At 47.7% G+C, this 144,179-nt stretch overlaps 1 protein-coding gene across 5 annotated transcripts; it reads right to left on the minus strand.

Annotated features, from left to right (window-relative positions):
* Positions 1–16,427: 16,427 nt before the first annotated feature.
* On the minus strand, positions 16,428–99,933 carry LOC135905157 (heat shock protein beta-6). Of its 5 annotated transcripts, none has more exons than XM_065436170.2 (6): positions 99,701–99,933; positions 71,904–71,951; positions 57,154–57,516; positions 50,231–50,407; positions 46,225–46,421; positions 16,428–16,606 (listed from the first exon to the last, which is right to left on the minus strand). In XM_065436170.2, exons 3-6 carry the CDS (start codon positions 57,403–57,405, stop codon positions 16,564–16,566), a joined length of 669 nt encoding a protein of 222 aa, XP_065292242.1. In that variant the 5' UTR covers positions 57,406–57,516; positions 71,904–71,951; positions 99,701–99,933; the 3' UTR covers positions 16,428–16,563. The 5 variants fall into 5 exon arrangements, with proteins under 5 accessions (XP_065292242.1, XP_065292245.1, XP_065292241.1 ...); XM_065436173.2 differs by lacking the exon at positions 99,701–99,933 and adding an exon at positions 72,630–72,645; XM_065436169.2 differs by lacking the exon at positions 71,904–71,951 and having other exon boundaries at positions 99,701–99,932.
* Between the last annotated feature and the right edge of the window lie 44,246 nt (positions 99,934–144,179).

Below are 144,179 nucleotides of genomic sequence, written 5' to 3' on the forward strand. Positions count from 1 at the left end.
ACACGGGAATAAAGAAGGGGTCCTGAGTGAAGTGTTTCGATCAAACCACCATAGTGTCGGTCATATTTTTCCCTATGCGCACGTTTCTTATCCATGTCGCTCTTTGCGCGTCGTCTGCTGTTTTATGGAAACGATGAAATAATTAATTGCTATCTTTCCAGCGCGATGACACGCATAATGGTACACAGCGAAATTCTTTCGACATCCTTTCTTTATTCTTTTTCGTGCTTGTGCGTGGCGACATCACTACGACTTTAGAACTACGAGACAACGTTGCAGTGCACGCTGTAATGAGAAAACGTGCGACTAAACCTAGACCGACTGGTTCTTGGCGCGGTCACTAGGGGGCGAGTATTTAGTTGGAGTCGCGAATTGACAGCTCTGAACACGGAAAGAAAGCGAATTCAAAAGGGAAACGCTTGATATTCCTTGTCACGTGACGACGCATAGAACGTCACTAGAAACTCTTCTGTATATAGATGGCGCTGTGATTTGTGCTCGCGCTGAACAGTGACAGAAGATCGTGCACTGCCTTAAGCTGAAATGCTGTTCAAAGCTCGCGCATCAGCAGTCCGAAATTGCGGCTCACAATCTACACAGAAACATTGCCTATCTGGCCGGTGCAGATAACAGAGAACTCGAAGATCGAGAATGCTCATACTATACTCGGAGACATCCCAATAATTCAGCACACGCACCAATAAAAATACCGTGCCGCATTTAACCTCTGTGCCTTCGGGTTCCAAATCAGCTTGCAAGAGACGCTTACACTGAAAGCCCGTTTCCGCCATGACGTCATGAAAATGAAACAAGGTTCGCATATACAAATTCTATTTGCGCTGGACAGCGGCGCATTTCCCACCGAATTCATCGTTCTCAACATCTACAGACGAGAACAGGGAAGAGTATTCAGTTTGGCACCAAAGCTGCGACAAAGAACTCGCCTGTGTCTTGCCTTCACCTGACGATACCAACTCCCCTAGTCGAAACGTCGACGACATACCGAGGCCCTTATATTTTTCTCCCCTATCTGTAAGCATCAGCTGGTGCGTAATGAACTGAACCCTGTGCCATGAAAACGGTAATTTGACACTTTGCCAGCAGTCCCTTCTGTGGATTTGATGGGAGGTAAGCTGAACTGAATATTTCTCCACCTGACTGCGGCGTTCCACAGCGGTTTCTGCTTGCGAAGACGCCGCCAATGGGGCGACTCGATCGCTGTCGACGCTATTCGCCGCTCGCAGCAAGCAGCGTAAAGGCTCAGCGCGCAAGTCCAAAGCTTCCGGCGAGGGCCACACGGCAAACCTCGAACCGCACGACAGTCGAGGAAAGTCCTCCGCCCAAGTTTATGATTGCCGCGCGCCCGGCCGACGCCGTCATGCATCATGCCCGCAACACGTCGGGTAAATGTTCAGGTTGGCGAACAATCGGGCAAACGCCGCGAACACGCAGTTCCGCATAAATATTACTATAAGTGGCACTGCACCCGTTACACTAAACTACGAGCAAGAAACAAGTCGGTAAAAACGCAGTAACTGCTTCTTTCGATCCATCCTTAGCTCACTTCATGCCGTCCTCTCAGTGCCGTGAGAAACCCATAGCCGATGTGAATGCTTAGTTGGTAAGCGATGCTAACCGGTCCAATATGTGCTCCGTTATTGCGTAGTATGGCAGCCTTGATGTTGTAGTGTTATGCCGCATAATTTATTTGTCAATTATTCATCAGCAGTTCTGTGCCACTTTTTGAAAATAAATTAGAGCAGAATTCGTTTGGCAAATCCTTTAACCAAAATTGTGTATGTGAGCAAACGCTTCAGCACTTGTCAGACAAAGGGTTCGGGGAAAGGTTGGGGCCGAGCGTTGGCAAGCAAGGGAACCCTTAGCCTAGAGCCGACCATTTAGTTAGGACAAAGAGAAGCGCCTAGTCGGCACGTTGGCTCCAACATGAGGCTTTACTTGTTCAGCCACTCTTGATCAAGCTTTACCACCACTCATACGGAGTGCGCTGACTGCTGTTTGGTAAGGCTGAGATTCGCGCGAGTTTGTATGAAAGCCCTAAGTGAGGTGACATGGCAAAACGAAGACGAAGGAAGGAAAGTGTGTCTCAAGCGCCTACCTAACCATAACTCAAAAGAGCACTCTTTGCCGGCACGTACGCAGCATATTTTTTTCGGGGGAGGGCCCCAAGCCAAGGTAACTTTTCTATGAAAATGAGGGAGGGGAGGTACTTCTACTAGTACAAATGTGAATAATGCCTACTATTCGCTTTGAAGACGCGTAAACCCGCAAAAGAGAATTGAAATAACCTGTAGCTCACAGGTACGACTGAGATGCACCTTTCCTTTACTTGGCAGACAAAGAACCACATCAAATGGACTCGCGCATGAAAGATGCGCAAGAACAACCTCGCCAAGAACAAGTTAAGAAGCGAAAGTGCAAAATAAAGATTTCTAGTAGCGTTTTTTTTAAATTAGCTCTGGAAGGATTATAGAGAAATATATATTTGCGGAACAATCACAATTCTTTTAGATCCCTCGTTTACTCTCTTCTTCTTGTTTTGGTTTCAGCGCCATCTGCTGCGCTGGTTCACGTGTGGTTCAGTAAGAAAGACGGTGGAGCTGACAGCTCTAGAGTACGTGTGCCGTGCCGGCTGCCATATAGCAAACTATTGTGGACTTAACACAACAGCTTAAGTATTCGCACGCATGCCGTGGCGCGTCATTTTCGCCAGTGGTCGATCATTCAATGTTTATCAAGGGTCCCTCGAAGCCTGTTGCTTGGTTTTCCCACAAATCACCGCGTTATTTATTTACCCAGTAACTTCACAAAACAAAAATACGCCATTCGCCTTAAACGAGAAATGTTCCCCCTGATGTCTGAGCTCGCTTTGTTGCGCATTCGAACGCAGCCGTCGAACGCGTGTTCAGCCAGGTTTCCTTGACAAGGAATGATTTCGGAAACAGCATGTCGAATGAAATACTGCAAGCACTGCTTCACGCTTAATTTGGTCTGGCAGAGCGTGGGGACTGCTGCAAAGATTTTCAGCCAGATGAACAGATTCTGCCACGTTTCAACTCTGCAGTTCTATCTAGTCCAAGTGGTAGTGGAAGTGAATTCAAATGGAGCTAGATTGTGTATTCAGTCCATTTGCGCTAATCCCCAGTGTGAGAAGTATCAACTGGGACTCTACAAAATGTCTTTTTTTTCCGATTTTTGTTTTCATCAAGCAGTTTTGTATTACGTAAAGGTTGCGATTGTTAAGCTCTATACATATATGAAAAGCGATGTTCGTCTGCAGTGAATATGGCAAGGCAATTGCTCACCAAAGGTCGGTAAGTGCACGATTGCCTTGCCAAAGTAAGGATGATAACTCGTCAGTATTCATACCGTACTCCTGCGACAATTTTTCCCTTTAAACTATGTGCGTATGAGTAAATGCGATTATGGCTTAGTTTTTATTGCACGTACGTTATGATCATTGTAATTTCTTTGTTCGTCTTACTACTCATGGCATGGTATTTGCTCACGCGTATTTTCCAGCTTTGATGAGAAAAAAACTACTTTGGGTAGACACAATAGGTGCTTGCGGTACTGTTAATTCGTCCATGCGTTATTATTTTTTGCGCACATCGTAGTGGTGGTTGGGCAAAAAGTTCTTGCCAGTTTGCAAAGGTATATACAGCGTTCTACTGAATTCCTATTCTTATGTTATAGTCCTTGAATTTGTTAAACACAGGTGTTTACTTTGTCCTTCATGACAGCCGTGCGCGACCCACAAAATGTTCCCTAAATTATATATATATTTTTTTCAAATTGCACTTAAAGTAAAGTACACAGACATCCCCCCCCCCCCCCCCACACACACACCTCATCGGAAATTCGGCAGCACACGCATTCGGGCCTGGATTCACAGATACTTGTGTACACGTTCTCACATTGCACGATTCTACACAGCGGATCACTGTTTAAATATTACGCTGTTAAACTCTTCGATACTAATACCATCCGGATTGTTGCCACCGACGTAATCCAGGCGGCAATTAAAACTATAAACTTTAATTCGTCTCTTCTGTTATCAGCTAGCAGGTCGTTTTGTTTCTTCCCACTCAAAGGCGAATTTCAGTCACACCTGCCGCTTCTTCAGGAAAATGCGAGAAGGTTTCAAGTTTTCTCCGGAGTCCAGCGTGCCTCCAAGCGGCAGCGTTTGGTAATTCAAGGTCGAGCTGCTTACGAGTAAAAAATACATAGCTGAGAGCGAAAGAGAGAGAACTGGGACAGAAATGACATGTTCATTTTAGAAATCAAGCTTAGGAAAGATATCCCCATCCCTATTCCAAGATGCCTTGAGCTCGGGCCGCCTCTTGGGCACCAGATCGTGACCAGCCGAAGCTGATCCTCGGGTAAAAATGCATCGGGTAAAGCGAGGCGTGAACTAAAGTTAGCTCAGAACGAGGCTCAGTAAATACCAATAACGTCACGAGTGAATCGGAAAATAAATCCTTCGGCATATTCCATGCACTATGGGAATCAAAAGCGAAGCTTTCTGTGCTGGTTACGCTGAGTGACGATAATTAGCGGTGATGTTGACGGCGAAAGCTTAATTTATTCAATATTTAGTCTAACACGAGAGTGGTGAGTTGATGTTAAACGTTACCTTGCGTGCACCACAGCTGTTTATCTGCGTAGTACACAGAACACATAGACGGGTTTTTGCTTGAGGCGTCGTTTTGCGCCATACTTCATAACCTCCGAGGGCGTTGGGCATATTCATTGCCTCGCATGGCACATCGCATCGTGATAGAAGTATTAAATTTGAATTGGATTATGAGGCTGTACGTGCCAAAACCACAATCGGATTATGAGGCGTGCCACAATGGCGGACTCCGGATCAATTCTGACACCATGGTGTTCTTTAACGTGTCTCAAAATCCAAGTGCATGTTCGTTTCCTATTTCATCATCATCAGCATCATCATCATCATCATCATCATCATCATCAGCCTGGTTACGCCCACTGCAGGGCAAAGGCCTCTCCCATATTTCTCCAACAACCCCGGTCATGTACTAATTGTGGCCACGCCGTCCCTGCAAACTTCTTAATCTCATCCGCCCACCTAACTTTCTGCCGCCCCCTGCTACGCTTCCCTTCCCTTGGGATCCAGTCCGTAACCCTTAATGACCATCGGTTATCTTCCCTCCTCATTACATGTCCTGCCCATGCCCATTTCTTTTTCTTGATTTCAACTAAGATGTCATTAACTCGCGTTTCTTCCCTCACCCAATCTGCTCTTTTCTTATCCCTTAACGTTGCACCTATCATTCTTCTTTCCATAGCTCGTTGCGTCGTCCTCAATTTGAGTATTTCCTATTTAGGCCCCGTCAAATAGCGGCTGCCGTGGTGGGGATCAATTCCGCGACCTCTAGCAATGCCATAGCCGCAAAGCTACCCCGGCGGGCACAGAAGTGTTGAGTTGACGTGTGACGGCTTCCTTAGTGTCGCCTGGATCCTGCGGTGCGCTTTAATTAATGCAGCTCTGCTTCTACACGCCGTGCGTAAGTTGTGCGCTTGCCATATTTGCATGTTGTTTATTTTTCAGAAACAGCAGGAACGTACTGTACCGTACTTTGAACTAAAGTTTATCCAGTTTCCCCGCAACCGCTGTCTTGTCTGTAGTAGTAGAGTTTCTTCGTCTGGGGGGGGGGGGTGTCCCGTCTCCTTTTCCTCTCCCCCCTTGTATGGGAACTACCTCTACCACCCCTTCCTATCTACAGTTCTATCTACATTCTCTCTGGACTCGCACGTTAGTAGAAAGGTAAGCGCTGTAGTTTCTGCAATACTTTTGTGGGGGTGACGGATAATTACAGCTGTCAAAAGGCTAATGTGGCGACGCCCAGGGAGCTCCAGAGGTCATTGTGAACATTCGACGTGTTGGGGTCCAAACGAGTTTCTCGCGTCGCCTTTACTCTCTGCCTCGCTCCTGTCATGTATACACGCGCTCTGAATCACTCCCCGACGCAGTAAGCCAGGCAGCAGCAGCAGCAGCAGTAGGAAAGTCGAAGGAAGAGGCAAAGAAAGCTTCACTTTAATACGTGGTGTCCGAGTCTACATCTGAGTGGCAGCTCTCACTACAATTATTTGCGCAGATCTTTCAGCCAGTGTTGTGCTGGTTGCATGCCCCGGAAGTAATATTGTAGCCGGAACTACTCGGTGAGATTTGGACAACACCTGCACCTCTACAACTCTACACCTGCAGAAAGAACATCATCAAACATATCGGCTATGTTTTTTGCTACTTTTCACTAACAAAACATTTGGGTCTGGATATTTTTGAGCTGTATTTTCAGATCATTTCATTATTTTCTTTTTGGGGCCATCTGGCAACCCTGGTAACAGGGCTTTACGCACCGCACGTGGCCTCAGCGAAAGTGCACGAACACGAAACCACTACCACCTTGCTTCTGTGCAGTCAGCTGTCGGAAATGCAACTGAGTTTTCGCCGTGGCACTGTACTACAATCATACTGCATTGAATGATGTGGATTAAAGACGTGAGCAGTATACGTCTGCAAAAATGGTGAATGGCATATGTAGGAATGGAGTGAATCTGTGCGGCCAAGTTCGCGGACCGCTGCTGCAACTGTCCGTACGTGTTACTGGCACTTCGAGATGTACGGCTTTCTTCGAGGACAGAGAAATTCGCTCATCCGCCAGCGTTGTGTCGCTAACCTTCAAAGAAAGGGCTTGAGACTCGGAACATCGGCAAGAGTGAGTACCGCGCGTTAAACAACGACGAAGCGTGTAGCGCCTCTTTAGGCACAACGCAGTCTTTGCGCACGAACACGCCGCGGCCCATCGCGACGTCCGCGACATTCTGGAACAGTATGAACACGTGATGAACCCGTGTCGCTCGCTGCACAGACCGCAACGACGACGAGTGCCGGCACGCTGTATACCGACGGGCATTCTCCGTGTGCATTCTCGCGGCGAGACCGAGGATTACTCGCTCATTAAATCGTTGTCTTTTTTGATTGCGTAACAGATCTGCAGCATATATACATTAAGCGTTCGCAAATCTTTGTGATCGTTACATGAGACGTGCATGAGTTCGCCGCAAGCCAGTGGAAGTCAGTGACGCATCGACAAGCCGACCGGAGGTCGGCACCGCGCTCGAAGTGGTTGCTTAAGTGAATCTGCCTGTCCTTTAGCGCACACGACTCTCGAAGATCGATCAGGGCGGGGGCAATGCCAGATGCGCCTGGTCACGCTTTAAAGCTTGACGTTTGCTGCGCATCCCACCCTTGGCTTTACACGAAATTAGAAGAGTTACAACTTCGACAAAAAGTGAGAGACTCAGAAAAAAAGAAAGGTGCAACTGAGACGAAAAGGTGCTGACTACCTATGACCGCGGTTTCAAACAGTTGATTTTTTTTACACTTGTCGTAAAACGTCTATAACGGTTTCTGTAGCCATGAATGTATTTGTATGCATTGTAAAAATCTTGTGGCTACCACAAAGGCACCGGCGGCTCAATGAAACTAACATTAAACAAGGGGAGCCCAATAAGTTCCAAGCTACACGGTCTCATTCAATTTTAACTAATCTAGCTCGGTTCTTGTGACATTAGCTATCAGTTTCGCGGGGTAAATAATGGAGTGGAATATCGAAGTGAAAGACAAAATTAATCGCTTGAAATGCGTCCTATTCTTTTCTGCCCCGTCCGTGTGCCTGCTATGTTTTCTAACATTTTTTTCCTGCTGCTGAACGCCAGCAATGTGTGCATGCTTTATTCGCTTTTATCTTTACTTCTTCTTTTATTGAGGCATACTCCAGCTGTCATTTTCGCTGTCGTTTTTGTATGCGGCCCTAATTACCTTCGGCACTGCCCCACTTATCTGGTAATTTATTAATATCCACATCGAGTCGAACGCCTGCGACGTACATTATCGGGTATGTCTCCGTTGTGTGTCTTTCACCGCGCACGCAGAGTGCTGCTGGCCGCGGGGGCGGTAAATGTTTAAAGTGATGCGTGCGCTGTCTTTGCGGAATCGGCTGATTTGCGCTGGTGATGGTCATTACGCCACACGAACATTAATAAATCGTGGTGCCATGCATGCGATGTTGCTTTTCCGTATACGAATTCATTGCCGTGACGACTTTTCGGCCAGTGACTTTTCGGTGTGTGTCGCTGTGAAATCAGCTCGTCAGGGTGATTAGAGGCCACTCATGCTTGTCATGTGTCATTGACTCAACACTGCATGCATAGATACATTTCATACGAGGAGTTTCTTAAGAACGTACGCACTAAAAAAAAAAAGCGTGTTTCAGATAGCGTAATTGTAGTCCTCGAGCTAGATTAATACTCGAAGCCGCGGGCATTACTAGCACGATACATTCAAGTGCATAATCAACTACTTAACAATTTACGAATGGTAGTCGGTGTTTGCAAGGCATATCCATTTGGAACGAAGTCTAGGGAGTCACACATGCTTCGATATACGTGACGTGGTGCTCGTGGCAAAAATGCACTTTTGTTCTACTTACTTTTTTACCAAGCCGGCGTTTTATGCGTTTAAGCACAAAACGCGAACGTCCATGTACTTTTTCGTATCTTTGGGAATGATGTCACACTGAAAATTCGTTCCAAGTGGATTCGCCTTGTGAAGTGGCCGGCTGCGTAAGTTGTTGTATGTGCTGTAGAGTAGTTAATGGAAAAGCTGATTAATTAATTTTTGATAATTATCTGATTGTGTATTTCGATTTCCTCGCGCAAATGGTGTCCGCCTGCTTGAATAATCCTGCTCAATGATCTAGAATTCTTCCATCTCCCACAGGCGGTGTGTAAAAATTCTGTGTGCTCTAAAAGAAAACTGCTCATCTCGGAGGCTACGAATAATTAAGGCTTAGGCATCTTAGAAGTTATGTGTGGCCAATATTTTTTTTTATTTGCTGAGTTAAGTACTCCCTTTTTAGATAATTGTTGAATGCGCTTTCTCCCTATTTTCTAGCGAATTATACGAAGCACGTATAACGATTCCCCGATGTTATCGCTGAGTAATAGCCGCACCAAGCTCATACAGGGTGTCCCAGCTAACTTCAGCCAGTGTTTAAAAACATGCTGATGCACTCTAAGGCGACGCGACCAAATGCATGTTGCTGACTGCTGTACGCAGTAGGTCACACTATTTCTTTTTTGTATTCTGCTTAATCGCATAATCAGTCAAGACTGATTGACCAACTCCTGAAGCAACGAAGTTAGGCAAAAAATTCCAATTAGAAAGTTGTAGATCGCTTTGCAATATTACGTTGTTAGGATAGATAGTTGGGCGTGTTGGTTAAGCATGATCTGAAGTGAAGGCGCTAAAATTACGGAGGACAAAGAAGAAACACACACACAGGGCGTCACTTCCAACAATGTTTAATCAGGAAAAAAACGCCACTGATTTATACTAGCTAGGAGCGCTATCACAGTTTCTCAGGGTGCATTCGTGTACAGGTACAGCAGTTCTTTGCGTGACGGTGAGTTGATGTGTGTGTTTCTCTGTTGTATGTGTGTTTCTTCTTTGTCCTCCGTCATTTTAGCGCCTTCACTTCAGATCATGCTTTGCAATACATCCGAACAAACAGTTTCTAACTTTCTATCTATGAGGTATTAGTGCTTTCCCGCTTACTGCAGATGCTCGCGAAATACAAACAAAAAAAAATAAAAATACGACGTGACACGTCCGCTTACGCGTCGTACTTGCAGTGTTGCCAACGCTTCTCCCGCAAACGAACCTAGCATCAAGCGGTGTGTGCCGCCGCTTAATAAAAGTCGGCAGGGCACGCAGTGACGCAGGCATTGGCTGTGCAATTTACGTCACCGATGTGCTTCCCTCGCGGCGGTTCGTGATGGCGATAAGCAGGTGGTGGTGGTGGAAAGCATTTATTAAGAAAGAGAGGTGTGGACTCGCGCAGGAGCCCTACATACTAGGTGGAGTCCCTAGTCCGGGACCCCATTGGTCGAAGCCGCCAGCCTGGCCCACTTGACCGAGGCCTTTTGGGCCTGAAGGTCTGAGCAACCAAGCAGGGCCGCCTCCCAGTCCTCTCGGGTAGCGTTGGGTCGCAGCGGCAGCACACCCAGCTATAAATGCCGTGGTCGTTTGCACGCTGAGGAGGAGGAAGTAAACTTTATTGCTCTAGAAAGAGTAATTCAGCGGTCGGGCAGGATGTCTTGATCTTCTATTGGTTGATGAAGATCTCCGGCCTGCATGGCTGGCGCCCCTATTCCAGGGCACCACTGAGCGTGGCTGCTCGTCGTGCATGGTGTACCAGCTTCCGCTGGAGGCTAGGGTCGCCGCTGGAGAGCTCGCTCTCCCACTGCTCTGCACTCGGATTTTCTATTTTCTGGAATGCCTTATTCGTATTCCACTCCCATGTAATGTGATAAAGTGTGGGTATTGCGCCACACCGCGGGCATGTGTCCCTGTATTGACTTGGGAACATTTTGCATAGCATATGTAAATTTGGGAAAGTTCCTGTCTGCAGCTGTCGCCGGTAAATTGCCTGTTGTTGAGTGAGTGTATTGTGGGGCGGGGGATATCTGATCCTCCTCCCTCTATTGTAATTTAGTATGTCAGAGTACGTTGGTATCACTGTCATGAAATCTTCAGGATCTCTGTATAGGTCCGCTCGGTTTGTATGCTCGTGAGCGAACCTATCGACCCTATGGTTGCCCTCAATCTCAATGTGCCCCGGCACCCAAAAGATGGTGTGTCTAATGCGTTTATTCTGTTGGCCAGCGCGGAGGAAGATTTCGAGCACTTTTTGACCGATTCTGCCGTTAATGTAGTTTCTGCATGCTGAGCGTTTGGCAGCGCTGCAATCACGGCGCGCAAGCGGACATGTCACGTGATATTTATTTTTTTTTTATTTCTCGGGCGTCTGCAGTAAGCGCGAAAGCACTAATGCCTAGGAGATATAAAGTTAGAAATTGTTTAAGCGGACGTTTTGCAAAGCTCTCTACAATTTTCTAATTGGAAATGTTTGCCTAAGGTCGTTGCTTCCTAGGCTCGTTAATTAATCTTGACTAATTATGCACTTAATCAGAATTTAGAAAATGTGACTTACTCCATACACTAGTAAGCAACATGCATTTGGTCGCGTCCACTCAGAGTGCATCGGCATATTTTTAATCTCAGGCTAAAATTAGCTGGGACACCCTGTATAAGTGACGTGCAGCTCACGATTGATGTGCACGATGCACATCACTCGGGGTGCACTAATAGATGAAGTTTCGAACACGATTCGAATTTTTCTTGCCATTATATTCGTATTCGATTCAATAATCTTATAATCCCATTTGTCGAATATTTGTCCTGGCTGGAACATAAAGGACAACGCTTATGGGAGTCTTGAGGGAAGGAGATCGGTGCAAGGGAGCGCTGTTCCGTATGATTCGTGTGCTGCAGGAGAGCCGAGGTTATTGTCATCAATTCCTGAACGAACGCACGGGGCGAAGGGATAGCTTTTGCTAGATATTTTACAGTCATTCGATTACAGTGCATCGCTGTGAGGCAGCCTATGTATGAATTTGTTGTCTCATTTTAGGAAACGCAACTTGTTGTTTAATCGGTCTCACCGAATTTGCATCCAACTAACGTGCGGTGCTGCTGTACGCCGCGCTTTTCCTTTCCAACGAACACCGCACTCTGCGTTCACCTGGTGACGCGCCGGTCCCTCGTTTCATTACTTCATTAACCAACTCGCCCAAGTCAAAGCTTTAATACTACTACTTAATTACTGCCATTGTCGTGTTGCGCCAGATCATTAATGGAAAGCAATTGTTCTGTCCGTTCTTTTTTTTTTCATTTACATGCTCGCTTTAGTTGACCACACGTCCAGTTGCGAATGGCATTACATGCACGTGTGAAATAATGCATTAGCTTTCCTTGCTTTTTTTATCCAAAGGGAATTCGCGTAAGCTTTATAATATACATTGCTTAGAAATTGGAAAATATTCGCTATTCCATGCAATATTAGAAAGTAACTTTTCTCAAACATTCGTAATAGATTCGATGCGAAGGTTGCGCTATTCCAACACCCCTACCTAAAATGCTTGGTTTGATAGGGGCTGCGGTTTTTGCAATAAACTATTCGCGCAAGAGCTCCCGAGCGTTACAAATGTGTTTCACAAATCACCTCGCAGATTTGCCCACTAACTGCGAGGTGGCCAGGAGTTAAAACTTAGTCGAAATTGGCGGCACATTAGGACTGGTGTGTGTGCAAAGTTTCGCACGTAGGTATTTAATACGGTCTTTGCAGTAACTGTTTAGGCGAGTGCTCGAAAACATTGCAGTCTTTACATATGCCACCGCAGAACTTACGCGGCGCCGGTTTTATTTATGAGCGTTAACAATAGTTTATACAATCACTCGAAAGCAGCAGCTTAATTCTTGCAAAACTGTGCTGTAATTCTGCTTCTTTTTTTTTTTTTAGGACGTCATACCAACTTAGAAGGGTGGTGGTTTGGGCTAGTTGGTTTTCCATTTTAGATTGTGTGGTACAGCGCGAAGCAGGGACAAGGGACGCAAGAAAAACGAGGACAAGCGCTTACTGCCAACTGAAATTTTATTGCCTGGTACAAGGTACTCGTACCCAAATCCGGCGTCCCTTAATAGCATATATCCCGAGATTTATCCCAATTGTTCTTGCGTGGCCTGTGGTGAGGTAGCTACGTTGCCTCATATGCTCTGGGAGTGCGGGTCGCTGGGCCCGAAGTTCACCAAGGAAGAGCGGGACGCCGTCCTGCGCAGTCCCGTCTTTGAGGATCAAATGCTGGCCGTCCAGCGCGCCCGCGATCGGGCCGGCAGACAAGATCTGTCAGTCCCGTCGTGGGATTAGCCATGGTGCGCGTTTTATCGCGCTTTGCTGGACCAAATAAAAGTTTATTCACTCACTCACTCACTCACTCACTCACTCACTCACTCACTCACTCACTCACTCACTCACTCACTCACTCACTCACTCACTCACTCACTCACTCACTCACTCACTCACTCACTCACTCACTCACAAGGTGTTGTATATATAGAAAAAGCAGAGGGAAAACGACATAAAGAAGTAATAAGTTTTTATGTCCGTTTTCCTCCATATTATATATATATATATATATATATATATATATATATATATATATATATATATATATATATATATATATATATATATATATATATATATATATATATATATATTTATATAACCTTGCACCAGGCAATACAATTTCAGTTGGCAATAAGCGCTTGTCCTCGTTTTTCTTGCTTCCGTTCTCCCTGCTTCGCGCTGTACCACGCAGTCATACCGACGTGACAAAGGCCAGCCCTACATGGGAACACCTTGTTGAATTAAGGCTTTCTCATCAATAGCCCAGCTTGCACACAGGAAACTATCATTCAGTAATGATTTCCTCACTTTATGCGCTTCTTGAAATATTAGTTGAGCCACACGGAACGATTTCGGCGAACAGCTGTAGTGCTGTATTTTTGTGCTACCACACCGCGGGTATGCCATTACCCTTGCATTTGCGTCTACATATCCTACCTCCACACCGCCAAGACACGAGACCAGCGCTACCCGGTGATCTACGTCCAGAAGCACCTAGAAAAATTCAGCGGAGCCCTGGAATGCTTCCTAACCTAAGGGTACATTTTAACATTCATTTAAAATTACTTTAAAATATCGGTTTTTACGTGCCATTACCACGGTACGATTATGATGCAGGTCGTAGCGGGGGACTCCAGAGTTATTTTCACCACCTGGGGATCCTTTACAGTGTCCTCAAATCCGAGTACACGAGCGCCTTTGCTTTCCGCGCCCCCCGTCGAAATACGGTCGCCGAAGTCGAACCCGTAACCTCGCCCTCAGCAGCGCGACGTCAAAGCCGCTAAGTTTAATATTAGTAAAGCTCTCACTCATTCCACTTTCCTCGCGGAACTGCAACGTCTGCCACACGCTATCTGTTAGGCCGCTCATCTCTCGAGCATGCAGAATGGACGGCGTAGGGCTGCATGATTGTTTTGTACATACCTTTGCAGTGCCGCGAGTTGCCCATGTGTTTTGCGAATGGGGAGGCGTCTACTCCCCAGCGCGTCGGGCAGCAACCATTTTTGTTTTTGAGGGGTCGGACGGCCCGCGTGGTGTCGGGTGACGAGCCGAGGCGCGCGCCGGGGTGGGGGTGTGGGGGGGGGGGGGGTTCGGAGGCAGAAAACGGATTCGGAGAACATGCTCTTACGCGCGCTGTGTTGACATTCCGCCGATGGTCATAATAGGGCCACGCGGACAAACCTCGACTGGGACGGTGGTATACGCGACGTTGTGGCGCCGGCTCCTGAGTTCCCTGCTGGTTAGAGACGCAGCTGCTAGCAACGTTGACCACGTGTTGCGCGTACGGAGCGGGGGGTTCACGCCCCTACGCATTCGGGCGGCAGCCACGTGCATCTTGTTTTGAGCGCTGAGGAGAGCCCGCTTGGTGTCGTGTTACAACTTCCAGTGCGCGCCGTAGAGAGGGGCGCGGTGCTCATGCGGAGGCCGCGTTCGGAGAACGTCGTTTTAAGAACACCCAGTCCGGATGCCGCCAGCGGTCATTATTTTTCTACGAGGAAAAACCTTGAGGGGGACTGCGGTACGCGGTGTTGGGACACCAGCGCCCGAGCCCCCTGCTGGCTAGAAAGGCCGCTGAGGTGCGAGATGGATGGATGGATGGAGTAACTTTATAGAAAGGTCCTGCGAGCTACGGGGCGCAAGGTCCCATAGAGCGGGCTACTCCCACGTTGGGACCGGGAGTTGTAACTCCCTGGCCGCATCGTGGGCTCGCTGGACGGCCCAGAGCTGCTGGCCTCAATAAATCGTGGGTGCCTGGCGTGTTTGCCGAGGCCGTCACTGACCACGTGGAAATAAGAGAGGGAAACGAAGTTGTGGGAAGAAGGAACACAGGGTTGTTTTCCAATGCATTTACTTTTGAGAGTAAGCCCATCCCTTTGAATTGTGGCTTAAGAAACTGTCAACTCTCAGTGGCAACTGCTTCTGTGGGTCGGGCTAACGGTCCTACCGCCCTTTTTCTTTGTCTCTTTCGCCTACAACAATCGAGACGAGGTGCTTGTTCCTCAGTCTAGGCTGTAATCACTAAGCCTGATAGAACAGTAAGACTCCGTACGATGCAACGCTAGTCTGGGCCGTAACCACTTAGTGGTAGAACAGTGAGACCCGCTTGGTCGTATGTAGTGCCAGTTGTCCTAGGCTCTAACTTAAGAAAAAGTAGAAGAGTAAGGCGCTGTTTACTTGTGTGTTTTGTATCAGTGTTCTTTTGCTAACTCTGTATTTGACTGTGCAAATATTTTCGTTGCAATATACCTTCAAATTTTGTTACCTCCAACCTGCCTCCTGCTTCATCAACGCCGATAATCACCTTGAAGAGACTTTGGTCGACTTCAAGGAGAAAAGAACACAAAAACTTAACTCTATCTTTCCAATCTGTCCAGATTTTTACAGTGGAGCTATTACAACCTCGTTGGGTTTCTCTTGACGTTCGCAGCCTCGCCTAGAGAGCGTGAAAGATAAAAATAGCATGGCGCAGCATAGCAACGCGGCGAGGGTGGGTGGAGCCTAGCGGAGGAGAAGAAGCGGCGCAGCGGGGACAGTGGTGCGACGTCATTGTTTCCGATAAAAACTCACGCACTGTTGTGGCGGGCGCCTCAAATGGCGCGCCGTCCCAACAGAAACACCCCACAGAGGAAGACGGCACGGATTTTCTTTAAGCCTTAAATTCCCCCAGCTACGCTGGTCTCTATTGTTTGCGATAGCAGAGACACGCATAGTTTTTTTTTATGTTGCTGCTTTACGCATATAGCACTGAAGTCTCTTGGATTTGACTGAGACGACGGTTCAATGCAAGATCACTATCAATAAAATCAGTCTAAGGTAGTTCCACTGAGGGCGTAGAATACCGCCTTGACTTCTCTAAAGGCGTGTGGAAGCGGAACTGTTAAGATCCCACGTAGATTATATTATTGATCGCTAAACAAAGCAGAACGAAGAATGGGACACGGAGAAGCATTTGGAATTGAGCGCGTGCTGACATCTTGATTGTTGTCGTTGTCATTCTACTTCTTGAAAATGCACTATTGTGTATACGAAATTATCAATAGTATATGCGAGAAAGGAAAGCCTCAACAGGTGCCACCAATCCTACGCATCGACAAAGGGGCGTGTCTTCGCTCTGAAGAAAACAATAAGTTCGCTCGTCGAAACATTGACCCAGGGCTGATATTTCGTTTGCTCGCCCGATGTTGAGCACTTCGAGGTCTCTGTGTTCCTGTGAATTCCTTGAACATTTGGCTCTTCTTGTGTACTCCGTGAAAGTAACGTTTAGAGAAATGCTGCGTTGACAAAAAAGAAAGTCGCTTCGTTTTAATGAGGACTGCCCTTGCTGAAAAGAAAAAAAAATAATGCAACACCATGCGCTGAGGAAATAAAGAAAGAAATAGGAGACAGAACGTCGAGAGCCTTGAAAAGAAGTCCTGGCCGGCCATCACTCCTCGGACTCCGTGTCACTGCTCTTGCCTCCCGATGGCCTGCGAGGAGGAAGCAGAAGAAGCGCAGGCGAGTTTGCGAGTGACAGGTAAGCACGTTTGCGAAGGAAGCCGACCTGTGATGCTCCACCTAGGAACTTTTCACTTCATGTGCGTGCGTAGGCAGTGTGCGGATGAAGCGGTGTTCTAGTTGGTCGAAAGCTGTGCGACGGGCAAATTAGGAACTTTCAAGTGAATACAAGAAATTGTAAATTCTTCACAACCGCGAGAAAAATGAAGGAAAGCAATGTTAGAGCGAAGAAATTCGCCGTCACCACGTCTGACTCGCAAATTCTATGTCGCTGATGCAGTTCACTAACTCACGTTCGGTATGATCGATGCTACATGGCGAAACATCAGTGTCATTCCTAATTGAGAGCAGTGATGATTAGCTGCTATACAGTAACAGTTAAAATACGTGTTAACATTTGGCAAGCTCTCATCAATGTCGTTTTTAATTTATTATAGCAGACACAGCTTAAACGACGTTGTAGCATGCGGTCGTACAACTACGAGTTTATTCACCTATCGGAAAGGCACTGGGCTCACCGCCAGTAGCGATAGCTACACTTTTGCTTTCCCAAACTGAAACTGGAGTCAAAAGCGTCCACCTCGAATACCCTTTTTTTTGTTAGTTCGGAAGCCTTAAATACATCCTTCCTTCAACATAATGCAATGTAAACGTTGTTTCTCATCGGTGAGCATAAGGACCGACGACCGACGAACTTTTTTTACTGCCCGGTTAAGCAACTTTATATCGCCACATGAAAACCTGAAGTTGGCTTTTAAAGGGAAGCTTTAACATCAGGAGCTCCTATCTATAAGTACGTGGAATCAAGATGTCATGGTCAGCAGTCACCGCATAGAATTCTGTGAGCTTTGTTGCATTTAAAAATGTTCTTGCAACTGTTGGGAGCATATTTCTTATTAAGGACGTTATTGTTTACTCTAACTAAACAATAAAAAAAACATCGCATTATTGTAAGCTGCACTTTTTGGAGGGGACATCGAAAGCGGAGAAAATCTGTGTATTGCACGCCTCTCTGAAGTATACGACTTATTTGTGAGTACGACGTTTTCCAAACCAGTGTAGACATTTTAACGACCTCACGTAACCTGAAAAATCGTATCAAATTTATCCGCTTTAGATGCCTCAACATGTAGAGTTTCTTTGTTTTCTTAGTGCAGAGCTACGTATTTGCAAACAGTGTGCTTCACGTTTGGAGGTACCAAATTCCGAAAAATTTCCTAAAACATTTCAGGCTCTAACTCAAAATTGTGCTCGACAGAAGACACTTCTGGGCTTTCTCTACTTATTCCGTCAATGGCCTCCACTGAATATCAGCAACCACTGAATATCATGTTTCCCAGGAATGTATATCCAGAATGTTAGGCATCGTAGCTCACCCTATTCATGCAGACTTCTGTCCAGGATCTTTTAGAACATATTTACGTTAGCCAGGCTATGTTTTACTTCTCGCATGGCTGTATGTCACCCATCTGCCCTTATATCCTGTAGCGGTGATATGCTTCAACATCAAATTATGGGGTTAACTGCGTCCCCAATCATCGTTCTGCTTGCTGCGCTATACTGTTCATACGAATGACAAAAAAGACAGACACACATGCGCGCAAACTTTCATCTGTTCATTATTCGCTAGCGCACGACAAATATATGCACGAAGGGCGACTGTAAATAAAAACAAAACGGGGTGAAAGACGCAAAAGGAGCCAATCTACGCACATCTGATTTGACAATGGCAAGTATGGCTTGATTTAACATCCGTCTACGGGTTTAAAAGCTGCTTCTCCCATCGCCACAGAAGTTGTGCTAACGTGGTTTCCGGAATCATTTTTGAGCATGGAAAATGCTTCCAAAATTTCACATGCTTTTTTAGATCTGCATCTAGAGAACGCCTTGATTTCTTTGAACATAGGATTGAAGCCGCATCATGCGCAATGCGTCGCCAAATGTCCTGGTGACTGTAGCATTTTTGTGGCATGCTTGTGTTCTCTTAACCTAATATTCACACATCTGCCTGTGTGGCCTATGTACGATTTTCCGCACGTGAAAGGTATCTTGTACACAAGGTTGTCGACACAATCGAAAAACCTGTTTTCTTTTGCGTGCTTTATTTAACTTTCTTTTTCAGATTTTGTTTCGTTATTTACTTTTTTACATAAGCCTTTCATTTTAAAGGAGCTGCCACTTTGGCGCCGTGCCTTTCGCCAATCTTTTTGAGGCCATGTGAAATTTTATGCATATAAGGTATGAGAGTTACCTTCTTATCCTCGGCACCCTTTGTAGCTATTTTCTTTGTTATTTAAGCCTCTCAAAACTTTTTCGGAGATGGACGTCGTAAGTGATACAGGATATCCACTGTCCTTAAGCTTCGAGACTTGCCGCTGCATATACTATCGTTGATGCTGTGGTAACATAATTTTTTGATGGCTAGGTTAATGCTCGAGTTCACAACTGCTCTTTTTATTAACTTAGAATGCCCTGAATCGTAAGGGAACCCTCGATGTCTTCCTCGCCCGCCGCTCCGTACAGTGGACTCAACCGCGGCATCTGCTACGGCGTTGGCCACGCGAATCGCGGACGCCGTAGTAGACGCCTTTGCCGGGCGCTGTAGGACGCGTTGCCGGCACTCATGTGCCTTGAAAGCGGTCTGCTAAGTGGCTAAAGTGCACGCCCGCGTGGGCCTCATCTTCAAAACGATCTGCGACGTTTGCAGAGCCCGCGTAGTGTCGGTAGCTTCGTATGCGCTGTGCTTTCGACGTTTTGTACGCGTTGAAGCGACAGATGCACGGAGATCGATTGGCTCGCGGCTGCAGCCACGATTCCAACCCTAGCGTTTTCACAGACAGTTTCCGCTGTCATCGAGCGACGTGTGTTCATGTTTACCTGTGCGCGCGGGACACCATGCTGTTAATTTAGTTAAAACACGTTGACGGGCTATTTGGTTTGAATCCATGAAAGAATGGGTAAGCACAATTGAACAAGGACGTAGAAAGAAACAGACGCACAACGACAGCAATGTCTCCGTGTGTGTGCCGGTTTCTTTCTACGTCCTCGTTGAGTCGCGCTTACATATTCTATCATTGTTAATATAGTTAGTAAGCGAATGTTTACAAGTTTATACGGCCAATAAAAGTACTATCCTCACTTCGGAGAGCTGTCTACTAATTTGCTGTCGCAATCGGTGCTTCGCCTTTCGGGCGAAACTGCGACTTTTTTTATGCGATGCATATTACTAGAGCTCAAGCCAGCTCCTCAGGCGCGGCGGTGTCGCCTTCAATACCACGTGACACCGTGACGTCACGACAGAGGAGAAACGGGGCTCCAACTCGCGCCTCTGCTAGACACTCACGAGGTGAGATGCCTCCTGTAGACAGAGCTGCTCGTTGGAATGAGAAGCGAAGGTTGCGGCGTGCTACAGAGACTGTTTATATGTGGCTTTGCTACGGCGCAGCGACTACGTTATAGCGCATTGCGTTGTCTTCCTTCCTTGCTCGTCCGCTGGCACTAAAAACGCCTTGCAAGTTAGAGTACCAACATGCCCAATATACAGCAGGGTCATTCCACGCGAAACGTCCCAGAGCCCAAAAGTGACCATCACCAATTCTGTCGGGAAAAATTCGGCTACTTGGTGCTTTTGTGAATGAGATTTCATCAAAGTACATCTCCCGAAAAACAAAAAGTGGTCACGTAAGCGCATTTTGAAGTTTTTGCGAAGAGACAAAAGATGATTGGAGGTAAATTATTAATGAAGTGTGAAACTAGCTCCAATAACAAATCTTATTTTAGAATATTCTACTAGAGTGGTTCTTTCTTGTGAGGTAATAGGTGAAAAAATTTATGTCGCTTCTGCCTTTTATTGGCTTAGTAAAAAAGCAAAAAGCTGTGCCTGCTTTTTTTTTATAGACGTGGTTACGTTTCAGCCGCAATAATGTTTTTTTTTTCCTGTTGTGGTAGTTTATGCTAAAGGTAACCTTCCCCTATTAAATCAAGTACTTTTGCAGAAAATTGCTTGCAAGTTCGGCAAAAAAAAGTCACTTTTTCACGATGTTCAGACCTAAGTATTAAGGCTCTCCAGGTAAAAATATGCGAGATAGACAAAATACACACCAACGTTCCAGCTTTTCATCAAGAAATTTTAATTCGAAGACATTTGGTTCCCGGCGAGAAAGAAGTTCCCCGACGGTTACGTGGTACTCCCTAATTAAAAATTAGAGCGTTTTCATTTCGTGATATATTGACTGGCATGGACAATTTGTCTCGTGCGGCACAGTGCAAACGGAACGAAGTGTGGCGAACGAAGCTTTGCTAATCGGGAGATCGCGAGATGCAGCGCGTGGGTGACGCGTGGGTGACGCGTGGGCGCGATTCACAGCAGCCGCCATGCAGCGCTTTGTTTCCGTACAGACGACGCACGCTACTATGGCGCCATATCGTAGCCATTGTTGCCGCACAGCCCGTCTTGCGCGGCACTACGCTTTTTTTCTCACGCTTTCGTTCCACGAACGACGACAGTGGCCCTCAATTGCGTGGAAATCGCGCCACCAGCGTCAGCGGCGACAACAGCCAAGGGAGTGTCACATCGAGCCTTACCCGTAGCCGCTCGCTATTCCCTTCCAGGAGCAGTGATCCTCGTCACACACGCTGGTACCGCGGGCTGACCTCAGCAGCTGACGCCACGAAGGAACGTAGCCCTCCCCACCTCACGCCCCCTTCCCCCCACCTCGGACGCGCAGACGAGGTCGCCCACGTGGCTGCGGATTCTTTCGTCGCCGGCAACTCTGCGCATGCGCAGGCCGTCTCCGTTCGTCCTCCACTTTCCGCCTCATGCTTTCACCGTAGCCTCCTTCTCCACTTCCCTCCTCGCGCTCTCTTTCATCTCCCGCTGCGCTCCGCGTTCGTTTTCACCATTCGCTCGGTTACGAGGTATAACCCCGAAGCACGCCGACGGTCAACGCAGGAACGGGCGCCTAAGGGCTGCGTTCTAAAACATTTTTGAAGTCCACAACCAATGTCACCTGTATGCACTTCCGAACTTTGTCTTTAGTGCAGAACATGTATGCACCGCCGGCAATTTTTTTTTTTTTTTGGTCCGCGCACACACTGTGGCTGTTTGCCAAGCGAACGCGTGCTGTGTCACTTGACATTTTCATTGTCACTTGCCTAATTAGGTCTGAACATTGTCAAAAAGTCAATTTTTTTTTCCAAATCCGGAAGTAACTTTCTAGAAAAGTACTTGATTTCATAGTGGCACATTATATTTAGCATAAATTATAGGAAGAGGCTAAGTTGAAGAGAAATGTTGTGGCTGAAATGTGAACGATGCTTATGGAGATAATTCTGAAAACGCACAATTCTTCGCTGTTTTACGGAACCAACTAAACGCAGAAAATTCATGCATGTTCACTTATGACGTCACGTGAAAGAACCACGGCAGTAGAATATTCCAACATAAAATTTGTCATTGTACCTAGTTTCACACCTCAATCAATAAAGAAGAATTTACCTCGAAGAACTTTTGCTTTTTAGCGGAACTTTCAGAGGGCTTACATAATTTTTTCACCGACAATACGTTGGTGAAGCCTCAGTCACACAATTACTAACTAGCCCAAAATTTTCCAATAGAATCTGCAAAGGTCACTTTTGGGGTATGTGACCTTTCGCGTGGAATAACCAGGCAGTGCTGTCATACCAGTTGTCCGACTTCACCTCACCATCCATGTGCCGCGCTTCGTAGACTTTGCGCGGTTGTTCGTCTATCCTGCCCTGTTCCTCCTTATATTTACCCTTTCCATCCACGGTAGGACGGGTAACATCATGTGAGTGATGCTAAGAGAGTGAGCTTCCCTGCTCCACTAATGTATCGCAGGAGAGGACGAGATCAACACGTAAAGGTGAAAGTAATTGAAGGATATAAGCGGTAGAGAATAGTTAAGAGTGAAAGGCCAAACTATACACGTGCGCTTGCCGGCACGCGAAAGCTCGCGCTCGCGTGCCTACGCACGCCCAGGTGGTGCGAGACAGGTCGTAGCGTCGAAGCGCGGCGCCAGCACAGATTTCTGCTCCGGACAAATGTCGGCGCTCCGGCTACCTCGCTAAAATACGAAACTATGTCTATCGGAGAGGTCCGTTACTGAGGAACACTTCCTTTTTAACTTCCTGCTCGCTTGCAATACTCTTATCTTTAAAATTATCTGATGGGCTTTGCTAGGCAGCCCAAACGTTTGCAAGCGCAGCGCAACTATTTCCATGGTTTCGTTGCTGAAATCCTCGAGATCGATTAACATATGCGAGAGGCAGAAAAGACCCTTTTGGCTTCGAAAAAACACCATGGATACGACACCACAACCGAGAAACACAAGCACAGCACGAAGCCAAGAGTTTCCATCGAATTCTTGCTGATGAGAATGGAACCATCATTCTTTGAGCCGCAGGCGGAGCAACTGCGAGCGCAGAGCCTGAAGCCTGTGGGACAAGGCGCGTACCAGCTGTTTCTCCCGACGGTCGGTCCCTTTGGGAATCGCTCGGACTAGAGCTCATCTACGGCGTCCTCCGCCTGTTACGAGTGCTCGCCTCGAGGTGCTCCTTTCGGTACGTCAAGACGAAGAGCGTACCGAAAGCCTAGTGCTCGTGCGCGGACTTAGTACGCCAAATGACACACCTTCCTTAGTTCGCCACACCTTCGCCACCAGGCGTTTGGGTCACCGTGAGCATATTTTTAGACTAAACTTACCAGAGACAACTCGCGCGTCGATCGTTTGGCTACCGTGGGAGAGGTGGTCAGCTAGTACAGTCGAGCTTGCGTTATTTCGACTCCGCCGTTCATTCGATTTTTCGGTGAGTTCGATTCAGAACTGAGGTCCCGGCCGGCACCCATGCATTTCTACGGGTCTCAACTTTCGTCATTTCAATCCCAGATTGGCTTCGCCGGATAATTCATATTTCACCAATGAGCTCGCACGCCATCTGACCGCTATGGTTACCCAATTAGCAACGCCTTTAGTGGCAATGCCTGTCTCGACGAAGCTTAGGGGACAGTGAACGCGTTGAACACACGTCATCTCCCATCGATAACAGCCATTTTCGGCCTGCCCTAGGAAGATTTTCAAGCATTGGAGTAGCCAGGAGGTGGGGCAGGCGAGGTCAAACGGGGGCTAGTGGCGGAGCGAAGGGGGGGGGGGGGGCATTGTCATGGGGGCAATCCCCTCTCCCATGCAGAGAACATTACGACCCCATTAATCGCGCGCCTCTACCTCATTCCGGATCGTGTTGACCATAACCAGATAAAGATTGGACGAGTGCGTGCATAAAACATGGGGGCATTGTTGCTTCCCACCAGGCCTTTGTGTCGTCGAAGAGCTCATTTCTGATACTTGACCGCATCGTCGACCACGCTGCGTGGAAGAAAAGCATTCCGAAAGTATAGCAATTTGCTTGTCTAGGAAACGCATAATAAGCACCCCCCCGTTGTTTTTTTTTCTTTTTCTTTCCCTTCTCTCTGACGTCCGCGATGTTAATAAGCCTGAGAATAGCTTGCCGTTAGGCTAGTTTGTACACGCTGTTTAAAATGAAAACGGGGCAAAAAAACGGGGCAAGAAAGAAAGTCCTACAGAATGATGATTTGCGCACGGCAAAATATATGAAGGACGGGGTTGATAGGCTAGATTATAAGAAACCACCACAACAAACAGGTGGGAGGGCAGGTAGTTCAACGGCCTCGAAGTCTATGCAGAAACAGAAACATCGGAATGTTAGGGGTCACTGCGCCGTTCAACAACCCGGTGAATGTTGAAGAATGCGACAGTGACTAACGGGGAAAAAAATTGGCTGAAGGCTTAGCTTGGTTAAGCCTGGAAGATTGCGAAAGCAATACCCTGGGCTGCGCCTTGGTTCGGCTGATGGTGTGGACATGGTTGCCCTTTGTTAAACTTATGGCTATACATCATCCAACACAGCGCAAGGCAGCGCGCCGACCACTGCGAGAAGCCGAGCTGTAGCCACATTTATCCTCCTAGCGTGACGTCACACCAGCGAGCGCCCTCTCTCGGTAGCACAGCAGCAGCGGCGCGCAAGGCTTCGCCTCCACCATCGATGCCGCGAGCTGGGGCCCCATCTCTCGGTCTTGCGCGACGTCACACGGTTACTTGACGCGCAGCTGTGTAAGGAGGCGCCACGACCACCGATGGGCCGAAAGCGCGAGCAGTATTGCTTTCGCAATAAAAATTTTAAGGGGAGTGGGGTGATGGATACGGGGGGAGGGGGGGACGCACATAAAAGGTGTCAAGAACAAAGTTGGCATAATGTGGATAATTATGGATATAGAGAAAGTGTCTCGTCACCGCCCGATTGCTCAGCACCAGACGGCCATGGCCAGTCGCCTAGCTAAGGCTCCCCTACGCTATCATAACATTCTGCTCGCTGCGGAGAGCCCATCCTAACTAAAGGTCTTGGTCATGGTGTGAGAATAGGTTAGGTGTACGAACGAGTCTCGCCGGGGCGGAGCGCCGCCGCTCGTAGTGTGCCCGTCCTCCGGCAGGCGGCGCGCCAAACTTGGGGCCTTTAAAGTCCCTTGATGATTTGAAAGTAGCGACACTCTTTGAACTCTGCCGCCGCCGCGCGACCTCCTCGCCCCTTGTGCGTTCCCCCCGCGGTAACCAATTTTGCCCCCGTTTTTCTGCACGACGATTGGTCTCCCTGCCGTTGCCCTTGGAAACGCGCGGATCTTGAGTTTTGCTTGTGTTTTTCTTTTTCGTTCGCGCCATTTTCCTCCTCAGCACGGCTGGCTCGGCGCTTTAGCTCGACGTAGCGAACGTTGTACGCCGTGTTTCCTGCTATATGTGCTAGCGCTATGCCGGGCTGTTGCGCATATACCCAGGCAGCACACCAGCATTGGTCCAACCATGGCCCAATGCTGGCAAAAATTGGTACCAATGTTGGACCAATGTTGGCATATTGGCAAAGTGCAACCCAATCCAATATTGGCCCAGCGTTAAAGCCAAGATTGGACCAATGTTATGCCAATGCAGCAGCCATTGTGCTGCCAGCGTAGGACCAGCGTTAAAGCCAAGATTGGGCCAATGTTATGCCAATGCAGCAGCCATCGTGCTGCCAGCGTAGGACCAGCGTTAAAGCCAAGATTGGACCAATGTTATGCCAATGCAGCAGCCATCGTAGGACCAGCGTTAAAGCCAAGATTGGGCCAATGTTATGCCAATGCAGCAGCCATCGTGCTGCCAGCGTAGGACCAGTGTTGAGCCATATTGTTGCCATTATTAATGCCAGCTTTGAGCCAATGCCATTTGCATGACGAATATTCTAGATATGCTGGCTTTAGAGCACGCACATATTCTTACTGCAAACATTTTGCTAGCGGCCTTTTTTGTAGCAATTGTCCCCTTACCGTCTTCCTCAATAGTAGCTAGGAAAGCTCGACAAAAAGATGTCAAGAAGCAGAAGTCATATATGATTGCAAATAATAATAAATGAATACTGAAATTGACGTTTATGACAGTTTATTTGCGAATAAATTTTCACAAACAGGCATTTTCCGTGGACCTAGATGGGTGACGCTCGGTTATCTTCGAACAGTTTATTTACAGGCACTGCCCTCCGGATAGGAATTGGGCAAGGTGCCGAGGACGATGGGCTGGCCAGGGGTTTCAGGGCAGGGAGCTGACGTCGGTAGGCAGGTTTGTCAGTGCTTGGATGACAGCGGACTTATCAGGCCCCCGAGGACCACGATAACGCGGTGGTTTCGTTGATATTGCCACCATATCCCATAGCGACTTCACCATTATTTGGAGGAAATGTTTGCACTGTAAAATGAAAAGAAACATTGTCAGAGATGCTGGTATGACAAATGTATGTGGGAGAGTTTTCATTTGAAAAATCGCCATACTGCAACAATATTATAAGTCTGAGCAGAGAGTTCGAAGGGGTGAATCAAGAAACTTTCTTGCAAGAGATTTGTCAAGTAACACTTCTTAATATTTCGACATATATGGCATACCTTGTACAAGGTGTAACGTAATATTTAGAACAGACATAAAATGCGCAGGATCCGTCCGCTTTGTTTACAGCTCACACCTAGTCAGCGTAGCACTTTAAAATTAAAAATTGCAGCAAAACCTGCTGCAGCACAAAAAGCCTAGTTTCAGACTGTGTAGACACAATGCGGCCTTCGTGCGAAATTTTTAATGTGGAAACCGAGAAGTTCCGTCAAGAAACACTAGTAAAAGAAGCATTTATTATACGAAAAGAAATACTGTCAGCTGTAAATGATGCTTGACCTATACCAGTGAGAAGAAGCGTGGTTCCTCGGTATCACTAGCAGGATCAGGCCGCACGCGTGGCTTGATAAAATCATAGTCCTGGAATTTGGGTGAAATTCACAGAGATTTACACGTGGTTCTACTACAGGCACTATTCAAGGCTGCAAATAAAAAGAGCTCTTTAATTACAGGCACTCTACATTAGCCAGGCCTGTTTCAGTAATATATATACCGCGTGATATTGCTTGGGTGATATAGCTTGGGTGATATTGCTTCTGATAAAACTTATAACATGCGCAAAACAAATGCACTCACCATTGTATGATCCATGCTTCTTTGTATCCGAGTTCATCCCACATCGAAGACGGTGGCCACGAGTGCCGACTTTTTTTCTAATTGTTGTTTCGCCTATATTTATTCTAACACTCACAAAAATTCGTGGCCACATTGCTGCGTATTTCAAGATGTAAGCTTCTCAGTAGGAATTACGACCGCAAGCGAGCATTTTTCACGAGAGGAGTGCGCTGGCAAGAACGGACGGCAAGCACTCAGGCGGTGTTGCACCCAGTCGGCGTGCTAGCGACGCATAGAAGGAAAGAGTGAAAGGAAAGGGTGAACGAAGAATACGGCGTAAACGCCACTTTCCCCCGCTGGACCTAGCCCGAACGGGTTTTGGGGTGGCAGCGATGCAGGGCGACAAGGAGGACAATAGTGACCCCGCCGCTTTCCCCCATGCTTCCGAGAGCACCCAATTCGACACAGCAGCTTATGGCTGTCTGAACGCTTGACTGATAGCATTGACCAGGCTCACCTGGGTGCGTGGGGGAGAGGCAAGGGGGGGCTGAAGGACGGGAAAGCTAGGCCGAAAAAAAAAATCGGGATGCGCCGTGCCAACTAAAGGCAAAGACAAGAGGTTGTTGACACGCAAATGCCAAAACGTGCAATTAATATTTTTTTCTGTCAGGGGCATTCATACAAGGAGCTTACTACACATGCACGAACAAACAAATATATTAGAATAGGAGCATGATGTCGCCGCAACATGTCATGCATGCTAAACAAACAAACAATAGTTTCACTAATGCATATGCGCTCCATCTCGATGAAATATAAAACGGTTCCATCAGCTCTGAGGCACTGTAATTCTCGATTCTCCTCAGAATCCTGACCCACTAAAGCCACGGAGCGTACATGCAAAAAAATACAATGCGCAGGCAAATTCGCAATACCGTTGCTTCTTATGGAAAGCTCAAGTTCTTATTCACAATCAATAAAGCAGCGGCTAAATTTATGCGACTTCCCCTGCTTGCTACGTGGTACACTGGCTTTTCTCTTTAGGGGACACATTACGGTAAAGGAGAAGTGCAATAATGGAGGTGTACCATTCATGAAGTTGACATGGGAGAACATATTTTTGGTTCCTGTGCAGTGTGCCTGGTATCAGTGCGTTAGTTTTCAAAACACGTTGTTCAATCTCAGCAAGTAGTAGAGCACTAAAAGCCGACAAGGCGAAAATTAGCTTATTACGGGCCAATGTCCTCCAAAGAAAGCAAACTAGTAACCCATATTGGCAAATCCATACGAAAGTCGGTCCAATAATTCCCGCCTTGTTGAACGGCAGTGCCAATATTGTTTACTGACTGTGTAAAGTGGGCCAACATTGGATCTCTATCAGAATGGCACAGCCAATATTGTTTACTTACTGTGTAAAGTGGGCCAACATTGGATCTCTATCAGAATGGCACAGCCAATATTGTTTACTGACTGTGTAAAGTGGGCCAACATTGGATCTCTATCAGAATGGCACAGCCAATATTGTTTACTGACTGTGTAATGTGGGCCAACGTTGGATCTCTATCAGAATGGCACAGCCAATATTGGCGCCACGCTGTTAACCTTAGGCCAACATTGGGCCAGGAACCAGAATGGCACTGCCAATATTGGAACCACGCTGTTAATCTTAGGCCGCCATTGGGCCAAGATGTGCCAATATGTTTCCAACGTTGGCCCAACCTGACGTGCCACCTGGGTAACTGCAGCAAGAAGCCTGAAGATGGTTATGCCGTTTTTATGATACCACAAGGAAAGCGTGACGGCTTGCGCAGGAAGCAGTGGCTGCATGACAATGGCCGAAAGAACTTTGTTCCGACAAAGAACAGCGTTGTTTGCGAGCTGAGGCGTCTTTCTTATAGCTCGTAGCAAAGCATCCCGTAATGCTGCATTTTTTTTTTCATTCTTCCGCTCACCACGCCCACCACGCTCATAAACGCTCACCAGCGTTTATGTTGCGGTTGTCCTCAGTATGCTTAATATTCCCCTCACACGTCGCGAACTGTTGTTATTCACACGGAAGTGCAGCCTTATAGATTGTGCTTTGCGCCCTGAAAAAATTAGGGGCAAGTATACCCGTGTTATTGCAGGTGATGAGCGTTAGCTAGTCAACATTGAGTTTTTTTGAAGTTTTAAGGCGAAACCCTTGAGATCTCTGTTTCAAGGTCGCCTTGTAAACTGGAGGTATCACGTGACCCAAGGAAGGCCAGAGGTGACCCAAATCATGTCCGCGCCTGCATAAGAGAATGATTGTCCAAGTTAATTAATGAATCATTAGTGATTGACATAAAATGGATTAGGGAGGATTAATGATTAGCGTGTATTAAAGAAGATTATGGTGTATTAGAGTGCCTTAAGAAGGATTAAGATGCATAAATAAGGATTAAGGTGGGTGGAGGAGGATTAAGGCCGATTAATGTGGATTAAGGTGAATTATGGTTGCTAAAGGAGAATTTAAGACCTATTAAGGTGGATTAAGGACCATAGAGCTGGATTAGGTTTGATAGAGGTGGATTAGGGTGTATTAAGGTAGATTGGGACTACTAAGCAGGATTAAGGTGGATGATGGAGGATTAAGACGGATTATAATGGATCGCGGTTGATAAAGGAGGATTAAGAACGTATATGGTAGGTAAGGTGCATTAGGGGCGATGTAGATTGATTAGGTTGTATTAAGGTGGATTGGGAGTATTAAGCTGGATTAAGGTGGATGAAGGAGCATTAAGGTGGATTAGGGTGGACTAAGGTGAATAAGGGTTCATTGAGTATTAAGCCCGATTAGTCTACCATAATCCCCCTAATGCACATTAATCCACCGAATCCACATTCATCGACCTTAATCCTCCTTCATTCACTTTATTCCAGCATAATCCACGAGAGTCCGCCTTAATGAACCCTAATCCAACGTCATCGACCTTAATATGCTCTAACTCTCCTTAATGCACTTTAATCCTCCTTAACCAACGCTACTACTTCTTCATCCACTTTAATCCACCCTAATCCGCTATAATCGTCCTTAATTCACCTTAATCCACATTCATCTACTTTAGTCCACCCTTATCCTCCTTCATTCACTTTAATTCACTTTAGCCCACCATAATCCTCCTTAATGCACCTTAATCCTTCCTAATCCATCCTCACCCTTCTTCATGCACTTTAATCCACCCTAATCCACTATAATCGTCCTTAATGCACCTCAACACATCTTCATCCACCCTAACCCACCTTCATCGAACTTAATCCAACCTTGTCCTCCTTTATGCACCGTAATCCACTTTCATCAACTTTAATCCACCTTAACCCTCCTTAATACACCCGAATTCATCTTAATCCAATCCTAATCAATCATTATTTTGCTAATCATTAATAATCTCCTATGCGCGGCTGCACATGCTTTGGTTCGCTTCCCGCCTTCCTTCGGTCACGTGATATTTTCTGTAGCCCACAACGGGACCTTGATACAGAGGTCTAAGTCTTTCGCTTAATAAGCCACACACAAAGGGATGTGTCACAAGCAATACTATATCAGACGCACGAAATAAAGCATCTCATCATGCGGCAGAAAAATTGTCTGGAGTATAGAACTCGCCTCAAAAGCTCCTTTTACATCGGTATACCCCGTTCATACGGCTTTAGGAAAAAACCAACCCCGTCATAAATGTTGCCTCTAGCATTATCGATGCTGTTGTTAACATTTCTCAAAATTTTCAACCCCACTGGGGCGCGCAACTGGCCCAAAATAACACGCCTCCATAGAATCCTGCGGCCCGTCCGCGGTAGCCAAGGAGGAATAGCATGCCGTGCGCAGCCGGCGGGCGAGGAGAATCGAGGAGGAAAGCGCCGTGAGGAGGAGAGTGTCGCTACTTTGAAACATCAAGGGGCTTTAGGGGCCTTCGGCGCTGCGCCCATTAAAGGGCCCCTGAAACGGTTCGGACAAATTTTGTAGGCGCGTAGGGTACAGCTTAAGTAGAACATTCGCACCACAATTTAAGTGAAGCGTTACGTATTAATGGAGCTGCAAGCGATTAGAAGTTACCCTCCTCCCTAGCTATGCTTTTCCTCCTCAACTCGCTCGCCGAGCGAGCGGCTCTAAGCTCCGCCTTCACTGGTTCAGCGTCACGATGCGACGTCACATCGCTCACTTCCGGTTGTTTAGGAGCACGCCCCCTCTCGCGCGAGACCTCTCCGCTAGCCGCTTGGCCGTCGACCGAGAGCTATCGAAGCAGCGTGCGTTGCGAGCATTCTGTCGTAGCGCCGAACGTGTCCGGTACTCCGCTAAAAACAGGCAAGCTGGTCATTTCGGCAAATGACTGGAGGCATAAACTCAAGCAGATGAAGGAACTTTAGGGTAGACGTACGTGAGCAGCCTGATCGGTGTGCACGGTCCAGACACTTGCTGGCGCAGCGCTTAACCACTCAAACAAAGCGCTAATATTGCTCTAACCAAGTATAAAGCATTTTAAGCATTTATAAATCAACGTGTTGATGATTACACTCCTGCGAAAAATACACACCAGCAGCACAGAATACACTTCGTTGCTGCTACTGTGTATGGTTGAGCTCCGTGCCACCAGGTGGCTGCACCGTGCAGACCATTCACATTTGCCCTTCTGCTCATCTCGTGGCTCATCCCGGCACAGTCAAGCGGCCAGACCCTGTCCCCTTGCGCTTGCGTTTGCCCTAATACTGGACTCGCGGTTTGCAGGTCGATAGGTTTGCAGTCCACAAGGCAACAAAGTCGAATCATAGTGCTCGCGAAAAGACTGAGACCGACTCTGACCGCGGAGCTCTCGTCAAAATGGAGTACGTTGTAACACAAGCAGACGACACTTGCTGTGTGCCGGAAGTGCTGAAGTGTACTAAAAAACTATTCTTGTGTATTCTCTTTAAGTTATTTTCTTTTTACAAAAACAAAGTAACTAACATTCCAACTATTACGAGCATCATTTGTTCACCATAAAGTTGGAAAAATTATCGACCACGCGCCCTGGTCAGCCAATCAGATAGCTCGCCCATGTGACGTAATATGGGTTATTTGCATCATATGGGTAGGGGCGGCTTAAAATTCCGCCGAGCATTGCGCTGCAATCGGCAGCGATGTGTATTTTTAAAACCTTATAATAAATTACACGCTTTACGCAGAGCACTTAGGTGCATCAATTAATGATCAGAAGAACCTACTCTAACGACTCACTACGTTTGTAGAAAATCGCCAAAATCGTTTCAGGGTCCCTTTAACAATCGGGTAGGGCGAACGCGCGCACTGCGGGCTCCTGCAATATATTATGAGGGCCAATTTAGCCTTAGCCGTAATAAACCTAACAGCTTGTGGTGCTTTATATTAAATGCTTGTCGTGAAAATCGCAGGCCACTAAAGAGCTGTTCACTCGTTCGCACTAAAGGTTAGAATTGGCGCGAGCTGTAACAGCAGCTATTCTGTGATACGTCTCAGTCTTCCTAATATTTTGTCCTTATATTAAGTTATAATGTGAGCGATGTTGCGTCAAATCATGCAAAACACTGTCTGTGAAACTGCCGACAGAGGACTTCTGGAAGTTGGCGTCCGGAAACGAATTTCTTGTGTTTTCGTTTGCAGCTGTTATGTGCGCTCGTTTCCGCGTAGGTTTCGGGCGCTGAATGTTGCTTTCATGCTATGAAAAAAATAAACACACAATGCTGCATCACCATTTATTTCACACACATATCTTCAGTCACAAAAGAGGCCAGCTATTACGGGTTTTGCGTAAAATTTGGGAGAGCTTCCGTAGCCGCTTTGTCGCATCAGATACGTCTACATTGCGCTATCTTCTGTTTAGTTCACACAAAAATACGTGGCATAAAAATACAGACAAGTAAAAAATAATGTGTTAAACAAGTTTAGCAAGCTTCCGCAGCTGCTGTGTTTTGTTTTTTGCATCAGCTTTTCTTTGCTTGCAGACTTGCCGCATTCTCATTGCTGTATAGTGATGGAGAAGACATGCCATCATTTCTTCTTTGTTTTCCAAACAAGGAAAAGAAAAATGGTAGCTTTCTAGCATGCTTTCTACTGTCAATTCATAGACATTTCTGTGAAAAGTGTGCTTCTGAAATTCAGTCTCGGCTGCTTGCAGTAGGTGGAAAATGGTCCTACTGGGGTGTAATAGTCCACCTCGAGTTTTGCACTGAACTAGGGCACTTTCTTTTAGAGACTGTGCAGCAGCTTCTCCATCAAGGCATTCTCTACATTTAGAGCATGTTGTACTCTTCATAAGTTTTCGACACATAAAACCAGCAAGGTAATAAATTATGCAGTCAATAACCTCTGGCTCTGTGCATACATGATCAACAACTTCTTCACACTCAGCTTCCGCGTCCACTAAGCCATCCAGTTTTTGTTTTAGTTGCTGAAGTTGTGTCTTTTCTTCATTGTCAACCTCTAACACCATGGTCTTGGTAATTTGCAGAAAAGACGAGTGTCAGGAGACACAACTCCTTCAATCCTCTCGGAGCTACTGGTCCTTATTTTACTGCAAAGTATAGATGCCACGATTTTCACAAAGGCTTCTAAACAGGAAGCAGCCCTGCTTCGGACTGTCTGCTTCATCGATTCCCGAGTATGATCAAATAACAATAAGCGTCGCGTGATGACGGCAATACCATGATTGCAAGTTACTTCCAAACATCTCTTCAAACAAGTCGGACAGATGGTCGCCGAAAGTGAGTGAAACTTGCATTAAACTATCGAGGTTCTAGCGCAAAGCTTCGTTCCTGTATTTTAAAATCTAGAATAATATAGCACGCCCACAATGGCGAAAGCGCGATTGTGTGATGGCGACTTGTAAAATAATGCCTGTCCTCTTCCCTACGTAACCGTGGCCATACCATTCACTAAAAGATTTGGCTACAAAACAACGGTTGCCTCCACTGTTACCTGGGCTGCAACAAGTCTGGCCTGCACACCAGAAGACACATGATAATGTGCTGTCTTAGTTTTGTTTGGCCCCATCTTTGGTGCTGTTCATTTTCTCAAGTGATTGGCATGCATTATATAGATGCATCAATTCGTAAACGAAATTTTAGACTCATTTAGAAGCATAATGCTTAGAAATAGCTTAAGGATCGCATAATTTGATGTGAAGTGGCTGCACACCTTTAATGAAAAACTTCTGTCAGAAGTTAAGCAAAGTGTTGTTTCGGCAATGCAAAAACGTGCATCCTCGTTGTTAAAGTATACTTGTCTGGAGAGTGTTTCATATATATATATATATATATATATATATATATATATATATATATATATATATATAGAGAGAGAGAGAGAGAGAGGAATGGTGATTGTCTGAGGAGAACACTCCCCTCTCCCCGAAATAAATTTCTGGTTACGCCACTGTTTCAGAGCACTAACCGCGTAGCTCCGAATGTCTCTTTACGGTATTCCGTCAATTGTAACGCACTCATTTTTCCCCAAGAAGATTGGGTCGAAAATCGCCTGTGCGGTGCAATCGTATACAAAACCATAAACGCCTTCGCGGAGTTTTTATGGTTTACTGCATAGCGCAGATGTATTATTACGGCAAAGTTGACTCATAAAAAATGGCTGTGGCTTAGCTAAGGTTAAGCCCAGGATGCGAAGCATACTAGCCTTTATTTTAACGCGACAGCGTTAAGGAGCTCGTGTCGCAGAAAAGCTGGTGTCGTCGGCGTCTGCGGCGTTGGCCGTGAGCGATAAATCCCAGCAGGCACTTCATGAATAAAAAACAACTTGCAAGATGGGCTGGGTGGGAAACGAACCAGGGTCTCCGGAGTGTGAGACGGAGACGTTACCACTGAGCCACGAGTTTTTTTTCTTTATTCACAAAATGACATACATACATAAAAACACGTAAGCCTACTTGGACCAACGTGACAAGCTAAAATTTCTTGAAATTCACTAATTCATCAAGGATACCCAACCAGTCAGGCGGATCCGCCTGTACACGATATATCTCACGTATGAAAATCACTGAGCCACGAGTTCGATGCTTCAAAGCGGTACAAAAGCGCCTCTAGTAAACGCGGTGTTGCCTTAGAAACGAGCTGTTTCTAAGGCTCAGGCATGCGTCGCTTGCTCAGGCGCACATTTCGTTGTCGCGCCGAACGCTGCGTTGCTCCACGCTCACCGCGTCCGATGCGGGGCGCGTAGTCGCTGCGCCGTAGCCCATTGTCTTACACCCCTTGGCGGGTCGACGGGAACGCTGTAGCGTTCCACTCTTGAAGGCGAAGCTTAAGCGTCCGCTTTGCAGCTGTTATGACGTCATATGGTAGCTACGCGGCCGCGCGCGGCGCAGCAAGGAAGAGCGTGGTTGTGCGGCTAGTATGCTTCGCATAAAACTGTGCAGCGAAGCTGACTTTAGGAAACCGGTCGTCATTGTGCAGCGCGTATATGAGCCGTGCCCCATTTTTCTTGCTAAAAATCGGGTTCACGATGAATGTCTGCTTTGTTTAGGAACCACAAGGTCATCAACGTTAGTTTTATACTTTAGGCAGATAAAAATTGGCCACGCGTTTTATTCGGATGATGTGTGTTGAGATTCGTGGGCGTATTAGCTCAAGTGACAAGCTAGAAAAACTGGCTCAATAAAGAGATCATTCATGGTTATATTGCGCTTAGTTTTACACTGACGATTTTAAGTGAAGGACAGGACGTGCAAAACTAAGCGGATGAACGTTCAGCAACTAACCCCCTTCATTGCTTCAATAAAGAAAGACTTTAGCTCAGCCCCAACTCCGATACAGCATGTAAAATGCGGAAATGCTTTTTTTTAGACAACCGCTTGACCAGTTTCAGTGAAATTTGCTGCACTTGAGAAAGAGGGTTAAATTCTGGCTACTGTGGGAAGCAGAATTTTGATTTAGAACGTGATATTCCAAAACCCCATGAGAGCGATTTTGTTGAGCGACGGCAACGAGCGACGAAACGGGCCGGTCGTCGCGCGAACATAACGCTCGTTCTTGTCGTTCGATCGCTCGGTTCTGGAAATTTAGAAATAAAAAAATAAATAATTCAATAAATTCGTCGCTCGCAAGTGCTATGCGCTACTAGGATGTACATGTGCTACCTACTATCGCACGGAACAAGCAAACGACAAAATTTTGATACACACATGGATAAAAACCTACTGCAAGACCTTCAGAAATATTTTATGCTGCACTTTACAGTAAAACCCATCCGCTTAAATTAATAAAGCACGTGTCAAGCCAGTTTCTACGCGTATCTGCTGCCCTCATGCCGGCAACATCGGGAAGACGTCGCTCAAAGACTTCGCTCGCATGGGGGCGCGACCGCACTTGTCGGCGACCAGCGAATACGACAACCATCTCCATGGCGTCGCTTGTCGCGCACAAGATTGCTTGTGTGGGGTTTAGCCTTTGTACTTCACGAAAGTTGTCAAAAATCGAAGTAAAAAAATATGAAAGCACGAAGTTTACAAATTCTAACTCTGCATCAAAAACAAGTATCAGTTCTGTGCGCAGCATCTGTTAGATCATTTAAAGCGGACAAAACTGATATATCGACATACAGCTTCCATGAAATTGTTACAATATGTGTTTACAAGTGTATTCAGCTGACAGATTAGTTGTATGTTTCAGAGGGGTGTATATTACATAAATTTTGTATGCTATTAGAAGTATTATATTAGGCACAGTTTTCAAAATTGTGCTATTGTTTTTCATTGTCGAGTTACGCAGTGCATTGTAAACTTATTAAACACTTACTTTCTTATGAAACGTTGCGATTTTGAGCAATTTGAGCAAAAAATAAACAAGCTACATCAAAACCTCGCTTTCTACCACTACTACAAAGACATGTTCCAGCGCATGAGAAAAATGAAAAAAGGTGTGGTAGAGAAACAGAAAAGTACAGAAAAGATAAGAGCACCGGGATAGAGCATTTAATTTTCCTTATACGCTGGAACGTGTCTGTTTGAATACCAACTAGCCTACTCTCTTCCTTAAATGACAGTCACTCATTTTTATTCCTCCTATTAAATGTAATAAACTTCACTTAATTTGGTAAGCTTGAAGAAACCTTTCGCTAAGGCTTTCTGTAAGTTACATTGGAAAACAAAGTGAAGAAAATAAAACAGTTCAAGTTCTAATTCCTTTTAAGAAAATAAACTTCGTTCCCATGAAAGTAAAGAGAAGATTGTGCAGAAACCATCGATGATGATTTCCAATGTAAGAAATATTCCAAAGAAACAAACGAGGAGCGAGCACACAGAGCGACAGAGGGAGCAAACGACAGAGAGAATGAACGTTTTCCTTGCAGAGTCTGACCTCCGACCATCAACCAACCAACCACAAGAACAGCCGAAAGAGACCAAGAATACTCGCTTAAAAAAAAAAAAAATATACCACGGGTGAAGTGGTCTGACTGTTACTGCTTTTGTGATTGGACTATGTTACCACTCTGTATAGGATTGTTTTACTTATTGCACGACTTGATGATTGCTCTATGTTCATCATCATCATCATCATCAGCCTAGTTACGCCCACTGCAGGGCAAAGGCCTCTCCCATACTTCTCCAACTACCCCGGTCATGTACTAATTGTGCCCATGTTGTCACTGAAAACTTCTTAATGTTATCCGCCCACCTAACTTTCTATTGCATCCTGCTATGCTTCCCTTACCTTGGAATCCAGTTCGTAACCCTTAATGACCATCGGTTATCTTCCATCCTCATTACATGTCCTGCCCAAGCCCATTTCTTTTTCTTGATTTCAACTAAGTTGTCATTAACCCGCGTTTGTTCCCTCACCCAATCTGCTCTTTTCTTATCCCTCAACGTTACGCCCATCATTCTTCTTTGCACAGCTCGTTGCGTCATCCTCAATTTAAGCAGAACCCTTTTCGTAAGCCTCCAGGTTTCCGCCCCATACGTGAGTACTGGCAAGACACAGCTGTTATACACTTTTCTCTTGAGGGATAGTGGCAACCTGCTCTTCATGATTTGAGAATGCCTGCCAAACGCACCCCAGCCCATTCTTATTCTTTTGGTTATTTCAGTCTCATGATCCGGATTCGTGGTCACTACCTGCCCTAAGTAGATGTATTCACTTACCACTTCCAGTGCCTTGCTACCTATCGTAAACTGCTGTTCTCTTCCGAGACTGTTAAACGTTACTTTTGTTTTCTGCAGATTAATTTTCAGACCCACCCTTTTGCTTTGCCTCTCCAGGTCAGTGAGCATGCATTGCAATTGGTCTCCTGAGTTACTAAGCAAGGCAATAGCATCAGCGAATCGCAAGTTGCTAAGGTATTCTCCATCAACTGTTATCCCCGATTCTTCCCACTCCAGGTCTCTGAATACCTCCTGTAAACACGCTGTGAATAGCATTGGACAGACCATATCTCCCTGTCTGACGCCTTTCTTTATTCGAATTTTGTTGCTTTCTTTATGGAGGACTATGGTGGCTGTACAGCTGCTATAGATATCTTTCAGTACTTTTACATATGGCTCGTCTACACCCCGATTCCGTAATGCCTCCATGACTGCTGAGGTTTTGACTGAATCAAATGCTTTTTCGTAATCAATGAAAGCTATATATAAGGATGGTTATATTCCGCACTTTTCTCTATCACCTGATTGATAGTGTGAATATGGTCTTTTGTTGAGTAGCCTTTACGGAATCGTGCCTGGTCTTTTGGTTGACCGAAGTCTAAGGTGTTCTTGATTCTATTTGCGATTACCTTAGTAAATACTTTGTAGGCAACGGACAGTAAGCTGATCAGTCTATAATTTTTCAAGTCTTTGGCGTCCCCTTTCTTATGGATTAGGATTATGTTAGCACTCTTCCAAGATTCCGGTATGCTCGAGGTCATGAGGCATTGTGTAGATAGGGTGGCCAGTCTTTCTAGAACAATGCTCCCACCATCCTTCAAAAAATCTGCTGTTACCTAATCCTCCCCAGCTGCCTTCCCCCTTTGCATAGCTCCCAAGGCTTTCTTTACTTCTTCCGGCGTTACTTGTGGGATTTCAAATTCCTCTAGACTATTCTCTCTCACATTATCGTCGTGGGTGCTACTGGTACTGTATAAATCTCTATAGAACTGCTCAGCCACCTCAATGATCTCATCGATATTAGTAATGACATTGCCGGCTTTGTCTCTTAACGCATACATCTGATTTTCGCCTATTCCCAGTTTCTTCTTCACTGCGTTTAGGCTTCCTCCGTTCCTGAGAGCATGTTCAATTCCATCCATATTATACTTCCTTATGGCAGCTGTTTTACGCTTGTTGATTAACGTAGAAAGTTCTGCCAGTTCTATTCTAGCTGTAGGGTTAGAGGCTTTCATACATTGGCGTTTTTTGATCAGATCTTTCGTCTCCTGCGATAGTTTGCTAGTATCCTGCCTAACGGAATTACCACCGACTTCCATTGCACACTCCTTAATGATGCCCACAAGACTGTCGTTTATTGCTTCAACACTAAGGTCATCTTCCGGAGTTAAAGCCGAATACCTGTTCTGTAGCTTGATCTAGAATTCCTCTATTTTCCCTCTTACCGCAAACTCATTGATCGGCTTCTTATGTACCAGTTTCTTCCGCTTCCTCCTCAAGTCTAGGCTAATTCGAGTTACCATCCTATGGTCACTGTAGCGCACCTTGCCGAGCACGCCCACATCTTGTATAATGCCAGGGTTAGTGCAGAGTATGAGGTCTATTTCATTTCTAGTCTCGCCATTTGGGCTCCTCCACATCCACTTTCGGCTAACCCGCTTGCGGAAGAAGGTATTCATTATCCGCATATTATTCTGTTCTGCAAATTCTACTAATAACTCTCCCCTGCTATTCCTAGAGCCTCTGCCATATTCCCCCACTAACCTGTCTCTAGCCTGCTTCTTGCCTACCTTGGCATTGAAGTCGCCCATCAGTATATAGTGTATTTTGTTTTGACTTTACCCATCGCCGATTCCATGTTTTCATAAAAGCTTTAGACTTCCTGGTCATCATGACTGGATGTAGGGGCGTAGACCTGTACTGCCTTCAATTTGTACCTCTTATTAAGTTTCACAACAAGACCTGCGCCACCTTCTCGTTAATGCTATAGAATTCCTGTATGTTACCAGCTATTTCCTTATTAATCAGGAATCCGACTCCTAGTTCTCGTCTCTCTGCTAAGCCCTGGTAGCACAGTACATGCCCGCTTTTTAGCACTGTATATGCTTCTTTTGTCCTCCTAACCTCACTGAGCCTTATTATATCCCATATACTATCCTCTAATTCCTCCAATAACACTGTTAGACTCGCCTCACTAGATAACGTTCTAACGTTAAATGTTGCCAGGTTCAGATTCAAATGGTGGCCTGTCTGGAGCCAGGGATTCTTAGCACCCTCTGCTACGTCACAGATCTGACCGGTGCAGTGGTCAGTTGCTTCGCGGCTGCTGGGGACTGAAAGCCGGGGTTTGACTGTTGTATTCATATAGGAGGTTGTGGCCAAGTACTGCACCAGGGTGGCCAATCCTGCTCTGGTGAGGCTATGTTCACTGCAATACAAATCGATGGCTTCCAGCTTAAGCACATTTGCAACGTCTTTTGATCGGCCTTAAATTCACTGTGCGTTCTACAGGGCCGGTGTGGCAGCACATTTTCCACCTTCATCACATGCCTAAGTTGGAATATCAGCAATTTAAGCTTCAGCTGCTTTTGCTTGCTGTAGACTTAATATAATTTTAAGTTCTTCCTTGCTACAAGAACTTTTTATAACCAAGAGCAGTTCCTGAAGATGTGCATAATCCTTTCTGTTTTCAACATAAAATGTACATGAGCCGTAAATAACATGCCTTGTAAGAAATTTTTAAACCAGGTTTCACATCTGTCGGCTTTTTCATATTGGTTGTACACTCGTGCTGTCAAAAAAAAGATTTTTTTGCCATGTTTTATTGTTGCTGCACCTTCATTGTAAAGACCTTTGATACGATGTTGATAAGGCATTACATTTATGAAGCGTGTACACAGTTTTTCCGGCAGGCCTAGGTCAGGCCTGGACAAGCAGGTGGGAGCCCAAGCTAGGCCTGGAGCCACTGGCCCAGGCTAAGTGTGGCCTTCAAAAGCATGTTCGGGCCTTCTAGGACTAAAGAAATTGGGCCCATGCAGTGCTCCACTGTGCGACACGTCTGCTGATTTCATATTCATTGCTAGCTGTCCATCTAAATCAGCGAAAAGTCAAGCTGAAATTCGAAACCTTGAATCCGAGACTGCCATTTATTGCCACCCAATGGATGGCAATCTTCACCCCATCTATGTGAATTCACTTCACAAATTCAAGAGTAGATAAGCTGTACTGGCAGTGACCATTTTCTTTTTCCATTTTGTGAACTAGGTTCTGTCATTGTATTGGTCAGTGACCAAGATTTACAATTTCTGTAATAAAATTTTACTGTTAAAAGTGAAATGCATTTTCATCATCAAATCAGCACTCTTCTACCTTCAAATGCAGTAGTACGTCAGGAAATCATTAAAATGCTAAATAGGACGGTAAACATACCACACATGGAATTCGTGGGACCAGTGCATAATAAAATGACGACACAGCTTAACTTGGCAACAGCACAAGCTGCACTTTATTGGGCAAGGCATGTGTGGCTTTGCAGCACACACACGTGGTACAAAAGAAAGGAACTGACAAAGCAGAATGTGCTCCACTTTTCTAATGTCACAGGACTGGGGGAGCAGAGTGTCATGGCAGCTCGCACTAGGCACAAGAACGTACTCTACATCATGTTTCATTGCTACCCATGCAAAAAGGAAAAAGCCTATGCACGAACACAGCTATGGTCCCACCAATGAGCTCCATAATAAACATGCGCCCACCAAAAATGAAAACATCACCACACCAAGCCATAGAGTACTGCCACAACGAGCGACTGTGTACAGGGTCTAAATTTACAGCTGTACCAATAGAAGTATGACAACCCACTGGCAAAAATAAATCATGTCTGTAGCAGCTTTAATATAAAGTTTAGGGTCTTGTAGCTCTCACCATATATCCCAGCTGACACTTTTTTATCTATTCCTTACCCTTCACAAGAAATTACAAGCTTAAGTCCTTCAACTCCAGTTGTAAGTGCCACTGTGGAACTGTTACATTCATCATCTTGGTTCAATGGGGCCTTCTTTGTAATAATAACAGTTAATCCCTATTGCACCACTACAAACCAGAGGATAAGAAAGAAATAAAATTTTTGCAATATTAACCTATTTACTGACATAAGAAGCACATTTGTGTCTCCAAGCAGTAAGCTTGTTAAGTTTACAAAATCAGAAGTGGTTCAGAATGTCAGCTCGAAATCATGCAACACTTTACAAGCCATCACAGATCAAAGTCAGGATTTAAACAAGTCTTGGCAGCTGTTGAGCCAAGTAGCATAATTGCATTTTCATACACAAAGAGAAAAGGCCACTGAATCAGTTAGGTTTACAGACAGCATTGTGGACAACTTGCAAATCGTATCTACAGTGCACAGGATTGCGAATAGGACCATTCTTACCAAATACGACCTCATATTAAATTCAATACACATTCAACAAGGAATACTAAATGAGATATGCCAATTCTATAATGCTTGTGAGACAGCCCGCCTTATATTCAGACATACATCTATTTGAAACTTCTGCATGGTTTGCATGGCAATTAATTATGATCCACAAGTTTAGATCTCTTGTTTTTGTAGCTTTCTTTCTATAGTATGCATAAAACTGAAACTACTGCAAAGTAAAAATCAGTGAAAACGTCAGAAATACAAGTAGTATACAATAATTTCATTGTGACATTGAGAAGAGCTTGCTGGTAATGGAGCAGGTAAAACAACATCATAAATATCATCAATTGCTTCAGCCCAACTGTATTTGAACTCAATCCAAATAACCAGTTGAAACTAAAATGTGGTGAAGTAGTTCTAGTTACCTAATAAACTGTTCTGCACAACAATTTGTGCTCGTATATATCTGCGGCATGAAGCCTTCAAAATATATCTACAGCCAGTTGAAGGCACATGTTTAAAATTTTGACATCACTGCAAGAACTACTATTACCAAATGTAACGATGTTGCACACCTGCATTTCATACATGAGGGGGCCAGACACCCTTTCTTGTCTTTTAGCAAAAGAAGAACAAACTATAATAACCAGCCACACTGATGACCCAATAAAATATACTAAAAACTACCAACTATAAAAGACATTCATAGCCAACGTGCATTGCAGCAACTCTGTGTGTGCCATTCTTAACACACACTCTCACAGAGGAAAAAAGAAGGTCATAAAATAAGATTGTCATGGTAATGCCAAGATAAAATAAAATGGTACTCAGTAAAAGAGCTGGAGAGCCTTTAAATAAAACACACACTTGGGATGTAACATTTCCTCAAAAAGACACCAAACACCACACTTGCATTTGTTCAGATTGCACCCAGCACAACCATTGCCTGTAACCTCGCCGGTTCAGATATATAGTACATCTATGCCACCATGCCCTCTCTAAAAATAAGTACTACATGGAAGCGAGCAGGTGCAAAACCCACAGCTGTCGATGCATAGCTAGAATTCGTAGGATGGCACGGCCAGTGTGGCAAACAGCGACGCCTCAACACATGCAGCTTCAAACTTGCTCAACGAAAAGGCACCGTACTCGGCACATGAAATACCTTGCAGTATATGCAAGAGCGAGTGTGAAACAACGTAACACAATAAGAGGTACCTGTCTTTCAAAATTTAAATGCCACAATTCTCCCATACATTAGCATGACTTATTTGACTAAGACACCAAAATTTTGTTCGTTTATGTATAAGCAGCATGCACTGTGAACACGGGGGGAATTACATGGCTGTTCTTAACCACTTCTTAAACATGCTGCCAGAGGAATCAGTTTTTTTTTTATCAGAGGCAGCTGTGAGGCACTAAGTTGCAAGACTTGCTTGTCCACGTAAAAATTGGTCGCCTCTTGACATAATATGTTGCTGATGGCCAAATAGCTTACCATGCACTATGCCAAATATGTCAAATTTGCTCTGTGCGTAGCCAAGTACAGCTCATTTTCATTTAGTGTAAGTGAAGCTGCACGTGTACAACAGGCAAGGCAGCACAGCTGCACTGCCATCGCACTTTGGTTGCCAGGCACTATAATATTTCAATAAAGCACTGTCAAAATAGAGTACTCTAATGAAAGAATATAAAGTATTAAGACAAAGCAGGAGCTAAACCCATGAAATTGCACTGGTCTACCATCTTTCACTAAAGGTTCTTCTTTTTCTCCACTATATAACCTGTGAGAGAAGACTTTCAAACTAAAAAACGTAACCTTCTGCTTTCTTTTCTGTCACATAACTCTCAAACATGAAAAAAAAAAGCATACCTGGTCAAAGAGTACTACATTATGCACAGAAATATCGAAGGAGCATACTAAAAAAATCTTTCTGTATAGCTGCACATTGAAAGGCTTTGGAAGTTGCCAGAAGATCACTTTGTGACAAATTCGTGCCACCTATAGATAGCTTGCCATGAGACTTCACAGGCAGCATGTCCTAATCACAGCGTGCATTGTGCCACAGGTTAAAAATAAGCCTGTCGGATTAAGGCACAGACTTCCACCATCTCAGTAGCACTCCAGCACGGTAGCCATGAATTGATGTCAGTTCAAACCACCTGTAGTGAAAGCTAGATAACAGGTGCAACGAATGTTTACAGCTGCGTGCAACCCACTAGTATCCAATTGGTGATCCCCAGCAGTTTGCACATTGCAGCTGATGGACAGGCAAACGTGAATTGTGTCTGCCATGCCACAATGCATGCAGACATGCCAAGCAGCACTCACTGTAACAATGAATTGCAGTTGCAACACATACGAAGCTGCATGAAGCTTGGTTGATGTGCATTTCCGTTTTCTGTTCAAGCCTGCACTCGAGACTTTTCGTGCCCAATTTACAGGTAAACCATGCCAACTTGGTTAATCAGTGACAATGCAGCACTTTCCTCTCCAAACACTTCTGTTGCTCAATGCATGAGGAAAGCATAGTCCAAATTTCAAACTCCGGCGTATGTCCCTTCGTGCTATCTCTAGCAGATCCTGTTGCTTCTTGGTTTAAAGCACTTCATCTCAAAACTGCACAGGGTGCAGATATCTAAAATAAATAAAAATTAATTGGAGCAACAGTGCAGAGATAACAAAGAGATGCAAATGCGAGATGCAGCCAAAGGTACGAGATCTGTGTGGCTTACAGCTTGCGCACACTACATCCTTGAGCCTTCAGGACACACAATAGTGATAGCTAGCTGTAAATAGTTTTGGAGAAGATATAAACGCCTCAGTGGGGCAAACATATCATAACCTGAAGAAATGTGTGAAATTGAGTGCCAGGTCTACATGTTCATACCTTACCCAGGTCTGTGAAGTAGCCAAGCAAAATGTGTGCAGAACTTTATAAGTTTTATACAAGGCATATGAACTTTTTGCATGCTTTTGAGGGTCATGCATACAATAAATTCTGTTGCTTACAAATCTCACACTTTTACAATCTTCTTAAAAACTTGCGAAATTCTTATTTTGCAGTTCTGACACACAGTTTTCTTTATTTGTCAAAGAGCGAGACACCCTTGCCTCTCTTGATTAGGCATCTATGTAGTGAAACCAGGTTAAGTGATCAAGGCTGCCTACACCATTTTCTCATTTGCACTGCTGTACCTACATACCCCTAGTGTACTAATCCGAGTGTGAAGCAAAGACACTATTCCTTTTTTTTTCTATCTGGCAGACCAGAAATGTGCTGCAGGGAATCACCAGAAAGGTTCAAGTGTGAAACGACACCGCACTGGCTGATATCGCAAATGCAATAACCCTCATTGCCTCTGCACCGACTTTATGAGGCACATGTAAGCTTCAGGCAGACCAAATCCCGTGAACATTCCTCAAAGAGGACAGGAAACAAAGAGTTGGGAAGTGAGAGAAAGGGGGAGTGAGAGAGAGAGAGGCACTCTACTTCTTGTCGATGGGGATGTTGCGCTCCTTGTTGGCTGCCTCCAGGGCCGGCAGCGGGGCCTCTATTGTGAGCACACCGTCCTTGGACAGCTGTGACTTGATGTGCTCGGGGTTGGTTCCCTTGGGCAGAAGGAACTCTCGGTTGTACTCCCGGTACACTGACCGGTTCTCAGACTTCTCCTCATGCTTGGCATGCACCTGCATTTGAATATCAGTACCACTGCTGTAAAGCCTCACAGACATCAGTTGCAAAGCCTCAAAAGACGTAAGAATCACTTAAAGGAGCCTTAAAGAGAAAAACGATTTCACCAGGATTAGTAAATTACCCTTTCTACAGCACCAAAAATACCACCTTTACCACCTTTATTACAGGAAGAGGTTCGGCAAGCCAGAAAAGGCACAAAAAGTAAATAAGAGTGGCAATGCCATCTTGAAGTTCCCGCACCAGCTGGCCATGACGTTATGGATTCTGACGCCGTCTGCTAGGGCCTAGTTAATTGTTTATCAATAATGGACTACACTGTGTTCTAAAGGAGCCATAGATAGAACATGAGAAGTGAGCACGGGGTAACAGAATCATGCGTGCGCTAGGGGAAGCAGGCAAGCGGGCACCTCTACCTCTAACCCTATCCTGGTTGTAATTTGTGTCGGGTGCAAAGTTTGGCGGCACTGAGATGGCTTGTGGCTTGACGTGCGCCGTCTTCTCACATGCCTAGCATTGGTGGCCGCGTAATCTCAAGTTTCGGAGACACGTTGAAGTGAGAGGTAGCACAAAGCGTTTGTTACCCGCTGCTGGTGCTCTTCCCCCTGCCAGTGTTGCGACAGCAAGTGTCTGTGGTCATAGAGTGAGATCTCTTCATATCTGCCTGTGCAGACACGACACCATTTAATTATTATTTGAATTTGACTGCAATTTATACAGCCAATAAAACAACAAATCTTAGTTCATGTAGTTCTCTAATACTTTGCTATCGCTTTCAATGCTCCGTCTGTCGGATGAAATTGATACCTTATATTTTAGGCATCAAACTGTGGAATTCTGATGCAAGGACCCTGTGATATCAGAACTATGTGACGTTTATCACCATTCAAATGTAATTTCCTATCTTTTGTTTCTTTAGTGTCGAATGATTAACTGACAATTGTCAGTTCCTGTTGCAGCTTTCCATGTTCAATCGTTTTACTTAAACATGCTTAAATGATTCAAATGCTCAATTACTAGATTGCATGGTCAATTGCTGTATTTATTCCATATCCTTGGATTTGTTTTATCTAAATGCATTAAAATATTGTTTAGCATGCTACTGCATTGCTTACTATATTGTGCCATGAAATCGTGAATTCAGAGTTGCTGATTTTGTTTTTGTTCTAGTACTCATTACTTGTTATTGTTTTGTATCTGTCTACTCACGCTTCAGTTCCTTGACATGCTCAGGATGAGAGGGCCAACTACAGTGGCTTCACTTTGGGACCTCCTTCCTTATTTCTTTTTGTCTAGCGTACTTCCACCACATATGGGCAAATAAACTACATCTCTCTTCAAAATCTCTCTCGTTGATTAAACTACCAGCATGGTGTGAGGCCCTCTGTGGTCAAGATATGAAACTGTGAAGGCAAGCTCTGCCTGCCTAAGGTGCTAAAAAGCAGGAACAATCATCATATGTGAGCTATGTTTATCCAAAACAGTGAATTTTCTCATCAGTTCCACAGATAATCTGGCACTTCGCACACCACTGACTTGTTACTGCTGCTACTCTTACATACTTGCACATAAGTTTTTTCGCTGTACAAGTTGCACCAACAAAAATTTTGGGGAAAGAAGAAATGCAACACTGACTGAGTCACTTCACTTTGCTTCACTGCGCACAGGACATATTAAGCATACTGGGTGCATCAGTCATGCAGGCGCCAACACAAGTTCGTCTGGTTAATGCAGTTAGCATAACCAACAGCACTTTTGTAATCTACCCATTGCCTATTCCCTGTAATCAGAATCGTCCAGTGGTGGACATTTTAAGAAGGAGAGCAAAGAGAAACATCGAATCAGTTTAGACTGACACAGTATTCTTTTAAAAGTGTCCTTTCTTTATTTCTACAAAATCAATATGTCGGAAAACGAGAGATGTGAGCAACACCGACGGTCAGTAAACTTTGTGACACTATCTGTCACATAAAAACTAAACCAACCATAATGTTTCACTTTAGTCCCCTTCGATTAGATGGCACAATCAGCCCACACACTTTTCATGAGCACGAATTATACAGGCATGGTGAGGGGTGCACATTAGCAGCCAAACGAGTGCAGTACTTAGCCGTGTCACTTAGAAAGTTAATGTTCCAATGCTGTGGGCTAATGACATGACACTGGGGAGGGCTCATGATTAATCTTAAAGATGTGAGGTTATTTAACATACACAACACACTTTTAAGTTCTTAAACCACACTAAGGACACCACGCTGAGCATATACTCCTTGCTGTTGATTGATTTTTTTTCTTTGCTTGTTTTTCTCGAATGTGCAGCCGCAATCTGCGGGACTTTCTATCAAATTAAAACTTAGTTGTAAGTCCAGTGTTCAGCCCGTGTGCTCCTCTTTCTACTTGTGCTCGCGTTTATTCTCCTTCCTGGAACCATCATACGTTTGCTATACTCTGTTCCTGTAGTTCTGTGCAGCCCTGTGGAAGCTACACTGCAGGCTTTTTCGACCAACCAGGAGGGCAAACACATCTTAAAGGTGTCCTTCCAACCCTGTTCTCTGCTAGCGGAGAATGCTGCACTGTAGGTGGTGGCAGCATCTATGAAGACTGCAACTGTGCAGCAAAGTCAGCTGTTGTGATAGCAGCGGTAGAAAATTCCTTATTCGCTCTGACACCAAATAGGCGTGCATCTTCAAAATACTTCGAAATACAGAGGAGAAGGAGGATTGCAGAGACAGCGAAAGCAAACTGTTCACGAGGAGCACTAGGCCTGCACAGGATGGTGGCGCCATCTCGTAATCCCCCTTGTAACATCTACTTGTACATGGTGTGCTTGCTGACATTTGTAAGCGCAGCCACTTTTTGCACCAGACTCTGCAGGCATTTGCCGCACTCGTTCTGCACTGTTTTGAGCATGCTCAACGCCAGCTTATTTGTTCCTTTCACATAGAAGAGCAGCTTGGAACGATGCCACACAAACAAGTCTGCGGACGACATTTTAGCGAAGGACAAACCACTACCCAGGAAAGAGTCCTCCACGGTGCTGTGGCTGTGCCGATTACACGTATGAATTTAGCCACTGTCAAAGCAATTAATTGTTGGTAATATTTATGCCCAAATTATGCCTATATGACTGCGCTGCACCAATATTTTTGTTCTTTGCACATTTTCATTCGACCAAGTGGAAAACTCTTATGGAGCCTCAATAAATGTTTTATTAGAAGACGAAACAAAATTGCACAATAAACTGCCCTGCGACCTACAGAGGAGCTTCCAAGTAAACATCCGCCAACAAGTCCACTTGTCAAGGCCATCTAATCATGCAGCAGGTTTCGAACTGTGGCACTACATTTCACTGCGCAAGAATCTACACTCGCAGGTTGGGCAGCCTTGGCTCTGCTGCAAGGAGCTATTGAAACAGAGCACAAGCATCAACTCGCCTAGAAAACCACCATACTTAACACAGACCTTGAGTACCTGAGCATTTTCATACTGTCCAATTTCATTATAACGAAGTTGCATGTGACGAAAAATAGTTTCTATATATCTCATATTCTTTATAAACATATAAGACAATTTCTTATTTACTTCGTTATTTCCACATCCGTTATATCGAGGTTCAACTGTATTCCACCTCCATGAAAATGCGCTTGGCAACAGGGCACCATGGGCACTGAGCCAGCAAAGCCGATGCTGAGATGGACTGTGTCACCAGTGCCCATTCTTCATTTGTGGCTCCCTGCTCAAGCTCAAGATTTTGCAGCCCTCACTTGCGAGAAAGGCAACGGTCACATGAACGCCCTGCACCCACCTGCAGCCTGTTGTCGATGGTCTTGACGACAATCTCTTCGGGTGCGTACTGGGAGACATCGAAGCGCAGCTTGAGCTGCTTGGTTCCGTCCTCGGCATCCTGAATGAGTGGCGAGTTCATGCTGTCCAGCCAGGTCTTGCTGGCCGCACCCATGCCTGGCGGCAGCTGGCCCGATCCCTGCTTTCCCAAAACGGCACAGCGCAGCGAAGTCAGACATCGGTGTAATACTGTCGCCTTTCGAGTGCATCAACGTAGAAACAAATGATGCCTTACTGAAGTCATGCAAATAACTTCACTTCTAACTTTAGTTCATGTAAACAAAATAAAAAAACAATGACCAGAACCATAGACTCCAACCTACTTCAGTGCCTGCCAGATTGACCCAGGTGTCGTCTCAAAGGGTGCCACTGATCCACATGAGGTGAGAGACAACATATTTAAGGCAGGGCACATATCGCGTAGTAGCAACAGGAGAAAATTGTCTTTGCTCGGGAAGCAATGCTGGTTCTGAGAGGTGCTTGGAGGCAGCAACAGGCAATTTAATACTGAAAACCAACTACAAGTACAACATCCACATTTGAACAGTCATTACTACTAGGTATTTACAGTCCTCTTCCTTTTTTTTTTAGGTGTACCGAGAGGGGGGGGGGGGAGGGATAAGCAGGAAGCACAAGAAATAGGAAAAAAGTACAACAGACATGTCATAGGCACAACTCAAATGATGGCCACTTCCCTGCATGATTTCGGCAGGATCTGGCAGGCAAGGAATATGCAGCCTGGTTTCAGTTATAAGAACAGCCAAGTATGTCCGGACGACATTTTCGAATTAAGTAAAAAAAATTATGATATAGGTTTCGTGGCAATAAAAGCGAATTCAAGCTTACTTTCTCAACAAGAAGTTACTTTACCCCGAAAAAGATCAGAATAATTCTTATGCTTCGGGCTACCATCCCCAAACTGTGAATTATTGGCACTTTCCCAAATTATTACAGGAATAGTTTTCACTCTGTAACCAAAATATGCTTTTTCAATTATAGTAACTGAAAGTTCTCCTGGCCAGAATACACATGATCATGTTGGGAGCTTCAGATGGTGAACAAAAATATTACAAAGGTAGCACAAGCTTCAGTTTGGCTCACATTTCCACCCTTTCTGTTACATCAAATGACAAACCCAAGGGGCTGAAATCTATCGCACTCCTCAACTAAACTGCTGCCTAAATTGATGACCAAGTTTATCCTTCCTGCCGTTTTCCTTCCTGTACAAAGCTGTGCCCAATGAACCATGTTTATTACTACATGGATATTTTTTTAAATTGTACAAGAGAAACCTCACTTTTTATTTCTTTCAAACAGCTTCTAGTGAACCTAAGATGTGTGCCCTATCAATTCATGAAATAGTACTTTGATTTTTGCTGCAAGTGCACATGATATAGCGAAACAAATATGACCCATTTCTTGTGATTTAAGTTGTGGCTGGAGGTATGCATTACAGCTTCCAAGGCTGCTCAAAAATATTCAAGCCTTTAGTAAAAATGCTTCCCTTTTGTAGTGAGAAAACGCTGACAGTGATTTAAACAGCAGCTGCAACAAAACCTCGCAATAGCCTCCAAATACAAGATGAAACACCATCGTGCACTGGGCATTTCTGCAATCTCACATCCAGCATAGCCAGCGCTTTGACGGAAATAGCGCACATGCAACCCCAGCACCGTGCTCGTTTTTGGTGTCTCCCCTCACAAGGTTTATACCACCGCAGCCAGAATCGATTCCTGGCGCATACAGCCGACTTTGTGGCTTGTGGTTGCAGTTACGCGAGACTTTAGTATGTCCGTTGCAAGACGGCATGCAAGTGATGGCGCCTGCCATGGTGCTCCAGAACTGATGGACCTTCTGATAATTGGCGGCGGGCGTTGTGTTCGTCTGTATTCGTAGCGTGTAGTTGCGTGCACGGTTACGTAGCACCGACGAACAGTTCCCTTCCCTCTGTCAGGCTGCAACACAAAGCACCCGTGTTTTGCTGCCTGCCTTGCCCTTTTTTCAGCTCCTGTGGGTCAGCTCAAAAGACCACCAATGGAGCTGGGCGTCGCTGCAAGCAGACAGCTTTATCGCACGAACTTCACACAGGAAGTTTGTGACAACAAAATGGCTGTTCTCCGAGAAGGGACATGGCAAGAATGCATGTGATGGATTCGGCGGTGTCATCAACCACCATGAAACCCATTACAACCTCCGAGGTCTCGCAACATCTATAATTAAAACTGCACGAAAGCTCATGGAAGGACTCGGCGATAAAGTACCCAATGCGAAGTTAATCCGTTTTCCTGAAGAAAGCTTGAAAGAGCTAAGAAAAGAAAAGCAAGGTGCCTGGCACTCACTTCCACCCTGTCCATGGCATTCAGTCGTGGCATATGGGCAGAGTAGTCGGAACAGGACTGGTACGTTCAGGTGTAAGTGGGAAGAGCGATAAATATGCAGTTGAAAATGCTGAACTAAAGAAAACCAGTCATTCGCTCTCTGTAATGATTTGTCCATTCAAGGATGATAGTCCTGAAGTTCTTCATGTAGGAAACATTTCGTAGCCGAATAAATAGCCTAATGTGAATCATAGCTTCCGGCTGAATGTTTCCTGTCCTTGAGCAAACAAACAAAATTAGAGTGAAAGCGCCTTTTTTGTTCTTACATTCAGAGAAGACCAGCAGTCCTGGTGTACTGTGGCAAAGGCAAAGACAAGTATATAGAAACAATGAAACATGCTAAATTTGTGCATGCAAAGACCTTTTTTGTGTTTATATTGCATACTGCAGCTGCTAAATTATTGAAGTTACTGTTTACCAGGCTTTTTCCTGTGAAAGGGCACGGTATTAACTTTACACAAGGGCCATTCATTTCGAAAAGCTAAGAAAACCACAAAGTACACTTCCACCCACAATTGGAATTGCACAATATGGGTCATATTTGTTCCACTATATCACATAGACTTACAGCAAAAAGCAACATATTATTTCATGAATTGATAGGTTGTATGCCTTATATTCACTGGGAAAATTTTGAAAGAAATGAAAGAGGGTTTTATCTTATACAGCATAATTTTTGAAATTTCCAGTTAGTGATAAACATGGTTGATTGGGCATCCATTTTGTAAAGGAAAAAAAAAACGCCTGGAAGAATAAACTTTGCTGACAATTAGGACAACAGTTTGTTTGAAGTGTGCAAGAAGTTGCAGCCCCCTAGATTTGTCATCTGATGTAAAAAGTGGAAATGTGAGACAAAATTAACTTTGTGCTATGTTTGCAAATTTCTTTTTCTACATCTGAAGCTCCCAACAAGATTATAATTATTCTGGCCAGGCAAACTTTCAGTTAATAGCATTCAGAGAACTTATTTTGGTTACAGTGTGAAAACAATTCCTGCAATAATTTGGGAAAGTGCCAGTAATTTGCAGTTTGCAGATGGTGGGCTGTGGCATAAAAAATATTGAGACCATTTTCTGGGCAAAAGAATTTTTTTTTGTTGAGAAAGTAAGTTTGAATTTGCTTGTGCTGGCAAAAAAACTACATTCTAAAGTTTTTTTCACATAATTTAAATATGTAGACCCGACACAGTTGGCTGATCGTTTAACTGAAACCAACCTGCAGAAGGCTATGACAGAGCTTGTTTTCAATACCAAGCATGATATTCTTACAAGAGGGAAGTGGATGCAACAGCAACAGCCTTGATTCCTAACTCCTCGCCATCCACAGGAGAAGCCTAATTCTTTTAAAACACCAGCAAGAAGTAAGCTTGAACCATAATAACATCAGCCATAAATAGCCTTGGAAAACAAAAATTAGGCTATTTGTATAAACACATTAGAGAAACCTAACGTAAACCTCTTGTTATCCTTCTGTACAGGCCCTTGCAGCACTTCTGGTTAAGTTAAAGGAAAAGCAAACATGAACACTTGAGTGCAACATCAACAAGGAGTGACCCGGGCAGTGGGTGAGCAAGCAGGAAAAGTGAGGTGGTGTCTAGAGCTTACATGTGACTGCCAAGCAAAGAGGCATAAGTTCATGCGAAGCAGAAAGCAAAGGATAGGCTCATGTGACATTTGCACAGTGACCATATCTCTTCCAACTCAAGTGTTGTGTGAATTGTGTGAAATTGAAAAATAAAAAAAGAACACTGGCACAGCTCTCATGCCTTTAGAATATGTGCAACAAAGGAACTAGTTAGACGAAAAAAGCCCAGGCATACGTAGTTACAGCAAGTCACTCTAAAATAAAGTATGAATGTTGCAGCGTTGACATGCAAAAACAGATTGCAGAAGCAATGACAGCAGGAGTACAATTGCTTTGTGCCATTAAGGAACTGCATTTTGGATGCATAAAACAAACCAAAATCCAAGTAAAAAGCAAATACAGGCATAACATCAATTTTCCCTTTGAATGCACCTCCACAGCAATGCAATTAACGGTACTGTGAAGCCACATTTAAAGGCATGTTTGATTACCAAAACGCCATAAACGAAAGCAAAATACACGTACGAACGCGTTTCATATTGCAGTGATATCATACCATGCTTAAACTGAAGCACAAATGAAGCAGGTGATAGCTATATGTAAAGAAGAATACCGTCTCAATAATTTTACTTTCCACCGACGATTGTACCCAGGCACATTTAATATATATAAATGTAGTTTCTTATTGCTGTATGTGCATCTTACACCCTCAGATTTTAAAAATATTTTTGCCAGAATTGCTTACAGGTGCATGGCATAAGCAACACATAGTTCCATATGGAAAAATATGGCACGTTAGTTCAGCCTTGGAAAAGCGTTGGTGCCAGGTTTGATCTCCAGACCAGAACAAGCTTTTTTGAACTGTGAATTTTCTTTTCTGAGAAACTCGTTTGGGTTTCCTTTGCAGCTTCCTTTGACTTTCAGGAAAATGACAATCTCTACCATTTCACTATAAATCGCTTACAGACAATCACAGGCATTCATTTTTATGCAAATGTAAACTGTGTGTAATGATATGTCATTATCATATAGCCCACTGGATATGGCACTCAAATAAGTTCACGAAATCAACAGGAAATTTAGATGTAAATGTAAACTAAAGCACAAAAGAAAGCTTTATTTTACTCTTCAATCCTCAAGTAAAGGAATTAGTAGTTCACGAGAACTTCATTTAAATATGTCTGGAAACAGATGTGCTTCTTCGTATGTTTGCTTTTCTTGTCTTTCTTTTCTTTTGGGGGGGGGGGGTGGATAGGGCAAAAAGAATGGAAAGTGCAAAACGTAGCTTTACAAAATATGGCCCCACTGCGCATGCACAGTATGCCAGTCTCACGAGATGTTTGTATACATCCCAGCAGTCACAGATGGTGATAGATTTTTATTGACATCCCCTTTAATTAGACTTTGTGTTAGGAGAGAAATAAAGAAAACAAAAATGGGGGAGGAGGGGCAACAAACTATCACTTAGACCGCTTGGTTCAATCAGGCTCTACTACAACTATAGCAATCTACCATTTTGCCTATCTCTCCTTGACCTTTTATTCATTAAAACCTCTATATCGCAGTTAATCATGCCTGTAATACAGTAAAAGCTCGTTATTTCGAACCGCAAGGGGAAGCCGCTTCAGTTCGCATTAACGAAAGTTCGAACTAACGAAAGTGAAGGAGGGCAACAGTACACTGCGATTTGGAAGCAGTATAGGGCATGTCAGAAATTTGGCGTGTCAGAAAGTGATGGCGTGTGCCGCGGGCACACGCCATCTTCAAGTCGAAGCTCTGGGTCCGACATGCCACACCACCGATGTCCACCGAAACGAACGTTAGCCGAGGCTTAACACCATCACAATGAATCGCGATGGCCGATACCTCCTAAGCTGAAAACATACGTGCACAACCGATGAAGACTGCCGAGACAAAGACGCTGAACATGTGAAGGTGGCGAAGGCCCTGATTCGTTGGTTCTTGATTGCAAGCGCAGCTGCGACGTACTTGATTCGCTGTGTTACGATGGCGCTTGCCGTGCCATCTCCGCACTACATTAGCAGCTGTACAAGATTTGCAAAGCCTCCGAGATTCGCAACGGGCATGAAGTCTCGGAGGTTACGTAGAACGGAGAGGCGGCAGCCACCGCTGCCTTCTGGCTGGCCCCGCGTCGGTTAGATTTTTTTCCAATTTTGCCTTCCCTCGCCATTCTCTCCGTTTCGGAGGCAATACAACCTCGTGTGTAGGCAGTAGGCGCGTTTCTCTGGCCGTGTGCCAGGCGAGCATAGTTCGAATTATCCGTGAGGGAACCTTCTCGCGTTCGAATTAACGGACTTTTTTATACATACACTTCTGTGGAGCTTGGCCGGACCAAATCGTACAGTTCGAATTATCCTTAAATTCGAATTAATGAAGTTCGAATTATCGAGCTTTCACTGTAACTAGTTCTATCAATCTCTTCCCTGCTTTTGATTCCACCAATACTTAAACCTCTTTTGTATATCTTAATTGCTGACCAATTAATACTTCCATTCAATCTGCATCCCTAAAGCTTCTGGAAAGTGCACGTTACCTACAGTTCTTCCTGGGTGAATATCTTGGCCATGCCGTTACAATAGTCCCAAGTCATTTTCCGATTTCTTGCTGCAGCAGGCACATGCTTCTTCCTGCTGCAAATATTTGCTCTGGTATGTTTTTGTCCTCAGCCAGCCATCTCTGGCCTCAAATAGGAACGCGCTGCCCTGTGTGTCATTGTATTCCCTTCTGTATACAGCTGCGCCAGTATACTGCAGCGTCACCCTTCCTCCCTTTGAAGAAACTCTCTAGAATCTTTGCGCCCACATGCACTCTTCCCTTTCCACTAGTTTTCAAGGCAGACAAGCAGATCAAGAGAAAGAAAAAGGAAAGAAAGAAAGCGGCATGCCAAAAGCCATGCACTCACAGCGGGCTGCATAGCCCCGGAGGCACCACCGGGGGGGAGGGGCCCGGCCGCCATGCCTGCACCCACCTGGAGCGGCGCAGAGCTCTTGGAGAAGAAGTCACGCTCGTGGTCCATGAGCTGGGAGCGGAAGCGTGACATCTCCTCCTCCATCTTGCGCATCTCGGCCTCGAAACGCTCCCGGATCGAGCTGAACTCATTGTCCAGGATGCTGAGCTCGGACTTCTGGATGGGCACGCGGCGTTCGGGGGCCATCTCTCGATGTGTTGTCCCGCTTTCGGCAGCTGGGGCGGAGGTCACTGCTTTTGGTGGCGGCGGGAAAGGCGGTCCTGGGTGTGCTCGTTCACACTGCCCTCACTACACCTCCTGCAAGCAGATGTGCAATAAAACGTAAATGAGCAACCAGAGAATAGGTTCTACACAATGGGCACCCTTTACAAATGCTGTACTTAAAAAAAGAAAAAGCTTCCTAATAACTCTTGTTACTCATAGCTATCAGCCCTCTTGGGTTACGTCTGCCCTGAAATCTCGTCCAAGGGCATATGATTGTGTGTTTGTGTACATGCGTGCGGAAGTGGGAGGGGGGAGGGGTACCGCTCAAGTAATTATTTTGGCCGTTGGATAGTTTTGATAAATATGCGACAAAACTAAACGATTTCTATACGGCAATGCTTTCTATAACAGCTAGCTATGAATATAATGGACAAACAAATTATAAAGTGTCCATCGTTATCCACATATTGTAACAGCTGCAGTAATAACCTTATAAAACCAGCTATAGTAACTGTCTAGAATCTCATTCTTTTTCTTTTGTTCCAAGACTATTCCTTTTGTTACTCCCCAAAGGCTATTGCTAACTTCCTGCCCAAATCTTTAACTTTCAGGACGACAATGTCAGTGGACAGTAAAATGAACAAATTTCAAGTGCAGAAGGGTTGAAATCTGGGCCACTTGGTACATACTTGAACGAAAAAACCAGTCAAAAACACAAAGGACAAGAGGAGAGGTTCACACCACAACGACTGGACTATCAACTGAGGTTCATTAGAATCGGTGTAGTCCCAGCAAGGCCAGCAGAGCATGCGCAACTGCATCATCGCTAATCACGTAGCATGAAAAGACAAACGCTTCTATCATGACTGACTTGGAAATTCAAATTCTTTTTCAAGTAACCATCGGAATGACACATCAGATGCCGAGCACTTTGTGGAGTTACTGTATATGCTACGTTGATGCTCCCTAAAGTAGCATATACAATAACTCTAGCACTTTCGTGCGCCGAAGACCGCCTGGCGGGAGCTGTTATAACAATAAAAGTGACGCCATGACCTCCGAGATTAGACCGCACTGTGGCGGTGTGGTGGCAGAGGCCATGCAACGAACGAGATGGAACTATAGATGGAACGCCATTAGAGGCAACGTTTTTAGAATATCAGAGGCTCAGAAGGCTTGGCGACAATGGTGTGCCGACTTCCGCAAATGCGCTCCTGCTATTGTTGGCACTGTATGACATCGAGTTGTGGATAGCTCTCACTTAACTCTGGCCGATAACTTGGGTTTGCGTGGGAAAGTCAATTCTCATGATTCTTCTTTTACACACTGTGTTCTATGACGTGCTCAGAATAGATACAGAGCAAATGTGCTGACTCCAAAATGGCGTTGCAGGACTCTTTAAGACTTTCTGAACTAGACATGACCCTGGCATGGTTTACATTGCGCTCGCATCAGTGTATTTCGTTCCTTTCAATGTTTTTTTCGTGATTTAACGAAACGGTTAACGTTAACCTCCATCCAGTAGGACTGATCTCGACTCCGAAGAAACGATTTTGATGTAACATACAACCAGATATCATGAAATGATGCAGTAGCACCCTACAATAAAGTGGCAACCTACCGAACAAGGTTTATAATGTACAAAAGTCCATCAAGGAATGTGCTAGTGTTTTAAAAGGACTAATGAGAAACATTTTAAAACGTTAACATAATGTTGGCTTGTTTCCAATTTCATGCAAAATATATGCGCCGTTAGTTTTTGAGAACCTGATCTTCGATTGTAGCTATATTCGTGTTAATTTATACGCTGCGCTGTCCGTTTCCAAATACAGGGTTTATCAATGCGCGTGGCGGCCTCGCAGTATCGGGCTGTGGGCGCGTCGAGAGACGGAGTCGTCCGGAAATCGTCCTTGCGCACGCATGCCGTAAATTGCGTGTCGAAAGCAGCCCGCTTACGTAACGGGGGACACTTTTACTAACAGGTGGCGCGACCGCATGGCGTGGGCGGCAGTGGCGGAACGAGGCTGATCGAAACGGCGGGACATGCTTATTACGCGACGAGTCACGCACCCCGCGTACGCCGCGCATTCGGGAGAGCCCGCGGACGCATTAAACGCAGGCGCGCAAAACAAGAAGAGCAAAAACAGCCAAGTGACGAGCGGCACAGACGGCGAGCAGCATCGCAGAGCGTGCGCCAGCGGTAATTCGCCGGATGCCGCGAGGCATACGCGCGCCTCTACCCCCGCTCGGATCCAAGAGGTCCGCGCCGCTCTCGTAAAGCACATGGACCCGCGATCGAAACAGCGGCCTTGGCGAGATAAGCGCGGCAGACATCGGGAAGACAGGGCGGGGGCAACCGCGAGGGCAGACCACGGCTCCAAAGCGGCGCCGGGGAGCTCATTCCGTCCCTCCGTGCTTTCTTTCTCGGCGACACGGCACGCGGGCTTTCGTCAGAGAGACGCCGGGAACCGGCGGTGTCGCAAAAGCCAGTACGGCGCGACTGGCCGCACAGTGCCCACTTATCGTAGAGATCTCTCTCTCGTTTTCATCAGTTGCCTACGCATCAGCTTGAATTCACATGCGCGAACTACCTCGTTGTACTCGAGGCTGAAACGGAGATCGATATACAGTGTTTGCTTGAATGTAACTAGAGTTCCTTCTTACGTTCGTCTACGGCGGCTAGCCGTCACAGTCTAACCCTGGGACCCAGGCTCCGCAAGCGCCCGTGGTACGGGCAGTAATGCCTCTTTGCGGCTTTGCACGGGTGCCTTGGACAAACCGACATAAAATGCGAATAACGTATTGGTATATTTGCTCCCACGGTATTGCACTTCAGAGTGCAGAGTGCTCCGCCACGTAGTACGCGAGCTCTGCGGGAAAGCCAATCACTGGATCTAATTTGGAGAACGCGTGGAAAGGGTGACCTCGGCGCAAAGCGGCCAGGGGCTCCGCAAGCGCATCTTGAGCGTGGGGGGATGCGGCGGGACGTCATTTTAACTACGCTAACATCCTTCTGTTATTGCGAAAGCAATGCTGAGTTTACTTATTACGGAGTGGTCGGCCCCGGAGGGAAGGGAGCGGTCGCCCCCGCTAGGATCCTCTTTTGAAGAGAGCTCAATTAATGCCAGGCCGCCTCGTGGCCCCGGATCAATCCGACAGCGCGACACGCCCCCTTGCGCATCCGTGTCGAGGTCTGCGCGCAAACGCAGCTGCGCCCCCGAGCGCGCGCTCTCGGCCGTGCGTCGTGCACTCGTTAGCTCCGGTGAATCGCTGTTGACCGCCATTACGTCACCTCTTCGTCACCGGACGCTGTGTACAACTGCTGAGCGCAATTAAATTCCACGCCGCGCTTACTTCCCCACATTCGACTGCATTCCATGGCGGGTAAAGGGGACGCAAGAGCGCCGTGTGCTTCGCGGCTGCGTCTGCCATTGACGAACACCCCGGTGGTCGATTACGGAGCTCTCCACTGCTTTCTCCCTCAAAGCCCAGATGTATCTAGATGTATACATAAGCATGTACGTATCTCAAAGACTAGATTCACCTATAAACATCGCATCGTCAATCAACCGCTACCGTGCTGGGTCAGAAAAGGGTGCCAACGAACGTTACTCGATGCGCGAAACGTATCACACAAAGCACCACAGCAGCGCAATCGCGACTGCATGTAACCTGTTGCGGTATAAGGTTCCATCCATAACCATTGCCACAGCTCAAATACTGCACACAACGGGTGCACAACCGCGTCACCAAACAGGACTGTTCGCTGCGCTTCCACGCTGTGCTGCGGTCCGCTCGTCCGACAGACATCGACACATCAAGAGAGCCTCGTGTACGCAGTTCGAAAGAAAGCCGGGGAGACACATTTTCAGAAGTTTCGACAACGCACGCGGTGCGGAAGTTGACGAAGACGGCACTTTTCGGCACCCTTATTTCGGTACACACGTTCGGCCCGCTAGCGGTGGCACCCTTGGAAGTTTCCCTTCTCCTCAAGGCACTTACAACAGCTGCCGCCTTTCGTTCTTGCGATTCGCGTGTTCCCCATTCGGTGACCACCGGCGTGCAGAAGAACGCAGCAGCCTCCGGTTAAAGCAGGAAACGCGGAATCGTGTGCCGCAGCTGAACCGTAAGCACAGTGGGACTATCGCGAGGAGGAAAGCCCCCCCCCCCCCCCCCCCCCCTACCGAAGGGTCGCTGCGCGGTCAGGCCGCAAGCGCTGGTTCAAGCAACCCGCTGAGCGCCTTTCCGCAGCCAGCGGAACACAAAGCCTACCATAAATCCGAGTGAACACCCGAGGGACAGCAATGCGCAAGAAGAGCGAAGAGGAACGCGAAACGCAGACACGCAGCAAATGCGAAAAAGAAGAAAACAAGTATACCCGTCGATCGAAGCTGGGAGCGGAGACACAAAAGGAACAGCACCCCCGTTTGCGTTGTATAGCTAACGGCCACAATGCCGCGATACCGCCGCTTTCAAATTGAATTCGGCGCCACGCAGAATGCGTCTCCTCGCGCATTCCCCGGTCGCGCCGTGGGAGCAGCGCCTGGTTCTCCTCCTCGGTATCTCCCTCTCCCTCCCTCCTGCGCCGCGCGCGCAATCGCGCCTCGCGCCCACCCACGCGCGACGCCGCCTCGGTCCGCCGCGCCACGACGAGCACGGCGAGAACAGAACCGAGCGCCGCGCGCTCGCGCCCCGGGGCGCGTCCTCGTCCCTGCCTTGGCCGGGCGCCGACGGCCGCCTCCCCACCACTGGGCAGCCCTGCTTGTTACGCTCAACGGACGTGCACTGCACCCCGGCGACAGGGCCGAACAGCCGAGAGCACGGGAGCGAGCGCCTAGGCACGAAGGGTTTTAACCGCGAGTAAATCTGCGAACGGTTGGTAAAATGCCACTCGCGGTAAGTCGTCGAACGACGTCATGTAGGTGTCCCGCAGGTGTCGATTGCTACACTCTCAACCTTGCAGGACACTCGTTACACAAAGGTGTAGAATACTGTGTCGTGCAACAGCCATACGGGAGGGTTCGCTTCCAGTACCGGACGCACACGCTGTTAATTCGGTCACCCGTCGACAACAGATACGGCGCACTGTGCCGCAATGGCCGGATCCCGGCGACAACTCCTCCCCGCCCAAAGAAAAGCAAAAATATGCCGGCACTTGTTCTGGCTCAAGACTTATAGGACTCGGGCTCGCGCAGAGAATTCGTGCGCTGACGAAGGCAGACTGTGCAGTCAGCCCATCTGACCGCCCCTCCATGCTAAGTCTTGGATCACCCAACGGGTGGTGTGCCGCGCACGTCCGTGGTACAGCGTTCAGAAGTGCTGGTCGCGAAGAACAAGGAGAGACCGAGCTTATACACAGGCCTCGATCCTCCTAATAGCCCCGTGACCGCGTCCAAACAACCGTGGCAGTAAGCGGCGTCCCGCTGCAGAACACGGGATCGCGGGTTGTACATCCCCTCACCGAAGCGGCTGATGGGGACGCAATTCGACAACGCTCGTATAGGTTCCGTTCCGTTTCGTGATGTTGGAACCTAACGCGTAACGGCTATACAGCCAAAGCAACGCCGCGTGTGGCCACACCACCGGACGAAGGAACGAACTCAAACGGACGGGCTCCTTCCTGGTGTAGCGGCCGCTTCGAATTCGATCTGCACGGTGGCGGCAGCTTCGACTGCTTCGAACATGGTCGACAGCTGCGAAATACGGAATAGCGCCAACTTGGACTACACAAAAGCTTCTGTTCCTTTTCTTTGTTTACGGATTCGATGGGACGCTCGGTCCCATCAAAGGCTCGTTTGCGGAGATTGGGAATGGCGGGTCGAAAGGCATCCGCCATGCGGGAGCCTGCCGCGGCCACGCGCATCCACATTCCTTTCGGCAGCGCAGATGCACGCGAGCGAGACGTTGCGGAAACAGATTACCTCCTGCAGTGGTCACCGCCGATCGCGCGGACGCCGATCTCGCGCATTGGCGCAAGACGGAAACCCTTGTTCGCCTGTGTGAGAAGCGTTGCACTCGCCGCTTCGAGAGCACCTCCAATCCACAAGCGACACTCGGCATGCAAGAGCCGGCACGTCGCAGACATCGACGCGCGAAACACGTCTGCTCGCCAGATTCGATCGACGTCGCAGATGTCCCGTCGTGTATATTTGTGCTCGCGTCGCGAGGCAGCTTGGAGGCTTCCGACGGCCCGCGCGGCGGCCGCTGTGTGTTCGCCGTCCGTCTGTCGATGGCTTCCTCCGGGCCACGGTGCTGCCCCTGTTCCTCTCGCTTCCTCCTTTTCCTCCAATGTGCGCGGAGCCAAATCTTAGTGCGCCTCTATGACATTTCCAGCGCTCGGGGTCCCGCAGAAAGAAACTCCTCACAAGAGCACAGCAAATGAGAAAGTACAAAGAGTCCAACCAGTTTCAATTAGCCCACATTTGTGCACTAGATATACTGCTCTTTCTGGTATGGTAGGCTGTTTCTTGCTGTTTCACCGTGTGTTCCAAGGTAGCCCCACTTTCTGGATGAAGTATATAGTGCGCGTCAAAGTTCAAGCAGGAATGCCCGTTATAGTCTAGGTGGGCAGATCAAAGGCCTACCCAAAGGACAGACTGTTGGACGATTTAGCTTCATTAAAAAAAATCCAGCTATGAAGGACAAGAAACCGCCGCTGATGTCCCTTTGGCCGTGCTATCCTCTTTAGCTAGCCGGTTGTTTTGCAAACGAACCAAACGAATAGACTAACAATCTGCTAATTTCGGTAGGTCGGTACAAATTTGGGCGAAGAAACAGTTTCTTGAACGGCACAAGAGATGACAGACACGTTCGACTTGCATATACGAGAACTATTGGTGATTGGTTAGCCCAACGTGCCTATAATCAGGCGCGACTCGACGGTTACTGTAGCCAACCAAAATATCGAGGATGTACTCTCCGGAAGGAGTTGCCAATGTCGCCGCCGCCGCTGCTGCACCGCGAAGGAGCGTTACGTGCTGCAGCTGCTTCGTGCGCCGTCATATAAACGTCGCGTGGAAGGAGGCGCGCGCAAGCTGCCAGAGGACGACGTCGTCCAAGACAAACACTGGCACGAGGCGCTCGCCGCCAGACACCGGTTATACACACACAGCGGCCGCCGTGTATGCGCTGCTGTAGTGTTTACCCTTCAGTTAGGAATTGGGAAACACTGCACCACTGGGACGCGACGTTGCGAAAACACACTCGCGTTTTCAGACTCAGGCGTTGGCGACGCTTGAAGAACAGCAGCCGAGAGACGTAGGCTCACAGAGACGCGAGGACACCAAGCAAAGCCTGTACGTCAGCGCCGCGCCATGCGAACAGGAGCCTTTACACAAGGGTTCGGCTGTGTTTGACGGGCAGGAAAAGTCCACACCGAGACAGCCGCGCCCGAGCGAACCGAAGAAAACGCTGTCGGCGACTACGTGAAGATGCGCAGCGGCGCTCTCCGCCAAGTGGCTATACCGGCGGTCGCACAATCCCAGAATCTATATGACGCGTGTATCAGACGGTACGCAGCAGTTTACCACAACAAACTCCCGGAAGAAAAAGGAAGGCCACGTAACATAGAGTGGACCATCGATTCGCATTGCAGCATGCACACAGTCTCAAGCGGCATGCATTTTCGCCAACGCAAGGACCTTGAACATAACCGAAAGTGCGCACGTGCGCGCGCAATCCTGCATTAAACAGAGGCCATGGGGGCCGGCGTATCTCAAACACGCGAGCAATCTGCATATATATATACATATATATATATATATATATATATATATATATATATATATATATATATATATATATATATATATATATATATATATATATATATATATATATATATATATATATATATATATATATGTACACACCTGCGGCTTCTACCTCGCACGTGCAGACGCGCCTACGCGACCGTCCCTGGTGTCCACAGTCGGGCAGCCGACAGCCTCTGCCGCAGCCGCGAGCTTTTATGGAGGACGCGCGGAGCAAGCTCGGCGTGTCCCCGCAAGAAACCATAGTTTTAAGTAGTTCTTTCAGTCGGAAGAAAGGCACCGTGCAGTACTTGTGAGTAGACCCACGGAAAAGGCGGCACACACTTGGCATGGCACAAATGTTGATCTCACCGAAGGCAATCGTGCGAAGCAGCGCTGATATAATATCGAAGCGACATGCGGTGATGGTGTGCGCTTCATTGGATGTCCTTATACACTCTCGTGTTCTCGTTCTTTCGCCCTGTTCCGGTGCAAGCGCGCCTCATCGGCTCAATGAAAAAGCGCTCCCAAACACGTGTGCGCCAGCGACGCGGACGTTCCTGCGCTTTCTTCCCCACCGTGCAGCTCCACTGGTCGTTGCAGACCTGATCGTTTAGGTCCGCTGCCGCGACATACTGCACTAGTGATGATCGCGGCTATGAACGAGCTCGAGATATCCCATAGAATGTCCCCAGAATTTCCCTTTCTCGCCGACTACCAATTGGGCAAGCGCTCAACGTTCAAATTCGCCGCGGCTTTCGTATCAACGGCGGACTAGAGCGCATCGTGGCGCCACGAGGAACGCGAAAAAATCACGTATAGAACCACAGCAAAGGGTCGAACGGAGGTGACAAACAAGGCCTCTAAGGTGACCTCGAATCCAACGGTTATAATGAAATACTATCATTCTGTGCGAATAAGTGAAACGGGGGCTGCTTTCCTATTGGCGAGTCAAAACGTTAGCTCATGCGAGATTCCTTGATCCGTCACTGTCACTTATGGATATAGCACTTTGCTTTTCAAGCGTGCAACAATTCTGCAAATCTTCAGCCGTTCTGCCGAGCTATTACTTCACACTCGGCGTGTTATTAGGCTAACTTTGCAGAAAGTTGCGCTGTTTCGCCACGATTGTGCACAAATTTCGTTGCTCGCGGTCGCTATGGCCTTCCACACAGGACGCGCCCTTCAGTCGACGCGCTACGTAAACTGCTCGGTTACGCAGTCATAAGCGCTCGTTACGACAACCGTATACACTTCGTACGACGAGAGAGTCGTGTCACTCCTCGAAACCCAGCGGCCGTTGCGCCATGGCTCGCCCGAGCCGAGGCCGGCACCTCAGTGCCAACGACCTCCGCGGGGGCCTCGGACCGCGCACCGAACACGGCGGTGCCGCGCGCATACGTGCGGGCGCAGGCAGGCAGGCACGCCGACGCGCATCCGCTTCGCGTGCAGACGAGGCGCGGAGACAGGTATGCAAATAAACAAATCGCGCGCGCGGCATGCGAAACCCGCCGCCGAGGCTCTGGGAACTCGATGACGGACGGGCCGCGCGCGCGGGCTGGTGGCCGCCGCGAGCTCCCCGAGTGGCGAGTTATGGGCGACCCGGAATGTGCCGCACACATTCCACGCCGCCGCTGTGTAGGCGCGTCTTCCTTTTGTCGTTCGTTTCTGTTTTCCCTTTCATTTTCGCCCAAGTGTCCTGGGTCGACGAAGGTCGAACGCGATCTCGGCGGTTCAACGCTGGAGCGCGTCCCACGGCACGAGGGGCAGACTCGTCCACTCGAGACACCGGACAGTTGTTCTCAAGCTCTTGGCTCGACTCGACCGATCGAGTCCGAACGTTCCCTAACTTTGGGCACCCTACCGAGGGGGGGGGGCTTAAGGAGAAAACAAAGCGTTTATTGTTCATTCTTTTACCCCACCGAAAGCGAGGGGACGCCATGGGCCAGGCGTATAAAAGAACGCAAAAAAAGGAATACGAAGGAGTTTGAGGGTTTTGTGCAAGCAAACCCGCTCGCGGAGGTTATTCTAAGACTCTCGGCACGTTCAAACGTTCCTCCGGTCGAGGATGCATATTCGAGGGGCAGCGGCCGCGGGTCGAAAGTCCGTGACGGTTGGCAAGCTGTATGCGGGGCCTCCTTGTTACCGACAGAGTGGACACGTGCACAGCTGCCGTCACTCCAAGTGGGCAAGATGGGCGTGAGTGAGACGGTGGTCAATTAGCACAAAGAAGGAAACGTGGCGCCAGGTAGCGACCGTGTCCTATAGTTGCTCATCTTGAGTTCACCCACTAGCCCTCACCAAGATTATACTGTAGTATAAAAAGAATTCGAAAACCAGTCTCGAGATCACACCTCATGCCTCCACGGTGACAGCGCTACATTTTCCCGAGGTCAATGGCGTGCGTTTCCTCTGTGCGCGAGGCACAAGGACAACGCACTACCGCGGTCGAAAACCGGCCAATCAAATGCGACTGCGAATTTCGACCGAGAGCGCAAGCCTTTGTCCACGAGACGCATCTAATAACGTTGCGCTTTTTTTCTTTTCTTTTTTCCCCCTTTTTTTTTGCGCCCGTCACGGCGGATAAGACGACGGCGCGTGCAATCGCTCCAGTTCGTCCATACCGCGCGCAAGGAGGCGAGCTACTTTCGCGTTCGGGACTTCCGCGGTGCACTGTGGTCCTGGCCAATCGAAATCGCACAGATTGACACAAGGGGCCGTCAAAACGCACACAAAGACACGCGCTGTGCCCGAGTTGAACACGCTCACTTTTCGCCAACGGCAATTTCAAGCCACGGGAAAAAATTCTCACTGTAAAGATCTTGCACATCGTGTACAAAAAATTTGACGAGGTATATGGCAACCAAAAAGGCTGCACTGCAATCAACCGATCGACGCCGCACTATAGAGTGTTCGCGAGAAATTCTGACCGCGAGTTCTTCAACGCCCCTTAAGTGTCCCAAGCACGCGAACCTCGCCGCATCCCGTAGGAGCGCATCCCGCAGCGCAGGACAGACTGTCGAGCCAACGTAGCAGGTGCCGAGAAGGGGGCGGCGGATGTGTCGCAATGGGGGAACGACACCTTCCCGAGCAGCTCTCAAGGTCACCGGCACGCACGCGTTGTCGGCGAACCGTTTGCTTTGTCCGGCCTGCCCCTCTCTCTCTCTCACAAGGCAATCAGCGTGAGTATACTCCAACATCAGCGGCAACCGGAACGAGCGGCCACGCTTGCATCCCTGCGTCGAGCCATATACGCACGATTGCACCATACACAAAGCGGGCATCTGGACACGCCGAATTTTTCGTTCTTAGCGCCGCTGCTGTCGTATGCGCGTACGTATACGTGAGAAACGACGGGGTCGCAAAAAAAAAATCGCAGATATAAGGCGACTTGCGTTTACATTCTTACAGTCTTCAACTTAACGCTTGCCGTCGGCTTGTTTTCAGTGGCATTTCTCAACAACGTCTACATTACTTGGTCCTCATCGTCCAACAAAACGGTGCACTTCTTTTTCTCTCTTTTTTTTCCCCCGATCCAGCCACACCTTGCGCTATCCGACAGATGTATCCAAATCCCGTCCGTCTCTATGAAGAAGCTCGCATCTTCGAATACGACGATTTCATTCATTTATTTATTTTTGTTTTGTCTTGGTTTTCATCCAGACGAATCGTGGAAGCGCATATGCCGAATGTTTCGGTTAATGATGCCGAAAAGAAATGCAGGAAGGGGGGGGGGGGCGGAGTAACATAATCACCATCAGCCCATTTATGTCCCCTGCAGGAAGAAAGCCTCTGCCAGAGATTACCAATTTACCCCCGCCTAATAGCGGCCGCGTCTCCGACTGCCTCGCTGAAGACGACGCCTATGCGAGTTAAGCACGCATGGTGCTGCCACGTCAGTACACGGCACAGATGCCAGTGGCGGCCTCGCATAGCAATGGCAAGGAGTTCTGGTCGTTATTCGGCTTATATTGCCCGGTATTTTCACCTGCAAGTACAGCGCCAGCGAGCGCATATCTTTGTTCTATCGTAATCGAACAACTCGCGACATGGTACCACACGATACGAATATGTACGGAATTACTATCAGCCGTCCCTATAGAGTACGCAGACCTATTAATATGACGTCACACTACCCAACGGCTTCCTCGTAGACGTGCAACGGAGAAGTTTCTGCAAGGCCATACGCTTCTATTTTAGAACTCGGAAAAGCGTTCGCAGGGTATACCGCCGACGCTCCCACTGCAGAGGTAATGCACTTGTTTTCTCGCTACAAGAAAGGATGTTATAATAATTAAGACGAACTCTCTCCACACTTGACGTAAAATCCTCTCTCGGGCACTCTGGCCGGAAGGACACACGAGAACCTCCCGCATACACACCCTGTATTAAATACCTATAAAAAGGAGAATTTGTCTTCCTCGGCAACCAGCGCACCAAATTTTACGACGTTTGTTGCATATAAAAGAAAAACTGAGAATCTTGTGACTGGCGGTTTCAAATTTTGATTTACGTTGTCAATCTTTTCTGAAGAATTCCAAACACTTGCAAATTTTCTGAAAACGAAACTAACAAGTTCATAACTCTGTAACTCGGCAATGAAAAATCATATCACAATGATATCGCAAATGCACGCAAAAAAATCGCGCGACTGGCCGCTCGAGGCACTTTGCATGTATTCGCGGGCTCCTTTCACGCTGGCAAAAACCCATTTGTGTAGCACGTATTGAGCAACTGCATAGCGAGTTTTTCATGTTGGCCTACAATTTTGTTGTTGACACTTTTATTGTAACCATAATAATTGAGAAGTTGATTAATTAAGACTAATTATCTAATTAAGCGGAATGAAAAATAACTTAGGATATCTCCAAGCGACCGAAAACAACATTACCTTTGTTCTGTCCAGCTACGTGGCATTTGCATATTTTTAAGCTCTGGCTAAAGTTAGCTAGGACATTCTGTATACATCTTTATAAGTTGTCCCTTTAACGTGCACTCAAAATGTCGGTTACACGAACGCTTCCGGATTCTGCTACCACGGGAAGAGGCCAGCGGCAATCGCACCCGCGGCCTCGTGCTCGGCTGAACGCACACAGTCACCGACATCCACAGCTGCGAGTCTAAATTGAGCAGGGCGTTGTACGCGCCGACCTACACCCGCCTTTAAAGGACAGAACAGAAGGGAGTTTGAGAAACGTAGAAGTCATGCACAGTGAAAGCGCAAAGAGAGTGGAAATATCCAAAAAAAAGGGGCAAAACAAACAAACAAACAAAAGCTCGAGCGCACGTATACGCCCAACTGCTCCCACGTGCGCGAGTCGACGTGGAGCGTGCCCTTTCCCGTCTGGCCTATTTTTCTTGCCCCTATCTCCCTAATCGATGGTGGCCGCTCGACACGTTCTAAAATTTTCAGCCCCGCAGGCGCGGCTCCCTTTTTTGGACACTTCTGCGGCAGCCCGAAAAGGGCAAGCCAACGCCTTCGCGTGCCGTAATCGCCCCGTCCCTTCTAGAATGTCGCGACCGCGCGGGCTGAGGGGGTTCAAGTGCGCCAGTGAAAGTGACAAAACCGCGGGTCGCGCCAGCCCTTAAATTTGGCAACGGCCGCCGAGGGACACGGGCTATACGAACGCTCGAAAAGCACGTCCGAACCGATATCGCCTACGGGAAGAGCTGTCAGTCAGTCGCGCGTTCAGCCGAAGGGCCCGCCTTCGTTTCACACGTCGGCGAAGTGTAGGGAGACACGACGAAAAGCGCGAAGGACAACCGAGAGAAAAAAAAGAAGAAGAAATAGTGGGCATGTGGCGACAGGGCCACAGAAAAAAGTGCCCGAGAAGCGCCGGCACAGCAATTACTTTCGCGTCAGCGAGATGTCGCGCAACGCTGCGGCTGCGAGACGCGCAGCAAGCGTGGTCGGGTTGACAGTGCAGCCGTTCGAGGAGCAACAACACCCCGGCCACCTTCTCGCAGCAGGACACGCGATCCGAATCGCGGCCCTGCGAGGTCGTCCCAGCTGGCCGGGGCACCGAAACAAGCTGCTCGCTGCGGGACGTCGAGGATCGCGGGCGTCCGGGAGAAAAAGATGCGGTCGTCACCGCGCGTGCAGTTGATTAAGGTACGCGCCGCTGAGATTTTCGAGCACAGCCCGCGAGGCCCCGGTGGAGCACGGGCGCGAGCCCAAACATCGCGCCTCGAGCCAACGCGCGGGCGTCGCCTGGAAAGCCTTCGCTCGATTCCCGAAATTACCCGCCCTGTCGGACTTCGCCTAATGTTCGACTTATTCGCTGTTGTAAGCCACGCTCTGGCCATTCTTGATGGTGACTCTTCTCTTTCCCACAACGCACGAATGTCTGTCTCCGTATGCAATACACCGCTAGCCTGCACATACAGCGCATTCCAGTCTTCACATCAAGACTGTTACAAAGCAGACGACGCAAGACAGGGGGTCGCTATGACGTAACGATTCTACTCCAATGCCTTCTCGCTCGTGCGAGTGGGCCCATCCTGAACGATGGACGATAATAAGAAAAACAAAATCGAGCGACAGGAAACCGTACATTACGCCGACCCAAGACGACCGGCTGATTAGGTGGTAAAAGACGAATGTCCTGTCGATTCCAAGTCTGCGTGGCGTGTACGCGATTTCGCACGGTTGACAGTCGTGCATCGCTGCACCCGAGGCCCCGCTGCCACGACGACCACACTTCGGCGCTGCATGCATCGAGCACTCACTCGGAGGTCAATGAGTATACGCAGTCACCCTGGCCGGGGCACCGGTCTCTGCGAATAACGGAGGAAATTTCAACGAATTTCAGGTGGAGAAAAGTAAAAGACCAGGCCGCAGGTGGCATAAACGCAAGGAAGGCACGGAATGAGAAGACGTTACGTTTCAGGAAGATACATTTATATCGGGTCTCGTGGTTTTGTTGTTGCGAACCACAGGACTTGAATAGTAAACGCCGCAGAAAAGTAAAAATAACGAGCTCGGTTACATTAGCCACCACCCTGATTCAAAGGGCATGCTCACGACATCAATCTATTCAACAGGCAGCAGAGATAGAAAGGGGAGAGATGTCAGGTTACACAGGCGCACGTAGGAGCGGATGCGAGATACACCGAGCAGAAAAGGTAAGTAGAGAACGCTGGGCAAGTTGATACTTGCATGCCGACGAAGAACATCGCGATACACAAAGGACAATAAGTAATCGGGTATCGACACGAGCGCATACTTAGGTGGCTAGCCGCGACCTGCGGACGAAACATAAGAACCTTTAGGTATGACGCGTGTTACCTTACGGCAAGTTTGTACTTCCGGTAAAACGAAGCTACTACGCGGCACAGGCTTACCGTGTTACCCCTGTCGACCGATACAGAAACGTGGCACGGCAAGAAAACTCTCCCTTGGTTGGACGCGCCAAACGCGCGGCAAAGATAGCAAAGTCGGCGTGCCCGCCATACCTTCGGCAAACACGTGACCAGTCCGCAGTTAGATGTGTCCACGAAGGCACCCGCACTCGAAACGAGCTCCGCGCACAGATCGACGGCGACGCGTCTGCTGAGGCCGGGACCGAAAACGGGCTTCTCCGCACACCACACGCCGCGCAGAAGTCGGCCGGTGGCGCGTCATCACGCGTCCCATTCATCAACCCACGCGCGCGCCTGTCGAGGTCGAGAGAGAGACGCGAGTGCGTACGTACGCCTGTGCCGACGTGGCCCGGTGCCCACGCGCCAGGGCTTCGGGTAGGCGGCGTGTCACGTGGTTTCCGAGACGCATCAAAATTAAGACAAACACGGCCACAACGCGCCGAGAGAACAAGGAAAGTGAAACGTGAGCCGCGACCTTGTCTCTCTTTTGTGCCTCTCGTCGCCGCGGAGGGACACCAGGAGCGGGAGCGAAGGCGAGAGGAAATTCCGGCCCGGCTTCGTTTGAATTTCGGAATACGCACACACACACACACTCGCCAACGCGATACGCGACGGCGCGCTTGTCCATATATGGCGCGCGACCCGAGCGCGCGCGCCCACACCTGCATCGACGTCGTCCAGACGGTGCAGGGTGGGGTTGATCCGGCGGCGCGGTACACTGCGAGGAGAAAGGGGGGGGGGCGGCAATCGTGCCCGGGCCTAAAACTAGGAAAGCCCCGACTGCGTGTGTGTGCGTGCCAGCCACACAAATATATATATATATATATATATATATATATATATATATATATATATATATATATATATATATATATATATATATATACGGCAGCATCGGGGAGAAGAAAGAGAAAGAACGCAGACGAACACCGTTCACCAGCCAAAGTGGTGCCGGGACACTTTGAGCAAGCAGCCGACGAAGAGGGAGGGAGACAGACGGCATTCTGGTCGCCGCGGAAGGCGCTGCGCGGCTGCGACAATCCGGAGACGGAAATAATCGCACCCGCCGGTGTCGTCGCCGGCGCCGACTTCAAGCGGGCCCGCCGCGCTGCTTCGCATTGAGGCAGTCACGACGGCGACCGGCTGATGACCCCGACGAGCGGCCACACTGCGGCCACGCAAGTAAAACACGCGAATAAAACAGGGCGCCGGGGCTCGCGCTCGCCAACGGACTGAACCGAATGTCGGGCTTACCTGGCCCGTCGCTCCGATTCGGGAAACTTGGCACACGCACAAGAATACAACAGCAATGAACACTTCGCACGAAACAGATATGCACAAAAAGCGCTCGTGCTTTTCTCTATTTGTGTTTTTTCTCAGTATTTCCGTGCTAACTTCTGTTAGTGTATGAACAGACGACGGCCGGAGCTCGCATCCGCTGCCAAGACACGGAAGCCGCTTCCGAAGCACAATAAAAAAAAAAGTAAATTTTTGTGCTGCCTTCATGACCCAGTCCCGGCGTGTGGCGCAATGGCTGAGATTGTTGTGTTTCTTTTCACTGCTTTCTTTTTTTATGCACTTCGTTCAGGATTGAGTCTTTGCCAGGTCAGTCAATCGCTGGATGTGCAGCACAAAAACCCATTAAAAGCAACGCCTTCCTTCCTCCTCCAAATCCCGAGAGATTGCGAAGGACAGCGCTCCTCACGCTACCCAGCTTCCGAGCGCCAGCCGTCTCATATGCACGGGGCCGAATTCACAAAGGTTTCCGAAAGTTCGCGAGTGCTCTCTTCCATTGCCTCTGCCTGTCATTCGCTAATAATATGCCCAGCATTAGGATTGGCTCGAAGTTTTCCCTCACGGACGACAGTAGCTTAATAGCTCTGTCTGAACGCTACAACCTTTCCAAGAGGGGGCTCTCGTCGCACTCTGCGAGTTGTGCTAAGATGCCTGGCGGATACTCGAGTGAATCTCGAGATCGCGAACTCGACTTGGAAATACAATACAGTCCGATCCAGGTCCTCGTACAATTGCCGTCGGCACCTCGTTGGCAGAATTGCGGAGCGCGAGTAGATCCGAGCTTATTTTAACCGGCCTTCGACAGAAGCGACACGGCCGCGTCTCTCTCTCCCTTTTCTCCTCTTATGCCGAACAATCGAGCCCGTTGGCCGGCCGCACAGCGGGCTATACGGACGCGTCACTCATCGCTGTGCGCACATTGAGAACAGCGTATGCCGAACCGCGGGTAACAAAGCAACGGAGGACAAAGTACGGCACTGTCCCACTGCCTGACAAGCGAAACTCGACTGAGGTGAAACGATGCAGCACAAAAAGACAATCGGCGATGTCTGCAGGGTCCTCGCGACATAATTCCGATCGCTGGGTGAACGTCCCATCCGCAGCGACACCTGCAGGGGCACAAGAAACTAAATTGTGGAGTTTAACGCCCCGAAACTACACAGTTTGTTATGAGGGACATAGTAGTGGAAGCTCTCTGGATTGATATTCACCACGTGGGCCGCTTTTCCCGTGCGTCCAAACCACGGTTTTTGCAATCTGCCCCCTTTCCAAACGATATCGTTCGTTCGACGAAGTGCAAAATAGCTGCAAATGAAAGCAAGACAAAAGCCTGCAAATAGGTAACAGTAAGCAAACATGCCCACTTATTCGCCGTCGTTATTTATTTATTTATTTATTATATTATTATATTAATCCCGCATATTATATTATTACGATACGGGGGCTCTCGTCGCACTCTGCGAGTTGTGCTGAGATTCCTGGCGGATACTCGAATTAATCTCGAGGTCACGAACTCGACTTGGAAGTACAATACAGTCCGATCCAGGTCCTTGCAAAATTGCTGTCGGCACCTCGTTGGCAGAATTGCGGAGCGCGAGTATCCGAGCTCAGGGTCCATACATCAAATGGACCCTGAGCATTAATAACTACAGAATCAATTTAGACTGCTGAACTAATGTGTTAAAGCTTTAGTTTCATTCAATAGGCGGAATACAGAAACGATCCGCTATAGAATGTCTAAATGTAGAAATAAAGATATTGTATGCACTATAGTTTACACAGTGCACCATCGTAGTACGGTCGCCGCCACAGGATATCGAACACGCCACCTCGTGCTCAGCAACGAAAGGCCACAGAGCTTCATTTGCATACATCAAATGGACCCTGAGCATTAATAACTACAGAATCAATTTAGACTGCTGAACTAATGTGTTAAAGCTTTAGTTTCATTCAATAGGCGGAATACAGAAACGATTCGGCATTTATTCATTCATTCATTCATTCATTCATTTGCGGGAAACAGTTATCATATTGTAATCTAGAGATTACGTGCAGGTGAAGACTTATACTGCAGCCTATACTATAGCTCTGACCTTGTATGATTGTTGACAGAGTATAAGGAAACAGACATCGCTATAGAATGTCTAAATGTAGAAATAAAGATATTGTATGCACTATAGTTTACACAGTGCACCATCGTAGTACGGTCGCCGCCACAGGATATCGAACACGCCACCTCGTGCTCAGCAACGAAAGGCCACAGAGCTTCATTTGCATACATCAAATGGACCCTGAGCATTAATAACTACAGAATCAATTTAGACTGCTGAACTAATGTGTTAAAGCTTTAGTTTCATTCAATAGGCGGAATACAGAAACGATTCGGCATTTATTTATTCATTCATTCATTCATTCATTCATTCATTCATTCATTTGCGGGAAACAGTGTGCGACGTCACAGATTTCGGCATAATTTTCGTATGTGGTACATATGAACTCATGCTAAAACGAAAAGGCAGTTAGACATCGACACTCTGTTTACACCATTTGTGAAGCAGCCTTCTTTCTTCTTTTTTTAAGGCTCTGCACTCACGTGGTGCGAGAAGGCTGATGGCCAGTGGGGGAAGCGAACCCTACAGCGTAGCGCCACTTACGCCAATGTGACGCCATCGATTTCTCAGCATTTCCGTGTGCCCTGGGTCGTTCTCACGCAGGGAAGAGTTCTCAGACGTGAGCGCATACGTCGAGTGCAGGTGCCAGGTGTAAGCAATGCGCGGCAAGTCCGAGCTGAGCGCGCCGTACTAAACTGCAATGCGATAGCGGTTGCGGGGCACCTCAATAACGGTAATCTCAGACTCAAAGGCGTAGGGGCCGTGTTTTCCAACGATCCGTTACATTTTCCTTTTTTTTTCTCTCTCTCTCGCCCTCTGCGGCGTGCCGGCGTTATCGCCGGGATCGGCCAGCGGAAGACAAGAAAACGAAATGGAAGGTCACAAAATACGGTCCCAGCTCCGTTCAGCGGAGGTCGTAACTCGCGAGCGTCACTCGCCGTTCCCGCAGTAGTATTCGGCATTCCGAAGAATCACGCACGTACCCAGGGGGGGGGGGGGGTACCCCCCCTCCCTCAACGACGCCACTACTCCTCACACACACATGCCTAAAGCGCCGCCAAATCGATCTTGAGACTTCACAGCTATTCGGCGGTTAGCATTTTGCTGCCTTTTTCTCTCCTTTTGGATGGCAGTAGTTTTCGGCATCTCCTTGGGTGTGAAGGCCAGTTTTCTCATCGATTCGGTGCCCGCGCGATTAAGTCGAGCTGCGTTCAGTTGCCACCATCTATTGGAACGGTCACGCACATCGCTGCTGCTTCGTTAGGTCAACCTTCTTCGTTTAGACTGATCCAGGGACCAGGAAAGGGATTCGGTTCGTAGTAAGCTGGCCTGTAGGCTCGCGGAACGAGTTGTGGCCGGAGAAAACGCCAGTTGCGTTTACCTTTTCCTTTTGCCTCATTATTTCCTGGAGTGACGGCTGGCCACGACGCTGGCAGAACCTCGAAACCATATACCCGCGATATGGGTTAGATATAGTGGAAAATAATATAACGCGACAAGGTCCATCATCAGACCCTGCAATAACCGCTGAACCCATGGGCAATATGAATGTCACCCGTTAACTCCTCTCGTTTCCCCTAATTGTACAGCAAAATTGGCAACTGAAAACAAGAGTCTCAAGGAGTGCACATGTTAAGCGATCTACTAAGGAAGGGAGCCGAGGCAACAGCCAAATAGGAAGGGGGAAGCAAAATTAACAAATTTAGCCATAGCTTGTGAAAACATATAGAGATCAACATCTTTTTATTTAAAAAAAGTAGAGAAAACGCCACCGGAACTGAATAATGATTCCGTATGTGTTGAACGACGCTTCTACAGTTATCAGTCGAAGCGCCTGACGTATAGGCACTTCTCCGCTGTGGTTACGTGGGTGTTTTTCTAACCTCTCGCGGTGGGCGCAGTACGTCTAGAACCGCAGCGTCCTGCGCTCTACGCGATTGTACGGGACTGGTGACCACGCATCCTTACACAACTTCTTAAATAAGAACACGAGTCGGTTTTGGCACCTGGTAGAGCAGTAAACGAGGAATAATAATAAAAAATAACTCTTCTTCCGCAAATATGTATTTCTCTATAAGTCTTCCAGAACTAATTAAAAAAAACGCTACTAGAAATCTTTATTTTGCACTTTCGCTGGTTTACTTGTTTTTGGAATTGCTCTTCCTGCGCTTTTTTCCTGCACGAGCCCATTTGATGCGGTGGAGAGGTGTATCTTACAGGCTGTTGTGCCATTACCACAAGCCCGGATCCCGAATCTGCAAGATGCAGAATCTATCCTGCGAGCGCCACAATTCTCCCTTCACAAGTCAAGAGGCTGCGCCTTCGTGCAGGAGAAGCCTCGGCGAAGCAGCGTGTTTAGACGTGCCCGCGTGTGCCCGACAGCCCGGCGCCGCACCTCCCTTGCCTGGAGGTCACCGCGCGCGCGAACTTTGAACCGGGTGGCCAGCGCGGTCGCTGGTTGGACCCCTCGGACGACCGTCGTGTGCTGACTTTGTATTGGGCCGTTTGAGTGACAATGGGCCTCGGGGATTATAAAAGCAGCAACACGCCGCTCGAAAACAGGATCCGCCGACCCCACCTGGAGAGAGGGTCGCTCCCGACTGGGGTGAGATGTGTCACGCGTTTTCGCCGGACGCCGTCGTGCGAGAACAGTCGCGTTTGTGTGAGCTCTCGGCCCCAGTGCCGATCCGTTCATGTCCTGTATGATAACCTGTATATAATGTATAAAGTCCCTTTTGTTATTCTCATCGACGCCAGGCTCGGAGTCTTCGCTACCAACGCTCTGTCACGAAACGGGTGACGAGCGCTACGGGACCACAAAGCCGTTATCGTGGTGCAGCGGTTGAAGTTCGTAACACTGGCGGCACCGGTTGGAGTTCGTAACACTGGATGGCAGCTACGGGATTGACCGGCATCAGCTACCTCGGCGCGGTGAGTGCCTGAAGTTTACCTCAAACACCAGACTTTCTCTGACACAGGTTATAGTAGCTCAGGGATTGACTTGGTGTTGCATTGTGTTTAACCTTGTGTGTTTCAAGCCTAGTAAGAGTGTTTTGAAAACCAGGGGATGCTGAGGGGGTAAACAGGGCAGTGTGTGAAATACTTGCATATGTCTTACTAGTAGTGTTATAGTAGCGTACGGCAGGTATATTCAAAAAGGGTAAACAGCAGGAGGACAGTGTGAACGATGGAGAAGTACAAGGTGAAGGAACTTCTCGAAATTTGTGAGGAGTTGGGCATTGAGTTGGGCTCAACCAAAAGAAAGAATGCGATCCTTGAGGTCATGAGGACTGGGGACGTAACGGCTGAGGAAGCCGCAGAGGCCTTGGCGGGTATCAATGAACGTCGGGAAAGGGAGGAGAAGGAACGTTGCGAGCAGGAAAGGAGAGAACAGCAACGTCGCGAGGAGGAAAAGGAGGAAAGGAGAGAACAGCAACGTCGCGAGGAGGAAAAGGAGGAAAGGAGAGAGAGAGAGCGACGTGAGCACGAGCTTAAAATGAAAGAGTTGGAGATCCGAAATAACTCGCCGGCGCCTAGTCTCACTTCTAATGTTCCAAGAATACGCGATCAACTTCCACCCTTTGTCGTCGGAGAGGATATGGCCAAATACCTCGTGAAATTTGAGCACGTGTGCGAACGGAATAGCATTGAGCGATCCCTTTGGGCACAGAATCTGTTAGCGTTGCTTCCTGGGGAGGCATCAGACGTAATAACTTGCTTATCGAAAGAGGCGTTTGAGAGCTACAGTGATGTGAAGGAAGCGCTGCTGCGGAAGTACAAATTGTCGCCCGAAGCTTTCCGGCAGAGGTTCCGGTATGCAAAAAAGGGTAAGGAGTCGAATGTTGACTTCGCGTTTCGTCTAAACGCCGACCTGGTGGAATGGCTGAAGGGCGAAGAGGTTTACGACGACCGCGACAAAATTGTCGAATGCATCGCGTTGGAGCAGTTCTACCGTTGCATTGATGAGGATGTCCGGCTCTGGCTGCAAGATAGGCTAAAGGAGGTTAAGCTAAACAAGGCAGCAGAGTTAGCGGAAGAGTATTACACCCGCCGCAGCTTGCACAGCAAGGCAGTGCGCATAGAAAAAGCAGATAGAAGAGATGGGTTTTACGGGAAGCCCGACGAACGGAAGGAAATCACGCGTCGCGAGTTTCGGGACGACGAGTCCCTTCCCAAAGAAACTGTAAGGGATGGACAGAATGCATCTCAGAATGATGACGATGGTCCGAAACAGCGAAACGAAATGACGCGTTCTTTTGAAAAACGGAGACCGTTAACCTGCTACAATTGCAAAAAGCAAGGGCACATCGCTGCAAGCTGCCCAGAGAGAATTGCTTTTGCAACGATACAGGAAACTCACAAAAACATACGTCTATTGGAGCCCTATGTGCAGGAAATTAAGGTAAACGGCAAGAAGTGCAGAGCACTGCGGCACTCTGCAGCAACTATGGACGTTGTTCACCCGTCTTTCGTCTCCTCGAGTGATTTTACGGGAGAGTGCGTTAGGATACGGCAAGTGGCCGAGAAGGAGAGTGTCTGTTTACCCATCGCAACGGTTATCATTGAAGGAGAGTTTGGAAAACTTAACACCGAAGCCGCTGTGTCAGCCGCCCTCCCGGAGCAATTTTCCTACCTCTTCTCAAATAGCTCGGAGCAGCTGCTGAGGGATCAGGGCAAATCATTCTTTGCCGACGTGGCGTACATGGCCCCCACGCGATCCAAAGCGCGCCCGCTGTCGAGGGAACTTGACTTAGCGTCGGTGAGCGAAAGGCGGTGCGGCACACGGACCGATCACGGTAACTTGAGTGGCGAGCAGTCACGGGAGAGGCAGAGCTCGGAGGCTGGCATAGACGAGCGGGTCCTGGAAGTGAGTGGGAGTGACGCGTGCAGTGCTAGCCGCGATATAGACTCGACGCCGCAATTAGGCGACGCGGGCTCCGCACTCGCTCCAGTTTCCGCCAGCCGGCAGGAGCAGGCTGCAGTTGAAAGAAAAAGTCTGATTCGCGAGCAACAGGAAGATTGTTCATTAGCCGATCTGAGGAAGAGCGTCAAACGGGGAGTGGAAAAAAAGGGGGTTTCATTTGGCAAGGAACCTGGCTTATTGTACCGCCGCTACACGGATAAGCAGGGTCGCAAATATAAGCAGCTTCAGATTCCGCGAAAATATCGCCGGGAAAAATGAATGACCTCATTTGCTTCCTCAGAAGTATGTTTTCGGTCCAAAGCGATTTCAAGGGGACCATTCTATTTGTAATTATTATTGCTGATTAATAATTGTTTCTATTTTGGTGTGTTGTTGATTTGAAAACTGATTGTTTGAGCCTTGGGTGCTAGATCGTACACCTGCCTCTTGTTGCAGCGGGAGAAAAAAGGGGAAAACAATTTAGTTAGGTTGATTTGAATTATGGCCTTGTCTGGTGTTTGACGGGAGACAGAGGGCACTTGTTCGTGTTGGGTGTTGCCTTTTGCCGGTCGGTTTTGCAAGCTGCAGAACGACCAAGCGGGACCAGTGGCGAGAAGCAAGGTCTTAGGAACGACCCGAGCGGAGCTGGTCAAGGTGCCTTGGCGACGACGTGGTGAGCAGAGCTCCTGTCCTGACGAGTCGGACCTGGGCACGTGAAGTTACCTGGCGTCCCGACAATGGACGTGAACTTGGACGAGCCTGACGAACGTGCGCGCCTGGCATCCGAGCCACGTGGAGGCAGCTCGTCTTCCCGGCGCCTTATCTGAGGGCGGGGATGCTGTTGTGCCATTACCACAAGCCCGGATCCCGAATCTGCAAGATGCAGAATCTATCCTGCGAGCGCCACAATTCTCCCTTCACAAGTCAAGAGGCTGCGCCTTCGTGCAGGAGAAGCCTCGGCGAAGCAGCGTGTTTAGACGTGCCCGCGTGTGCCCGACAGCCCGGCGCCGCACCTCCCTTGCCTGGAGGTCACCGCGCGCGCGAACTTTGAACCGGGTGGCCAGCGCGGTCGCTGGTTGGACCCCTCGGACGACCGTCGTGTGCTGACTTTGTATTGGGCCGTTTGAGTGACAATGGGCCTCGGGGATTATAAAAGCAGCAACACGCCGCTCGAAAACAGGATCCGCCGACCCCACCTGGAGAGAGGGTCGCTCCCGACTGGGGTGAGATGTGTCACGCGTTTTCGCCGGACGCCGTCGTGCGAGAACAGTCGCGTTTGTGTGAGCTCTCGGCCCCAGTGCCGATCCGTTCATGTCCTGTATGATAACCTGTATATAATGTATAAAGTCCCTTTTGTTATTCTCATCGACGCCAGGCTCGGAGTCTTCGCTACCAACGCTCTGTCACGAAACGGGTGACGAGCGCTACGGGACCACAAAGCCGTTATCGTGGTGCAGCGGTTGAAGTTCGTAACACTGGCGGCACCGGTTGGAGTTCGTAACAAGGCGTAGCTGTGGGGTACAGCATTTCATTTCTTTACGCGTCTTTATGGTGAACGGTGGACATTATTCACATTTATACTAGTAAAGATACCCCCCCCCCCTAATTTGCATAGGAAAGTTAGCCTGGATTGCACCTTCCCCCCCCCCGTCCCTGAAAGAAACAAAAAATCCTGGGTACGTGCCTGCGAAGAATCAATATACTTCTAGACGACGCGAACGAGCAAAGCGCGGCGCGGGCATCATCAGCGACGTGGCAACGAAAGAGACGGACGGACGACCGATCGCAATATGAGAGAGAGAGATAAAGAGAGAGAGATAGAGATAGAGAGAGAGAGAGACGGCAACGGTTGGGCACAATTAACGGACGCGCGGTGCCCCGCGGTCGAGGAGTGGGAACGACGAGGAACCGGTACTACATATCAGGCGGCGGAAAGGTGGCCAAGACCGCGGCGGGCGGTCGTTCGCGCGGACCAGACGAGACTCGTTGACACGACTGCGGCGGCGCTCTCAAAGTCGAGACGGAGAGAGAGAGAGAGGGGGGGGGGGGCACCCTCCGCTCGAGTCTGGGCTGCTGGCCGACTACACAACGGCTGCGCCTCGCAGAGGAGGAACCTCCTTGCCGCGTTTCGCAAGGCGTCCGAGTGCCAGCCTGGCGGCTCCCAACCGGTGCGCGCGTGAGAGTGGCGCACGCTGCCGCCCGAAAGGCGTGCGCAGCTTTGGAAAAGAGAAAGACGACAGACATTCACAGTTGTACGAGCGCGTATACGATTTAGTCATTCGCGCGGCAGTCGAGACCAGAATAAACTTGGTGCTGTGCGCTTACCCGAGAAAAAAAAAGGAAAGGGAAAGATGTGGGGTTTTACGCTCCGTAATCGCGATCTGACTATGAGGCAAGCCGTAGCTAAGGGCCCCGGATAATTCTGACCACCTGGGTTTCTTTATCGTGCACCTCAATATGAGTATGCGAGCACTTTCTTTCTTTTTTTTTTGCGTTTCGTGTCCCACGGTAATGCAGCCGTCGTAGCCGGGTTGGAACCCGCGACCTGGGGCTTAGCAGCGCAACCCCATAGCCACAAAGCAACCGCAGAAAGCACGTGCCTGTCACTTGTTTGACCTGTCGCAGCACAGTGTTCCGTGCAAGTACGCAAGCGCCGCCTTTTCGATGATGCATTTCTTTCTTCTTCTTTTTTTTTTTTTAAATCGCACGTTACCTCACGCGTAGAGGTCAACTTCGTGTTACTTGCGGCTCCAGAATGGGGCGCTGCATCAGTCAAGCTGAAACGTGACACATACATGCATTGTTCCGAGTTCAAACACAGACTATGCATGCTCCACGCACGAGGTCTGAAGTAAATAATGAGCGCATGCGCCAGGTAGATCGAATATTCGACCGAGGAGGCAGGGAGTGCGACGAATATTATATATATATATATATATATACAGTAAAAGCTCGTTAATTCGAACCGCAAGGGGAAGCCGCTTCAGTTCGAATTAACGAAAGTTTGAACTAACGAAAGTGAAGGAGAGCAACAGTACACTGCGATTTGGAAGCAGTAGGGCATGTCAGAAATTTGGCGAGTCAAAAAGTGATGGCGTGTGCCCGCGGCACACGCCATCTTCGAGTCGAAGCTCTGGGTCCGACTGTGCCACACCACCGATGTCCAATGAAACGAACGTTAGCCGAGGCTTAACACCATCACAATGAATCGCGACGGCCGATGCCTCCTAAGCTAAAAACAGAGGTGCACAACCGATGAAGACTGCCGAGACAAAGACGCTGAACATTTGAAGGTGGCGAAGGCCCTGATTCGTTGGTTCTTGATTGCAAGCGCAGCTGCGACGTACTTGATTCGCTGTGTTTTGGCGCTTGCCGTGCCATCTCCGCACAGCATTAGCAGCTGTACAAGATTTGCGAAGCCTCCGAGATTCGCAGCGGGCAAGAAGTCTCGGAGGTTACGTAGAACCGAGAGGCGGCAGCCACCGCTGCCTTCTGGCTGACCCCGCGTCGGTTAGATTTTTTTCCGATTTTGCCTTCTCTCGCCGTTCTCTCCGTTTCGGAGGCAATACAGCCTTGTGTGTAGGCAGTAGGCGCGTTTCTCTGGCCGTGTGCCAGGCGAGCGTAGTTCGAATTATCCGTGAGGGAACCTTCTCGTGTTCGAATTAACGGACTTCTTTATACATAGACTTCTGTGGAGCTTGGCCGGACCAAATCGTACAGTTCGAATTATCCATAAATTCGAATTAACGAGCTTTCACTGTATATATATACTGCCGTGCATCAGGGGCCGCATTGACACAGCATTTTTTTTTTATTGCGGCAGCGCGTTTTCTGGCCTAAAGAAATATTTAATTGTGCAGATCACGCCGGATTCTCGGAGGAAGTCCAGCAATGTCCGGTGGTGGGGCCCCAAGATCCAACTGTCTACATCTGGCGGCCGACCTGAGGGTGGTCCACATTGAAGCAGGTGTTTCTGGCGGAGGGCATGTAGAGAGGGGCAAGTCCAGAGGAGGTGCCCAGTGTCCACCTCGCAGACAGGAGCGGGACAGAAGGGGCAGGAATCGCTGATGGAGGCACGGTACTGTGCCGACCAGGTAACCGCAGCGGTGAGGGCGACACGGAGGCGTAACCTTCGTAGCAAGACTTCTTCCGAGAGCGCTAGGCCGCCATGGGAGGTCGGTGCCACACGGTGGGAGAAGTGCTCGCTTGGCGCACCGAAGATGTTTTTTTTTTTTTCTGTGAGGAGCCTCATCTCCGGAGAGGTGAAGGCCAAGTGAAGTGGACGAGAAGTTTTGTTATGGCTCACTGCATCTAGTAAGGCTTGTGTGGGATGCGCATTGCGACGTATCCATTGTAGAGGTACTGCAACAGGTAATTTCTCAACAGTGTCCCCAATCTCCTGTGCCAAAACGTCGGAATTCAGAACACGCCGCAGACAACGGATAGCAGCTGAGGAATCGGTGAAGATATCAATGTGCCTACTAGACGGCGGAAGCAGCGGACAGAGGATGGATATTGCGTCTCGGATTGCCAAGAGCACCGCCTGTGTGGACGGCCAGGCAGGGGTGCAAGCATACGAGCAGGTTGCGATTTCTGGCAATATGACAAGCGATAGCCGTGTTGACGTGATCATCATTCACACTAGCGTCGACATAAGCTACATGCCTGCAGGAAGAGCTCGCACCCGTAGTTGAGTAGCTATTTGCTATTATACTCGACTCACTAAGGTGGCCAAGGGATCGTGTGTGTATTCGAGACAGCATTTCGATTCGCAAGTTCTCTATCCCCATTATTTGGCCGCCTTCGCTAAATAACAGGCCCAACGTCACGATTGGCTGGCGCCTCGTCTTACGAACAGTTCCAGCGTAATTATTTTTGTCTGGGTGCGTGTGTGTGCGCGTGTGGGCCTGCAAAAAGATCAGCGCTTGAATCCTCAGTCTCAAGGTGCGCCTTTGCACACTGTAGACGAGGCCGCACAATCGTTGCAAAAGAAAATCGCGTTGTGCGAAATTCTTCCCACACTCCGCACCGGTCCCCGTGTATACACGAGAGGCGCTGACGAAGCGAGAGAACCGAACGCCGCCTGCCGATGCCCGCAAGCCCAGCCGAAAGTGCAGGTGGCCAGCCCGGTTTATTTATTTATTATAAGGCGGCCCTTATAGCGAACGCATCGACCAAGAAAGCGTGGATCCCTATATATGCGCGCCCACAAGAAGCTCACCGCGCTGTTGCCGTCTGCACAGAACACAGCGCCGCACAGACGGCACTGTTGCCGTCTGCACAGCGCCGCCAATGACGGGTTCCGTTGCGAGGGGTGAGCATGGTTCACGACTCGGGCGTTTACCTGAGCGCTGCACGTGCACCACTCGCAGCCGAGGTATGGTGGCTAGATAGCCGAGGCCGCACGGAACGCAATCTGTCGAACGCCGGGTCCACGTACGTGCTCGGGAAAAGTATAGATGGGTCTCGCACCACCGCCAGAGCGCAGGTGCATATGGGCTGGCCGAGCATTTTTCAGCTATCAGCACGAAGCACACTCTCCCAGTGATCTTCAGTTTGCCCTGCGTAAGGCAAAAGGACAATGACGTAGCCTCCAAATTTCGTCATCTAACTGCTCAGACGTCCTCGGCTGCTTTTTTTTTTCCCTTTCCCATGGACGCACGTTCCGTCGCATACATACCGCACGCCCCCGGTGACATGCCCCGCGCATTGTGCATGTCGGGCCATAGGTGCGCACTTAGGCAAATCCACGCCTCCCTCCGAGGCAACCCCGACGCTAGCCACGCTGAAGGTTTCGTCGTAGGATTCGGTTGACGGTGTTTCATCGAGTTAAAATTAAATTCTGGGCTTAATAATAATAATAATATTTGGGGTTTTACGTGCCAAAACCACTTTCTGATTATGAGGCACGCCGTAGTGGAGGACTCCGGAAATTTTGACCACCTGGGGTTCTTTAACGTGCACCTAAATCTAAGCACACGGGTGTTTTCGCATTTCGCCCCCATCGAAATGCGGCCGCCGTGGCCGGGATTCGATCCCGCGACCTCGTGCTCAGCAGCCCAACACCATAGCCACTGAGCAACCACGGCGGGTCCAATTCTGGGCTTGTACGTGCCAAAACGACGATACCATACGAGGCACGCCGTAGCGGAGGAGACCGGGTTATTTTTTGGTCACCTGTAGTTCTTTAACGTTCACAAGACTGTAAGCGCTGTTGCATTTCGCTCCCCCCCCCCCCTCCTAATGCGGCTGCCGCGGTCAGGGATCCAACGTCTTATCCTGCGAGATATTGCAAAAACTTACAAAGAGAGGAAATTTGGGCGAGTAAGTCATATATATATATATATATATATATATATATATATATATATATATATAATAGGCGCGAAGACAACGCCAGACACATATAAACTGCACATACACAAAGCGCCCGTGTGTTCTCGTGCGTTCAGTACTGCGTTGAACCGACCGGCAGCAGAACACAGCAACCCGTAGAATCGTCGCTCGCCACGCAATGCGCATCCGACCTTTAACAGCCACTCACAGTCAGCTGAGCACAACTTGCGCCGTCGTCCTTCGCGGCAGCAGTTGGCCGAGAAGTCGGCGCGCATTCCACCGGGCCACAGGCGTTTCACAAGCGTGAAGGCACTCCACCCTGATGCGTGCAAACCGTCCGAAGCGGCACTTGCAAACCGGGGGTGGGGAAGGGGGGGGGGGGGTCGGTAAAGGGTGCTTGGGGTCGGTAAAGGGTGCTTGTCCCGTAACGACCAATTATCGCCGCGCCGCCCCTGTCGTAACACCAGGCCTCGGTGGCTGCGTTCGAGCGAACGTAGACGTTAATCGTCCAGCCCACTGGTGCACGGAAAGGCCGCAGAGTAAACTATAGGCATAGATCTGAGCAGGCACCAGTTTCAAGCACCGCGAGATGGTGCTTGGGACAAGGAGCAGACGGTTCATACAAGGCGTGACGACGAGAGATCTTTTTCGCGTCATCCGCTAGAGAACTGCCAATCGCGCTGCCTCGTTCATCCCGAATATCGTAGGAGTCCGGCGTGCGGTTTAACGTCGCAAATATCCGCTGCCAGACGAGAGGAAACGTAGCGACTTCCGCAGAGGTGTATACACGTGCGCCACACGTGGCCCGTTCGCGAACTCCGCGGAAGGGGAACGCATGTGGCAAAGGAGTGTTCACCCGCTCGGGGCCTATGTCCGTCGGAAGAACACGTGCGGAGGCACATGCATGTGTGTGTGACGCCAACGTCCGTCTTGTAGGCGGTGTGTCGGGCCATGCGCCATAGACGAGTCACTGCCGGAGTACACATACGGCGGATGCTTGCTATGCGGCAGGTGTATTCACGGCTCGTCCGTTTTCTTTTTTTCTTCCACGACGTAGGTATGGTGTAGGGGACCAGACGAACCTGTTATTTGGGACTATATGAACTTAACGAACAATTAGGCCAACGAATTCATAGGGGAAGATGAACCTCATTAATGTCGAAATATAGCATTTGGAGGTACATGTTTACGACAACCGTCACGTTTCTAATTACCGCTCACTTTATGTGACGTATATTTTGTGAACGTACAAGTATTTTCCCCATTCCTCTCTGTGCAACCTACACGGCTCTGAGAGTAACTAAAAAATCCGAGGACATTTAAGCGATCTTGTACGAGCGGTTCTTCGAGTTATGAACTCCTCCCGGGCCAGCGAGCACGTTCGGACGCTTGGCGCCATTCGATTGGGCCTTATTGAGGCACAGTTAGAAGGCAGGCCAGAGCTGGTGCGGACAACGAACGCGCCAATACAACGCAAGGAACGAAAGGGCACCTGCACGCGTCGCCGTATCCGCTCCGTCGAGGCGCGCTGGTGACGTGGTGTCGCAGCCAACGGGAATTTAGGTGCCCTTCCGCAAGCTGAGGACGCCGCCGACTTTATCGCTCAGTGGGCCCATTCGATGCTTTCTCATAAATAAGGAGACAGAGAGAAAGCTGACACAACTAGCCGCCAGTGGCAGCCGAACCCACAACAATCACACGAGGCACGGTTATTTCACAAGCACCCCCATTTTCGACGCGTATTCAATTCCGCCCACGTCGCCACGTTGCCGGCGCGATTGCTGGCGTTCGAATCCGCAACCGTATTGGCGAGGCCACGTGTCACGTGCGCCGGCGCCTCACCAGGTCAAAGAACGCCCCCGTGCCGCACAGCCCGAGGCGAACGATATGTATCGACTGGGTTACAGGGTGACTCCCATGCTGCGGCTATATAGCCGGGGACGCAAGGCAATAACAGTCAAATGCTACCATTACGCCTGCCAGCAGCAACGCCTCTAGAGACTCCATTTATGTCGGCGAAAGCAAAGCTCGGCGAAATCCGCGCCAGTCTCCTCCAGCACTCGCTGAGGAGCCTTCACGCCCACATGCCTCTTACACACTCTCTCTCTCTCTCTCTCAGGCGAACGTATTCGTCGTTTCACATCTAGCTCCGTCCCGCGGGCCGCATCTTCTGAAACGTCTCGCTGTTCGTTCAAGTGTGCGCCCGGTCAGTTGCCGTCGGGGCAAAAACGGGCCCGCGCGACGGCGCATTCCAGTGGCCGCAACCGCGATTAAGCGATCGGCGAGAAGCCTCCCCTGCGCGCACCTCGGCGAAGCCAGCGCGGACGCAACGGAGCCGCCGCCCGCAAACGCGCGCTCGCCGCACGTGCTCCAGCAGGGGCGCATTCCTGCCGCGCAGTTCGGGTACAGTGGCTAGAATAGGAGAAGTGTGATGAGCGCGCCTGCTTCGCCGTGACGCTTCGCAGGGAACGGGACAGGTGGCGCTGTAACCCGCTTACACGTCAGGCGCTTGGAGCAGACGCGTTGCCTAGGCCGCGCCCAGTTGCGTCTCTTTATTCGATTTAGCGTTCATGTTGCTACACAGTCTAAAATAACATGGTGCAGCGCAAGGATGTGGCAAAATCTTCTGTAGAAGTTTTTAAGCTAGCGAATGCGGCATGCATCTAACGAAATCCAAGCGACGGGCAGTCGCATACTCACGATAATGGCGTTTCCGTTCGACCTGGATTTTAAGCAGTGCCTTAAACAAAAGAGTGAGGGCCACAAATACTTTTATTGTCATAACAAGACTAAGTTTCCGACTCACAATATAGAAACACAGACGCGAAGCAGTCCCTTTTCGACTGAATGCTCATGTAAGACGACTGAGCTTCAGATGCTTTCTTTTCTCGCGAGATGATGCGCGTTCCTTGTTCAGGGACTTCGTGAAGAAGTGAAGGCGTGTGATGAACTTTATAATCTGGTTCGTAAGGTCGATACCATGGCGTGCACAGCCGACGACGACAGAATTTTTCTGCAGGCAGGAGGTCAGCTCATCCAGACTGTCTTGGTGTAGTTCATTGTAGCTGAACCATGTCGTGAAGGTAATCTCAAGGGCATCCACAAAGGAGAAGAGCTTCTCCGAAGGATAAAGTAGGCCGCCATTATCACAAAAATCTAAGTACAGCGAGATCTCTGTTCGCCTTCTGCGGTGATACGAGAAGCTCACCAAAGCAGTCGCTGCAGCCGCTTTTTACTATAGTCTTCCTGGCAAGATACCCTGCTATGTAAAAGACAAGTCGGGCATCGCTTGTCTTTTCGGGATACACATGATCAGGAATGATCTTCGATTTCTTGAGCACCTCAGAAGCTTCTTCGAGCTTGCCTTTGTCAAGCAGTGAATCCACTTGTTTGGCCTCACTTCCATCGGCTAACAGAGAGATAAGCGAGCCTCCTGCACAGTTCCCGCTGCTTGGTGCCTTTACCAGATCATAGAAGCTTAGGCAGTTCACTGTGATTAAAAATTGGGTAGCTGTCGGGTGGTCGTTGCATCCTGAAAACTGACGGATAATGCCAAAGAACTTTTCTATACAGTCTTGGCTGAGTCGGCTTGTGAGGACGTACTTGAAACAAAGTTTCTCATTGAGGTACTTTAGAAGGCCCAGAGTAGCATCCAAAGTGACTCTCAGTCCCTCAGCGGTGCTTGCGGAAATGAATCCAAGCTTGGAATTGCCCAAGGAAGCTTCCCATTTGTTTAGGTACTCTTGAAAATCGATAATGTTCTTTTCCTGGTGAGAACCAACTTTAAGCCCTTTTGATGGGATGCGTGCTGTCATGGCCTCAATTAATTTTACCATCATGAGCACAAATGCTTGTGTTGGTGCCGGGTCACTCCAATGCTTAGCTATCTCGCTCTTGTAGAAGAATAGCCCACGGAGAACTTCAGCACTGAACAGGTGGAATGCGAAGTTTACTTTCATCTTTTCAAAGTTGTTGGGGCGAATGTGCGACAACGTGATTTTAGGCATCACTTTCAATGTTACTGCGCATTTATCTTCATCGTACGCTGCCTTGATGTGCTCCATGTAAATAGCACCATCTGGTGTTTTGTAAGGAGCTTTAATAAAGCCATTCCTGACACATTTCACCAAATGTGGAAAATCGGAAATGAAAAAAAGGCGCCTCCCTATCTCGACGGGATGTGGCACGGAAGACTTTATCGAGGATGAGGTCCCAAATATCCCAAACTTGCGCCACATAGATCTATTCCATGAGGCTCCGTCAGAGGTGATAAAATCCACCTTGAGGCCTGCTTTCTCTGTAAGCAGCACGGCTTCCATTAAGATCTTCGAAAGCAGTGCAGCCTTCACATTTCCCCTGGAAGCAAAACAACCCAGTACTTGGTGCCATGAACCAGTCAATGGTTGAAACATAATGACCAAACCATGATCACAAGGCATGTGTCGTTCGGAGTCAGGTGTAAACTCTCCCAAGTCCACAAGCCCTTCCACCTTTCCTCCTGTGCCAACATTCAAGCATTCTGACAACTTCATTTCATCCACTATGAGTCCGCCGTGTCGTTTGAATTCATCCATTGATTTTGTTTTCTTGGCAATCCCTGCCAAGACAGCAGAATTAAAGCCGAACCCACTCTTGTACTTGCGTGTGTAAACCTTGAGGCATGATCGACTAGGCAGCAGCAGTATGCCCTCCCGTCTCACGTGCTCATAGAGCCTTGGGCTCTTCATCCTCATTATCATGCATTCTAGTAGCCAATCCGGGTTGTACTTCATACCTTTCGGTGACTTCCGTCGAGCACCCTCAAAACACTGCATGACGGCGAGCCGTTGCTTGGGTGTGAGGGCTTTTAGTTGGCCTTCGAGGACGGTTTCTTCGAGCTCCTCACTCTGCTGCTTCAGTTTCTGGATAGTTTCTTCGTACAATGAAAGCCTAGCCTTCAGCCGTCTGATAGCTTGCGCTTGCATCCGCCTTCTTAGTGAAACACGTGCAGCTTGACTCTGGTTGCGCTGTTTCCTTGCAGATCTTTGATTGAGAAGAGCTTTCCTCAAATGTTTGCATGAAATGCATGGCTTGCTTTCATTGGCGGTTCCCTGGCAATTCTTGCTTGAGATTACGGTTCCTGAGACTGAAAATTTCTTATTTCCAATGATGAAAGGAAATTCTTGAAGAGTTCCTGCACCCGCGCACACGCTGAGAACATCTACGTTCCTTAACAAACACTCAGGATCGTCTGACACACAGTGCGGTATCTGCACCCCCTTCAAAAACACTTCTTGCTTCACTCCATGCTCATCTTGGGTGAACACAACTAACTTCTTGGCGAACAGAATACTCTTGTCCTCAGTGGACTCACACACACTGTACGCAATAGTTAGGGGCGAAGCACTAAGCGTGTGTTTTCTCCATGAACACGACGGTAACGTCAAGTTGTCAAACGGCGCGCACGATGCATTCTCGAAGTCAACACTGTCTGTCGTACTCTCAGCACTTACAGGTGTGGTAGCTCCCTTTGCACGTTTCTTCCTGGGTGGCTCATTCTGTTCACTTCTTGTTGGACGCTTTCTCTCTGGTGGCAGCCTCTTTGAACAATAAGCCGGTAGGTTCGGGAACAAAGTAGGAACTGCGCCTGGAAGCAGCACAGGCCTACTTCTCTCGATGCGGACGAGCTCACCGTTCACTTTATGCTCAAAGTGCCTTGACACGTACCGTTCGTCGAAGTGCAACTCGCACACTGCACAGTTTTCTTCCAGGTTTTTGTCAGCGCGAGGAATAGCACGCTGCCATTGTGCGAGCGCACTTGAGTCTTTAGGTGCACCAAACAAGGACAGTTTCTTCTTGCTCGACTTGTAGCCTGTTGTGCAGCCGGGCACAAAACAGTGACTCTGCCTTCTAGGCATGACTGCACAGATGCTAAAGCGGGCGAAACGTACACTTGACACGAAAACTGCACGCACACGACGCTATCGAAACAGGCGACGTGTTCTGCGCTGTCTGGGCATGACGTGAATGCGGGAGCGAGCGCCCCCATGCGGTTCCCTCTCCGTGGGCTTCAGCGCCTCCCATACGAGCCGCTCGGCGGTCGTCACACTTCCCTATTCTAGCCACTGTAGTTCGGGTGATGGATGGCGCCCGCGTGACGCGACTTCACGCGGCGGGGCGACGGGTCCGGCGCTACCGACCCGGCAGCTGCGAGCTGGCGCCGATCTGCGTCCAACGCAAGGCGACTGCCGTGCCCTCGACGCGGGCATCACAATATTACACGCTCCTCGTAGCACAATAAAATCGAGGCTCGTAACATCATTCTCGACAACGGTTGGCACCCGGACGAAACGAAACATAAACCATTCGTTTTTCGGCGTGCCTTTCTTCGTCACACATCGAATGCCCGCGGCAGCACTACTGGCCGCATTCACGCTCTGTCAACGTCATCCGCCGATCGTCCTGCCTCGATGCTCTCGCTTTCCACTGCATCTCTCCGTGGCCGCTTTCAAATCACGATGCTTCCAATTCGGTGATTGGGTATCTGCGCTTGCTTCGTTCGCTTGAGGCACAAGAGAATTGTTCACGTTGTGGAAATCTGGACGATAATTTTCCTGCCTCGAATGCCGCACGGGGGAAAAGAATATCTACACCCCCAACTCTTTGTCTGTATAGCCTTCTGTCCTCGAGCAGCCCGACCGTAAGACGAGTCCGAGCAAGCGACTCAGCTCGGACACGCCCCGTTCCCTCTTCGCCTTGTCACGAAGGTGACGAGCGAGAACTTGCGTCAGGGTGCCATCGTAACGCCACCAGCATAGCGCGTTATCGTTTAGCAGGGGACATTCCAGCAGCCGCGTTAGCGACAAATGCAGGGGCGTCGGAAGCATACCTCATGCCCGAAGGGGTCACTTCCCCACTACTGAGCTATACCTGACTGAGATGTAAAGTGGCACTACATCCTGAGGAGGCGACCACGTGCAAACCCACTTATCTATGACGCCAATGGACAAGACAGGTGCGCGTGGGTCGACAGCGAGACAGCAATTCTTTCACGGCAGCCTCCACTCTGCACGCGCAGCTGGGACAACCAGATAAGTATCGCATCCCAAAACGAGGGCGTTTGCATACGATAGGACAACTGTAGCGAGATTAGACTCGGAGTTGGCAAGTTGGCCGTAAGAGACTCGGCGTGGAAAGATTACGCAGTCCCCGAACGCGGTCCACAAATAAAGCCTAACCACAGCTCTCTCTCTCTCTCTCTCTCTATCCGCCACAGAAATCAGCTCAAAGTTGTGTTTCCCTCTCGTCACATCCCCTCCGTTAGGTCGTCGTAATCGTCGTGCAGTCCACACTCGTTCAACCTTATTCACCATCTTTACATAGGGCGAATTCGCCCGTCACCACCGCTGAGAATCGAACTCCACTGCGGGAACGTGCCGCTTGGAGCCGTGCGGGCCAGCCACCTTCGAGCTAACATCTAAGCTATCGGCAATTTGCGCGGAGTTTTATGCACCACGTAGACGCTGAGAATGGCGACGTCGACCCACCTGTTCGTATACATAGGTCCCTGCCGGCAAACATACCGCAGCGAACGAAGACGACGCTGTTCGCATCGCAAACGTCTTCTTCTGAAGAAGAAGCCGTCGGCTGCTCGACAGCTTGCTGCTGTCGCTGTAGACAAGTCCAGCGTCAGAGGATTCAACGAACTCCCGCCGATCCATTCAGCACCGTAGCGTACAGCAGCAGCGCATGTGTCGCAAAACTAAGCCGCCGCCGTGTCAGGCCGCCCTCATTTCCGGTTAAACAACGCCGCGCCAACGTTTTCCGATACAGGCCGACGGCGTGTACAGGTGCGCTTCCATTATAGCGGCATTCGATATACGAGTCGCGCATGCAGCGCATGTGTATCCCGCTGTATGTGAACGACGTGTACTCTCTGCGAATTGCCGATATGTACGCGAAAACGACATCCGCATACGCGGCAGTACATGTCGTTCTGCGGCAACATGCACCGAATGTGCACGAACGCTGCGCAAGAAACTCGGGCAACACCTTCTTCACCCGCGGCAGTGAACTGGACGGCGAGTACAAACGATCGAGACGGGTTTAGAGTGAAAGAGAGATAACAAAAATGCGGGCGCGCCTCGCTGGCACTGGTGCAAAACGTACAGGCCCATCCTAGTGGCGATATATAAACGGCTTCATCCGAGAGTAAAAACACACGTTGCGCTCGTGCCAATACACTGTCGGGCAAGTGGACACGCGACCTCGGTTGCCTGTGCAGCAGATGTGCCCCCTCCCCCTCTTCCTTTCCCCTCCCTCCCCCACTCCACCCAACCAATGTGTTCGGAAGGGCATCGCATTCTCAGGCGCCACCGAGGAATACAGCTGACAGTCGAACTTTTGGTTTCACTTCGTATGTAGCGAAGGATATCTTCCGCATACTTTCGGCAACAATGCGGGAGGCGAATGCTACATGCAAAAGGGAAGACAACGAGCAACACCGGCGAATGCAACGTGAAAGTGACGGGCTAGTAAATGCAGGTCGATAATTTGTATTTTAAAAAAAGTAATAACATGTAATGCGCAGGAATCTAAGCTCTGTTAAATTATATCCGCTCACGGCACTACAAATCTATGCGTGCACTCTTTTTTCTTTTTTTTTATGTGTCCGCTGGCTACCGGTGTAGCGATAACTAAATACGTGCTCAATCCGATTTGCGAATTTAACCGTTAACGGAGAAATGCACTAGCGTTATTTCTTGAACTAATCGTAATTTTGCTTGAAATGTATTCAGCTGTTAAGGCTCTTTCATGGCAGTACAACCACTTAACGTATAATTCCCGAAACCCTACGACAATTCTGTTCAGTGTTCCTACGCCATCCGCATCGATAACCACAGTACCTAATCCTGACAATGAACTCCAATCGTAACTCCTCAGCTGCGAGTGCGAAACTGAGGCGGGAGTATGTGACTAGGTCTCACGGAACGTTTGTGTTCGACTATACGACTATATGACCTGCTCTTGAATGCAAAGTAAACGCAACACAAGAAATGCGACGGTGTCGCATTGGCTACGAAGCAGAAAAATAAGTGAAATTTAACACTCACTAGTGCAATTTGGTCCTATTTTTGCTGCTGTAAATGCGATGCCCCCTGTTTTCTCTTCCCCAGCTTAAGGTAACGCGGGTAAGAGAACGTGGAAATGTATCTTTCGGGAGCGATCTCACTGGTGGGGCACTCTGCCCGCGCAGCCTTCCTTCCCAGAAAGCTGTCCGCTGTGTCTTCCCTCTCGCTGTGCGCCGTCACAGCCTTCGTTAAACGCAAACGGGCCGACGACGAGAAGACGCTCAGCCCGTCGACCACGTGCGAAGCACTTCCGACGCGTCGGCGTCGCGTCTGCTTCACGATTCTACACGTCGTTTCATCCGGCTGGCGCCAAACGCGTATGCTTGCGGGACGTGTCCCGGCCGCGAAGTTGTCGACCTCTCGCCGCTTCGCGCAGCTGTTTCACGCCGTGGCTGTCACTCGGACCGGCCCGTTATTTAGGCTGGAATCGCATTCCCCGCCGTCGTGTTGCAATTAGGCCGAGAATAGGCCGCAAGTACGGCCCGTCACCGCGTCGCCCTTCGGTGCCAGAGGAGCCTCGGAGGCCAACAAGAGCTCGACATCCAGATTCCCGCTTCGCTCTCGGACAAACTTCCTGTCAAGATCCGCGGCGAAACTCTACGTCAGCGCTGACACAGGGTTGAATCAGCGAGCAATACGCGAGAACGCTCGCCGAAGGCCGTCTTCCAGCCGCGTTCCTATGCCGCGGAACTATAGCGACGCGGAATTCTGGCAACCGTTGGCGCCTTGTCTCCGGCACCACACACGTCTCCAGCGCTTCGCGGGTGCGTGCTCACGTCATCCCTCGCACGCATCTGCCGTCGCCGTGCTGGGACTGCGTCGAAGTTCAATACATACAATAACCAGGGGCCGCACAACGTAAAACTATTCCAATGTGTTTTTATTAAAATCTACCGACGTCAAATTTGCGTAACCGCCCACGCAAGCGTCAGGCGGTCACCCACAGGGTTGTCTGAACAAACCAATTAAATGTTCCACTCGTTCATGAGGTCCCTTTTGTTTGCTTGAATAACGAATAACATTGCCTGCATTCAGCGGCTTGTCTTATCTAATTGGCTCCCAAGAGGCGAGGAGCATGCTCAAGTGGAGAAGGATTCGATGGGGCTGAGCCACTGCACTGCATATCGTTAACCGGATGAAGAGGGTGGTGCCGGCGTCTGCGTTTGGTCCGCTTTCTCTTACTTAGCTTACGTTGGCTCGTCGACAATCGCGGCGGCATGCAACGGAAGCTTAAGAATGAAGCTAAAACGGATCCTCAGCAAAGAAGAGTTGGCAGCACGAAGTCGTAAACGTGCTGAAAGTTCTCGGTAAGGTTACACGGCCACACAAAAAAGTTTCATTACACGCAAATAAACCCATGCTCTCCAGCAGAGGGGAGTAGCCAGTGCCTGAGCGATCGTCAGCAGCCATCTTTTATTCCTTTCGGAACGGGGCAGAAGAAAATTCAGTTTTGTTCGGCATATTACTGCATCTTTAACGCGTACGCGTCACTTTGACGCGGTAAGTTTTTGCGCTTTTGTGACGTCGCGTGAGAGGCAGGTGAAGTGGGTGCAGCCCGAAAACTTTTGATAAATAGCCGAGGGCTAATGACAAAAAGGCGTCGAATCAGAAATAACTATTTTGTTTTGTTCGGTCACATTATGCATAATCAGTGCGTACACGTTATATCAGATGAGGAGCTATCACGGTTTCCATGACGTCGCGTGACAGACAGGTGAAGTGGGGGTGGTCCAAATAAGTTTTTGACCAATCGCGGTGGGCTGATTGCAGAATTGGAATAGAAAAGTTTGGAATTGTTTTACGTTATAGCGCCCCAGGTGAGGCGTTTTTATTCTTTTAACTGTGACATACAATTGTCGGGAAAAAACAAAACAAAAAAAAGTCGAAGGAAGACGCGCAGGTCTGCAGGCTCCTCACATTTGTTTTAACAGTTGTTATTCCCACCAGGTTCCTGCCCAGCGATTGCGCAACCACTCTTCGTTTGCTCCTGATGCATACATTACATGTCGCAACCGAAAGGAAATGTATGCAGTACCGAGGATACACAGGAATGCGCGTGCGCGCGCCACACACACACACACACACACACACACACACACACACACACACACACACACACACACACACACACACACACACACACACACACACACGCACGCACGCACGCACGCACGCACGCACGCACGCACACCGCTTACAGCATAATGTTCAGACATCTGGGAAGCAGGACGGGCTATCAAGAGTACACGACATCCATTAGCGCGTCTAAGAATTGAAGCGTGTCCTCATGGCATGCAGATAAGCGAGGAATGATAAAAGCGTGGCAGAGTGCTCGCGGCGTGAAGACGGAAATATAGCGATTTCGTTCTCCTCTCTTGAAGGAGGGAATGATTCGCGGCACTACACAGACCCGGGTACAGCTGAGGACATGAGAGAGGACGTGGGGTCCATTACGAAGGCCAGCTGAATTTGCTCCCTCGCCGGATAAGCGTGGAATTTCAACTCCTTAGCATTTGCACTTTCGGGTTGGCAAGGTTATTTGCGTACCAGCTGAGCTTGCGAAGAGCGTCTTCGCAGAGAGACAACAAGTCACGGTCATCAGCCGTGCCCGAATACCACCCTGGTCTTGAGGCAAGCAGACGCGATGTGAGCACCTGCTATATATATCCGTTGATCCGTACCATCTATCTATGCTAGCTTCGCAAGGAGTGTCGCCCTTGGAAAACAAAAGCAAATCGGCGGATAGGCACTTCGCCACGCGCTAGGCGCCAAATGGGCGCTAAACTTAACCGCACCGCGCCGTCTCAGCAGCTCCCAAAAAACAAGAGCCGAATCAAGAGGACACGGGCGCGATCAACTAATTTCAGCCGGCTCAGCGCAACTGCAATCTTGCGATGAAGTACGGGTTAGCCCGAGCCGGCAGCTGCTATCCATAAGTGGCAGCTGCCAATGCACTGTTACGAGTTTCGCTGGCTGTCGTCGCGGTGACAGTTTATTTCGGTGGAACCCGGGTCACGGTTCACATCCAATACTTGAAACACGGCTTCTCAACAATACACGGGGACGCGATGCTAACATGTGCCCAAGCGGCGATGGCAAGATCCGCCTGCCTCCCTGCCCAAACAAGTCTTCCCCGCCGAGAATAAACTCCCCGATCAAAGTGAGCGTCCACGCTTGACCCCAATCCAGACCGCCGCCGCTACAAACCGAGCGCTTCGGCTGGCAGAGGAGCCGGCATTACAATGAGATCGGCGGGGCACATCCCACATCGCGTAGGGCATCGGCTCGTAACGTTACCCGCATGACAGCGGCATGAAGAGTCGAAATCGAGCTTTCCGCGAGTAACTGGCTCTGCATAACACGTTTCAGAGTGCAAGGAATGCGAAGCTCGGCGAAAGACTGACTCACTTGGATGATTCTCCTTTTCTTCTTCGCCGACGACAACGTCAGGCACTGGATTCTGCGCTGACCGGGACGATTGGCTATCCGTCGTCGATTGGGCGGCACGGTCGCGAGGCCGGCTGCTTTTAATGCTTGCAAGGAGAAGCTTCCCGAACACGTCTACGCACCGTTCCAAAAGCAGCGACACGCCTGACTCGTTGAAGGAACGCGAGGGCGAACGCGTTCTCCCGACGGCCGCGCATGCGCGCTGGTACGCCCGGCGCCCGCCGCCGGTCGCGCAGGCGGTTGCCATGGCGACACCCAGTGTTTACCTTCGCCGGCCGGCCTTCCCCGCCGCCGGCGGGAAAGTGGTCGCATGAAAACGCTTCGCGGAGCAAGGTCACTGCATTATTGGCTTATGTGTAACCACAGAAAAAGGCCATGAATACCGGACGGGATGCGGCATAAATGAGGGAGTCGGAGATAACAGGCCAGCGTCGTCGTTTGCTCACACAACACGGCACCGCGCAGCCTCGCCCATGCGAGAAAAAAAGAGAGAGCAGGCAGACCCGGCGCCAGTCCGAAACCGAAACAAGATTGCGCGTTGGCGCAGGGCGTTGCGCTCTTCTGCGCTAATTCGCCGGCTCTTGCGCGTTGCGCGCTTTAAAGATGCATAAATAGTGTTGGCTATGTCGGCAACACCCAAATGCGTGCCAGAGCTTCACAGAACTGTATCCGAAGGTTCTTTTAGGACTTTCCTGGAAACTATCCCGCGACCACGGCCACTGCCCGCTTTTCTTTTTTCATCTCTCTCATTCTATCTTGTACAGCGGTACTTATGTTATGAAGTACTGTCAACATATATCACTGACCCGAGAGCTTCACCTGCGTCGTAATATAATGCGGGAAACACGTTACTACAATACTAGAAATCTCCGGGCTTACAAGCTGAATATGTATACCTTCTTTGTGGTAGTTATTGTTGACTAGGCAGCGGTGTTTCTCCGGGGCTATCAAACGCAATATTTGTTCACCACAGGAACTCCACGGAATAAAGGATGAGCACGAAGAAGCGCATTCTAGCAACACATTTATGAGTACATCAATCTACCTAGCGAAAAATTAAATAATGATGAGTCTGCGTAAGAGCAATATTCAGTCACGGGCTTTTTTATTCGAACTCATAGTTAAAATTGTGTACATAGCGCGGGCTTCGTTATCGCTCAAATATCGCTGCAATATTGACTCTCCTGTTCTTTCCGCATTGGTAAATAAAGCAGGTGATAACTTTGCCTTTTTGAGGGCTGCACCTTGCGTCCCGTAGCTCGCAGGACCTTTCTTTAAAGTTATTCAATCCAATCCAACGTGTTGTATGCGGCAAAGAAATGAATTGGTTTCACTGCCTTAGCGGCAGCTAAGAGTGCATAATTGTATAACAAGCACACAACTAACGGCGACTGCTGCCTTGAAGGATGAGAACCAAATTGCATAATTTGTTTTAGTGAGTGATGTGAGGGAAAAGAAAGCCGCAGTAAACGCATAATCTTCTGAACATGCCGAAAACATAGCGTTAAACACAGAAATAAACGAAGGGAGAGAACACACTAAGTATGGTGTGTTCTCTCGGTTCGCATTCGTCTTTAGCGATAAACTTTGGACAATGAGTCGATGCCAAGTCGCTGAATTCACTCCGCGTCATTTACCGTTATTATAATGGCAGCGTAGGTTCCTGTATTTACCCACAAGTAAACTGTAACGTTTATTCTTTTCCTTAAAGCTACTTTATTGCCTAAAGCTGAGAGTAACCTTCATCAACGGGTCACTTTCATCAGCGTGACAAGTAGCTCGCATCAGCGCACGACGCGCATGATGACCGCCAGGGTCGACCGAGGAAGCGGACCGTCTCGTAATGCCCAAAAAAGGGGGACGGTGTCCCATTCGCGAACCGGTTGCCGGCGCCCCACTCGAAATGGTCAAGGCTTCCATGGCCGCGGTTTCGCCCCTCCCACGCAGCGCCGCGATTCGACGACGTCAGCGTGACGTCGCCACGCGAGACGACTCGGACGCCGCCCCCGTGTTCCGCGTGTGTGGGCCGACGCCTCCGCGTTGACGGCGGGGAAAGATCTGGAACGCACCAGGCACTTCCCTGGCAGGCATCCACCGCGGTCCCGCCTCGATTTCTTTCGAACGAGCAAAAATATTCTTAAAGGTTGGCACCGCGCTTGCCGCTGTCGCACTAGGCGGCAAATTAGACAAGACTGCATACAAACCGCGTGCTTTCGCCTAACCGGCCACTTCGACACGGGGACAATCCTCAGCACGCATGAAAGAGAAACGGCTTTATCGAAAGGCGATGTGTCTGTTCAGCCGCCGTAGGTTCCACTGCACGTGACTCTGCACGGTGACGTAATGCGACGTGATAACAGAGGAAGCGGGAGAGACTCGCAACGGTGACCTGCGTCAGTCAGAGAGGGACATCAAAGCAAAGACAGTGAGGTCGACCAGAATATTCGACCAGGCTGACCAAGGTAAACACGCCAGACTTGTACGATTTTTCAGAATCACGAGCCGATTTTCAGCGAACAGTTGCAATAGGAATTTCAGCGGCCTTTAATTAAATCACATTCTCTACAACAATGCCCTTATATGACTGGTCCGTTTGAATTGTGCCCGCATATAAAGCATTCGAATTTTCAAAAAGGCAATAATTCATCCACACGCATCTTCCTTGACCGGAACTTCGGCACAAAGTGACTATATTTGCGCCGCTCGTAAAACACAGTCATAACGCGCTAGGACAATTTATTGTAAAGGTCGCAATCAATCCAAACACTTCGAACTACGAGTATACATAGCCCTTAAGGTGTCCCTTATTTTAACCAAATATACACTTGGTGCAACATAAAGCTCCCTTGGTACAGTTGAAAACAAGTTTAGAGTGGCCATATAAAGCTTTTGAGTCTTTTTTATAGAATTATTTTACAAACTTGCATTCATTCCACACACATGAGCTTCGCACTAAAATTTCACATAGTGTTCCCCCACGATGGCTCATTTTTATCGCGGTGAGATTGTAGTTATGCCATGGTTATGAGATAAATATCTCGATACACGTAAAACAGTCCTAATGCTCCCGATCACTTGAACTTGTATATTTTTTATATCTTTTGAAAAGGCGACATTAACCAACACACCTTAAACTTCACCTACATATTACGCGTAAAGTGCCCCTTATTACCGCCTACTCTAAACAAGGTTCCTTGTATAATCTTGATTTATGTATTGTGAGTAGAACTGTGTTAATATAAACACAGAAGGAAAGTTAGTTCATTGCTGACACGGGGAAATATAATGACGAGCCTAGCGTAGCGCATACGAATAGGGGAACAGAACGAGGGTTCCGTGATTATTAGTGACGCTTATAATTAAGTCAGAAACCTTAATTTTTCGCCCGATCATTACACTTAACATTACCCAAATCTGCACCAAATTTCAACTTGGTCTCTCGTACACTTGTTTCAGTACTCTGGGCAATATCGAAGATAACAGCAGTGTGATTCTGGATCGCTTGAATAATCAGTTTTCACCAAATGTTGTAATTAACCTAGACAGATTAAACATTTATCGTTCGTCACTCGCATGCTTCTTACTTTTGCGAAATATCAACAACGTGCTTCACATAGTTCATCGCAAAGAGACCGCGAAAAGCAACCACACGCTTCATATGACGCATGAAAATTGGGAGAAGGCAAGCATCAAAATATTTATTTTCCAAGCGCATAATTAACTTTCACACTTCAAACAATCGATACATACCACCCATATATAATGACCCCCTATTTCATCTAAATGCGAAATTTCTACCGTTCTTGGTCCGCCCAGGGAAGCAGGGAAGCTTTAAATTGTAAGCATTTCATATGGCGCCTTCAAAAGGCCCCTCACCAGACCTGGCCACGTCGTGCAGTCGCGCGCGCGGACACCGAAACTATGTCCATTTCCACTGTGTTCTAGCGCGCGATCATGCTCTGTGATCCGCTTGTGCCTGCCTCAGTGTTCACGTAGCACCGACTTATGCCGCTGGTCAGATGTTTTTCGTGCACAGCGCGCAAAATCGTAGGCTGCGCGAAACGAGACAAATGCAACAGAGCGCGCGCGGCGCCGTCAGCGAAAGTGCGCCGCGCAGCACGAAACCGAGGTGGGGAAAAAAAAATGAAGGCGGGGCCCGTGACGTATGCGTCACGCGATACTCGAGGCCCGGTATGGGAGAACGCAGGGAAGGAGTTTCCCTTGCGGAGGCTAGACGGGGCGCGTGGAGAGAGTGTCGATGTTGGCGCGTACGCTCGTTTCCAGTCGGCTACTCCAACTGCTCTAAAGATGCTAGACCCTGTCCACCACTTAGGAATTCGCCTGTCCACAGGCGCCTTTAGAACAAGCCCAGTGGAAAGTCTGTACGTTGAATCGGATGAATGGTCACTTGAACTGCATAAAATGGGTTGCATAAATAAACTGCTTGAAATAATGGGTTCGCGGCACTGAAGTATTTCCATCTCGGTTACTAATGAACCGATTTGAAAAATTATTTTGGTAGAACGCTCCGTAGAAGGCAGTTAACAACTTCCAGCATATAACTGCAATTTTCTACGTGGATTGGTGAGGAATGGTCTATTAAACGTGCCTTGGACGATCGTTTAGCAATTTTGGTTCAACTCCTGATCAACACACTTCAAAATTTCCCGGCATATCAATCGTAACATTTCCACCACATTTCCTCAAGATAAAACTTTGCATTGAGCATTGTACCTTGTTTCACAAAAACATGGAAACGGGCATATAACGTTTTTGACCACTTTGATAGCCACAATAAAAGCTTCGCTGTAAAATATTGGCGGGTCGGCCATGACCCCTCGTCCCCATTTGGAGGACCCTCTAGTTACTATTTTCAGCCTCAAGTGCATGAGGCAAGCACAGATTTGAAAAAAATGTGCCAAATAATTTGGGCGGAAGCCCGCAGAGTGGAGAAAGGTTCATGAAAGATAGAAATTGCCAGTCATCCACCCGATGTAGCAGTAAGCTACAAAGGACTAAAATAACCGACATGGAACGGAATGATAAGAGCTGTAACACTGTGCCCGCTGAGCTCCGGGAAGAGCTGCGCGGTTTTGTAATTTCCAAGCAGGCCTCTGAACACATAGACGTGACCGAAATTCCTGTCGAACAGAATGAGAGGCAGCGACACTGTGAGCAATGTCGCCGATAACCTTGGCGTTCCCCGCCTTGCCGAGTGTGGTGTTGCTTCTGTCCACCGGCTGCCCTCGAAATCTGAAAACGTTCCTGCAGTTATCGTCCCTTTCTTGCGGCAACCAACTAGGGATGTATGGCTGGCAAAAAGAACGGAAAACTACGCAACCATGCATGTATACACACCGGAGAACATGACTGACTTGTCAGGACAAGGCACTATTTATGGACAACTAAAACTTCAGCCAAAAAAACAAGCTGACAATGTGTGCTGCATGTGAATGGCAGGATTCTTGTGCGCAAATCTGATGGAACACCGCTGATGATATCAATCGGCTTTAGGAGATTTTGTGTTCTTTTTCATGATTGAAAAAAAAGGCATGGATAAACACCAATATCCTATTATCTACCAAATTATTTAAATGAAACTGTATCTCATCTTCCATGCAACTGTTTAAAATGTATTCACCTAAATAGAACATCAGTTAGAAACAAAGCTTTCGTCCAGAAAGAAATGTTACGTGAGATTTCTTCCCTTTTTCTGGAGTAATGCTAACTGAATGGATGGATGTGTGTTGTTTAGTGGCGCAAGGGCCAGGTATGGTCAAAGAGCGCCATGACTGATAGTGTTGTGTTAAGCGCTGATTTGTGAGTGGCGATGGTGGAATGTAACATGGCTGTAAAGTGGCCTAAAATCAATCAGTGACATGGAAGCGTAAAATAGGATATAGCATAAAATTATGATAGTGATACATGTAGTGGTATCTGGATATAGTACGCGTGATAAGTGATCATGGAGCTAAAATGCGAGAATATGTAAATAGCACTAATGCCTCCGGGGGCCTTTGAGTGCAAAGGCTGAGAGGCAGGTGCTTTCTTTTATTGCACCTACCGCAGCAGAAACCTCTGTTAGAGGCTGTGCTACGGATTTCCTGGGGCTATAATATGGAAACTATCTACATCTTTTAAAAATCTAAACAGGGATTCATGTTTGAAGAAAGGTTCTATGCCTACAATCATTTGAGGATGAAGTGGAATTTGTTGCCGGTGAGGTAATGGAAAATGCTTTTTCCTATTTGCATCTAATTCTCTGCATTGCATCAGGATGTGAAGCACGGTAAGTGGCTCACCACACTTATCACACATGGGTGGATCACCACCTGACAAGAGGTATGCGTGTGTACTGTATGTATGTCCTATTCTAAGTCTGCAAAGTATTACTTCCGTGTGGCGGTTCTTTGATACCGGCGGCCAGTCGCCAAGATATGGCTTGATAACATGGAGTTTATTTTCTGTTTCTTTATCCCACAACCGCTGCCAGAAAGCCCTGAGCGCTTTCCTTATGGAGGGCATAAGGTCCATTACAGGGACAGTCATGGAAATGTCTGCAGCGTTCGCATGGATGGATGTGGCTAGCTGGTCAGCCAACACGTTTCCTTCAATCTCGCGGGGCCCCGGCACCCAGCATACCACGATTTGCTGCTTGGACGCATAGGTGGTTAGTAATGCTGAGTAAAGAGATACAATGATAGGGTTTTTATATTTTTTGACAGTTTTCAAAGCGTTTACAACGCTCAATGAATCTGTGTATATAATTGCCTTTGGGATATTACTTTCTTTAATGTATTTAACGGCAGCCAATATGGCGTAGGCCTCTGCTGTAAGGATACTTGTGCTCGTGTGCAGAACACCGGTATCCGAAAAGGATGGACCGACTGCTGCGTAAGATACGCCAGAATTACACTTTGATGCGTCTGTAAAGAATTCAGGACATGAGTATTTGTGTTGTAATTCCAAGAAGTACATTCGTATATGCGCGAGAGGAGCGCGCTTTGTAACAGTTATGAAGGATGTATCACACTCTATTGGTTGCCACTGCCACGGTGGGGGCCGTATAGCAGGGGACATAAGGTGGTATTCAAGCAGGGGAACTCTTGTATCTTCAGCTAGGTCTCTGACACGCAGTGAGAAAGGCTTTGCCACTGTGGGCCGGTTGCGAAAGAGTTGACAACTGGACAGATCGTTTATGGTGTAATACGCGGGTGCTGACTGTTTCCGTTTACTCTAAGAAAATACATGAAAGAGGAGTATGTTCTCTGCAGTTCAAGTGACCATTCATCCGATTCAACGTACAGACTTTCCACTGGGCTTGTTCTAAAGGCGCCTGTGGACAGGCGAATTCCTAAGTGGTGGACAGGGTCTAGCATCTTTAGAGCAGTTGGAGTAGCCGACTGGTAAACTATGGCTCCATAGTCTAGTCGTGTGCGTATGAGGCTTTTGTGTAAGTTCATGAGACATTTTCTATCACTGCCCCAGGTTGTGCGTGAGAGAACCTTTAAGATATTCATTGTTTTCATACATTTGTTTTTAAGATACTTTATGTGCTGTATAAAAGTTAATTTCGCGTCTAAAATTATCCCTAGAAATTTATGTTCCTTGTTTACAGGCAGACGCTCATCATGCAACACAATTTCAGGATCAGGATGTAGGCCTCTTTTTCTAGAGAAAACAACACAGGTGCTTTTTTGTGGGTTCAGTCTGAACCCGTTCTCATCAGCCCATTTGGAGACCTTGTTAAGACCAAGCTGGACCTGTCGCTCACAGATTGCGAGAGAACTTGGTTGAAATCCTATCTGCACATCGTCAACATATGTTGAATAAAAGATGTTATGTGGTATGTGTAGACGAAGAGAATTCATTTTTACTATAAAGAGCGTGCAGCTGAGCACCCCGCCCTGCGGCACTCCAGACTCCTGTACAAATTTCCGTGACAAAACATTGCCCACTCGAACACGGAATGTCCGATTTGACAGATAACTTTCGATAACATTGAACATATTTCCGTGTATACCTAAGTGTGGGAGGTCTCTCAATATTCCGAACCGCCACGTAGTATCATAAGCTTTCTCCATATCAAGGAATACAGATAAGAAAAACTGCTTATGGACAAAAGCTTCACGGATACGTGCCTCTATGCGTATAAGATGGTCACTGGTAGATCGACCCTCCGAAACCCGCACTGGTATGGATCGAGCGAATTGTTTGATTCGAGGAAGTGTAGTAGGCGACAATTAATCATTTTTTCGAAAACTTTGCAGAGGCAACTTGTCAGTGCTATGGGTCTGTAGCTTGATACAGAGGAAGGATCCTTTCCTTGCTTTAGAATTGGGATTACAATAGCCTCCTTCCAAGCAGAGGGGATCTCGCCGGAAAACCATATAATGTTGTAAAGGTAAAGGAGGGTTTTTTGTGTTTCGGGGGGTAGTTGTTTCAACATCTCATATATTATGCGGTCTGAACCTGGGGCGGATGTATTACAACAGTTCAGTGCTGCCTGCAGTTCTGCTATGGAGAATGATTCGTTGTACGCCACACGTTTAGCACATTTCCGATGTAACTTTTGCTGTTCTATTCGCGTTTTGTTCTTTAGGAAGGTTTCGGAGTAGTGCGAGGAGCTCGATATGTATTCAAAATGTGCACCAAGAGAGTTGGCTTGATCTTCCAGGCTTTCTCCGTGGCTGTTTACTAAAGGTAAGGAATACGTTTGTTGCCCGTTAACTTTCTTCACTCTATTCCAGACTTTTCTCTCATCTGTGTAAGAGTTAATACTTGAGATAAACCCTGCCCAACTCTCTCGTCTTGCTTGTCGGCGTGTTCTTCTCGCCTGTGATTTAACATGCTTAAAGTTTTCCAGGTTTTCTGCTGTTGGCGAATCGCGAAGCAGCGCCCATGCTTTGTTCTGGTTCCTCCGCGCTTGCCTACATGCATCGTTCCACCAGGGAACACGCCGCTTAGAACCAGTGCCGCTCGCTTGGGTAATACACTTAGAGGCGGCATCTAGTATAAAAGCTGTAAAATATGTGACAGCATCATCTATGGCTATACCGGACATCTCAGTCCACGTCATATGAGTAAGATCTCGGTACCGTTCCCAATCGGCTGATTCAACCTTCCACCGACCCGCCGCGGTTGCTCAGTGGCTATGGTGTTAGGCTGCTGAGCACGAGGTCGCGGGATCGAATCCCGGCCACGGCGGCCGCATTTCGATGGGGGCGAAATGCGAAAACACCCGTGTACTTAGATTTAGGTGCACGTTAAAGAACCCCAGGTGGTCGAAATTTCCGGAGTCCTCCACTACGGCGTGCCTCATAATCAGAAAGCGGTTTTGGCACGTAAAACCCCATAATAAATAATAATAAATCAACCTTCCACCGGGGGACCTGCGGGATAAGTTGATCTTGCTCCGTCGTACTTAAGATTATGGGAAAGTGGTCACTGCCATACGGGTTATTAAGCACACTCCATTTAAAATAAGGTAAAAGTGTCGGCGATAAAATGCTAAGATCTATGGCAGAATATGACTTGTTAGCAAGGTTAAAATACGTAGGCTCCTTTGTATTTAAGAGACATGCTCCAGAAGAAAAAAGCAGCTGTTCAATGACGCGGCCTCGCGCATCACAACGTGAATCGCCCCACAAACTGCTATGTGCATTAAAATCCCCAAGAATCAGATAGGGCTCCGGGAGCTCATCTATTAATGATTCTATGTCTCGTCTGTGAAGGTGATATTGTGGTGATATATACAAGGAGCAGATGGTTATGAGTTTATTTGAAAGTACGGCTCGAACGGCCACTGCCTCAAGGGCCGTTTGGAGCTTTAAATGCTGACACGCTACAGTTCTGTCAGCAATAATGGCTACACCGCCAGATGATGCCACAGCATCCTCGCGGTCTTTGCGAAACGTAACATACTTTCGGAGAAAGTTTGTGTGTATAGATTTTAAGTGTGTTTCCTGTAAACACAGCACTTTTGGATTGTGTTTGTGGATCAGTTCTTGCACATCATCAAGGTTTCTGAGAAGACCTCTGACGTTCCATTGAATTATTTGTGTATCCATATTGGAAGTTATTAAGTGCTGTGTGTAAAGAAACAAGTAGTGATTATGGAGATTACAGAGATTACATTACAGAGCCCTTTCGAGGCCCTGTAACGGGAGTTCTGCCCTTTCTGGAGCGTTCGAGGGAGCCTCGCCGCTCCTTAGGCGGTTGGTGCGCCTTGAGGGCAGGTGTAGTGTCCATTGCCTCTTGTGAGGCGCCGGACACGTCCTCTTGCGAGCGAGAGGTTACAAGAGAGGGTCCTGCCTTGGAGGGCAAGACCCCTGCGCCCACCAGCCCAGAGGTCGATGGGGCACCCTGCGGGATTTGGCTGCGCCGGCTGTTGCCAGCGCTGGAAGGGGCCGGGGAGGTTGGGGCAGCCTCGGCTGCGCCCACCTTCGGGGTCGATGGTCCCCTCTCCTCGGTTGACGGAGCAGCACTAGCTGCAACCGCCGCGGGGGCAGATGGCGTGACTGCCGACTCACTGACTGTGGGTCGGACAGCCGCTGGAAGCCTTTGTGTCGCTGCCCCCTGACGCGTCACATCGGCAAAGCTTTTCTTGGGCAGGAATGAAACCCGCCTGCGTGCCTCTTTGAAAGTGATATTTTCTTTTACTTTTATGGTCACAATTTCTTTTTCTTTTTTCCAGGACGGGCAAGACCGCGAGTATGCGGCATGCTCGCCATCACAGTTGACACAATGTGGAGTGTTCTGGCATGTTTCGGAGGAGTGTTCTTTGTCACTGCACTTGGCACAAGTCAGCCGGCCTCGACAGTTCTGTGAACTGTGGCCGAACCTTTGGCACTTAAAGCATCTAAGAGGGTTGGGCACGTATGGCCTAACATGAAGTTTGATATAACCAGCCTCGATGGACTCGGGAAGGACACTTGAGCCGAATGTGAGTATCAGGTGTTTCGTTTTGATCTCTTTTCCATCTCGCCTCATCTTAATTCGTTTAACATTAATAACATTCTGGTTACTGAAGCCCTCCAAGAGTTCAGCCTCAGTGAGCTCCATCAAGTCATCGTCAGAGACAACACCACGGGTGGTGTTCATCGTGCGGTGCGGGGTTATAATTATTTGGGTTTCCCCAAATTAAACTAGTGTTGACAATTTTTCATATTGTTTTTGATCGCGGAGCTCCAAGAGGAGATCCCCGCTTGCCATCCTCGACGCCTTATATCCAGGACCAAAAACTTCAGTCAATGACTTGGAAACAAGGAAGGGTGAGATAGTTCTTACTGGTTTATCTGGTATTTCAGAGTGGATCACGTGAAAACGAGGGAAAGATTCTTTTTGCCGTCCAAAAAACTGGAATACTTCATCGGTGCGCCCTCTTTTCTGGGGGCGATCAGGAAGCGGAGGGAAGGATGTTGCCACAGAGGAATGAAATTTTCGGCAATAACGGCAGCCACCCACCATGGAGTCCTACAAGGGGACGCTACAGGGACTGTAAGAACAGGTCCTGTAAACGCCAGCTGTACGTCATCACTATAACCAAATATGAAATAACCTAGATTGGCTAATCACACAAGGTTAACCCTTGCTGCCTGGAAAATTTGGAAGTAAGCGGAAGGAAGGAGAAGACAGGAAAGATGAAAAGTGAGAGAAAGACGAAGGCTGGAGGGAGAGAGAGACAGGAAAAGGCAACTACCGATTTCCCCCGGGTGGGTCAGTCCGGGGGTGCCGTCTATGTGAAGCAGAGGCCAAAGGGGTGTGTTGCCTCCGCCGGGGGGCCTTAAAGGTCCAGACACCCAGCATTGGCTCAACCCCCAGGATCCCCCTTTCCCCGGACACGGCTAAGCCGCGCACGGCTACACGCGGGAGGGGCCAACCCTCGTGTGCTCGGGTCCATGGTGTCGCAACCCACCAAACGCCTGCTGACGCAGACGCCCCTGCGGGGAATGCTAACTGAAACGTGGTTATTAGGAGATGTTATTATGATATGTTCTGCTCAAATCAATGTGGTGGCCGCGGAGGTGGTGTTGCCCTCATGTTGCGTGAAAATATTCAAGGTGAACTGCTTGAACGCCTTTGTGCTGTTACGACTGACACAGAACTGATTACAGTACGTGCTGATAGGGCAGTGTTTTAAGACTGTTATCGTCCGACAAACGGTTCTGTTCCTTTGTTTCTTGATCTTTTGGATTCATTTCTTACGTTTATTGCAGAAAATGAATATACTATATTTTCTGGAGACAAGTCAGTGGGGGAGTATGGCATAGGTTCTAGGAATAGCAGGGAAGAGTTATTAGTATAGTTTGCAGAACGAAATAATATGCGGATAATGAATACCTTCTTCCGCAAGCGGGATAGCCGAAAGTGGACATGGGGGAGCCCGAATGGCGAGGCTAGAAATGAAATAGACTTCATACTCTGCGCTAACCCTGGCATCATACAATATGCGGACGTGCTCGGCAAGGTGCCCTGCAGTGACCATCGGATGGTAAGAACTCGAATTAGCCTAGACCTGAGGAGGGAACGGAAGAAACCGGTACATAAGAAGTCGATCAATGAGTCAGCGGTAAGAGGGAAAATACAGGATTACCGGATCAGGCTGCAGAACAGATATTCGGCTTTAACTCGGAAAGAGGACCTTAGTGTTGAAGCATGAGCGACAATCTTATGGGCATCATTAAGGAGTGTAGAATAAAAGTCGGTGGTAGCTTTGTTAGACAGGATACCAGTAAGCTATCGCAGGAGACGAAAGATCTGATTAAGAAACGCCAATGTATGAAAGCCTTTAACCCTACAGCCAGAATAGAACTGACAGAACATTCTAAGTTAAACAACAAGCGTAAGATAGTTGAGATAAGGAAGTATAGTATGGATAGAATTGAACATGCTCTCAGGAACGGAGGAAGCCTAAAAGCAGTGAAGAAGAAACTAGGAATAGGAAAGAATCAGACGCAGGCACGTAACCAAGCCCCCCCCTCCCTTCCCCGAAATTTAGACACATACCCCGCCCACGCCACCGCTTCTGACACGCAATCCTACAGCGCGGCCAAATCAATGTTGAGACTTGACAGCTATTCGGTGGTCAACACTTTGTCATTTTTTTTCACTCCTTTTGGATGGCGGTAGTTATCGGCGTCTCCTGGGATGTGAAGGCCAGTTTCATCATCAATTAACTCGAGATGCATTCAGTTGTCACCGTCTATTCAACAGTCACGCGCATCGCTGCTGCTTCGTTAGTTCAACCTTCTTCGTTAAGACTGATCCAGGGACCAGGAAAGGGATTCAGTTCGTGGTAAGCTTGTCTGTACGTAGGTGGAACAAGTTGCGGCCAGAGAAAATGCCAATTGCGTTTAACTTCTCTTTTTGTTTCATTATTTCCTCGAGTGACGGCTCGCCGCGACGCTGAAAGATCCTCGGAACCATATACCCGTAACATGAGTTAGATAAGGTGGAAAATAAGATAATGCGAGACAACGTCCTGCATCAAACCCTGCAATAACCCTTAAACTCATAGGCAATATGACTGTCACCCGTTATCGCGTCTGGTTTTTCCCTCATTGTACAGCACTTTTCGTGCAAAATTTGCAACTTGGAAAGAAGAGTCTCAAGGAGTTGAGAAATTAAGCGATCTACTAAGGGAGAGGGCCGAGACAACAGCGAAACAGGAAGGAAAAGCGAGCAATAACAAATTTAGCCATTCTTTATGAAAATATTTATGGATCAACATATCTTTATTTAAAAAGGAAACAGAGAAAACGCCGCCGGAAGTGGAGGACAATTCCGTGTGTTTTGAACGACGCTTCTACAGTTATCATTAGAGCCGCCTAACGCAGCCAGTTCTCTGCTGTGCTTATGTAGGTATTTTTCTAACCTTCCGCGGTGGGCGCAGTTGTACTTTCTGCGCCATGCGCAGCTTTCTGCGCCATGCGCGGTTGTACTCGATTGGCGGCCACGCATCGTTACGTAACTTCCCAAATAACAATACGAGTCGGTTGTGGTACTTGTTAGAGCAGTAAACGAGGGATTCAAAAGAACTGTGATTGTTTCGCAAATATATATTTCTGTATAATTCTTCCAGAGCTAATTCAAAAAACGCTACTATACTCGGATACAACTTTAAGTCTCCAATGAAGCCCCGCCCACGCCCTCATAACCGACAGCCACTGTTCCTCTGCGAGGCTTCAAATAATTCGTACTTTCAAACTTTTTAATTCTGTTACCCAAATGAGGCGGTAACTGCAAAAATAAAATTATTAGCTCGTAATTTTATACCTTTTCCCCCGCCTATTACAGTGGAATGGCGAATGCCTAATTCTTTATTGAACTGAAATAAAGTGTTTGCGTCGCTGCAACTATGCACTATATTGTCGAATTTCACTTCGGTTAGCAGTGAAGTTTTATGAACAAAACAGGTGCAGCAGTGAAATGAACTGCAGCGCAGACTTTTGAAGACTCCATACATTTTGTCCGTGTCTGTTGCACACCTCATTGCTTATGCCGATGAAAAGACTCTTCAAGAACAGCAGACGCTCCGGAGGTATCAAGTACGACGCCATCTTGAAAAGGCCGCATGACGACGATTTTGTTTGCTTCAGTGATTGGCTGGCGGAATAACCTAACTCCCCGCGGTCCGTCTGCTTTGCTGCCAACTGCTGTTTTTTTATGTTCTATTCTACGAAAGTAATCCTTATTTTACCCTTTTGCTTTTTTACTTGTTCTTGGCAGAGTTCTTTGTGCGCTTCTTTCCTGCGCGAGTCCATCTTACGGGATTCTTTGTATGCCAAGTGAAGGAGAGGTGTATCGTAGAGGCGTACGTGTAAAATACACCATATGTCATTTCTTTTTTGTGGCTTTACGCGATCTTATGGCGAATGGTGGGAGTTATTCACATTTGTATTAGTAAAGGTACCCCCCTCATTTGCACAGAACGGTGACCGTGGGTTAACCCCCCCCTCCCCCCCCGAAAAAATTATATGCTACTTGAAGGCATCAATGTTGCCGGATTAGAGACCCTCGTTATGTAATAACGAGAGGAAAGGGGGTTAACCGTGGGGCCCGATTTTTATTAGACATATGCTACCTGAAGTCATGCCTTCAGGTAGCATATGTGGGTTTATTGACCAGTTGCCTTCACCCAATACGATCCCGTTCTCGTGACGCCTGCGACAGAAAAGACGTTCCACGTCCGCCGCCGGGGTCTGTGAGTGGTGGCACTGGCTAACACTCCCAGGGTTCTACTAGGACACATAAATACCCAAGAAAGTGGATGGGAAAACGGCGACACGGTAGCTAAATTGGTAGAGCATCGCACCCGATATGCGAAGGTCGTGGGTTCGGTTCCCACTTGCGGCAAGTTGTTTTTTAATCCACTTTAATTTCCAATAATTTATCGTTTCTTTATTTCATTTATCAACCACAGGTAATTTCCCCTATGTTGTCCTTGGTGTCAGTGGTTGTTGGCTTCTTATGACATAATTATCAAAAAATTTAATAATATGGAAATACAGCTTTAGCAGAACCCTTGTAAACAACGTAACAAATTAACGTAAGACATAAAATGACGTATCGAATTTGTCCGCTTTCAATGATCTAATGGATTCCGTTTACAGAACCGCGATATCTGTTCTTGATGCAGAGCTATGAATTTGTAAACATCGTGCTTCTATGTTTTTTAAATGGTCGAACATTTGAAATTATTTCAACATTATTCAGCACCTAAATAAAAATTTCGCGACCAAGAGTCATCAGAATTTAATGTTCTCTTTCGAATACAACAGATTTCATTAAAATTGGTCCAGGGGTTATCTCAGAAAAACGTTTTTGCGTTTTTACATGTATTTAAATAGGCCGCGTCGGAGTTGGGCCGAAGCTAAAGCTTCCTCTTAAGAGACAAAGCCGGCAATATCATTACTAATATGGATGGGATCGTTCAAGTGGCTGATGAGTTCTATAGAGATTTATACAGTACCAGTGGTACCCACGACGATAATGGAAGAGAAAATAGTCTAGAGGAATTCGTAATCCCGAAGGTAACGCCGGAAGAAGTAAAGAAAGCCTTAGGAGATATGCAAAGGGGGAAGGCAGCTGGGGAGGATCAGGTAACAGCAGATTTGTTGAAGGATGGTGGACAGATTGTTCTAGAGAAACTGGCCACCCTGTATACGCAATGCCTCATGACCTCGAGCGTACCGAAATCATGGAAGAACGCTAACATAATCCTAATCCATAAGAAAGGGGATGCTAAAGACTTGAAAAATTATAGACCGATCAGCTTACTGTCCGTTGCCTACAAAGTATTTACTAAGGTAATTGCAAATAGAATCACGAACACCTTAGACTTCTGTCAACCAAAGGACCAGGCAGGATTCCGTAAAGGCTACTCAACAATAGACCATATTCACACTATCAATCAAGTGATAGAGAAATGTGCAGAATATAACCAACCCTTATATCTAGCTTTCATTGATTACGAGAAAGCGTTTGATTCAGTCGAAACATCAGCAGTCATGGAGGCATTACGGAACCAAGGTGTAGACGAGCCGTATGTAAAAATAGTGAAAGATACCTATAGCGGCTCCACAGCCACCGTAGTTCTCCATAAAGAAAGCAACAAAATCCCAATAAAGAAAGGCGTCAGGCAGGGAGATACGACCTCTCCAATGCTATTCACAGCGTGTTTACAGGAGGTATTCAGAGACCTGGATTGGGAAGAATTGGGGATAAAAGTTAATGGAGAATACCTTAGTAACTTGCGATTCGCTGATGATATCGCCTTGCTTAGTAACTCAGGGGACCAATTGCAATACATGCTCACTGACCTGGAGAGGCAAAGCAGAAGAGTGGGTCTAAAAATTCATCTGCAGAAAACTAAAGTAATGTTTAACAGTCTCGGAAGAGAGCAGCAATTTACAATAGGCAGCGAGGCACTGGAAGTCGTAAGGGAATACATCTACTTAGGGCAGGTAGTGACGGCGGATCCGGATCATGAGACTGAAATAATCAGAAGAATAAGAATGGGCTGGCGTGCGTTTGGCAGGCATTCTCAGATCATGAACAGCAGCTTGCCATTATCCCTCAAGAGAAAAGTGTATAATAGCTGTGTCTTACCAGTACTCACCTACGGGGCAGAAACCTGGAGGCTTACGAAAAGGGTTCTACTTATATTGAGGACGACGCAACGAGCTATTGAAAGAAGAATGATGGGTGTAACGTTAAGGGATAAGAAAAGAGCAGATTGAGTGAGGGAACAAACGCGAGTTAATGACATCTTAGTTGAAATCAAAAAAAAGAAATGGGCATGGGCAGGACATGTAATGAAGAGAGAAGATAACCGATGGTCGTTAAGGGTTACAGACTGGATTCCAAGAGAAGGGAAGCGTCGCAGGGGGCGGCAGAGAGTTAGGTGGGCGGATGAGATGAAGAAGTTTGCAGGGACAGCATAGCCACAATTAGCACATGATCGAGGTAATTGTAGATGTATGGGAGAGGCCTTTGCCCTGCAGTGGGCATAACCAGGCTGATGATGATGATGATGATGATGATGATGATGCTATTTTCTGGAGGTGATTTAACACTGACGTAAATACAAACAGTAATGCCGCAGTGAATTTTAGCAGTGATTGCTTCTTATAGATTCCATAATGTCATACCAAGACCAACCAGCATTACCACTAGGTGCCAGTCTATGCTAGATGTTTTTATAACTAATTCTATGCCGCCAAAAATAAAGTCTGGGACGTTGCCGGCCAGTGTTAGCGACCACCTACCAGTGGGTTCTATGGGCGAAGAAATCGAGACATGAATTGTAGAATTGAGGAAATACATTATTAATCAATATATAGGGCGAAAGGCTGACCGATTTCCGGGATGCATTATGCTATAAAGACTGGATTGATATAGGCGTGCGACCTAACAAATAACGCATTCATTGACAATATCAAACAATTGTACCATGCCAATTTTTCGGTAAAAACATGAAGGCGAAGCAGAAAATATGAAACCCATGGATTAAACCCAAATTGCACAAAGAAATTACTTTGAAAGATTTTTTATCACGCATGCGCCAGCCGACCAATCTCTTTTTGAGCACTATCGCAATATGTTAACAAAAAAATTAACCTTTCCTATCTAGAATCACCGACTATCACCTTTCCTATATAGTTGTTAAACGAGGAGGGCATGACTTGATGTGGAAAAGACTAAATAGTATCCTCATGGAGTATGGGCTGGAATGCGTACGTAAACTATTTGCAAACAAAATTACCTCAGATAACTGGAATTGTTTGTATACAAGTGTAGTCTTACTTTAGTAGGAAAATAATATCTGTATACCAAGAGTATTTCTCTACTCAAGTAAAAGTGCGCTTGTATAATGCACTTTTCTGTTCTTAACTTAAATATAGCGAATTGGTATGCGGAACTGCCACGTTTTCTGATATCCAGAAAATTCGTCTAATCCAGAAAAAAGTGGCAGTTTCGCCCGAAAGACGACCAATCAATTGTGATGGCGAATGCGTAGACAGCTGAACTAGGTAAGGATAGTAGTTTTTACTGCTGGTATAAACTTGCAAACATTCGTTTACTATCTAAATTAACAAGCGTGGTGTCAGCGCGCACAGGCAAACATGAACACATCAGATTCGATGACCGCGGAAACTCGCTGTCAAAACGCGGCGTGAGGAAATGCAGCAGCTGCAGCGAGAGAAGTGACCTTCGTGCTGTGTATCGCTTCAACGCAAACTAAGCGGCGAGAACGCAACATGCACAATGGTATGATCCGCCGTCGCACATAGATTCAACCACCGACGCGCATCGCTTTCAAAATAGATTGTAAGGTTCGTAACAGCGCAACACAAGACACGGACAAAAGGAACGTAAAAACGATTGCACGGCCCTGACTCTTAACTAATATTTCATTGAAGATATGTTTAATATATATATGGATGCCCGTTCAAAAACCATGACATGCACGAGACACAGAGATACATCAAGGCAACTGTGACCAACTGACGCATAATCAAAAGTTACGAAGGTAGCGCAGGTCTTTGTCACGAAGAGCGATTGACGGTTCGCTGATACATGCCTTGTCCCTAAACTTTATTAGGCTAGTTGGTTAGTTGGTTGGTATTAGTTGGTTATTTGGTGCAATGTTGTCTTGATATGTCTCTCTGTCTCGGGCACGTCATGGTTTTTGAACTGGCACCTACATATTTGTTAGACATGTCGTCAATAAAAATTGGAGGACGCTTAAGCTTCGCCTTCAAGAGTGTAACACGATAGCGTTATCGCACCCCGTTCGCACCACCTACTCAAACGCGCTACGCCAGCCAAACGTCGCGATCGGCACAGATAGCTGGGCCCCGACGCGCCATGAAGGCGGACGCGGTCATGGCGCGAGTGGCGCGCCACGTGTCGGGGCAGCGCCGTACATTGCGAGGAGGGGGTCTTCTGTGTTTGCCGCAAGATGGCTCTGCGTGTGCGCAGAGCGCAGAAGAAATTTAGCGGAAACGTACTTCGATACTCGTGAAACTGCGACTTCTGTAAGTTACATGGTCGTAATTACCGATATACACCGCAGTATAACTTTCTACGGCACGTTTCTAAGGCAACACCGCATTCACTAGAGGCGATTTTGTCCCGTGTTGAAGCAACGAACTCGTGGCTGAGTGGTAGCGTCTCCGTCTTACACTCCGGAGACCCTGGTTTGATTCCTACTAGCCCATCTTGCAAGATGTTTTTTATTTATGAAGTGCCTTCTGGGATTTATCGCTCACGGCCAACGCCGACGACACCGGATTTTCTGCGACACGAGCTCCTTAACGCTATCGCGTTAAAATATCAGTTGAGAGTCAGCGCCGAGGTCGTCGTTTTTACCTTCCTTTTGCCCGTGTCTTGCGTTGCGCTGCTACGAGCCTTACAATGAATCCTAACCAACTGGCCCAACTTGCCGTCTTGATGCCTCCAAGATAGGGCGCGCGTGGCCGCGCCATGGGCACTTGCTGCCGGAGTGCAATGCCGTGCCCTCCTCCCATCCCTCCCAACGGAAACATGCGCGCGACGTTGGCTCCCCGCTTTCCTCCCTTGCTTGTATCAGATTGAGCAGCGATCGTCGGTACTAGAAAACGTTTATTCACAAAAGAGAAAAAAAATACGGAGAAAAAAATGCACAGCGAGTGTAGTCTTCATTTCAGAACCCCAGTGGTCTTGGCTGCTGCTCTCGCGCTGGGTCTCTAGGTCTGGGCTGGACAGAGTGGCCTCCCACTGCTCCTGCGGCTGTTGTGTTTGTATGTCTGGCGGTTTGGGGCCCGTACACCCCCACGTGACATGATAGGCAGTGGGCTGTTCATTACACCAGGTGCATACGTCTTTGTAGTGTTCTGATAAGATGCTGTATTTGTGTAAGTTAGGGAAAGGGTTGGTCTGGAGGCTCCCCTCGCGCGCTTTTACTCACCCCTACAGCATAATTCGCGCACTAACGGCGTTATCGCCCTCGGACTTTATACGGAACATCGTGGCGACGGCGATGCTGGCGACAACGGCTACAATGCGCCTGGAGTGTTCATATTGTCACGTGGTCGTGACGTCAAAAGAACACAGTACCAATACTGTGAAAGGCAAAAACTAGCTTTTATTGGGCGAACCTGTGCCCGCAAAACAGGCTACACTTAAAGCACAACGAAAGCGGCGAACACAGTCGGCGATCGTCGACAATCTGATCAGCGGGTCAAGCGCGTCGGCTTTTATAGAGCAGTCGTCGAATGTTCCAGACTAATCGTTCGGACCCGCGTGCCTTCCACAAAGTTCTACATCATTCGCGTCAGGCGAATAAATCAGATAACACAAGGTTCGGTGACAACAGACTGCGGATAGAAGCATCGATAACTTTCCAGAAACTTCGGATACATGCAAGTACGTCCCGCGCTGTGCGATAAGATTTGTTAGGCGGCGAAACGTGGTCGCCCGATAAATATAAGTACATGTGTCAATATGATTGCTATCGCAATACCTAATATATTCGACACGCATATAATTTTCTTTTCTTCACCTACCATTTCAAAATTGCCTGGGTCAGATAGCACAATTCTAACGCTTGATCTAAATTACTCGATGAGGTGGCCATTACTTCTGCGGTAAATCAAAATGTATAACTGAATATGTATCATAACTACGCCAATTAACTATCTAATTAATTAGTTTAAGGCTCATACTTCAATTTACGAAGTGTAGCTATAGTGAATATGCAAAGCATATCGACTTAGAATGAATTCTCAGGACTACGCCAGTCTCGTGACAATATTTTCATGGTGTCCGACTAAGCTCATTAGTGTTCTAGTTACCTTTGTGCGTCAATGCATGAAACAGTGTATTCCTAAAGAATTATCGGGAACAATGCATTTTACCGCAAGTTAGACGGCGCATATATCAAAACCGCCTAATGTTTATCATTTTAGACTAATCATATTATGTTTAACAAATATTTATTTGGGGTTCAAAAGCTGTACACTTCGAAACTTACTGAGTAAAAAAACATCTTGCGTTAGGAATATTGTTGTTTTTCATAAAACTTTTGCATTTCCAGCACAATCTCTACCTACTAAAGCTGTTGTTTTATCTAAGATGTGTGGTATTGTTGTTATTGTATTGCTTGGTACTGTAATATTTTTGTTAGCAACTGAAAACGCAGGCTAATGATGCGACTTTGTTTGAAGTGTGACTGATTATGTTAAGGTGCATGCAATACCATTGCAACATTCAAGCGCAACAGCGTTTAAGTGGCACAGAACTAACAAAATGTACCAAGAAATGTGTATATAGTAAACATCATCATTGGTATTACTACTTTTATATGAATTACTTAACAAATTATTCAACCCGCTATACAAGATGAGTACCAAAATCTCGCGTGATGCATCTGTCACAATCGATTTGCTTACTTCGGGCGATTGTATCTGTCCTAAAGCGATTTTAGCATTACATCGTCATTGAAAGGGCACTAAAGAGGGAGGCTAAATCAATTGACATTGATAATGCATTTACAAAGATTAATTTTAGACTAATCGCAGAGCGGTAGCTACGAGCAGCGCACTGTCTTTTAACTTCGGCGTCAGACTCTTCGGTGCAGGAGGAGGAGGATTAAAAGGAACTGTTACGGAAGGATGAAAGAAGACAGAGGAAGAAGATCGCGATAGCTGGCTGCTGCGTGTTGTTGGTGGTCAACCATGTTATGTACTCTGATATATATTGTAAATGCAGTCTTTACATGCTCCCAACATCGCCGTAACATATTGGTGGAGGTGCGGGTATGTAAAGGTAGGGAGGTAAACCAGACGCACGTCCGGTTTGCTACCCTACATAGGGGAAGGGGTTTAAGGGAAGAAAATAAAGGAGAGAGAGTGAAGAAGGGTAATATTGGTGTGAGCACGTGCGAATGTCCATAAGTTGATGCCTATAATCGGTCGCTGATGCCAGCCGCTTTCGTGAAATGTAGCAGTGCCCGCGTGGCTTTGTGAGCCCGCGACGCATGGGACCATGGTCCGAGAATCTTGGTCTCTGAAATAATCTGTTTTCAAATCGGTTTAACAGCCTGTGAAGAACATCGCGTTCGTTGTCATGAAGTGAGTGTGTGAAATAACTTTAATAGGTCCAGAGAAGACGCAGGGGAGACCCCGCGCCACCCGGATAGTTCCACGTAGGGACCGCCAAGCCGAGCTTGACGGCTCGATCGCGGGCACTCTGGACGGCCAGGGTTTGGTCGTTGGGTTCGGGGCTGCCCAAGGGCGCAGTCCACCTATCTTCGCTTAAGGATGAGCCGATGACTTCGCACTCCCACAACACATGGTCCAATGCTGCCGTTAGTCCACAGGCCAGGCAGTCCGCACTGGGATACTTTTCAGGGTATATTGCATGAAAAACCGCAAGGTTAGGATACGCACGGGCATGTAAAGGTCGAAGGGCTACCGCCCGCGCCCTGCATAAGGCGGGGTGTGGGAGGGGGAATGCCCGTCTTGACAGATAGTAGTGTAAGGTAACCTCATGGAACGTGGGTAAGGGTTCCTCGCGGGGCAGGGCAACGTTACTAGACTAGCTTCAGTTTTAAAACTCGGCGCCATTGCGCGGAACCGCCACCGGCCCGCGCCTTCGTGGCGCTGCAGTCGCGCCCGGCTTCACTTCCTCACTAGCCGGCTACGCGGGCGGGCCGGACTAAGCACGCGGTGCAGCGTTGGTGTAGTCTGTGGTTCGTTGTTGACAGCGAATTTCAGCAAGCATGTCATCCGTGTCATCCTTCGCCGAGTTTCTTAAGAATATCAGCAGACGATGCCGACGTGCTGCGTATCTGGCTGCATAGGCCGCTATCGGAACGATGTCGACAGTTCGGCGCACGACTTTTTCTGTGCTCCCAGCAATGCGACGCTTCGCTCGGCGTGAAACAGAGCGATTCCTCGTGCCGACCGGGAACTCACTGCGAAATCAACGGCACGCGCTCGTGTCAGTGCTCCCGCGTTCGTCGTCGTCTTCCACAGCTGGCAGTGTGGCCGTTCATCTTTCCAGCGTAGAATTTCACTTCACTTCTGTCGTCGTAATGGTGATGACACACCAACTAGCCGAGCTTTCTGCCTTGGTGGTAATGGGGCGGCCGCGTTTACGGGGGTATGAGCCATTGCTTAAGGGAGTATGAGCCACTCATGGTCAAACGTAACGGAAAGATTTAATTTTGAAGAAATTTAATTTCGAAGAATCACAAGCGCCAAATCGCAGGCGAAGGCTGCTAACCACGCCGCCGAGCAAACTCGAGACATCGAACGCAAGCGACAACTGCGGACATACCGTCAGTGACGTCGTTCTCTCTCGCAGCCGATTGTGTGTGTAACCTCATAACTGAGAAATACTTTAATGAACCCTCGGGATTAACCCAGTGATAAACACAGGGGCCGCACGTTTCAGCTTTCCTGATTAAGCGTCTTCACGGAATAAAAAATCCGACTTTGTTTTGTGTGTGTGTGGCTTGTGTGTACAAAGACCAACCTCATCTTTATTTTTGTAGCAGTTCTTTGGCGTGGTGAGAAGCTTCGGTGGAGATGATCATCTTACAATCACGCACTTTGGCCAGATATTGAGGCTCGTGAGCCTAAACTGCGCGAAACGTTAAGACGACAGGAAGAAACGACATTTATAAATGCAGCTGCGTTTCTTCCTTTCGTGCAGTTTGCCCTTCTTTCAGTATTAACGAACTGACGCGATACATCTTGTTGCTGTAGGTGGATACCGCTTTCTCGTGGTATCACTAATTCGGACAAGGGAAAACGCGAGCGAGCGTGAAACACGCGCCAACTGCCCGTCCGCACGAGCTCAAGGCTGTGACGAGGCGTCTGCAGTAGAGCCCGATGGAACAGCGTTGCCCTCTGGCGGCTGTCACAGAAGTTGGGGCAGCGGCTGTAAGCGCGCGGGCGGGGAGTTTTACAACTGAAGCCAGTCTAGTAACGTTGGGGCAGGGGGACTGCGGAGGCGGCGCGGTCAGTGAGTCCTCGCGTGGCCTCGTGCGGGCGGCCCCGTGCGCACCCTCGTTAGGGTTAGGAGAAACCTGAGTCGACCGACCCAAGTCAGCGGGAAACCAAGTGATAGAATGCAGAGATACTTTTGGCGCTTTGGAGAAAGCGGAGGGCCGGAGGGGAGACCATCCTGATTTGGTAGGCCTTAATGGCTGCCTTGGAATCGCCATATATTGCCTCTCTGCGACCATCAAACACTACCAGCGCGATTGCAACCTGTTCGGCTACCACGGGCCTCGAAGTGCGTGCCGTAGCGCAGCAAGCGAGCCTGGAATTTGAGTCGACGATGGAGACGGCGAATGCCTCTTGATGGACATATGCCGCGGCATCCACGAAACGTGCGTCATTGTGGTTGTTGCGGGCATGCTCGAGTAGAGCTGTACCCCTGGCCCGACGTCTGCCGACGTTGTTCGAAGGCTGCATATTGCGGGGAATGAGTGCGATGTGCAGTTGAGACCTGGTGTCACTGGGAATCCGCATGGCGTCGGGGCACCGGTCGACACGGTTGAGGCCCATCTCGTCGAGTATCTTGTGGCCCGCCAGGGTGCTGGATAGCCTGAGCAGCTGTGAGCGCTCTTGTGCCTCGATTATTTCTTCGAGCGTGTTGTGGACTCCGAGCTTGAGCATGGTTTTCGGTGTGGGTGCTGACAGGTAAGCCATAACCGCTTTAAAATGATCAGGGCCGGTGTTTAGAGCATTTACGGGTAACTTGTTCCAATCTTTCGTCGTTCGGACGAGAAATGAAGTCATACACACAGAAGTCTGGGCATGGGAATGATTTTTGGTGACTGATGCAAAGCGAAAGTCTATGCGTGGGAGTGATGACGGCGTGGTTAATGTACGAGTGATACAACTTGTGAAGAGTGGAAAGCCTCGAAATTTTGCGGTGGCATTCAAGACTGGGAAGGTTGGCCATGAATTTTAGGGCTGCGACGTTAGTTAGATAAGCGTATTATGGATAAATGAACCTCGAAGCACGATTTTGTACTGATCCCCACATGTTTTAAAGCCTAATTTGATGGAGGTTCCAATCTGCGTTGGCATACTCGAGGTTCGGTCATACCAGTGCTTGGTTAGCTAGCATTATTACAGAAGACGGGGTGTAATGCATGTTACGACATAAATAAGTGAAGGTTTGGTTGACATCATTTGCGATGTTAATTATGTGAGATGACCACGTAAGCTAGCGAGATAGACCGACGCCAAGATATTTATATGAGTGTATGGAAGATACTTCGGAACCGCAAATTGTGTAGCATGTTGTGGAGTATACGAGGACCGACCGTGGAAGGAAATGAGCGCAGTTTTCGTTGTGTTGAGGGACATAAACCACATGTTCCACCCTTCTTCGACGTGATGCAGATCATTTTCTAGTTTGATAGAGTCAAGGCTGCTAGCTGTTGATGCTGCGGTAAATAACACAGTCATCGGCGAATAAACGAACGTTACAAGAGATATTATTGGGCAGATCATTTATATACATCAGGAAAAGTAAGGGACCCAGAATAGCATGCCCTGGGGCACGCCTGAGACAACCGGTGTGTTACGAGATGCACTTGTTAGCCTACACAAACTGCTAACGATTAGTTATGAAGTCACACATCCAATTCAGGACATGGGGGCTATGGTTTAAATGCGAGAATTTGACTATAAGGCGTTGCATGGTGAGCAACATTGTGAAAAGCTTCCTCAAAATCAGAGTGCACCGATGGGTCCATTAACGTCTAGACTGGAGCTGATATCGTTAGTGAACAGGGCTAGTTGGGTAGAGCATGAGCGACCTTATTGGAATCCATGTTTACAAAGGTAAAAAAAAAATTTACAGGTAATAGAAATTTCATAATGCGTGAATAAATTACGTGCTCCGTGAATTTTGGAGGGACGCTTGTAATTGATAAACGGCGATAGTTTTTTCGCGATGATTTGCGACCGTTTCTCTGCACAGCATATATTTTGACAATTTTCCAATCATGAGGTAGAATGCCGGTCGCGACGGATTGTTAAAAAACGTGCTATGAGAGAACATCGGAAATCTATTTAGTATTTTTTAGGATTTTTGCATTGACGCAGTCGATTCCAGCTGACAATGTTGGTTTCAGTTATCTCGTATTACACCGTTAGTTTCAATGTTATATCTCCCGGTGATCAGTGTGCTGATAATCTGGGAGATCGCCTACGGTCTGCTTAGGAAACACTGAAGAGAAAGTAGAGTTTAGTATTTCAGCAACGTCCTTGTTTCGTACAGGAAAGTTGAGGTCATCACAGAGTGATATAGGCGGACAGGGTTTATAGTTAATACCTTGGCGGAATTGTTTACTATTGTTTCGTAGCATAGTCGGTAATGTGGATGATAGGAAGGAATGTTTAGTTTTTGGCGGGAATAGATTCGAATTTCTTTTCAATGATGCGATACCTACTCCATGCGGAAAGTGTGTTAGATTGTTTTAGCGAACGAAATATTCTTTTCTTTTTATTTTTTAGTCGCTTTAACGCATTTTTAAACTACGGTGAAGCTGGACTTTCTGTTACGGTGATGGTGGGGACGTATAAATCGACTAATTCTTTAATTTTATTTTTGTACAGCGATTAGTTCGACTCGATTGAACGCTGAGAAAAGTCTTTAATAAGATATATACAAAAGACGGTTCATGCCTTATTATTAGCGCCTTATAGTCACCTTTGCGACAAAGTGTTAACGCTTTTGTTTGCCTTTTAATGGATGCTAGGCCTGAAGAATATGTACGTTGAAGTAATACGTGATCACTGTGGCCAGTTAAGTGCGTCAGTGGCGCGATGTAATCGGGATGGGTTGGGGGCACTTTAATCTCTTGTAGTCTTCATTACAAGCTGAGATAATTTAAAAGTGCGACGTGTTATTGAAACCGCTATCGACGGAACGTTTCAACGCCGTCAGGGCGAGATCGCTCCCTTTATTGAAGGAAAATTTAAATCGCCGAACAAGAGTAACGCAATTCAGGGATGTGATACGACCAGGAAATGTAGCGCATCATGGGAGTGCTTGGCGAATGAACAGTCAGCGTCCAAAGGGTTGGTAACACGTGCTGATAATCAGGGGTGGGTGGAAAGCTTGCGAATATATGAAAATGATTTCTAGATCTCTATGGTTAACAAGTTGATAGCAGCGTACGCTGGGTTGAATTGCAATTAATACGCCTCAACCTCGCTTGATAACGCGGTCGTGCCGAAAGGTGTCGAAACCTGGTAAGTAGGAAACGATCGCGGAATCGCTAAAGAACGGATTCAACCATGTTTCAGTTAGCGCCGTTATTAATAAAACAAAATTTTTCTTTATGTAGTGCCAATTAGGTTACGCAAAGAATCAAGCTTCGGTAAAATGCTCCGAATATTAGTGTAAAGGAAAGGCACAGAGTTAGGTTGTTTTCTGGTACGAGAATGCCCTTTAGCTACGGGTGAGTAAGAACAACTTTCCGAGAAGCTTGGTCGTACAAGAAAGTCGAAGTTCCAATGCTTAGTTTGGTGTAGCGTAACTTGAAGGGTTTGCCGTGTGCTCGAGCGAACTCAACCAGTTGCGTGCAGGTCATGTCCAAGTGGGCGGAGAATAGTCTTCGCAAATGCTATACGAAGAGCCCTTCAGTTTTCCAGCGCTTGACAGGACAGTCTCCCTGAGTGTTAAGCGTGCGAATTTGACGACGATAGGCCTATTCTTATTTGCCTGGGAAGACCCAAGCTGGTGTGCGCTCTCAATATCCGCTGGCTGCACGTGAACCTCGAGCTTCTCAGCGCAAAATTTGATTACTAGTTTTTGCGATTGCTCCCACGTCTCCCAAGTCGGGTCATCAAGGCCGAAGAACACGAGGTTGAACCAACGAGCCCTGCCTTCATGTCCATCCATACTTGCGGTTAGGCAAGTGATTTTCGACGCACTCTCTTACGAGAGGGCCTGAACATTGGCTACTTGCTCTTTTATTTTTATGATTGATGAGCAATCGTGTTCCATTTCAGTGAACTTTTTGTCGATCTCGACCAAAGTTTTACCGTGTTCCGAAAGATTAGAACGAAGAGATGTCACTTCGTTAAGATGAGCTATTTGGCTACATCTGGGGCCCTATAACGTAAAACTATTCCAATCTGTTTTTATTCCAAACTCCGGACGTCAAAGTTATGTAACCGCCGACGCAAGCATCGGCCCGTGACACGCAGCGTCGCCTGAACAGACCAATCAAACGCTAGATCTCTTCATTTATAAAATTATCATGAGAAGCCAAGAAACAAAGACACCAAGAAAAACGCAGATGAACTTTCTTGTACTTCCTAATTCAATTAGAGAAATGATAAATTAATTTCCCCATCCACCCAAGAAAGTGGATGGGGAAACCGCGCCACGGTAGCCCAATTGGTTAAAGCATCACACGCGTAATGCGAAGCCGTGGGATCGCTCCCCGCCGGCGGCAAGTTGTTTTTTTATCCACTTTCATTGCCATTAATTCATCATTTCTTTAATTCAATTAGTGTGTACAAGTAATTTTCCCTGTGTTTTCATTGGAGTCTTTGCTTGTTGGCTTCTCATGATATGATTATTAAAAAGCGGGCCTCTCGGTTAACCCCCTTTCTTCTCGTTCATTTATAGGAGGTCACTTTTGTTTGCTTTCACAACGAGTAAAACTGCCTAAATTGACCAGTTATTCTGATCTAATGGGCTGACAAGCGGCGAGAAGCGCGCTCAAGCGTAGAGGGTTCCGGTGGGGCCGAGCCAGCGCAGTGGAAATAGATAACCCGATGAGGAGGATGGTGCCGGCATCCGCGATTGGTCAGCTTCCACTTACTTAGCTTGAGGTGGCTCGTCGAAAATCACGGCAACATGCAACGGAAGGTTAATGCCGCTAAAACGGATCATCAGCAAAGAACAGTTGGCAGAGTGATGTCATATACGTGCCGAAAGGGCTCAATAAGGTTAAACTGCCACGCAAGCAGTTTGTTACTCGCAAATAAATATATGCCTTCCGGCAGGTGCGAATAGCGAGTGCCTCGGCAATCGGCGGGCGGCCATCTTCTTTTGCCTTCGGATCGGGGCGGTCTCCGGCTATTAAAAAAGCAGTTTCGTTAGGCATGATAACGCATATTTCACACGTACACGACAATTTAACTCTGTGAGTTTCGCGGTTTTGTGACGTCGCGTGACAGACAGGCGAAATTGGAGTGGCCCGCACAGTTTTTGACCAATCGTGGAGGGTTGATTGCAGAACTGGAATAGAAAAGTTTGGAATACCTTTACGTTACAGCACCCCTGATTGCTTCCAGGGCTGACATCACATCCCTGGAATTTTCTGTAGTGGCTGTGCGGGTGTGAGGTCCCGGGTTTTCTTCTACATATCCGGATAGTGTTACTCAGTAAAACATGAGTACAATCATATGTAATAGTGGAGCAGTAATGTGGGCTTGGTAACACTAGTTATGCATAGTAACGTGTTCGCGGCGCGTATAGTGAAGAGTTCCTTTCGACCTGCTATAGCGGTTCACCCCGACCCCCAAAACAGCGGTACGGAACTGCATAAAGGCCAGGATCTCCATCAAAGCAATCAACATGCTGAAACGCGGCAACGCTCCCCTCCCCATGCGACTGCATCATGCGTGTTACGAGACACGAGGGACTCGAGGGGGATGAAGCGGCACACACCGCGTCGCGCGCAGGCGTCAACCGGGCTCTCCCCGTGTCCCTCCCAACCACATCAGTGGAGGAGACAGAAACCACAGCACTAACTTGCCAAGAACCGATGCAGCACTATCGGCTTGAACGCAGGGTGTACCCTCCCTCACATTCAAAACTGGCAAGAAACGAAGGCACGGACCACAGGCGACCCCATAGTAATGCCTTCACACACATCGTATAGCATCATATCCAACCGACGCTATACAGCTACACCTTTCCACATTGCAACATTCCGTACACCCTGGCACACCTTCTACTACATTGCAATCACACCCGAGCGAGCATCACAGCGACACAACCAGCATGAGCCGGCGCAGACTCAAACCTTATCGCTGAAAAGCGGAAGGCTGCTATCTACAAGCCGGAACTGGTCGACCAGAGCCAATTCGTCCCCCGAGGCTTGCGGGAAGTCCAAGGGAGAGAGTTGCTAGAATAAGGAACCCTCACCCCTTGAGTGACCCAGTCACTGTTTCAATAAAGCTTTATTCATTCATTCATAGCTAAATTAGCAATTGTTAGTTACTGCCTATCCGTTTGATATAAAAGCACGAAGTTTACAAGTTCGTAACTCTGCACCAAAAACACATCGTTGTTTTGTAAACTGCATCCGTTAGAACATCTAACTAAAGCGGGCAAATTTAGTATATTAATTTAGAGCTTACGAGGGCTTGATTGAATATTTGCAAGCATTTTGCAAAAATCCTATTAACAAATTATTAATATAATTCTCGGGTTTTTCTCTAAATCAATTTTGCCCGCTTCAGATGCATAATTAGATGCTGTTTGGAGATTTTATATCGTTTTTCATTGCTGAGCGGCGGAGTCATAAATCCAATAGCTTTGTTTCTGAAAATTTTGCTAAATTTTCTAAACTGTTATCTAGAAATTAATGCTTTAGACGAGAAATCCGCTTCCTTCAGCCATTAGCTATGTTTTCGTTTTTCTTTTAAATTGAACAAATCTCAACAAAATTGGTTCAGTGGTTGCCGAGAAAAGCAATTTCTCCGATCAGATGAATTTAGATAGGAGGCTCCGAGCTTCCTTTTAATTTTGCTCTGATAAATTGATGATTTGAAGAGAAAATCAGGGCGAAAGCTGTACTTCTCAAATTTCGCGCCGAAATCCCAGCGCCGATAAATCTGTGTGACGACTCAGACTTCAAAGTATTTTCTCGTATTTGGGCCTTTGCGGCTCTGCAATATTTACTTAAGGTTAATCATTAGCTCTTTCAGAATTGATTGTAACTCATTTGCATCGGTAAAAAAAAATTAACCAAGCCCCAGCAGGCACTACAAAAAGTTGATGAAGGGACGGCGAGCACGGTGCGAGAACCTGAAGCTGGTTTCGACACCACCTTTCATTTTTTCGCATCTTTTCTAACTTACCAAGCATCTATCTCCTCATGGTGTGATCGAGTGGCCTTTTTAAATCTTGTTAGAAGGGTAATGTACTCGTACTTACTTTGTTTATTTAGTTTTCCTCGAAACCACTTGCTCATACATATAGACAAGAAACCTTTCGTGTCACTTCACGTGAAATACCACTGTTTAAGGGTCCCTCACTAGCTCTGGTTATTTTGAGCTGACAAGCACAGAGCATACAATGCGCGCTAACGATCGTGTCTGCAAAGTATTATGTCGCTACGCACCACGGAAAGATTGAAATTTCAAACCGAACACTGCTTTTCCTTCTCCTCGCGGCCACCGCGCTGTAAGCCGGATGGTGACGTAGTCATACCCCTGCGCCTACGTAGTCGTGTCCGCTGTGTGACGTCGCTCGTGTTGATACGTGACTTGGATAATTATTGAAGACAACATCTGTTATTTGTGTGATCTGTTGCTGGAATCAATGAATTGAAGTTTAGAGAAATGATAAAACACAGAAACGGAATATCTGTGGGTTTTTGTTTTACTTCGCACCGAAGCAAGAGAGATACACTTCCGCGTCTGCTTGTTCACGCGGTCGCGCAGTCTCGTGCGCACATACCGAAACTATGCCATCTTCTATCGTGTTACAGCACGTGATCATGTTCTGCGATCGGCTTGTTCTGCCTCAGTATTCGTGCAGCACTGAATTATTCTGCTAGTCAAATGTCCTTGTGCACAGCGCCCAATAGCGTGCGCTGCGCAAAATGAGACATTATATCAGTATGCAAAATAGAAGTGAGGCGTGCAGAAAGGACACAAGAGTAGAGAAGTGGACAACACGAACGCCGACTATCAACTAAAGGGAGCACTGAGGCGAAAAATGAAAGAAGACATAAAACTCATCTGCGCATGCTCAGGAATGGTAACACCACGTGTCAATCGGGTACACGTGCTGGTCAGCTAGCTCAGCTTTCTATCGTTCTAAACATTATATCAGCTCGCGCGCAACGTTGGTAAAAAAAAAAAAGCGCGAAAGCGTGAAATAAGGAATGAAGGCGGCGCCAGTGACGTATGCATCACGCGATCTTCGATTCCGGTATGGGAGAAGGCAAGGAAGGAATTTCGCTGGCTGAGAGACGGGGCGAGTGGAGGGAGTGTCTCGCTTTACAGTGGAGTCCGCCTGCTAAAATCATGGGTTCGCGGCACTGAAATATTTCTATCTCGGTTATTAATGAGCCGATTTGAAACATACTTGCGGCTAGAGGACACGTAACAACTTCCAGTGTATAACAAAAATTTGACATGGGGCCTGGTGAGGGGCCCTTTAAGCACATGTAAGGTTGTGCGAACAGTTATTTTTGATACCGAACACAATATGAATCGAAGAGTGTCAGACACGAATCGAATCGAATACTTTTCGGATAATGAGTAGCCATTATCACAATTATTATAAAACGACGTTCACACCCCAGTACACTTGAAATCAGCAAGTTTCTCTCATTGCGTAATAGGTTATGAAGCGTTGCTTATTAAAAGCACGTGTGAAGCACTAGGAACAAACAAGTGGTTTCGTCGCGTGCACCTGACTCTTCAGTGAGCGCGAATGAGCGCTGTACCTAAGTGACGTAACCTGCTGCACTACGCGAGTTGTCATGTTTAATGCCTATACTATGCCCCTGGAGGCGAAATCTTACCGCCCTTTTGCTCAAATTTTATGTTTATTTGGGCACAGTCAAAATTCTGAAATATTCGAAAAGAATTCGAAATATATTCGCATTTACGAATAGCGATTATTCCATTCGAAGACAGAATCGAATAGGACGCTATTTGTTTCGTTGGTAGAAAGTTTCGAAAGATTCGCGCACACCTAAACACGTGCGATCGCCCGGTAATTCGGCGGAACGTTCATTCTCCTAATTCGTTCCCCTTCAAAAAACCGTCATTAAATATTAGAAGCCAGCTAGCTATACACGAAGGACTGAATCTTCCCTTAGACCAGCTCTTGTTGTAGTTCCTTGCTATGTGCTCTGTGGCACCTATATCCTCGTTCTAAACCACACACATACATCCAGTGGCGCACGCGCAGTTGCGCGTACCCGGTGGCACATATCCGATCGGCCAAGTTGTCTATTCGCGACTCTCTCTACGGTTTCTTTCTCGTGGGCTGCTCTCTTCCCCGCCGCCACGAACTTGAATCTATGGCGGCAGGCGTCCCGGGAGACCGGCAAGCCTCAGGAAGCTTGCACGTCAATAAATCCGACCAGACGTAACTGTGTCGGTCCTTCATCTTACCGCCGCCTGCATGGTGCACAACAGCAACGAGCAGCAAGCGCCGAGCCCGTGTTCGTGTGTATATATACGTCACGCTGCGGGCGTGAAGTGTGCTGCACGAATGCAGCGGCGAAGTGCCGTGCGGCCGAAGGACCCAGAACTTGACTGGTTGTTCCTGGGTGTAACTGCACAGGCAACTCTAAGAAATCAGTCGAAATATGGGGCAATGGGAGGGGTCTAAAATAGGCAGACAATTGTGGGAAATATAATTTGCATAAGATCTCGTGCAAATTATATTTCCCACAATTCTCGTCGATTCGATCGCGCATCGATGCGCAATCGCCCTTTCTTTATTTCTTTACTTTAGATAAGTATATTGCATTTTACAAGGTACAGGCGCTGCGGGGGAACCTTACACGAACAGCTACAGCCAGAACTAGAAAATCTGTTAATTGTGTTCAGCCTACGCCTGAACATAGGGTAAATAAAACGTGCACGGGACGGGGCCTCGTCCTGTCCTTCACCTGTCACTTTGCACTGCCTCTGCCCTAGTGTGCCCTCGTTAACCGTTCCTATTTCATTGAACGAGCGGGATCACTTTCATCGTGCACGCTTGACTATTATTCGACAAAATTTTGAGGTCACCGGAAACACCAAGTGCATATGATAAATGTATAGAAAACTCGCACGTAAAGCATCCACTTGGGATGCCTTGCACAGTATAATGAAAGAAAATAAACAAATTGTGCAGTTATCCTCGTAGGCTTAAAAAACCGAACGCGATAGCAAGCGTTGCGCTGAAGTCCATCAGACGGTGTTCTTGTACGGTGACAGCATGTTGGAATCACACAGCACGCGAATCAATTGATGCCGCGCATCAGAGACAGCGCCCTATACAGGCATCTCAAAACCAACGTTAAGAGGTGCGCCACCAGTGGCGTGGCAGGCCTATGGCGCACGAGACGAGACTGAAGGAAAACCGACAGCGGCGTTTGCAGCTTCAAGTGCATACTGTACGTTCCGCTGCGCACCACGGATGTGGAAAGCGTACAGCTGCCCAGAATGTGCTCAAGCACAGCGTTCGTATGCCAGCAGCGCTGAACTTTACTGTAGAGCCACCGGTACCTGAGTCCGCTTGGCTTGGTTGTCTTCATTGCCAAACTAACTGCTCGTCTCTCGCGTCCCTGGAGACTTTCTAACGCTCCGCGTAAGGTGTTGTGGGACTGCCCTCAGCCTGAGAGAGAGAGAGTGTAAGCAGGGAGATGCGCTGTTTTCTTCAACGCTTAAGCAAGGGCCGAGCCCGTTTAAGGGAGCAAGCGCCGAGCCCGTTTAACGCTAAAGGGAGCGCGGCTGAGCGCTTTGGAGAAGGGGGGCTTAAAGAAGGGGAAGGTCGAGGTGGTCGTAGGTGGCAGTCAGCGGGAGACAGGCGACGCATTAGTGAGTGTCGTAACGGCCCCCTGTCCCTGGAACGTGAGGAGGTGCCTGAAGGCGGCGCTGTGGTGCCGGCTGGGGAACAGCGTTTGCGTTGCCGAGACCGCGGGGAGTCCCAGACGGCGTTTGAATGACGCGTAGGGAGATGCCCTCTCTTTGGAGAAAGCCGGACAGAGGAGATGCTCAGCTGTTTCGTCCTCCCTGCACGCTGAGCAGGACCGGGATGCAGCCAGGACATTGCGGTACCCACGGGATGCCGCCGAGGAGCAGCCGATCCTCGGAGATCTGCAAAGATCCTCGGAGATCTGCAAAGGGACAGCCTGGCCTACTTTCCCGAAAAAGAACGGCCGACAATCCTGGAGGAGCGGCCGACAGACTCCTCCCAGAAAAGAATAAAAGCCGCGGTCGACCTCATCAGAGAGCCGCACTTGGCTGAATTGAAGAGACAGAAAGCCCCGGACAAGGTTTTTCTCTCCCAAAAATAAACTTTATTCTCCCTCTCTCCTCGCGCGGGCCGCAAGCACACCGTCGATACCGTGACAGCAGCGCGACGGTGGCACCGACGTGTCACTTATATTTAGCAACGAAATAAAAAATTGCATCGCCTAATGAACGCGTCGTTTTAATTACCGAAGCCCTAAGCGAACATTTTAAACGATTGGTTATTGCGAGAGCTGAAGTGTGATTTCCGTAGTTGTATTCGACGGTATGAACAACACTGAGGAAAAATGTTGAAAAGTGCTTTCAGTCCTACTTTCTTCTTCCAGATTCAGCATAAGTTTCTTATAGAGTGACTGCTTCCGTGATAATAGCGCTATTTAGGGTATCACATCTGGAGCAGCATGCAAATATAAACTATTGCCTTAAGAATTATTGCAAAGCTGCTTAATAGGTATACTTGCAATAATAATCCTACTCATCAAAAAATTAAGGAACTGCTTACGCTTGCGACACCATTAGGACAATCTCTAACCTCCAAACTGTATAATTTGTAGAAAAGGTATTTGTAAAGCCCAAAATATATTTGGGTGATAGCGAACAAGTTTTTCTCAAGTCAAACTGTATTCAGACGTGTTAGGTGTTGTAATTGGTGTATCAATGTCAGCCTGTAGAGGCAAATCCAGCGTGCTCGAGGCAGGCAACAATATACTTGTTTAGCGGCCTTGAATATTGCTAAAGCCTATGACAGTATAAAACATGGTGTTATAAGTATAAGTATTCAGGCCTTACTTTTCGCATGGGTCGAGGCATTTCTAAATGGCAGAGAATTTTACTGGTATCGATAATGCTTTTTAAGGCCTTATGTGGCTCATACCACCGATGGCCTTGAAAAAAAAAAACACGTCGTTTGGTCCAACGGTACAAAAAGTATCATCATCAGCAAGCGCTCATGCCCGCCTAAGCATGAAAAAAATACAATTACAAAAATACAAAAACAAAAATAAAAAAATACAAACCAAATTAATAATGAAACAAGGAAGGTTAATTAATCGAAGCTTCTCAATCAATTTTAAGTGCCCAACAAGGTCAAATGCTTTCCTGAACTCTAAATATATTGCATCTACCTGGCCGGATTTGTTCAAAATATTCGCAAAAGAATGGATAACTGATGTTAATTGGGTGGCAGTGGAGAAACCTTTTCGAAAACCATGCTGCGAAGGTGAAGGAACATTGTTATCATTTGAGAATAGGAGGGGGGGGTGGATTGCTTTCGGCGCACACTGGAGGTCGAGAGAGGAGATGGAGCGGGGGGGAAAAGAAGTAAGAACAAACCAAAAGCAACTACCGGATATGACGACAATTTTACGTCGAAATATCGCTGCTGCTTGATCGACGCGTTAGAGGCGTCGTCGGCAGTTGGCATCGTTACATTTGATTTTGCGATTGATCGAGCGCGCAGTGTTGGCCGTGTGTGTACTATCTGATCTTTCCATTCTCTACGGTAGCCTCGTTTCGTGTTTGCGTGTGCCTAAACAGTGGATACAAATGTTCGTAGTGTGCGGAGAGCCGTTTCCTTTCGTGCAGCGGTGCTGCTGGTGCAAAGTCTGCTCATGCTACCGTGTCAAGCGAGCATCTCGTTAGGACAAGTTATTCGCGCGGTTAATTATGTTAATAGAGACTTTTAGCTTGTACGCTATTCCGGTAAACGGGAGCGGTTTGGGCGGATTACCGGTTGTTCGGGGCGTAAACGTGAGCGGTGAAGCCGCCTGGTGTTGTAGAGCTGAAGCAGACAAACGCCGAGCTAAAACTGCAGTAACTCACCATATCCTGCTTCGCCACCCGTGCAAATTTTTGGCAGTGGCGTAATTGTGAACACGATTACGCCAGTGTCGAAAATTTACGCCAGCAGCTAAGCAGAATATAGTAATAGCTATGTGTTTGTGTAGTTAAGCTTTGCGCCACCAGCTGGCGCCACCAATCTGGCCGCTCAGGTTGGCGCCCCCGCTAAACCGGAAAACCGCCCGCGCTTGCCCGAATACCGGACACGCTAAACGTCTCTATTGAAGCGATAAACGTTATCCGGTGTTGCTTATTTTTTTTTAAACCAGTGTGTATGAACAGGGCGTACATTTCTGCAGTCGTTCTTCATTTTCCCGTTTTTTCACCTAGGTGTTCTTACTGCATTATTTATGACAATGCTAATTAATTCACAAAGTAACGTTACGAACCTGCTGCTTATGATTATTCTAATATGTCAGTATTTTCGTACTAGAATTGACTGGCTATGCGGAACATTAGAATTACTTCAGCTCACATTTCCAGATGAACGGAATTTTTCTTGTTATACAGCCTCGAAGAAGTGCAAACCTCATAATTACATTAGTGCTCACTGCAAAAGTCAAACGCTATGGCTCTGCTTGCTTTATGTAAACCTTGATATGCTCGGCGCTTAGCTTGAAGTCTGGCCAGGAGCATTTCTACGATTTTGATGTGCGTTCTGGCTTTGCAACTTTTTTGCTAATTGCAGTTTTGCTTTCTTTTTGCAAAGGTAGAGCTGCATCCCAGTCACCATCAGTGCTTGCCTGCACAATGGAAAGACACGAGAGTAGCCTACGTCTGTCACAACTTAAATATAATTTTGTTTGACATATTTAATTATCAGTTAATAGTTGCAGCCTCTACACAAACACAGTCTAAAAGAGTGTTACATAATTCGGCTTTAGACACCTGGAAAAATTTATCGCTATATTAACGTGACTGACCACGCGAATGAGAATGTCCTAACGACATGTTCACTAGACTTAATAGCAACACTGCATAAAGTTAGCTTCGCCGCTGTACACTTTGTTATGTGCTGAGGCATATTAAAAGGGGAAGGATTCAATTATGAAAAAAAAAAGAAAACTCTGCGGCACAGTCAGCTGTAGACTCAGCCAAACCAGCTGAACCATTTCCTTCAGCTAATACACTAGCGGCAAGAACAGCTCGCATGTACGCGATGACTTCACACTCAATGTGCTTGGCGCTCCAGCCAACCATGTGCGACGTCAAATTTGGAGAGCACGAGGGCCTGGGCTTTGATGCAAAATGGCTTCTCAAGGGACAAATGGATCTCATGATGGACAATTCAGTTATACGGAAGTGTGTTTTTGAAGGAATATTGTGAGTTCTGTGATCTCCGTGTGACATGCAGAATGACATCGACTGACGTATATGGGTGCTGGAACGACGTATGATTAGCTTGGCAAATCATGAAGGCACGGCAAGGCACGGCACGGCAATTAGCTTAGCTAAGCTGGCTCGATCACGATCGAAAGTGGGCCGTGTGACACACGTATTAGACTCTGGCCGTTAATTATTTGTACTAATTTTTCTGAGCCTCGATATGAGTCGACACACTGGACTTGGTGATTACCTCAAGTTATTGCTCAAATCAATTGAGATGGCTGTCATTCTCCAGGTATCATATCCACTGCCCGTTTTGTTGCCTTGTTCTCTTTTTTAAAATTTTTTGGGGCGCAGTCTTATCTTCCTCACAATGTTCGTCCACTGAGAAGAACTATGCTCTATGCGCACGACTAGCAATGATGGTGACGCGGTTTCAACTGATGGTTGTAATTAATCAGTAGTATTTGCGTATCTAATGTGCGGAGGAGTGCACATAAAAGTATGAAGATGAACGCCCGAAAACTGGACCGTCAAAATGTACTCGACCTTTGCCGATAGCGCATATCTGTGTAGAATATTGTGTCCAAGTTGGGCGGATCCGCCCTGTCTCTTACCTGGTTATAACATATATCCCGAACGCTTCCTTCCCAGCGTCCGACGCGATCGCTTTAATGGCAGATAAACCATGTCTCCACGCAACTGAGATGTAAATATGTCTTGCAACCCTTGACTCGACCCGGACAAGCCGCCATTGGAATATGAACCTGGCAACGTGTAACGCTAGAACGTTATCTAGCGAGGCGAGTCCAGCAGTGCTAGTGGAGGAATTAGAGGGCAGTAAATGGGATATAATAGGGCTCAGTGAAGTTAGGAGGACAAATGAAGCATATACAGTGCTAAAAAGTGGGCACGTCCTGTGCTACCGGGGCTTAGCGGAGAAACGAGAACTAGGAGTCGGATTCCTGATTAATAAGAGTATAGCTGGTAATATACAGGAATTCTATAGCATTAACGAGAGGGTGGCAGGTCTTGATGTGAAACTTAATAAGAGGTGCTAATTGAAGGTCGTACAGGTGTACGCCCCTACATCCAGTCATGATGACCAGGAAGTCGAAAGCTTCTATGAAGACGTGGAATCGGCGATGGGTAGAGTGAAAACTAAATACACTATACTGATGGGCGACTTCAATGCCAGGGTAGGCAAGAAGCACGCTGGAGACAAGTCAGTGAGGAAATATGGCATAGGCACTGGGAATAGCAGGGGAGATGATGATGATGATGATGATGATGATGATGATGATGTGTGGCGTTTTATGGCGGAAGGGCCAGGTTTGGCCCTTCCGCCATAAAAATGTGGTAATGTTGACGATGTATTATGGATGGCGTGCACAATGAATTACTCATGGTAGATGTGACATGGCTGTAAAGGGCCTAAACCTTGTAGCTGTAAGTGGCATAGTATATATAGGTGCTAAAATAATGACGGTGTCAAGGATGTGATGTGAGCTATGGCAATGGGCTTTCGTTAAAACATGATGCAATAAAACATAACACTGACACCAGAGTATAAAAAGAGCCCTTGAATACAGGGCTCTTAGCCATGCGCTAAAAGTTGCCTGGCCAAATGATTTTCAGAGTGTCTGTTTCGGCTAAAAACTCTAAGACTGTTTGCAGATTAAAAAGCGGTTCATCGCTAAGAAAAAATGCAGGGTGAAGGCGTATGTTCTCGCGATATGCAGCAGGGAAGTACTTTTTTCTCTCTGTTTCTATTGCAGGGCACTGTATAAGAACATGGAGGACTGTGAGACTATTGCCGCACTTAACACAAGTAGGAGGATCGCCCCCAGTCAAGAGATGAGGGTGGGTACCGTATGTGTGGCCTATCCTTAATCGGCAAAGTACTTCCTTGTACCTTGCTATTTTCCCATTTATCCAGTTCCCCAGTTTTGCTTTTATTGTGTGAAGCTTATTCATTGCTTGTTTATCCCATTCGCCTTGCCAATGATTCCTCAATTTACTGCTTAGAAAAGGCTTTAGGTCTGTAGCGGGGATGGGGATATTTGAATCTGCATCGCTAAAAGTTACTGCCCTAGCGCTTTGGTCAGCAGCTTCGTTGCCTTTTATACCTTTGTGACCAGGTACCCAGCAAATGACAATCACTTGATTGCACATATATAGGGAGCACAACAAACTGTACAGCTCACTAAAAACTGAGTTCTTATATTTTCTTGGACTAAGTAGAGCTCTGACTACACTTAATGAATCTGTAAACACAATAGCCCTAGCAAGTTTTGTGAGCCTTATGTTTTGAATAGCCGATAGTACAGCGTAGGCTTCCGCTGTAAAGATACTTGTGTGTGGATTTAGTGCTCCGGATACTGAAAATGAAGGTCCCAGAGCTGCGTAGGAAACTCCTTTAGAGGACTTGGAGGCGTCTGTATAGTATTCAGTACAGGAGTACTTCTCCTGAAGTTCACAAAAATGGAATTGTATATGTGCTTCTGGCGCCCTCTTAGATAATTCTACGTAAGAGACGTCGCATTCAATGGTCTGCCATTACCATGGTAGGAGCAGGCGAGTGGGTGCCATAAGGACATTCTCTGGGACTAAGACACCTGTTTCTTCTGCCAGTGTTGTCAAACGAAGGCTCAACGGAGGTCTAATAGCTGGGCGGTTACGAAATAATCTGGCTGTAGAGACTTCACGAATAGATGACTGACATGGATGCTGCACGTCTGATTTAACCTTTGGAGATGTAATGACCATTCATTACTCTCCACATACAGGCTTTCTACGGGACTTGTCCTAAAAGCGCCTGTAGCCAGGCATATACCCAAGTGGTGAATGGGATCTAACATCTTTAAAGCACTAGGCGTAGCAGAGCTATATACCATTGCTCCATAGTCGAGGCGGGACCGTATAAGGCTTTTGAAGAGGTTCAAAAGGCATCTCCTGTCATTTACCCAAAATGTGCGGGACAAGAGCTTCGGTAAATTCATTGTCTTCAGACATCTCGCTCTCAGATACTGAAGGTGAGGGACAAATGTTAGTTTAGAGTCTAAGATGATTCCTAAAAATTTATGTTCGTGGCTAACAGATAGCGGCTGTCCATTAAGATGGACAACAGGGTCAGGTATTATACCTCTCTTCTTAGAGAATAGAACGCATGTGCTTTTTGGGGGGTTTAACTTGAATCTATTCTCGTCAGCCCACTTAGATATTTTGTTTACGCCAAGCTGTATATTTCTCTCACAGATAGAAATATTGCATGATTTAATTTCTATCTGTACGTCATCCGCATACACTGAATAAAACATTGTTCATGGTATGACGCTATAGAGGGAATTCATTTTTACGATGAAGAGCGTGCAGCTCAGTACACCACCTTGTGGCACACCTGTTTCCTGCGTCAATTGACGAGATTGTACTTTACCAACCCTCACATGGAACATACGATTAGAGAGGTAGCTTTGAATCAGGTTCAAGAGATTGCCTCTGACAAGCCAGATCACGAAGAATTTCAAAATGCCAGGTTGTGTCGTATGCCTTTTCCATATCTAAAAATACAGCTAATAAAAACTGCTTGTGCACGAAGGCATCTCGGATATTCGCCTCCATGCGGACAAGGTGATCTGTCGTACATCTACCTTCCCTAAAACCACACTGCAAGGGGTCTAGTATTTTGTTGCTCTCAAGATAATGAAGTAGGCGTCTGTTTACCATTTTCTCAAAGAGTTTGCATATGAAGCTTGTCAGGGCTATAGGCCTGTAGCTGCCGGCGGAAGTTGGATCCTTGCCCTCTTTGAGAATAAGAATTACGACTGCTTGCTTCCAGGCAGATGGAATGTAAGTGGCAGAGAATATGGAATTAAAGAGTGATAGTAGTTTTTGTGTGTTTCGGCATGTAGGTGTTGAATCATCTCATAAACTATTAGATCGCCTCCAGGAGCTGATTTATTGCAACAGTTCAGTGCAGCCTGAAATTCCACTGTGTTAAATGGCCGGTTGTCAGCTTCATCTTTATTTCCTTTCCGGTTCAGAGGCTGTCGTTCCGCTTGTCGCTGATATCTTAGAAATGTATCTGAGTAATGGGATGAGCTCGAGATGTACTGGAAATGTGCCCCTAGCGAATCAGCTTGGTCCTCAATAGTGTCTCCTTGTGTGTTTACTAATGGTAGAGGGTGAGTTTGGCGGCCTTTTATTTTGTTGACCCTATTCCAGGCTTTCCGTTCGTCTGTATATGAATTGATGCTACTGATGTATCTTTGCCAACTTTCCCATTTGGCCCGGCGGCGTGTTCTTCTGCCTAGTGACTTTATTTTCTTGAAATTGATAAGATTCTCGGCAGTTGGAGATTCACGAAGGTGACTCCAAGCCTTATTTTGATTTTCACGAGCTTCTTTGCACTCCGCATTCCACCAGGGAACACGTCGCCTAGTGGGCGAACCATTGGATTCAGGGATACACAGTGATGCCGCATCAACAATAAATGCGGCCAGATATGCCACGGCGTCATCAATAGAAAGGGCAGAAATGTCTTCCCAAGTCATGCGGGTGAGTTCTTTATAACGCTTCCAGTCGGCTGACTCGACTATCCAGTGGGGGACGCATGGGGAGAATTGATCATGTTTTGTTGATTTTATGAGAATTGGAAAATGGTCGCTCCCATATGGGTTTTTAAGCACGTTCCACACTAGATACGGTACGAGTGTACCAGATGCAATGCTCAAATCGATCGATGAAAATGTTTTGTTTGCCACGCTATAGAATGTAGGCTCTTTATTATTTAGTAAGCATGCACCTGTAGTGAAGAGGAGGCTTTCTACTAAGCGTCCCCTGGCATCACAACGACAACCACCCCAAAGGGTGCTGTGTGCATTGAAATCTCCAACGACAATATAATGTTCGAGCAGTTCATTAATGAGGCTATATAATTCCGTTTTTGAAAGATGGCAGTTTGGGGGGATGTAAAGTGAGGAAATTGTTACTAGTTTATTAAACAATATCGCACGGACGGCAACTGCCTCTAGGGGTGTTTTAAGCAGTAATTGCCGGCAAGCAACACCCTTATCTACAATTATTGCCACACCGCCAGACGAGGCAAGGGCGTCGTTGCGGTCTTTTCGGTACATGGCATACTGCCGGAGAAAGTTCGTGTGTGAAGGGTTAAGATGTGTTTCTTGGACACACAGCACCTTTGGACTGTACTTATGTAAGAGTTCCTTAATGTCGTCTAGGTTGTCGAGTAAACCCCTGACATTCCATTGTATTATCTGTGTATCCATAATGTATGTGTTTTGTGCTGTGTGTCTAAGAAATATAGATTAGATTATCTCACGGGACCTTTCCAGGCCCCGTGAAACGAGATCTCTCTATCTTCCGGACGCGCTCGAGGGAGCTGCGCTCTTCCTTGGGCGTCTGAAAGGCCAGGTTTGTGCTCGTATCCATCACCTCGTCTGAGGAGGTGGATACTGCCCGCGGAGCGGGCACTTTCGTGGGAGTGGTGGGTTCAACAGGCCCGA

This window comes from Dermacentor albipictus, chromosome 3 (assembly GCF_038994185.2).
Source record: "Dermacentor albipictus isolate Rhodes 1998 colony chromosome 3, USDA_Dalb.pri_finalv2, whole genome shotgun sequence".
NCBI classification, from domain to species: Eukaryota; Metazoa; Arthropoda; class Arachnida; order Ixodida; family Ixodidae; genus Dermacentor; species Dermacentor albipictus.

Excerpts from the sequence above, each read along its gene's own strand:
- LOC135905157 (XM_065436170.2), bottom strand. The coding sequence starts at position 57,405 with ATGGCCCCCGAACGCCGCGTGCCCATCCAGAAGTCCGAGCTCAGCATC. Across the intron at positions 50,408-57,153 it reads CCGGGGCTATGCAGCCCGCT|GGATCGGGCCAGCTGCCGCC; the intron begins GTGAGTGCATGG and ends TTGGGAAAGCAG. Across the intron at positions 46,422-50,230 it reads CCATCGACAACAGGCTGCAG|GTGCATGCCAAGCATGAGGA; the intron begins GTGGGTGCAGGG and ends ATTCAAATGCAG.